The 144179-nt window shown below is 38.1% G+C and overlaps 6 protein-coding genes and 1 long non-coding RNA gene across 8 annotated transcripts in view; 4 read left to right on the forward strand and 3 right to left on the reverse strand.

The window, feature by feature from the left end:
- The first annotated feature begins 4409 nt into the window (after positions 1 to 4409).
- On the forward strand, positions 4410 to 20004 carry myt1a (myelin transcription factor 1a). Of its 2 annotated transcripts, XM_048178429.1 has the most exons (23): positions 4410 to 4535; positions 8551 to 8642; positions 9076 to 9130; positions 9233 to 9263; positions 9370 to 9432; positions 9524 to 9759; positions 9869 to 10840; positions 10976 to 11110; positions 12087 to 12177; positions 12276 to 12395; positions 12474 to 12688; positions 12792 to 13000; positions 13120 to 13344; positions 13502 to 13656; positions 13942 to 14004; positions 14387 to 14455; positions 14814 to 14876; positions 14991 to 15074; positions 15202 to 15423; positions 15692 to 15783; positions 15874 to 15977; positions 18395 to 18538; positions 18662 to 20004. In XM_048178429.1, exons 1-23 carry the CDS (start codon positions 4511 to 4513, stop codon positions 18803 to 18805), a joined length of 3609 nt encoding a protein of 1202 aa, XP_048034386.1. In that variant the 5' UTR covers positions 4410 to 4510; the 3' UTR covers positions 18806 to 20004. The 2 variants fall into 2 exon arrangements, with proteins under 2 accessions (XP_048034386.1, XP_048034387.1); XM_048178430.1 differs by lacking the exon at positions 13942 to 14004.
- LOC125260196 lies at positions 13448 to 21060 on the reverse strand. Its single transcript, XR_007182987.1, has 4 exons — positions 20919 to 21060; positions 20512 to 20562; positions 15192 to 15436; positions 13448 to 13635 (listed from the first exon to the last, which is right to left on the reverse strand). It is a non-coding gene; the product is annotated as an uncharacterized LOC125260196 (long non-coding RNA).
- Positions 20932 to 27252, forward strand: pcmtd2a (protein-L-isoaspartate (D-aspartate) O-methyltransferase domain containing 2a). The gene is made up of 6 exons (XM_048178431.1): positions 20932 to 21065; positions 24731 to 25044; positions 25264 to 25366; positions 25472 to 25643; positions 25748 to 25871; positions 26443 to 27252. The coding sequence occupies exons 2-6, from the start codon at positions 24738 to 24740 to the stop codon at positions 26868 to 26870; spliced, it is 1134 nt and encodes a 377-aa protein (XP_048034388.1). The 5' UTR covers positions 20932 to 21065; positions 24731 to 24737; the 3' UTR covers positions 26871 to 27252.
- A 983-nt stretch (positions 27253 to 28235) lies between these two features.
- On the reverse strand, positions 28236 to 47024 carry asxl1 (ASXL transcriptional regulator 1). Its single transcript, XM_048178428.1, is given in 14 exon segments — positions 28236 to 32007; positions 32123 to 32742; positions 32745 to 33034; positions 33137 to 33242; positions 33355 to 33451; positions 33546 to 33712; positions 34771 to 34890; positions 35489 to 35573; positions 36413 to 36486; positions 37868 to 38021; positions 41332 to 41449; positions 41560 to 41562; positions 41711 to 41793; positions 46537 to 47024. Coding segments are annotated over 14 exon segments (5019 nt in total). The 5' UTR covers positions 46594 to 47024; the 3' UTR covers positions 28236 to 28962.
- A 29-nt stretch (positions 47025 to 47053) lies between these two features.
- On the forward strand, positions 47054 to 48946 carry thap3 (THAP domain containing, apoptosis associated protein 3). The gene is given in 5 exon segments (XM_048178432.1): positions 47054 to 47852; positions 47954 to 48149; positions 48232 to 48304; positions 48307 to 48404; positions 48489 to 48946. Coding segments are annotated over 5 exon segments (702 nt in total). The 5' UTR covers positions 47054 to 47778; the 3' UTR covers positions 48750 to 48946.
- Positions 48947 to 51252: 2306 nt separating this feature from the next.
- On the reverse strand, positions 51253 to 64992 carry dnajc11a (DnaJ (Hsp40) homolog, subfamily C, member 11a). Its single transcript, XM_048178282.1, has 16 exons — positions 64834 to 64992; positions 63882 to 64011; positions 63607 to 63680; positions 63369 to 63470; positions 63152 to 63289; positions 60605 to 60727; positions 60434 to 60507; positions 60089 to 60278; positions 59889 to 59974; positions 56226 to 56342; positions 55985 to 56140; positions 55701 to 55770; positions 55425 to 55482; positions 55183 to 55325; positions 52651 to 52780; positions 51253 to 52486 (listed from the first exon to the last, which is right to left on the reverse strand). Exons 1-16 carry the CDS (start codon positions 64903 to 64905, stop codon positions 52461 to 52463), a joined length of 1689 nt encoding a protein of 562 aa, XP_048034239.1. The 5' UTR covers positions 64906 to 64992; the 3' UTR covers positions 51253 to 52460.
- A 6235-nt stretch (positions 64993 to 71227) lies between these two features.
- The window catches only part of camta1a (calmodulin binding transcription activator 1a), a 436791-nt gene continuing 363839 nt past the window's right edge, over positions 71228 to 144179 (forward strand). Inside the window, 3 exon segments of the mRNA XM_048177455.1 lie at positions 71228 to 71661; positions 76973 to 77074; positions 103495 to 103598. Coding sequence (XP_048033412.1) covers positions 71637 to 71661; positions 76973 to 77074; positions 103495 to 103598 — 231 coding nt within the window. The 5' untranslated portion in view covers positions 71228 to 71636.

The raw sequence follows: 144179 nt of genomic DNA on the forward strand, positions 1-144179 counted from the left end.
CTGAAGGATCATGTTCTTTCAAAAACATTAAAAAATCTCACAGATCCCAAACTTTTGAATGGTAATGTATATGTGTAGATAGTGCATTTGGTCATTTTTAAAAGACTAAAGGAGATGCAAAAAGTTGCACTCACATTTAACATGCTTTCATGTAGTTAGATTACAATAAATATGGAATTTAGAGTAAAACTTAAAAATAAAAGTAAACATAATTAAAATATACACACTACCGTTCAAAAGTTTGGGGTCAGTAAGATTTTTTAATGTTTTCAAAGAAGTATCTTCTGCTCACCAAGCCTGCATTTATTTGATTAAAAATACAAACAAAAACAGTAAGATTGTGAAATATTATTCCAATTTAAAACAGCTGTTTTCTATGTCTATATACAGTAAAGTGTAATTTATTCCTGTGATCAAAGCTGAATTTTCATGACATGATCCTTCAGAAATCAATCTAATATGATGATTTGATGCTCAAGAAACATTTATGATTATTATCACTGTTGAAAACAGTTATTTATATTTTTATTTCATGATGCTATGATGAATAGAAAGTTCAAAAGAACAGCATTTGTCTGAAATCTAAATCTTTTGCAACATTAAACACTACCGTTCAAAAGTTTGGAGTCAGTAAGAATTTTAATTTTATTTTTGGGGGATAGAAATAAAATTAATCAATACTTTTATTCATCAAGGATGAGTTAAACTGATCAAAAGTTACAGTAAAGACAATTAAAATGTTAGAAAATATTCTATTTTAAATAAATGCTGTTCTTTTGAACTTTCTATTCATTGAAGAATTTTGAAAAAAAAACTGTTTTCAACATTGATAATAATAATAAATGTTTCTTGAGCATCAAATCATCATATTAGATTGATTTCTGAAGGATCATGTGACACTGAAGACTGAAGTAATGATGCTGAAAATTCAGCTTTGATCACAGGAATAAATTACACTTTACTGTATATAGACATAGAAAACAGCTGTTTTAAATTGGAATAATATTTCACAATATTACTGTTTTTGTTTGTATTTTTAATCAAATAAATGCAGGCTTGGTGAGCAGAAGATACTTCTTTTAAAACATTAAAAAATCTTACTGACCCCAAACTTTTGAACGGTAGTGAATGTATATAAATACATAAAAAATTATTTAAAAAAATAAATAAATCATAAAAGAGAGGAAAAAGTAATAGTTCACATAGGATTGATAATGTATAATTGCTTCTTAACTTTTTGTGATTAGCCTCCTCAGTGATTACTATGAATTGCTATTATGTAAAAAGTTGCAGATGGCGACTGAGTATGGATATTTGAATAGGAATTTCCAAACCAGCCAGTCAGCTGTGCATGCTCACAATATCAACCAATTTAGTCTTTGTAGTGCTGGGGAAAGCAGTCTCACCCCCCTTCAGATGTATGTACTTTCTATACTATTTAGATTATTTGCATACAGATGTCTAGTCAGCCCCACTTTGTGCCTGAAAGGGAGGGAGGGAGGAAGGGAGGGAGGGAGGGAGTTGCTGACTAGCCCCTAATTTCCAAGCATACCTCTTAGTGCCATGGCTACTGTGTTTCGATCACTGGGCACAGGTGGCATCTTAATTACCATGGATATTTTAGCGAGAAAGGGTGAGGGCCATTTGTATTGGATCACTAATTGAGCAGACCCTCTCAAAATACCATTAGCACCACTTGGATCATTAAATTTAAGGGCCTGATGACACAGAATTACATAATGGCTTAGCCAACATTTAAATAGAGAAACTTTACAGGACTTCTGCACTCAGAAATTAGGGTATCCATCATATGTGAGTCAAGATCACCAATCTAGACTTTTGTGTCCAGAATGTGAATAATTAGCGAGGGGAATTGTGGGGCATGGGAACAGGTGGAGCAGAGTCTCTGGATGAGGGGAGATTGTCTCAGTAGTGCGAGAAAAAGAGAGAGAGAGAGAGAGTAGGAGGGATGGTGTGAAAAGAGCTTGTCTCCTGTTCTTTCAGCTACTTTTTGTCTTATTCTCTCACTAAGACAAGAAAACCTATACTTTAGGACAGCTGCTAAGCTGATTTTCCCAGAGATTAGCTGCATATCTGTTGTGTCAAAGAACTGACCACAAAATGCAAGCTGTTGTCTTTTATGTGTTAGTACTGAGCAAAGTTTGCTTAAAGTGAAAGTTCTTATTGAAGTTTTGAGGTTTTAGTCCACAAGCAATCAAAGGCCTTTATCTTTTCACAATATAACAATATTGCGCAGCCAGGCAAAACAGATGTACGATAGCTTACATTTTGCATGTCAAGACAAGCAATGCATAGTTTTAATATTTTGTCTGTGCCATGTAAACGTCTTCTTTTTGCTGTATGTATTTGAAATCAGTTAAGTTTTTCTACATTATATACAATATGCAATATTCAGTATATACAATAAAAACCTATTTTCTGATATATTATTAATCGAAATATTTAGGCTGTTACTAGAACATACTTTTAATTTAAAACTTTCATGTTTTATTAGGATAGTAAAATATTTGTATTGGTAGATAGAAAAATAGATGGATAGGATCTTAATTTATACCACAAGGAAAGTTGCAAAAGTTTTGCAAATGTACACCCACAAAAATAAACAGTTAAATGCTTAATTTGCCATTTGTTTTGTTTATTTATGTTGTTCAGTGTCCAATATCACTTATTGTTCAGTAATAATTTGGTTTGCTGTTATCTCATCTAAACTTTAGTTGTTTCTTCTTTCAGTCCCTTCCCCCATTTTTTTCTCACAAGATTCTTAAAAAAAGGAGACTAGCTGGGCTTGCCTGATATCACCCTCCAGGGTGACAGCTGTGCCAAAAAGCCCTTCACCACACACACACACACATGAACACGCACACACAAAGCTCATTTAGGGAGCCTCACTCAGTGGCCTGGAAATCACACTCTAAGCTCCGCCCTAAAGTGTGGTCAGCCATTGTTATTGTAATGGGGCCGTGTGCATGTGTATGAAGGAGAGAGAGTGGGTTTATGTCTTCCCTCCCCGTAGACATATTCCACACACAACTACAAGTTTAGCCCTCAGATTTCATTCAGCATGAAGCTGATTACTAAAGCCTGCAAAGTTTAAACAGACATCATCAACCATTATGTATGAGAAGAAGAGTGTAAATAATTAATCAACACTCTCTCAAAGCGACAGATTCAAAACAGACACCATAAAATGCCCTATATCATCAATATTCACTAATATAATACAGTCTGCAGTCTGACAGGCTCCAAGTGCTCATATGTTCATATGAGTCTTTTCAAATAAAGCTCTGAAAGCTTTTCACACTTTCTACAGGCTTGGTGTCCACTAAGTGTAAATGCCTTAATAAGCACCCCGGCCCCCTCCACACGTCCCATGGTCCCCCTCCTTACTCACCATGGTAACAGCAAGTTGGTGGGGGGGGTGTTCTCAGCATCATTATCAGCAGGCCCATCTGTCATGGGGGGTAAGACTTCAGATCACGTAAAGAGGCCTACGTGGGCTCCAGCAGTAACCCAGCACATATGCCTTCTCACTGGGCTGACAGGGGAAAGGGTGGGGGAGAAGAGAGGTGCACCAGATTGAGTTTGGGAAAGAATGAGAAAGATCTGAGGGCATTGATTGATTAACTGATTTATAGACTGAGATTTATTTTTAAAGAATAAATTTTCAAAACACTGAATGCTGAATTTATGTATTTGTTTAAAATATCTAAGAAAAAATATTTTATACTTTTAAAAAATGGTTTAATTTTTCCCTTTGTAATGCAGTCTTGAGGTCACGAAAGGTGCTATTTAGTTAAAAATGTAAAAATTTCGTTATTATTCATGGGTGAGCACCATCAGGTTAACCAAACAGGGATGAAACCTGATGTTAGAATATAAGCTGTAAAACTTTATGTGTAAAATAGGCTACTTGAGATTTATAGGGAAAAACTATTTTTAAGTAAGAATATAAAATGTCCTGTCTTGTTTATAATTTAGTTAATAATGTTTAATCTGAACATGAACATCCACAAAAGCTTTTCATCTGCACTTCAAAAAAAAAAAAAAAAGGAAATATCATTGTTGACCAGTTTGAGGCACAAAAAGTAGGCAGGTGGCAGACAATGACACAAAAGAAGGAAAAATAGCTTCATTTACCGTGTTTAAATGTGCTTAAAATATGTATTTTTATTGAGGAAATTTAAAATCACTCAGTAAAAAGTTTTATCGAGAGATTTTCATTTAAAAATTCTGACACATGACTCGAGGCACACAAGACGAGCTTTTGTTTTCATTTTCAGAGGTCATTGTGTGGGGATACAGGCAGTGAGGCGCGCCCTCATTGGCTTGTCGAGAGGAACAAACACTACCCCGACCGCCGCTGATTGGTGGACGCAAACTTGTACGAAATAAGACCGCCCACCTCTGTCTGTAAGTTTTCTTTAAAGTAACTTTCTCTAATAAAGTTGACTAGTTTTGCGGTGTCGAAGGCGAAGAAATCACCGCAAAGATGAAGTTGTGTAAAACTTTTCTGGGTGAGTGTTGGACTTCTCTTTACTCTTTTATTTTGCTCGCGTCAAACTCAGTCTGGTTCGCTGTGGTTTTGTTGATAGCCTGGGTTTGCTTAACTTTTTGTTAACAATAATTCACAATAAGTGTAAATAAGATTTATTAAAACTCGAATAATACGTTTTGGACTTTTTATTTTTTATCGTGTATTCTGCTATGAGAAATTAAACCTGCGCAGTGCAGGCAGGCTTTTCCCCCCTTCTTTGTTTACTTTCATTTTTAGTATTAAAATGATTACTCTTGACTGAATAGACCTGGATTATGTTTTATCTGTTTCAAAATACTCTGCTATTGACGAACACAGTATTGACCCAGATTTTTGTATCTTTAAAAACGTGCGAAATGAAATCCCTGTCCAGACAGTTTTTAAACAAAGGCAACTTTTGTCTCCCATGGGGAGTTGCGCTTTAAACTCAGAGGCTGTCTGACTTCTGGCGTATTAAAACTTTTGTATTTGGGAGGGATCAGTCCATCTGGCTATGGGGGTGTTGTGCTTCTCATTCGCTCAGCTGGCATCCTATGCAATATTTATACACAGTGTCTGGCCAGTAGGAACAGACTCTGGCTTTAATTGTATGCTGGGCTATCCATCTGTATGAAACTTTAGGATGAGGGGTAAGCAAAGTTCCAGCTGGTAACCGAAGAACTTCGGTCTCATTAAATATGCAAAACTCTCAAAGGCTTCTGCTAACTTCATATATGATACGAAACTTTTTTTGTTTGAAGTTTGATAAAGCGTTTCCCCCTCCCCTTTCACTCTATTATAGAAAGACACGTGACTTATAATAATATATTAGTAGTCTAGGCTGACATTAATATTTTATCTTTAATCCAAGTTACCAATTTCATAGTGTTTTGGTTGGTTACCGTATGTTAACAACATATATTTTTAAAGAGTTTCTTGATTTTATTCATCAGCACACACATTCAATGTATCCCAAAAAAGTGCAATGAACTTATTGTTTATGAAAAGTGCTTTTTAAACATTTAAATCACTTTTACGCCTCTTTACTCGAAAAAATCAGGCTATCAATTAAACAATTATTTGACATTTTTACAGTGGGCTAACCTCTACAATAATACTAATACTAATACTACTAATAAAAACAGTTTAAGTTAGACAGATGAAGTTAATTCGATCATATTCCACTAAACTAGGTCACGTTGTTAGGCTTCTGGAAACACATTAAAGAAAAGTAGTTCAAGGCACATGTGTCATTACGCAAGAAAAAATAGATCCACATTGAAGGCTTCAGTTTCAGAAATTATACTTTCTCCAGTACAATCTCTATGTGCTAATACTGAATATTGTAGTGCATGACAATTGTTTAAATTATTTGAACTACGTTGCGTAACTTATTTTAATGTAATATTCTGTGCTTTAATCGTTATGCTCCTTAAAAACATTGTTTTCTTCAAACTAGGCACCTGCCACGGATAGCGCTCTTGTCCATGGTACTGAAGCAGCGCTGTTCTGGGTGCTGAACTTTCAGCTCAACTCATGCGTCTAAATGTAGAGATTCTCTCAAAAATAACTCAAATTAGTTTAGGTTGTACCTGAAATGTCAAACGACTTGCGTGTGAGTGTTTTAATCGGTTGGGTGGGGGTCAGTAGCGGCCCACTCTCCATCTTGTGTTGTACATGATTTACTATGATGATGATGATGATGATGATGTCACGGCGCAGGGTAGAGGAGGGGTGGACAATGGGCCTGTGAACGAAAGGTAAGTCAGTATCGTTCGACAAAGCGTGTGGAGACATGATTTTGGCAGCATTTGTGCACACATTACCTGTCGATTAATGGATATATGCGTCTTACTTACAACATGAGGAGGTTTCGGACCGGTCCTGAGCGAATTATTAACGGATTTCAACGGTAGACTCATTCTGAAGGGGAGGTGTACAACACTGAAGTTAACACACAGAGCCTACAAAGAGCAAGAGGCCGCTCGCATCTCCTTGAAAAAACGACGTTTGCTTATGGTATTTTTTTTGTTTACTAATTCGGATGCTGATGTGGATGAAATATTCAGTTTTGGAAAGGTTTGCTGGTTTGAAATACGTTACTATTGAAGCCAAATGGACGTCGGACTCGTAATCTCTTAAAGAAGAAGTGCCATTCCACCGTGTTTACATTTCTAGCACATTTTGTCTTAATTATGTTGTGTAAAAGAACGATTCTACAATGTTTTCTGAACAATTGTATTGCCAGATACACCGCGGGTTCATTTTCAAGAAACCCAAGAACTTAAAAGGGCCTCTATCGTATCAATAACAAAATATTCATGCTGTCAAATTACAATTTCAGTGTTGTGCTTGTTTTAAAACAATGCGAATCGAAAACGCGAAAGTTTAAATGCAAGCGGAGTATTCATTGGAAGTTTGTTTATATACTCGGATACATGTACAAATGCAATGTATTTTTATGGGAGTGGACAAATAGACATTAGAAACCCTTAAGCAACGCACAAGCGGCATATGTTTCGTCTTGTATGCGTGCGTTATTTACGAGAAACAAAACAATGCGAGCGAACCATCTGTTTACTTCAGGCTAGGCCTACATAATACACTATTCATTTATTAGATTATCTTTGAGTTTTACATTTAAATTTCTGTTTATTCATCGCTTATGCTTGTTTTAGGACCACTGTAGGTTGGGCTTTAACCGTTTTTGCTTTGATAACACAGTCAAGTTTTGTAAACATGTTCTGCTGAATGTTGTCGATGAAAGTGACAGTGTTATAAAGGCGGAGGGTTTGGCTGATAGTAATTGAAAGGCGTGGTGTGCAAGAAGAGGTTATGCGCAGCATCATCATGGTGCTTTTTCGAAGCCAAGGGCCTGATGCGACAAAAGAAATACTAATATTAGTCTATATTAAAACGTAAGAGCAATTTGTGTCTAACATGGACTCCCATTGGTCCATTTCATAGATGCATGGGCCTTCTACATGGGAGTTAAACAATGTTTAAATCATTTGAGAGAATAGGCCTAATGTTTGAGAAAAAAATGAAAAGGGAACTACTCAGGTCATGTGAATGAGAAACTCTTCACATCATCTCATCTATAAATAACATGACAGCATGTACATTTTCCATGTTAATGTCTTTGGAAGTTCCAAACTGTAAAATGAAAAATGAAAGCAATATTTTGAAGAACATCATCAAATTATATAATTTGACTCCAAATGTTTTAAAAATAGTTCCTTTTCAGAAGTATTTTTATGTTCCTTCTCTTTTGTGTTCATCTTACTTTTATACAAGGTTTTCAGGAAATGCACAAAAAAATCAATTTAACCTGTTTCCCTGTGAACAGACACGGGACAGTGAGTTTGAATTGCATATTGCATCATATATGGCAAGTGCCACAATTGTTGAGGTTCTCAAGGGAATTCCCTCCCCTGTTACGTGAGTGACGTGAATGAGCACCAGGTGCTGCTTAAAACGTAATCAGACCACATGTAATGACGCCCTGATAAAAACAGCTGGGTCACGGCCGCATCTCTCATCACCCAGGATGAATAATCAACACCAGAGCCATGAAGGCACGCAGATTCTGTCAGACCATTGATGTACTGCTGAAAGCCTATTCAGTGACCAAAGTGCATGTGTCCCTGGGGGATATTTAATGTTTGCTTCTGGATTAGGGGTGTTCATCTTTTGATGATCATCCCTTGGAAAATGACATTGCGATAGTCAGCATTACAGGCGAAGATTTGTTTACTTTCTGATTTTAGAAGCTCAACTGCTCGCAAAGCATAAATATGTGTTTTCTTGGTGTTTTAGTTGCATATTTCATACTAATATTTATTTATAAAATATCCTTTATATATAAAAAGTAGTACTTTATTATGCTTCTCTAATGGGAATCCACTATCAAGACTTGCTTTAGTGTGACTTTTAATGAGTTGATTTTCTTTTCCAAAAATGTGTAAAATATTTGGACATGTCAAACTGAAATTGTTATTCTTTCTATCCTACAGAGAATGAGTTCAGGGGGCAGCTGCTGAGCCAGAGGTGGACACGAGGGGACAGAGTTAGCAGCTGTGAGAACAAGAGGAGTAGGAGAGTCAAAGTGAGTGTGTGTGTGTGTGTGTGTGTCAGAGGAGCTTTATTTCATCGAATAACAGGCTAAAATTATAGTTCCCTTTCTGAAGCTCTGACATCTTTCTCACACTAGGAGGGCCCCATTTCTTTCTTATATTTCACTTCGCTTCCACCTAGGATTGGGAGGGATGTTCAATTGAAAGAACTTAATGGACGTGTATTATTGATTGAGCTCTTTAAAAAGCATTTAAGAGGTTTGGGGGCTACTTTGGTGTCTGTGAAATTAGAACCGCTCAGATCTGAGGATAAAAATCCCAATCTGAAAGGTATTGATGTCAAATATGTAATTTGAAAGCCAAAGAACAGTGATATTATACGTTTTATGTGATTTTAGAGACACATTAGAGAATAAATACTTCACACATAATAATCTCGTAACCACCTATGCGTTTGTGCTTTAGATGAGCCAAGACGCAGATGAGAAGCGGACAAGGACACGCTCAAAAGGAATCAGAGGTAAGAGCCTCTTAAAAACTCGAAAAAATAAATAAATTATTTTTTTGTCTCTTTCAGTGAATTTATTGACTGACAGAGCTTTTATCTCTCTCCTCATATCAGTTCCTCTTGAGCTTGTTGGACAAGATTACAGGTGAGTTAATGAGCTTTTATGCTTATATAGTGTTACTCATCATGAATTGAAAGACCACAGTTTAGTAAGTTAATGAATGCAGCTTATTGAAAACCTTGTTTTGCAGCTGCCCTACGCCAGGATGTGACGGCCTAGGCCATGTCAGCGGAAAGTACGCACGACACAGAAGGTTAGTGGCAAGAATTCTGTCTCTTATAACTGCCAATACCAAAAAACAGTGGAGAAACTGAGTTTTTACCAAACCTTTTCATCCTTTCCAGTGCATTGGGCTGCCCATTAGCAAAGAAACGAAAACTCCAGGAGGCTGAGGAGAATCAGCCAGCCCCAAAAAAGAAACCCAACCCCCTAAAGCTGGCCATGGATGATGGGTTCAATGCAGACAGTGACACAAACAGTGAAACAGAAGCAAAAGATGACGGAGTGGAGTCTGAAGAAGACACTATCGATAAAGAGATGGAGGTGAAAGAAAAGACACCTACATTAGAAGCAATGACAGGTGGGTAAATGATTAGTTCAACAGTTTATCAGTTCAAAAGTTTTCTACAAACTGGTCAAGCAACATCCAAATTCCTTTAGTTAATAATTGTTTTTTGTAATTTCCTTAGAAGAAAGTTCACAAATGGATTTAGAAGAGAAAAAGACGCCTGTCCGAGAAACATCAAGTCCAGTGCCAGAGGACGAAATTGAGAAAGAGGAAGCCAATATTGAGGCCACGCCCATCCAACAAATCACCATGGATACTGAAACAGAGGAGGAGCTACAGGTCGCCGAAGAGATTCAAGCTCGAGAAGAAGAGATAGAGGAGGAAGCAGAAGAGATTACGGAAGAGGAGCGAGTGACCCAGCAACTGAAAGAGACCGACGAGCCTGTGACAACAGTTGAGGAAGAAGAGGAGGACGATGATGAGGATGAGGAAGAGGGAGAAGAGGAAACACGATGTCTGAGCCAGAAGAACAACTCGGACCACCAGTACTTCAGTGGAGACTTTGGCAAAATCCAGACCAAAGAGACTGGGGAGACAGAGAAGGACAGTGAAGATGATGATGAGGAAGGAGATGAGGAGGAGGAACAATCCCAGGTAGAGCCTTCCTCCCTAATCGCCCCTGCGCCCGCTGCTTCAGCTCAGGAATTAGATGTGATGACACACAGCAACATAAATCTAGACCATCCTCTTGGTGAAGATGAGGAGGAGGACGAGGAGGAGGAGGAGGAGGAGGATGACGAGAGAGATGACGCTTCAGAGAAAGACTCACCCACTGTAGTCATCGAGCTGGGTTCAGAGGGAGAGGAAGAGGAGGAAGAGGAAGATGACGGAGAAGAAGAGGAGGCAGATGAAGTAGACGATGACGAGTTAGACAGCATGTCACAGAGGTCAGAGGTCACAGATGACTCTGAGACGTACGACATGACACGAGGGAACCTGGGACTTTTGGAACAGGCCATTGCACTGAAAGCTGAACAAAACGGCCGCAGTTCTGAAGAGAGCTGCTCTCCTGAGCAGCAGCGCTACCACAGCCCAGAGGAGAGGATGAGTAAGGCCATGGACATCGCCGCTCGTAGAGCATACTATGGCAAAGGTGACAGGAAATGCTTATTTCAGCCTACTTTAATTGTAACCCTTTATGACCTCAATTAAATTTCAGGTACAGTGTGTGGGGGTGTGGAGTTTCATTTGGTTTTTTTTGCATTTGTCTCTTCACTCATGGACACAGAAGGTTCTAGATCAGAGAAGAAGGAAGTAAAGTGCCCTACTCCAGGATGTGATGGGACAGGTCATGTGACTGGATTATACCCACACCACCGCAGCCTTTCTGGGTGCCCACACAAGGACAGAATCCCTCCAGAGAGTAAGCATTGTCTTGCACTAGTACCATAATATGCAACACACACACACACACATGTTGGTGCACCAATCATTATGGGACATTCCATAGGCGTAATGGTTTTTATACTGTACAAACTGTATATTCTGTCCCCTTACACTAACACCAAATCTAAAACTACCCATCACAGAAAACATTCTGCATTTTTAATAAAACAGTGTTTAGTATGTTTTTAAGCCATTTAATTATGAGGACTCAGAAACTGTCCTCATAAACCACATTTATGGTGTAATACCAGTGTAGTACCCATGTTATTATACAAATTTGTGTCCTCATAAATCACACACGTTTTATAGGGACTTTTTTAATAGACGTAATGATTTTTATACTTTACAAACTGTATATTCTATCCCCTATAAACATACCCATCACAGAAAACGTTCTGCATTTTTACATTTTCAAAAAACATCACTTAGTATGATTTATAAGCTGTTTTCCTCATGGGGAGCAAAACATGTCCCCACAGGGACAAGGATTTTGGATAATACCATCTTTGTGGGGGCATCTTGTTCCCATAATCTAGGGTATACCTGGACACACACACATTTAAATTTATTTAAATAAAAAACACATAAAAATTTAATTATTCTTGTGACGGCAAAGCTAAATTTTCAGCAGCCATTACGCCAGTCTTCAGTCACATGATCCTCAAGAAATCATATTAATATGCTGATTTGGTGCTCAAGAAACTTTCATTATTATCAACAGTTGTACTGCTAAATATTTTTGTGGAAACCGTGATACATTTTCCATGATAAGGAAAGTTCAAACAAACACCATTTAAAGAGAAAGTTTTTGAAACATTATAAATGGGTTTACTGTCACTTTTGACAAATTTAATGCATCCTTGCTGAATATAAGTATTAATTTATTTAAAAAATAACATTTGAACAGTAATATATATTAATTCTGTATACTAATGTGTCTTTTTTGGCACTAGTCTTGGCAATGCATGAGAACGTACTGAAGTGTCCAACACCTGGATGCACTGGACAGGGACATGTGAACAGCAACCGCAACACACATCGCAGGTACTGCACCTTAACTATTTTAACCTTTTGAGGCCTCAGTTTCTGTTCACAAATGTTTCCCAAAAGTCATGTGTTTTTCTTACATTTTACACTTTTAGTCTCTCTGGCTGCCCTATTGCTGCTGCAGGGAAACACAAAAGCCATGAAAAGCAGTCACAGCCGCAGACCTCTGTCAGTGATCCAGCCACCGGAGGCTCAAACTCTGACAGAGTTCTCAGGTGAGCGTTTTCCTCCTCTTTTACCGACAAAAGAGCGTGCTAGGTAAACATTGTGACTAAACACTCTTTTCTCTACAGGCCGATGTGTTTTGTGAAACAGCTGGAGATCCCTCAGTACGGTAGCTACAGGCCCAATGCCATGCCGGCCACTCCTCGGGCCAACCTGGCCAAGGAGCTGGAGAAGTATTCCAAGGTGTCCTTTGACTATGCAAGCTTTGATGTACAGGTATTTGGCAAGCGCATGCTTGCCCCCAAGATGCCCACCAGCGAAACCTCACCTAAAGCCTTCAAATGTAAGCACATCCTCATTCTTTTTTAAAATAATGAATAAGAAACACATATAATAGATATCAACTATTGATAGCAAATTGAAACACATATTATTATAATTAACAGCCAAACCATTCCCTAAAGCCCCATCCCCAAGCCACAGCCTGTCTGGAGGCTACACCAAAAGCAGCTCCTCTTCCACCTCCAGTGGGTACGATTATACCCATGATGCCGAAGCCGCACACATGGCTGCCACTGCCATTCTCAACCTGTCCACCCGCTGCTGGGAGAGACCTGAAAACCTTAGCACTCGACAGCCAGATCAGGCCAGCAAAGTAAGCTTCTCATCTCTATCTGTATCTGTCATTCAGACTACAGGAAAGTTGGGTTCCATGACATCCGCATTATATACACTATATTCTATTTTTTTTTTTTTTTTCTTTCTACAATCTAGGACATGGACATTGAGGTGGATGAAAATGGCACTCTGGACCTCAGCATGAAGAAACCCAAGAGGGAAGGAGTCAGGTCACCAGACCCATCTTCATCCTCGTCATCATCTTCTCAACATCATGGCGTCACCTCACCCCACTCCAGCCACACCTATAAACAAGAGGAGTGGGAGGGGCCTCTGGATTACACCAAGTCAAACCGACAGAAAGAGGAGGAGCCAGAGGAGGTAAATGTCTATCAATTTAAATAAAAAATATATTCACACATTCTCACTTCATAGTTGAATCTGACAACATTTTTTATAAACAATAAAAAAGGAACGTCTTTTTATACATTCTACAAATTCAGCTGTTTTTTTTGTTTTGATGTGCCATTGTCCTCAGGTGGAGTACACCACACATTCATATGCCTCCTCTGATGGAGAAGATGATGATGCCACTCAGGAGAGCATGGAGGACAGGAAGTACCCTGGTGAGGTCACAACCTCCAGCTTCAAGGTCAAATTCCAGCCCAAGGACTGCAAGAAAGAGGTCTTGCTGTAAGTGTCTGCTGCAACAATCTTATTTAACACACACACACACACACACACACACACACACACACACACACACACACACACACGCACACACAGAGGTTTGTTTTGCTACCTTAGTGGGGACATTCCATAGGCGTAATGGTTTTTATACTGTACATTCTATCCCCCTACGCTACCCCTAAACCTGCAAAGCTAATAGAAGTAGTTTATAACTAGTGTCTTGCTAAGACACTAATCTTAACTGGAATAATTCCACAGAGATTTAATGCACCCTTCATCTCTCTCCAGATGTCCCACCCCAGGTTGTGATGGTAGTGGACATATAACTGGGAACTATGCCTCTCACCGCAGGTATGCCAGAAGCTATGGCACGGTATTTCTAGTCTGACCAGCCCCACTCATGTTTTCATTTTTCTTTACCTATTTTTCTCTCTGCTGAACCCTCACAGCCCCTGCTCTCTATAGCATAAATCTGTATTAGCGACTGAAGTGAAAACAAATACTATACATCTCTTTAATGCATTTAGCATGTACTACGCTCAGTACTACTACTACATATTAGCCAAGATTTACTCACATCTCTTTGTAGTTTATTTAGGTTAATTTACATTTATGTATTTTAGCAAAGAATCCATTTATAATACAGACATAGATTACAGAGCAATATCTTCCCTCTTCAATTAAATCTTCTCCCCTCTATTCTCTATGCTGGTGTTTTTCTACTGCTCTTCAGTCTCTCTGGTTGTCCCCTTGCTGATAAAAGTCTTCGGACCCTCATGGCTGCCCACACTGCTGAACTCAAGTATGTCTGTGCTCTAATTTTTCCTCTAATAAATCCTCACTATACTTTACTGATTACTTCTTTCACATGACTCTACTGAACACTTACTGTTACTGCCAAACACTGTTTACTGTCCCTTTTGCTGGCTATTCTTGCACTCTTTGAACCAGCAATTTTACATTTTCAGTGGTCAAAAACAGAATTCTTGGACAGTGTCCTAGAGACTCATCAAACCAGCTGAGACATATTAAGCATCCAGGCTGAAGCCCAAATGTTTATTTAGAATTCCAGTATGATTGTGTGTGAGATATTGTAATTGTATCTGTCTAAAGCAGTGCTGTTTATGCTTATGTCTTTCACTTTTTTTGGTGACCTCCAGATGCCCTACTCCAGGTTGTGATGGATCAGGACACATCACTGGAAACTATGCTTCCCATAGAAGGTATGTTAATTAACAGTATTACAAGATGCACTTTTGGATTCAGTGTCAAAAATTGTATAAAAAATATCAAACTGCACACGTAGAAACATAATAACATGAGTTTCTCTGTTGCAGTCTGTCTGGATGTCCACGTGCCAAGAAAGGAGGAATTAAAACCACCCCAACAAAGGATGACAAGGAAGATTCGGAGCTCCTAAAGTAAGTTTTTTTTATGAAGCAATCTCGACTTATTTTGTTGTAAAAAAACAGTGGATTTGCTGAGCACGGCCTGTATCTTTTGAGAAAACCAAAACTGACTGCCAGTTCATCACTTACCTCTCTATAGGTGCCCAGTGCCAGGTTGTGACAGTCTGGGGCATATCAGTGGGAAATACGCCACCCACCGCAGTGCCTATGGGTGCCCACTGGCAGCACGCCGGCAGAAGGAGGGCATGTTAAATGGCACACCGTTCTCCTGGAAGGCCTTCAAGACTGAGGGCCCGACCTGCCCCACGCCAGGATGTGATGGATCAGGACATGCCAACGGCAGCTTTCTCACTCATCGCAGGTACAGACGAGGCCTAGTGAAATTTAGTATATAATTTTAAACACCCAGTATTGGTCCAGATGTAGGACAATTATTAAAACTGTGCAGTCATGTTTCGTTATATATTTTTCTATATGACAAATATAACTAAAACCATTCTTGGAAGTGTAATACTAATATGCTTTGAAATATTAGTAATGCCTATTTTTGACTTTCTGGGTTATTGAAGGATTATGTACTCAAGACAATAAGTCTTGTGTCACATCTCATGATCACAATGTGTTTCCAGTTTATCAGGTTGCCCTAGAGCTTCAGCTAACAAGAAGAGAGCCAGGTTTCCAGGAGATGACTACATCAGCAAGAAATTCAGGGCAAGTGATGGTAAGATCAAATATCATCTGCTTCTCTTCTTTTGTCCATAACATGTTCATTTTGCGCTTTTTATTAACATACGTTTTTCTATCCCTTCAGTTCTTGACAATGATGAAGACATAAAACAGCTGAACAAAGAGATCAATGAGCTGAATGAGTCAAACACTGAAATGGAAGCAGACATGGCCAACCTCCATACACAGGTCTGCTTTTATCAATTTATTCTGTTTATCAATTTATTATTCTGTTTTACTGTTTTATATTGTAATATATAATAAAACGTATTCCTGTGATTGCAAAACTGAATTTTCAGCAGCCATTACTCCAGTCCTCATTGTGTGATATTTTGTGGAAATGTGATCAATGTTTTTCAGATTTCTAGATAAATATAAAGTTCGAAAGAACAGCATTTAAAATGAAATTTTTTTGTAAAAAAAAAAAAAAAAAACTTTGCTGTTACTGTTTATCAATTATTTATTGAAGCTTGTTTCTGCCACTAAATAAAAAAATAAAAAAGGTAATTGCGACTTTTTATCTCACAATTCTGACTTTATATCTCCCAATTGTGACTTTATGTCACGCAATTCTGACCTTATATCTCGCAATTATGACTATCTCGCAATTTTGACTATATTTTGCAATTGTGACTTTATATCTCGCAACTGACTTTATATCTTGCAATTTTGACTTTATATCTCGCAATTGTGACTATATCTCGCAATTCTGACTATCTTCGCAATTCTGACTTTATATCTTGCAATTCTGACTATCTCGCAATTGTGACTTTATATCTCGCAATTGTGACTTTATATCTCGCAATTGTGACTTTATATCTTGCAATTTTGACTTTATATCTCACAATTGTGACTTTATATCTCACAATTGTGACTTTATATCTCGCAATTGTGACTTTATATCTCGCAATTGTGACTATACCTTGCAATTGTGACTATCTCGCAATTGTGACTTTATATCTTGGAATTGTGACTTTATATCTCGCAATTGTGACTTTATATCTTGGAATTGTGACTTTATATCTCGCAATTCTGACTATCTCGCAATTGTGACTTTATATCTCGCAATTGTGACTATCTCGCAATTGTGACTTTATATCTCGCAATTGTGACTTTATATCTCGCAATTGTGACTTTATATCTTGGAATTGTGACTTTATATCTCGCAATTGTGACTTTATATCTCGCAATTGTGACTTTATATCTTGCAATTCTGACTTTATATCTCACAATTCTGACTTTATATCTCACAATTGTGACTTTATATCTCGCAATTCTGACTATCTCGCAATTGTGACTTTATATCTCGCAATTGTGACTTTATATCTTGCAATTCTGACTTTATATCTCGCAATTGTGACTTTATATCTCGCAATTGTGACTTTATATCTCGCAATTGTGACTTTATATCTCGCAATTCTGACTATCTCGCAATTGTGACTTTATATCTCGCAATTGTGACTTTATATCTCGCAATTCTGACTATCTCGCAATTGTGACTTTATATCTCGCAATTGTGACTTTATATCTCGGAATTGTGACTTTATATCTCGCAATTGTGACTTTATATCTCGCAATTGTGACTTTATATCTCGCAATTCTGACTATCTCGCAATTCTGACTTTATATCTCGCAATTGTGACTTTATATCTCGCAATTGTGACTTTATATGTCGCAATTGTGACTTTATATCTCGGAATTGTGACTTTATATCTCGCAATTGTGACTTTATATCTCGCAATTGTGACTTTATATCTCGCAATTGTGACTTTATATGTCGCAATTGTGACTTTATATCTCGGAATTGTGACTTTATATCTCGCAATTCTGACTTTATATCTCGCAATTGTGACTTTATATCTCGCAATTGTGACTTTATATCTCGCAATTCTGACTATCTCGCAATTCTGACTTTATATCTCGCAATTGTGACTTTATATCTCGCAATTCTGACTATCTCGCAATTGTGACTTTATATCTCGCAATTGTGACTATCTCGCAATTGTGACTTTATATCTCGCAATTGTGACTTTATATCTCGAGATTCTGACTTTATATCTCACAATTCTGACTATCTTGCAACTGTGACTATCTCGCAATTGTGACTTTAATCTCGCAATTGTGACTTTATATCTCGCAATTCTGACTATCTCACAACTGTGACTTTATATCTCACAATTGTCAGAATTGGGAGATATAAACTTGCAATTTCAAGAAAAAAAGTCCTTACCTTTTTATTTTTTTATTTCATGGTGGAAACAAGCTTCCATAATTATTGCATCCTTGCTGAATTTTTGTTTCTTACTGACCCAAACTTCTTAACAGTAGTGTACATGTCTCAGAAACTCTAATAAAGACAAATATGTAACATTTTCACTCTATATACGGTTTAAATGTAATCTGAGCATATAGCATTTGGCCCTTCACTGATAACCACATGGAAAGGCTAAACGAACAAACATTTTGGAGCATTTTTAAGGATAAATCCTCTTGATGTTCATCACATTCTTTGAGAGTGTATTGTAATGATATTTACAACACTTCAAATACAATTTTACAAAGCATTATCTTGGAGCTGCTGTTTATCCAAGCATTTCTATTCTTAGATCTCATCCATGGAGAAGAACCTCAAGAGCATGGAGGAAGAGAATAAGCTCATAGAGGAGAAGAATGAGGCTCTGTTCATGGAACTGTCAGGCCTGAGCCAGGCTCTTATCCGCAGCCTTGCCAACATCCGTCTACCACAGATGGTCAGTCCACTTTCTATCTATTACCTTTTATGACTATGCCCAGCAATCACAAGTATTGTACATTATACTTTTCTTTCCTTTTATATAACATGATTTTAACAAACAATCTATTATTTTCCACAGCAAGAGCCCATCACTGAGCAGAATTTTGACACATACGTGGATACGCTGACCCACATGTTCACCGATAAGGAGTGCTATCAGAACCCAGAGAACCGAGCCCTACTCGAGTCGATCAACCAGGCCGTCAAAGGCATCGAGGTGTGAGCAGAGGAGCGGAAGCTCCAAGACACTGTGGGTTGAATAACCAGACCAACAACATAAAAATACTGTTTAAGGACATTCAGGTTTTGTATGTGGCGCCCTCTGAAAACGAGGATCGTCACGAGACCCGTGGAAGACAGAGAAAAGGACCAAATTCCAAATTATGCTGCTTAGCAATTTTGATGAGATACAAGATCCTTTGCCTCTTAAACCAAGATGGCTCTTCTTCTTTTGGGGTATTTTTTGGAGCGAACCATTTGTTACTGTTTTCTAGAGCAACTCTCACCGACACTGATCTGCCTTTCTTACTTCCCTCAGTGCATGGAGGTTGCCGTGAACAATAAGTCGTGAGATTGTCGTGTGTCTGTGGGGGTGAGTCTTTGTGTGTATGCGTAACAGAGTGTTTTATGTGTAACGTCCGAAGGTGAATTGACGATTAATGACCTCCCTCGACAAAATAAGATTAGTATGCAGCACTGCTACATTCGATCCCTGTATGATAATGTTGTCTCATATTTGGTGTAAATGTGCTCCTGTTCCATTCAGTAATATTTATCGTATTTGAGAACATAGATATTGCACTTCCATGAATAGTTTGTAGTTCCATTCGTCATGTTATTATTGTAATTATTATTATTATTATTATTATTATGGCTATTTAAATTGGGTCCTTGAAATGTAAGTTTAATTTATTATTTATTCATGTTAAGGTTTATTTCGTTTATTTATTAATCAGTGTCTATTTATGGACTTAATTTATTTCACAAAGCAAAATTCTATACAGCTTTTAACAGTTATTAAGAGGAGAGACATTGCCCTCTGCGCTGTGAAAGAGGCAATATTTTAAGAATATCGACAGCAAATTGTTTTATAAACCTTCCTATTTATTTTAAAGACAGAGATTTATAATCTCTTTTTTAAGTGCAAATATTTTCTACCTAACAATTTTTATATTGTTTTTTAATATTCTCATTTATTTAATGAGTTCTGTTTTCCATAAAAGTATTTTGACACCCTCCAGAGTGAAGTGGGTTGAACAGATATGATGTATTTATTGTTATTTATTTAGTATTTAAGAACAAATTGAATGGAGATCTTGTTGCATATTTATTTTGTAAATGTCTCTGTGTTAGTGGTTGCTGCATATGGATAGACTTTGCCCATGTTGTTAATAAAATAAATGGGAATTCTATCACCTACAATAGAGATTATGTCATATTTAACACTGATGGGTTCTGTTGATTTATAATAACCAGGCTTGTATTTGCCTTTGATCCAACAATGATATTTTCAAGGATATTGTCACATTAATTTTGAGTTATCTGACATTTATCACACCAAAGATGAAAGACAAATCAAACACTCTCTCAGTAGGATACTTGGCTGACATCTGCTGGATAGACAGTGATTCAGTCACGATTTCTCTTCAGCTGATTATGGCTACATAAAAAAATATAACTTACAAACATAAAGGATGTCTTTGTATTTCGACAAGATTAATATTAAGCCAGATATTGAAAAAATATTGATAATATTCAAGCCAAATATTATCTAAAAACCCTAAAACAACAACATTTTTAAAATTTAAATTTAAAATTGTCCATTTTTAGAAGAAACCAGAGCTAGTTGTCACGTCTTTTAAATGTTATACATTTATTTTACTGTATACATGTTGTTGCTTAATGGCAGGCTCCTTTGTGACTACTTACCCCATAGTGTGACAACATACCCTGGCTGCTGCTGTTCTCGAGTCTTTTCTCCTGTGCAATAACGGAGGAAATCAATGTTATATATAGGAATTATATATAATTGACTATATATGCGCCCATAAATTAAAACTACAGATAATTATTCACAGGAGTAAGAGTGTCAAATATTCCTGGTTTTCCCAATCCTTATCAAGACCAGACCTTGTTGTGTTTATGAATATGTCATAAAATAATATAGTGCAGGACCCATGTGCTCTGTGGCCCATATTTCTGTTTGTGTGCTTGACGTCACGGAGTCAGCTGGCCAATGTTTACATCCAGCGCTGCTCGCCGTGAACGTTTATGGGGAGAAACCGAGACAGAGAAACAACAGGAGACAATTAACCGAGTGGACATCATCAACAGACCATAGCCAGGGTGCCTCAGGGTGTCAGACGGCTCGGCTCGGTCGACTGTGAAGTCGTCGGGGTGTTTCCCGTGACGAGTTTCTCCCCAAAATCCTGTCCATTCCCATTTCTCCTGTCTTTGTCTTCATTTTCGACTACTTTTCGCAGGTAAGCGCATTGTATGAGTCGTGCTCGCTGTTATATTGTATGATTCTGACGTGATAATAGAATAATAAACTCTAAGTATATGTTTTACTGAGCATAACCTGTAGTCTCGCATGCAGAATGAACGGCAGGTCGTGATTAAAAATAATGGGGATAATATGTGTGTTATTTCATATTTAACTCTATTTGAGAAACTACCCGGATGTTCAACAAAAACACTGCACAGTATGCGTTTGTTAGCGAATGGCGCAGCTGCATTTGAGCGCGCGGTGATTGGTGGGAACATTCCTCACATCTGCAGTTTCTACACAGCGTCTCTGGGGAAGCTTTAACTTTCCAGCAGTGTAGCCCAGCGCCATCATCCGTTAACTGGACAAAAATGCTGTTTTGCTAATACTCAGAAAGTATTTGGACACTTAATATGAGTGGCATTAGATTACATATCAAAATAGCTAATAGACTGGCATTTATTTTGAAGAAATACAAACACTTATTAAGCAAAAAGTTTAAGAACTCGTAAACTTAAGAACGTACAGTGTTCAGCATGATTACCAAATGTATTTGGAAAATTTCTGGTTGTCGGACAACAGTGAAATGCTCAGATATGTATGCAGTCCTTCATCTTGTAAAACAGAGGTTCTCAACAAGTGGGTCACAATCCAAATTATTGTCTGTTCTGTTAGTGGACAGCTGGGATGAAAACAATGCAGAATTCAACTAATAATATTCAACTAACCGTAACCATAATATAACAACATTGTGTAAACCACAATTTGGCTGCCATGAGAATAGTAACATCAAAATTCAAGAGATATTTTACTGAAACTACACTAATGTTCAAAAGTTTGGGGTCATTTGGATTTTTTTTTTTTTTTTTTTTTTTTAAAGAAATTAATACTTTTATTCAGTTAAGATGCATAAAATTGTTCAAAAGTGACAGCAGAGGCAAAATATTCCTATTTCAAATAAATGCTTCTTTAACTTTGTTTTTCAAAAAATAACAACCTATTTTTAACATGGATAATAATAAGAAATGTTTATTGAGCACCAAATCAGCATATTAATGATTTCTGAATGATCATGTGACACTGAAGACCATGGAGCTTTGGTGAGCATAAGATATTTCTTTCAAAAACACTCCTAACTTTTAAATGGTAGTGGAATAAATAAAATTGTACATTTTTAAATTAATGTCATGTTAAATAATTTTGCACATTATTGGGTCTGTTAATATCATGGCAATTTATATTTCAGTATTTGTTTTTAAAGACTTTTGTACAGGTGCTGGTCATATAATTAGAATATCATCAAAAAGTTGATTTATTTCACTAATTCCATTCAAAATGTGAAACTTATGTATATTATATTCATTCATTACACACAGACTGATATATTTCAAATGTTTATTTCTTTTAATTTTAATGATTTTAACTGACAACTAAGGAAAATCCCAAATTCAGTATCTCAGAAAATTAGAATATTGTGAAAAGGTTCAATATTGAAGACACCTGGTGCCACACTCCTTTAAATGGTCTCTCAGTCTAGTTCTGTAGGCTACACAATCATGGGGAAGACTGCTGACTTGACAGTTGTCCAAAAGACGACCATTGACACCTTGCACAAGGAGGGCAAGACACAAAAGGTCATTGCAAAAGAGGCTGGCTGTTCACAGAGCTCTGTGTCCAAGCACATTAATAGAGAGGCGAAGGGAAGGAAAAGATGTGGTAGAAAAAAGTGTACAAGCAATAGGGATAACCGCACCCTGGAGAGGATTGTGAAACAAAACCCTATTCAAAAATGTGGGGGAGATTCATAAAGAGTGGACTGCAGCTGGAGTCAGTGCTTCAAGAACCACTACGCACAGACATATGCAAGACATGGGTTTCAGCTGTCGCATTCCTTGTGTCAAGCCACTCTTGAACAACAGACAGCGTCAGAAGCGTCTCGTCTGGGCTAAAGACAAAAAGGTCTGGACCGCTGCTGAGTGGTCCAAAGTTGTGTTCTCTGATGAAAGTAAATTTTGCATTTCCTTTGGAAATCAGGGTCCCAGAGTCTGGAGGAAGAGAGGAGAGGCACACAATCCACGTTGCTTGAGGTCCAGTGTAAAATTTCCACAGTCAGTGATGGTTTGGGGTGCCATGTCATCTGCTGGTGTTGGTCCACTGTGTTTTCTGAGGTCCAAGGTCAACGCAACCATATACCAGGAAGTTTTAGAGCACTTCATGCTTCCTGCTGCTGACCAACTTTATGGAGATGCAGATTTCATTTTCCAACAAGACTTGGCACCTGCACACAGTGCCAAAGCTACCAGTACCTGGTTTAAGGACCATGGTATCCCTGTTCTTAATTGGCCAGCAAACTCGCCTGACCTTAACCCCATAGAAAATCTATGGGGTATTGTGAAGAGGAAGATGCGATATGCCAGAACCAACAATGCAGAAGAGCTGAAGGCAACTATCAGAGCAACCTGGGCTCTCATAACACCTGAGCAGTGCCACAGACTGATCGACTCCATGCCACGCCACATTGCTGCAGTAATTCAGGCAAAAGGAGCCCCAACTAAGTATTGAGTGCTGTACATGCTCATACTTTTCATGTTCACTTTTCAGTTGGCCAAGATTTCTAAAAATCCTTTCTCTGTATTGGTCTTAAGTAATATTCTAATTTTCTGAGATACTGAATTTGGGATTTTCCTTAGTTGTCAGTTATAATCATCAAAATGAAAAGAAATAAACATTTGAAATATATCAGTCTGTGTGTAATGAATGAATATAATATACAAGTTTCACTTTTTGAATGGAATTAGTGAAATAAATCAACTTTTTGATGATATTCGAATTATATGACCAGCACCTGTAGTAAACTAACAAATTACTTTCTTAATTTACAACAAAAATATCTCAGTTACTTTTTCACATTTATTGACCGACAGCTCTCCTGTCCCCATGTTGAGAGAAATAAAGTGCAGAGGTGTTGTGTGCGCTGTGTGAACATGATTGTTATTGTAGTTCTAGACTAAATGTGAACATGTTTTTACTCATCTCACTTGCACGAAAACATTCAGTATTCCTCAAAATGAATAAAAACTGTGAAATTCAATCTCAGAATTTTATCCAAACCTGTAATAATTAATTACAAAATTACTTTATGTATTTAATCTCACTTTATTTACCAGTGTCTTTGCTGCTGACCTTCAATGATCCAATTCAACCATACTAATAAGCATAAATGACTTTAGATTAGAATTAGAAATAAGAGTGTTGAACTTCCTTCTCCTGTATCTTATTCTTCATTCCAGAATGGCAGCACAGCTGAAAGTTTGTTGTGAACTTGTTTGTTTGAGCTGCGCCCTCTACTGTACAGGTGTAAATATTCATTTCACTTTTGGTGTGAAAGGGCCTTAACATTTGCCAAAAATAGGACTTTTTTTTAAAAAAGTTAAAAAACAAACAAGCAAGCCCAGCCCAGGTGAGAAAAAGTAACGCAAAAGTAATGTAATGCATTACTTTTCATAAAAAGTAACTAACACAGCTACTTTTTCAGGGAGTAACACAATATTGTAATGCATTACTGTTAAAAGTAACTTTCCCCAACACTGCTAGTGTTCCTTCTTTGGTTATACTTACATGTCTTTAATTTTCTTCTTGTCTGTTTTGGTCCAAAAAAAGAGCCAAAATGGGAGGTGCGGTCAGTGCCGGGGAGGACAATGATGAGTTGATTGACAACCTGAAAGAAGCCCAATATATTCGCTCAGATCTGGTTGAACATGCCTTCAGAGCCATTGATCGTGCTGACTACTATCTGGAAGAATTCCGTGACAGTGCCTACAAGGATCTGGCCTGGAGACACGGCAACATCCATCTTTCTGCACCCTGTATCTACTCTGAGGTGATGGAGGCTTTAGACCTGCAGCCTGGCCTTTCTTTTCTTAACCTAGGCAGTGGCACAGGCTACCTCAGCACCATGGTGGGACTTATACTGGGTGAGTTCATAGAGAATTCGAATGATTTCATTTTTTGTTCTGCTTATTTTAGCTGATTTAAAGGGATAGTCCACCCAAAAAATGAAAATTCTGTCATCATTTACTCACCCTCATGTCTATCCTGTTTGTGTTATTGACATTGAACATTTTCAGTACATTTTCTGCACATTATATAATACCTGCTATGCGATCACTGGACTTTCTGTGTCATATTTTTAGGGCCATTTGGTGTGAATCATGGTGTTGAATTGCATGAAGATGTAATAGAATATGCTTATCAGAAGCTGGACTTCTTCATCAAGATGAATGATAGTTTTGACAGGTGTAGTACCTAATGGGTTTTTACTTTTGTATTAAAAACATACTCATTCCCTTGTTGAAAGTATAGTGTGCAAAATGACTGACATTTCCAATCTTTTTGGACTAGGTTTGAGTTCTGTGAGCCGTCCTTTGTAGTGGGCAACTGTCTGGAGATTGCCCCAGAAAGTAGGCAGTATGACAGGGTTTACTGTGGCGCAGGGGTCCAGAGGGAACATGAAGACTACATGAAGAAGTTGTTGAAGGTTGGGGGAATCTTAGTACTGCCACTGGAAGAAAAGGTGAATAATTGAAACTCAAAGCAATCAATGCATCTGGTCTCAGGTAATCCAGAAGATACATGTGTGGAATGTATATATGTTTATGCATTTCTCATTTGTTGTAGCTCACTAAAATTACTCGGACAGGATATAACACATGGGAAACAAGAAAGATAATTGCTGTGTCCTTCGCACCACTTGTGCTTCCTAAACACAGGGAAAATGGCAAACCGAGAGCAGTGTCCCTACGTAAGTAACCTGCTGTATTTTGTGTACACATAAATTGTTCTGATAAAACTATATTACATTTTTTAGCCTAATAAAATAATTTATTTGATGGGGTACAGTATTAGAAATACTTGTATTCAGCAAGGATGCATTAAATTGACAAATGTGACAGTAAAAACAAAAAATATTGCAAGGAAATGCTGTTCTTTTGAATTTTCTGTTCATCAAAGTATACTGAAAAAATCTATCAGTCTCCACAAAAATATTAATTTTTCAACATGATTTCTGAAGAATCACGTGACACGGAAGACTAGAGTAATGATGCTGAAAATTCAGCTTTGCATCACAGCAATAAATTACATTTTAAAATATATTAACATTAAAAACAGTTATTTTAAATTGTAATAATATTTCACAATATTAGTGTTTTTACTGTATTTTTAATCAAATAATGCAGCCTTGGTGAGCTTTCAAAAACATTAAAAAATCTTACCTAAACTTTTGAATGTTAGTGTATTTAGTTTAATAATAATACGATTTGCGTATGTGTATGAATTCAGTAAAAAATAAAATAAAATAAAATAAAACGCAGCTGCCATGTTCGAGGTGCGGAGTCTTCAGGATTTGGCCCGCATCAGCATCCGCCACATTCTAAAGAAATCTGGGTCTGGATCCTTGCCACTACCCCGGAGACCTGGACTAAAGCGAAGAAATCACCTTAAACAGAAACGTGAGCACCGTGACACCCCTCTTCTGACCAATAGTTATTTGTTCATGAGTCGCTTGATTCCCGGACCCATGGACAACAACAACAACCAGTCATCCACAGACAATGAGGATGAAGATGAAGACTGCAGAAGGGTTTGTGAGCAACTAGAGGAGAAAGAAGAGAACGGGAGGAGGAAGGAGGGCAGTGTTTTGGTGATAGAGACTCCAATAAACCTCTTAAGGGAGAGGATCCTCTGCCTGCCTTTGCCAGAGCCTCTCAAGATGTATCTTCTTTACTACAGAGAGAAGTAGACCTCTCCTTTCAGTGCATAGTCTGTTATAGACTACCCATAGCTACCTATCACTGTTACATTAAGAGTCCATGGCTCTTTAGTTACCAACTTTCACATTCGGCTAACAGTTTACTAAATCATAAATTCAGTGTAGTCTCACTTGTTTTGTGTGTGTTATATACCATATAGTTTCAGTTCTTAGATTTATGATGAAAAGTGAAAATCAAAATATTCTTCTGGTATATGAAGTTGTAAAAAATGTCTAATTGTGTGCTCAATTACACTCATATCGTGTGAAAATACAAAGGCACGTTTAAAAAAATGTGATCGTCCAATAATCTCTGTAGTAAAATTTTGGGATAAAAGACTTTGATTTTCTAAAGTGTTTTGCCAATTTAAAACTGTCTTGGGTTTGTACTGTTTTCAGGGCTTTTGTGTTTGCATTTTTGCCATATAAAAATATAAAAGGTATAGTTGTGTAATCACTTATAAAATGGTGCTCAGAATTGTGATCATGCTCTTTCAAGCTGAATAACTCACCGTTTTTAATTTAAACTTTTATATTGTCTATATCATGACCAAAACACTTCACCTTAGAAATATCAGATTTTTTAAAAAAGCCAAAAGTATGGAATGTTCAAAGAAAGTGTTATGCAACATTTTTGCTTATTAACTATAATGCATCATCATGCATATTAAATATGAATGTGGCACACAAAAGTTCTCATCAGTTTAATTAGGTGCCAATACATAGCAAAGACTAGACGGTCCAAATTTTTATGCCATATGAATCAGTGAATCAAACCAAAGCATTATGTATGTATTCTGATACATATACAGACTGCAACCATTTAATGTAAAATTGAAATCTAAACAGGGCTGGAGACAAATATTTCCAAAATGGGTGACATTAAAGGGTTTGTTCACCCAAAAATTAAAATTCTGTCATTAATTACTCACCCTCATGTTGTTCCACACCCATAAAACCTTCGTTGATCTTTGGAACACAAATTAAACTTAATTTGCATTAAGTATCATAACATTAAGGTTGAACCACTGTAGTCATATGAACCGTTTTAAATGTCTTTAGTAGCTTTCTGGGGATCTGAAAGTGTTAAATATCTTGCTGGCAATGGAGGCCTCAAAGAGCCATCGGATTTTTTCAAAAATATCTTAATTTGTGTTCGGAAGATGAACGAAGGTCTTGTGGAACAACATGAGGGTGAGTAATGACAGAATTTTCATTTTTGGGTGAACTAACCCTTTAAAAGAAATATCTGCACAAGCTATGGAAACAAATACCATGATACTCTTCAATAGCACCTCAACACATCTTTGTTTTGGCTCACCTTACCCTCAGTTAAATAAGTTCAAATAGAGAAAATACGCTCACTTTCAGCTTTATTAGATTTGAATACTGTGCTTAACCGCCAAGTACAGACTGGACTTCACTTTGGATAAGAAAATAAAAATGGAAACAAAAAGAAGAGTGAAAGCACTTACAAAATAACAAAAACGTATTTTCTTGTTTAATGATTAAAAAAATATTTCTTTGCAAGACATTACACACAAAATTCTCCTAAAGCTCTCTTCACAGAGGGGCATCAAGAGAAGAAAACAAAAAGGAACGCCACCATTTTCACACTGAACTGATGACTGGTGTCAAGTAGATGAGGTAAATGTTTTGTTGGAGAAAAAAAAGGCACAATTTACAATCAACCGTGCCATGTAAATTCACGCAATAATACCAATAATAATAACAATATCGTTATTATTGTAATCATAATCATAATAATAATAATAATAATAATAATAATAATAATAATAACACCATCATAACAGCAATAGAAAAAATATGCAACAAAAATACAGACTGAATTTTATCTTACAAGTCATCTTCCAGCCCTACTGTATTGCCTGGCCCATCAGAAAAAAAAAAAAGAAAAAAAAAAAATTCTGGCCCATTTAAACACTGCAGTGTCCTCATTCTTTGCTCACAAGAGTCCAAGATTTGTGGTGATATCCAACCACTGGCAAAGGGCTAGAATTGTCTGGAGTGGTCAAAGTATTTTCTCTGACCAGTTGATTCAGTTTTGAGGAGCTGCAACAAATTATCTGACAACCAGACATGACACGCACAGTTTCGAGGGGCCAATGCAATCGTCGTGGCAGAAAGCGCCACAGCCCTGGCACATGATCATAGCCTTAAGTCGGCAGGAACATTTGAGAGCCACTTCTTCTGCAGCACTGTCTGCAAATGCCTGAATGCTAAGCGTAGCACTCTGGCCTCCACTGCTACTGACGCTCACACGTGGCCTTAGCTGCAGCACACCATCGGCTAAACTGCGGGAGAAGCCGCTACCATCCACCACAGATACGTTAGCCGTGTAACTGAAACTGGATGAGGACCCTCCATTGCCCCCACTCTGCTGTAGTTTTGGTAGCTTGCCATATAGCTGGTAAGGGAGACTGGAGGCAGATGAGGAAGGGGAGGAGGAGACAGGGGAAGCGGAGGTGTCTGCTTGGCGGGCATATGGATTTTTGACTTGTTCCTTTTTGGCCATTCTGACAAGAGACATTTCCATATTTAGCAGTCCTTCCATAGCTCCACCACCTCCATGAAAACTGTCCAGAGGCTCCTTTTTGGTTATTACAACAGAAGTATTGCCACTGATAGGAGCAGGTACGTTTTTGGTCAGAGCTTGTTGGCACGAAGGGCGCGAGGAGACTTCATTCTTTACTGTAGCTACAGGAGAGAGCTGTTGCTGATATGTCTGATGCTGAGGTGGTTGGGGTTTGCTTGGACGCCAGTTAATCTTAACAGTAGGTACAACCTCTGACGGACAAAGGTCGCCGTGTGGAGGTGAGGGAGCATCAGGTGCAGTTCTGCACACAGACTGGGAGAGATTGTTAGGATGCTGTTGAAAGCCAGCTGACCTCTCCGGAGTTTCACCCCGTGGAGGAAGAGGTCCAGGGTGCTCTTTAATGACAGCTGATTCATAAACTGGAGCATTCTGAGAGTTCATATCCATTGAGGTTCTAGCAGAGGAGTTTGATGGAAGGGATGTTATGACAGGTACTGCTCCTGGGGGCACTGCACCTCCTGATTGTTGAGAACTGAACTGAACATGTGAGGATCTTTGGCTAGATTCCTCAAACAAACATGCCATTCGAGATGGAGCAGAACCCGGTGGGGAAGAACCAAAGTTTCGACCGGGTCCAGGAGACAATTGAACGGATGGGGCTTTGTGTTGGAAGTCAGACACACCAGTTTCTATAGGTCCTCCTGACTCAGACGGGCCTCTAAAACGTGGTCCCAGATTTCTTGGAGGTTGACGACTGGCTGAGTTACCTGCAGGGGAACCTGGAAGTCGATTAATTTCCAGCTTGCTGACTGAGTGAGGCTGGGGTAAGACCTTCTCTAAAGGAAGGCTGCCTTGAAGAAGTTGGGTGACAAGAGGGTTGTTGGCCTCTACAGAGGAGACTGGTCGAGATGAACCTTGGAGTCTTCTGCCAACTGGAGGACCTGCAGAATTTTTTAAAACAAAATCTTCTCCAGGACCTCTGCTCAGAGGTTTGGCGTCATCCTCTGTTGAAACAAACAGCTTCACACCATTACTATTATCATTCAGCCGTAGATTTCTGCTTTGGTCCCTCTCTGCCTGTGTCAGGTAAGCTTGCACTTGGGCTTGTGAGGGCGCAGTGGTAATCTGTTCCTGAGCATGGTTTATAGCATGGGTATGAATTGTATGCTGCTTGTGGGAATGAATGACTGGCTGGTTTGGCACACCATTAGGGAAGCGAGCCTGAATGACAGTTTGGGTATGGCTGGGGTTAGATATATGGGCCTGTATGACGGGTTGCTGGTGCTGAGGAGGATTCAACATTGATGAAGTGAGTCGACTTGAGGTCTGAATGACAGGTTGATTCTGTGACTTTGTATTTTGAGCTTGCATGCCGTTACTATCCATCTGGGTTCCATGCCAATCCACGGTTTCATCCTCTTGAGTTTCATTTTCAAAGTCAGATGCTGTCTCTGTTGAATCACTGTGTGCTCCAGTGTCTTCCTCACCAGCATTACTTGGTAGACAAGGTAGAGAGCCGGATTCATATTTGCCATCAGCATCACTCCCTCCATTTCTATGTCCTTGTAGCATCCCCTCTCTCATGGAATGCTCTTCACTACTTTCTACCCATCCATTTCGGGCTGTAACAAGTGTCTCTTTGGGTATTTTCAAGTCTGAGCCATGCTGGATAACTCCAGTTGTCCCTGGGTGAAGCTCACCACCATTCTTTTCACTTTCCCAGGTTTGAGAAGCTGCCAAGGTCCTGATGACATCCACACCCTGGGCACCAAATCTTGGCAGCGAGTCTGGTATAGAGGTGGGCACTAAAGGAATGGCATCATTTGATGCTGAGGTGCAAACAGGAGTAGTCGTTCTACTCTCACTGGACTCTGCTTCCTCGCCTCTCCCCTCTTGGTGACTACAAAAAGACTCTGGTTCACTTGGCGTAGGCACTGGGGTGTCTAAGGTCTGCTCCGAGGCTTTATCACTTGGGCCGGTAGTCACCTCTTCCACTCCACAAATTTCCTCCACCTGGTCCTGGGAAGCAGGGCTGTCGGTTGCAGGTGGAGATAGCGTGAGTGTTTTCGGAGACTCTGATGGTGGTAGAGATGGGTTTGAAGACACAGAGGAGGGAGATGGTTCAGTCAGTGGGGTGGAGGTTTGAGGCCTGTCTGCTGAATCTACACTGGACAGCTGTAGTTGTGCTCCAGACGAATGAGAGCTCGCAGGCGATTCCTGCTCCTCCAAATCAACTCTTCCTCCTCGTCTTCCTCCTCCTCCTCCTCCTCCTCCTCCAGGTTCAACGGGACCTGGGTGCTCTCTCGAACGCCTCCCGCTGGAGCGATCCGGTATCCCAGTACCACCCCCCGGGCCGCTCCCCCCAGGCCCTCCCCCTTCCCCAGAGGCTGCAACAGCAGCAGCGGCTTCTCGCTGGGCACGGGCTTGCTGTGCACGGGCCTTGATGTCCGCCAGGGTGCGCGCCCCTGTCCCAGAGCGCCGCGACCCCTCGTTGGGGGGGACGATGCGGGGACAGATTTGGTACGTTGGCGGCCCCTTGACCCAGGGCGGTTTGATCCGGGAGAGCTGTATCTAGTGGAGTGGGTGGAAGAGAAACATGCATATGAGACAAGGTTTACACTCATGGAGATTAACAACATAGGTTTACAAAGAACTAATAAGAAAAAAAATAAGATGTCCAACATACCCGGATTGGCGGGACCTTGGGCTCCTCTGTTGTAGGTTGTGGCTTTTCTGAGTGCACACAGTCAACTGTGTTACGAAAGGACTGACGCTCATCCAGCCGCGCCCTTTTCTCGGGAAAGCTGGTGAAGGCCTGGGACTCGTCTGGCCTTCTCTTCTGCTCCTTGAGCTGAATTGCTGGACTTGATGTGGCGGGACTGGCTGCGGGGCTGCTCTCCCTGCTGCTTGCGCCAGTGCCTGCTGTGCCAGTGGTAATGACTGAAGCCCCATCATCCAGCGGATCGGTGGCAACAGCAGCAGTGGAGGAGGAAGAGGAAGAAGACGAGTCTGAGCTTGCAGCAAAAGTCTGTCTGTCTGAGGCAGAGGAGGGAGAGGAAGAAGGCGATGATGATGACGACGTTGAAGAGGAGGAAGAGGAAGGAGAGGAGGTGGATGCAACAGCTGGTTCAGGTACTTCAGGCAACAGGCGTGTGGAGGCTTCTGGTTCATCACAGGTAGAACTTGTGGATTCTGGAGGAGGTGTGGGTACAGGAACAGGGGAGGGGACTGCCTCTGCAGAAAGGTTTTCTTCTGGAATTTCCAGTCCAATGTCTGTTTGAAGGACCACCTCTCCCTGAACGCTGTGGCTTCTGGGACTGGTGATGCAACTGATGGTACAACATCTGGAGTTGGAGTGCTCTCTGTTGTTTCTGCTGAAGGTACAGCTGCCGTTGTATTTTTGCAAAGTGAGCGCCGAGCTCTACGTCTGAGGTCAGCCCGTGAACGCCGTCTGATACGGCCTTCCCTCCGTCTTCTTCCAACACTTCGCCTCTTGGGTGTAGCCACTGTAGCAGAATCAGAGTCTAGAACTGCACCGGCAACATCTCCAGCATCGGTCATTGTGAGCTTTAACGACTCTTCTCTTGTCAAGCCAGACCTAAAAATAATAATAAAAAAAAAAACAGAATAAGATATTTTAATTTAACATTAATAACCAGTTTAAGCATCTTAGTAATTCTGAGATTCAAAATATTTGAACCTTTGGCCATGGTACTCCTCAAAGAACTTCTCCTTCCATGCTTCTACTTTCTTCTCCTTTTCCATCTCTTGTCTGAAGCGGACCTGCATCTCATGAGTGAACTCACCTTCAAGAATGTAAAAATATTTCCACTTTATCCACCAGTATCGTACATTGCCTAGAGCCACTCGTCTAGGTCAGTTTGTCATTTCTTTTCAGGACAATAGTAAGAGACTCACCCTCAGCTAGACGTTCTTTCCAGCTCTGAGAGGCATGAGTGAAAAATTCATTATTAAGGGCTGAGCTGCTTAGCCGAGCAAGGCCATCGGGACCAACCTACACATTAAAAGAATGAAAATTAGATGACAAAAAAAGAGAACATTTATACAATTGTAACAATTGAAAATTAAAAAGTCTTTAAGAAATATACCTGTCTGTCCACCTCTGGTAAGAGCTGGAGGAGTTGCTGCTGGGAGTGAGAGGGAAAAGCAGCAAAGGTGCGTGTGTTGATGAGAGCACGAATGTTGGTGTTGACCAGGATGGAGCCTGGAGTCTCAAAATCCACCTCCACTCCTCCTCGATTCCTTTTCATGGGACCTGAAAAATACATTCTTACATTGAGTATAAGCAAGAATGTTTCTTCATGAAACCTAAGAATGTGTGCACAGCAGGGACATATTTATGTAATATCCTCGGAGCAGACTCTGGTCTACATTCACATATTTATGAGTATATGATACATGCATATATGAAGTGCTAATAAATCTGTATAATCAGAGGGTGTTATAGCAGAATAAAGCACTAACAATAATCTTATTTTAAGTTCACCTGAGCCATTGATCAATCCACACAGCTTTTACATTATTATCAGGTCAACATTACATCAGCTAATGCTGCAATTAATAACCAAAATCATAATGTCCATACATAAGCACACTGCAAAACAAGTCTATAATGAAATTCAAACAGTCTTTCAATTTCAAACTGGTCTTAGATCTTAGCCAGATTCTACAGAATAAAATACAGAACATTGAAACAAACACTGACAAAAAAAAATTGCAGAGGACAATCCACAGTTTAAACTAATGAGATTTGAAATGATTCAGGTATCTATGAGTTTGTCCCATTTATGCACAGGTAAAAGCAATAAAATGAGCTGAAGCAAAAGGAACAAACATTGGCTTCCCAACTGATATACGCAGATATTGATACCTTTAATTTTAGAAGTTTAAGTCAGTTAAGTAAATTTTATTAGAAGTCAAAACACATTTGAGAAACCAGCATGACAAAAGATTCAATTAGCAATCTATGTGCTTTATTCAATAGCATCAAGACAAAAAAAAATGTTCTACACAATATGTATTTTGCATGCACCAATCCACTGCAAACAGTAAATGGTAAAACTAAATAAAAAACATGGCTATTTGTTTATTTCACTATTTCCTCCAGATGGCTTAATTGCTGGTTAGAAATAAATGACTGGGGATAAAGACTGGAACATTGTCATTAGATTGACACAAACTTGTTAGCTATTCACTCACTCAGTATAATACCTGGAAAGAAGTTAATTATTGATGTTGTGGGGGACAGTGGTGAGCAAGGGGCTTAGGGAAAGTAATTAATACATGGGGGTCCTTGGTTTTCATCCTCTGTACCTGAACGAAGACCACGTATGCTCTTGAAGTGCTGGGTGCGTTTCCAGCCCAGCTCGGAGCGGGCACGGAGAGTAGGGCCTGGACCCCCCCTAGAGCCTTCCCTGCGCCTCCCCGCTGCTCCTGAGGGTAAAGGTGGGGGGAGGATGGAGGCTGGTGAGACTCTCTGAGAACGAGTGAGTGTGGGTAGGGCAGCTGAGGCATGAAGGCTAGTGGCACTAAAGAGGCCAAAGTGACAGGCATGTGCGTGAAACACAAAAAGTCAAAGGGACGGATATCCCAAGGCACAGAGACAAAGAGGAAGAGGGGTGAATGGATATCTCTAAGGCACAAATGCAAAGCAGATATCCAAGGGGAACAGAGCAGGGCTGACAGGACAAACCAGAAACACTGCTTTCACACTGAGGGGTATTGACGTTCAAGTGACAAAAATGTCAGTGGCTTCAAGAAAAGATGCTGTTTTTAGTGCAAAGTTAACCAAGAAAAAGAGGCGACGGCTGTCAACAGGAGGGAACTGTGGGAAAACAGCCCTTGAGGAGACTGCACTATAAATGATTATAGAGTGTCAATGTGTAAAATTACAAACACTGTCAGGCCACTCAGATAAAGAGCATCCATAGTCAGAGGAAGCAGGTATACAAACCACTGCAGAGTGGGGGGGAAATACAGAAAAGGGGAGGGGGGGGTGAAAAAAGTGAACAAGAAAAAGAGCTATTGTAACCTGATGGAACGTGTTCACCGTTGACTTTGAGAGGAGTGAGCACTACACGGGGCATCATCACTGCTTTCTTCCTTTGTCTCCCTGACTGTAAGAGAGATGGGAGAAATAATCATGAGCACATACACACAGGTCCTCCACAGAAATGGAAAATAACAGTATGCTCAGAAGAGAATTTAAATTGAAATGCATATAACATCTGATAACATCTGAGAATGATATGATTTAAAAATCCTAACATTTGTCTTAAAAAAAAAAAAATAAAATAATGCAGGTACAAAGGATACAAAAGGAAAAGACAAGGTATAACTGTCCTGGAGATGAGTGCATTTTCAGTTCATTCTCAAGATGAGTGACTGGCCTGAGCAGTGGATTGTGGGATTGACAAGTGGTAAGAGCATCAAACTTGAACTTTATGCAGAAAATGTTCAACTTTATGCAAATGAGAGGAAAAAAAGCATGAAGGCAGTCATAAGTTTCAAAATCTGCTGATTAGCACTGAAGTTTCTTGTGGATTCAGTGCTTAAATCACAAACAATTGTACTGCATTTACTGAAAATGATCAACCAAGCAAATAATCTGATTAGGATCTGACAATAAATTAAAATCAGGAAATCCCTGACCTAAACAATTCACAAAGACAAAAAAGTCCTTTGTCATGACTGATGTTGTCAGTGATATCTGTGGGGTTTTCTTGATCTGACTCATAACGTCAACTTTCTGCGCTTCACTAATGACTCATTTTCACATACTGACATCATGTATTCAGCTGCCTTCCTGGCATAACTAGTGATCTGAGGAGGAGTTGAGTGCTGTGCAAAAGGATGATGGTGAGATGGAAATCCATGCTTGTAGGGTCCTGCATGTAAAAATTAGTTATGAAGGTGGACGGTTTGTTGTAAAATTGAAGTTAGGCACTGCAGGTACCTGTGAGGAGCGACTGAGTCTTGTCTGTGGTTCTGTGGAGCAAGAGGCACTGGAGGAAGTCTCATCCACAGAGGCTGGAACAAAGAGGAGGAAATGAGTAGAACATCAATAATTTAACCTCAACAATTTGTACTTTAATTTTGTTCATGAGTTAGAGAGTTAGAGAGACACTTCCATTCCTTTATTATGCTTGTTGGCTGTTGTTTGGTATTGGAAAAGGGGTGAATAGTGCAAAAGTTGACTTTTAGCATATTTGGCTATATTATGCATTTACATTCCATTTGTCTTCATATGTTTCATCACAATAAAATGTACCAAAATGTATCAATTTTGCATTCGATTGTAAGGAGCATTTTCAACCAAGTCACAAATGAATTTTCCCACTACCTAGCCTCTCTGTGACTAAGCACTCACTACTCATAAATGCACAATATTTATTGATTGCAAACTGCTCTGAAACTGCAAGGCAACAGAATGTGCAACAGTGCCACATTTTTACTTTGAAACAAGCAAAATTCACATATATTTAGTAAAATCAGTCTTTTGAATTTTATTAGTCATATTAGGCTGTATAGTGATTCCTGTTTTTCTTTTCTCAAATTTAACACCTCTAAAATGATAATTAAAACTTGTGTTATTCCATTAAGATTATTCATGAATTTGATCAAATTTTAAAGACATTTTAAGAACCTGTGGGAACCCGTGGGAATCCTAACAGAACAGCAGCTACTTCCTGAGCAAAAGATGAGATATGCAGTACTATACAACCATATTAAACTTTCATACATCATTTATAATTAATAATGATAGTAGTATTCAGTATATACTTTGAAATAGGTATGCAAATATTCTATTCCGAAACAAAAGAAAAAAGATAAACTTAGGGTAATTGCCTTATGCAGAAGAATACTAGATGCCATAAGCATTATATTTAATTGTGGAAAATGCATTTTAAATGGAAGAATAGTAAATAAAGCTGATGTCTAGAATTGTCAGGCTTCAAAATAATATCAAACCACATCTACCAAGAAAGAAAAGCACCCCCCCACACACAAACAAACATGTAAAAAGGAGCAAATGTGAAATACATTGTTATTTCCTGGCATAATATTGCATGTATTCTCTTTCACGCCACACACAAATACATGTTCTAAACCACTCTCATCTAGGTCACTGCTGGATGCGTCATGTGCCGCAGTATCCATGGCAACACACACATCCAAAGCAAAAAAGAAATCAATGTCTCTCAGGCACTACATGCTTCTTAAGCTCGGGGTATTTAATGCTCATCACCATTTGGAATCAAAGCTTTTCTTAAAAACGAAAAGATGGGGCCTCTACTTTTCAGTTCTTTTATACACTTCTTTAATTTATAAGCCTGTTCCACTTACTGGAAAAGAGGCTGAATGAATCAATTCTGGGGGGGAAAATGAACAGAATGAATAGTCCACACACCATCATTTTCACCACTAGCAGCAGCCGTCTCTGTAGAGTCACAGCTTTCCTGCTCTGCTCCTTCAACTGTTGCTGTGGTGGATGCTGTTGGAGTGCCAGTCCCATCTCCAGACTCGTTCGCTGTCGGACTCTTTGTCCACTGAAGTGCATTTTTCTGTAGGCATCAGTGGGTACATTCATATTTAACATAAATGGTTCATACAGCATTATTTTCAGCATTATATTTGGTATATACAGTATCTCACAGAAGTGAGTACACCCCTCAAATTTTTTTAAATATTTTAATATAGCTTTTCATGTGACAACACTGAAGAAATGACACTTTGCTACAATGTAAAGTAGTGAGTGTACAGCTTGTATAACGGTGTAAATTTGATGTCCCCTCAAAATAACTCAACACAGCCATTAATGTCTAAACTGCTGGCCACAAATGCGAGTACACCCCTGAGTGAAAATTTCCAAATTGGGCCCAATTAGCCATTTTCTCTCCTCGGTGTCATGTGACTCGTTAGTGTTACAAGGTCTCAGGTGTGAATAAGGAGCAGGTGTGTTAAATTTGGTGTTATCGCTCTCACTCTCTCATACTGGTCACTGGAAGTTCAACATGGCACCTCATGGCAAAGAACTCTTTGAGATTTAGGGGTTGGAGGTCAGCCTGTCAGTGCTCAGACCATACGCCAAACAGTTTGCTGAAGACAAGCAGACTAAGGACATGAATTACTGGAACCATGTCCTGTGGTCTAATGAGACCAAGATATTATTTGGTTCAGATGGATGTCAAGTTTGTGTGGCGGCAACCAGGTGAGGAGTACAAAGACAAGTGTGTCTTGCCTACAGTCAAGCATGGTGGTGGGAGTGTCATGGTCTGAGGCTGCATGAGTGCTGCCGGCACTGGGGAGCTACAATTCATTGAGGGAACCATGAATGAGCAGAGCATGATCCCCTCCCTTCAGAGACTGGGCCGCAGGCCAGTATTCCAACATGATAACGACCCCAAACACACCTCCAAGACGACCACTGCCTTGCTAAAGAAGCTGAGGGTACCTAAACCCTATTGAGCATCTGTGGGGCATCCTCAAACGGAAGGTGGAGGAGCGCAAGGTCTCTAACATCCACCAGCTCTGTGATGTCGTCATGGAGGAGTGGAAAAGGACTCCAGTGGCAACCTGTGAAGCTCTGGTGAACTCCATGCCCAAGAGGGTTAAGGCAGTGCTGGAAAATAATGGTGGCCACACAAAATATTGACATTTTTACTTATGCCGAGTTCAGACTCCACGATTTTAGCCCCGATTTTGGCTCGCCGACAGGTTGAGAAATCGCCGACAAATGCCCGAAATCACAGGCAAATCGGTGCTCGTTCACGCGAGTGACAATCACGCAGTGTGAATGAGCAAAGACGTGATCTGAGAGAATCGCCGACCAGTCGCCGACACCCGTGAGATATTTGGCATGCTAAATATCTGGACCTGTCGGCGATTCAAAATCCTGCTGTGTGAAAAGTGTTCTGACTGAAAACTACATCGGCGATGACCGACAGCCAATGAGAGAGCAAGATACAGAGCACCGGGGAGTTCGGGGAGGAGTTATAGACCATAATATCAGCAAGCATGGCTTCATTCACATAAACATTACAATTCTATCAAACGGAAACAAAGCACAAACATTTGCTTGACCATCCGCAACAGCAGCACATTGAAAAGTTATGTATTTACCTCCAACTCTCGTTGCAGAACACACAATCCAGTCTCCCCAACCGTTTCCTCCTCCATATTTTTCTTTTCTTTTTCTTATATTCGCTGCAAATCAGCGCACAGGCCATTCGTATTGCAAGCTTCTTGCGGGCTACAGTTTTTAATAATAATAATAACTCCGGTCCTGCACGCGTGATATCGCGTTGTTTCTTTGTCACATCTCGCGTGTGTTTGGTTGTGAAACGTAGTTTGCGTGCCAGAAAGTTGTCGGCGATTCTTCCCATTGTAAAGTCATGCAGTGTGAAACCTTCTATCGCCGATCCATCGTGCAGTTTGAACACAGCAGCGACTGAATGCTGGCCAAGGTAGTCATGCAGTGTGAAAAGAACAGTGACCCGACTGCTTTGAAAATCGTGCAGTCTGAACTCGGCTTTAGGGGTGTACTCACTTTTGTAGCCAGCGTTTTAGACATTAATGGCTGTGTGTTGAGTTATTTTGAGGGGATAGCAAATTTACACTGTTAAACAAGCTGTACACTCACTTTACATTAGCAAAGTGTCATTTCTTCAGTGTTGTCACATGAAAAGATATAATAAAATATTTACAAAAATGTGAGGGGAAGGAAGGAACTTCTGTGAGATACTGTAGTACTGTCATCTGTAAATATTTTTATTTTCTGTTTTTATGCGCTTATAGACCTTATTCATAGCAGCGCCATCTTAGATTTTTAACAGGAAATCAAGCAAGGCTGTGAGGGATAGACATACATCTCTTCAGTGGGTTGTACTGTTATTTAATGTGTTTTGGGATTGTTCAGCTGATGAAACACTGCAAAAATATTGGAAACACTATTTTTACAGTGCCGTAGTTACACGATAATTTACTATAGTACAGTAAATTATGAATAATTACAAGTAACTAACCCTAAACCAAACCCTAACCCTAACTGTAACTCTATAATAAATACATGTAGTTAATAGTACTCGGTACTTGAGTAATTACAATGTAACTACGGCACTGAAAAATAAAGTGTAACCATAATCTTTCAAGAAACTTCTGTAGACTTCCTGTAAAAAAAAAAAAAAAAAAAAAAAAAAAAAAAAAAAAAAAACACCCTCCAGAAAACATGAGCTGTGGAAAATTATAAGAGATCTAGGAGCTTTATACAGCTTTTTACAGTGGATGCCAATGAAAACACGTGAAGTCTATTCCCTAACAGCCTCGCTTTCATACCTGTCAAGGTGCTGCTCTGGATAAGGTCTATATGAGAAGAAACCTAAATGCTTTATAAGCAGCATATATTCACCTCTGATACATCAGTTTGATACTGTAAATGTGGTATGATGTTGCATGATCACCAAACAGCAAAGTACAGTCTGATTTAGATGATCGTTTGCTCGCTTATGGTAAAGAAAAACATTTATTCAACATTCATTATTTGTGTAATGAAAATGTGTACCTTGAATTCATTTTGTCATCATTCATGTTTGATAGTCACTAAAGGATCACTAAACTTTTGCCATGAAAACACTACTTGTATGATATATTTATTATTATTACGTTTTAGAACGTATTAAATTTATATTTGAGGTACAATTGTCTGAAAACACAAATATATTTCCATACTCAGTTTTCTTTTTTCATACTTATCCAGACCTGGAAATTACTTAAATTTAATTCAATACTATTCCAAACTGTGTAGGAACCCTGAAAACCAGAGTGAAAATGTTTGAAGCATAGAAAGAACGCTAAATGGTTTTATGGATTCTCTACCTTTAGGGTAAACAGACTCATCCTTCCAGGCAGCTTAAAGAAAATACTGTTCTTCACTCGGTCTCCTCTGACCTGAGAGTGAAGCATGGTGACCAGGCAGGCCAGTGGAGCTGTGCCGCTAATGAAAGGTGAAAGAGGGGTAGAAACATGCAAGTGTCACTCAAGTAAGAAAAATTAAATGATTTTAATGGTAAAAATGCAACATATAGATCATTAAATTCATCTTACCTTCTATTTTGGGGTGAAAATGGTTTGAGAAAAAGAGAAACACAAAATACCCCATTATAAAGATACTCCAATAAAGTCAGTCAAACATGGAAACAAATCTAAAGCATGAACATCACAGTACATTTATGTTTATGAATGCATTATACCAGACCTCATTTCTTTCAGCCCCTTTGTTTGGATGACATGCAGAATCTGTTTGGGTGTCATTGGGGCATCAGAAAAGTTCTCGAGAACCTGCAAGAGGTCAAACAAAGGAAATCAAATCAACAACTTTCCTATTTAGTATGTTAAATGGCCATAAGTGTAACTGGGCTGGTTCTGGGTTCATCTAGCCCCAATCGAATGCATTTCTCTGGGATGGTTACATTATGTTTTTATGTTCAAAAACAGCCAGGCATAGTGCAACTGAATGATCCAGAGAGGTTTTTAAAAGAATTTTTAACTTGACACAATTTTAAAAACAACTTAGTACGAGAGACTCAAAAACAGTTGCAATGTGGCTGTCAAAGACATCCACCTGTATCTGTATGGATGTAGCAGCAATTTAAAGAGGAAGAATTAAAAAAGACAACCTTTCAGTGAGGGTTTTAATGTGAAAACCGCTTAACAGTTTAAGCACAGCACGCCAGCTTGCCAATTACAACACCATAGCAATTCATACTTATTTTAAGACCTCCATGCCAGTTTTAACAGAAGCACTCAGCGTTCTTATTTTAGGTCCATATTACACAGGTTCTGCACAATGTTTCGGCAAGCATAACATCGAACTGCAGCAGCTCCACACAGCAGAGCAATTCCAGACGTATGAAACAGGCTTTTAGCCTATATGAAAGTAGAAGGAAAAAAAAAAAAAAAAAAAAAAGACACTAACACAGATACAATTATGTAGCATGTGTGAAACCTCAGTAGGAACATTATTCACAGAAAATGTGGAATGGGGGAAGGGTGTATTAATCATAACAATACCATATTTTTAACATTTCTCTCCAGATTGATACAGAACAAATTATTTCCACCCCGTACTGGTGCACAAGAACAGGTAACCTTCTGACCACTTGGTGGTTAAAATGGGAAGCACTGCATCCACTTCCACTGAGCCCAGCTGAGTCTAGACTAGAATCAAGGACATTGAAACAGGAAATGGAAGAGCACAAGCTATAAAAGAAATGTGCGCTAAATTAAATTATAAAATACCAGGTGCACTTCCTGCAAGGAAGCAGGCACAAAAAACGTCAAGCTGTGAGAACTTCAACCAAACTACTATGCCAATGACAAGAAGACAAACTTCATAGTTATTTATAACACAGTCCTGACAAGGCACCAAAGCTTGTGTGTACGTAATGCAATTGAAAGGCGCGGCACATTTACACATTGCTTCTGTTGAGCCGTGCATTGTGCCAGCCTGGTCTCTATTCCTCTCACCCCAGATATTTCATGGTACCATAGGGAATGCAAAATAGAGCAATACTATACACTACCATAATTCATAGAGCAGACACTATTCCTAACATGTATGCATTTAAAAATGTGTGGCTTAGTATTCTTGAAGTCATGATGAAATGGAAGTAGTGACAGATCTTTTCTTCAGCACTGATGCGCAGCCAAGTAAAGCAGAGTATGAAAAAAGAAAAAAAAATGTAGGGAGAGGACTTCTATCCATTGGTTGTAGATTAGATGGAGGTACATCTGAATGCAAGGGGTGGATAAAATCATTGAAGTGTCTTGTTTCAATGGAACATCAAATTATGACATTTTGACTGCCTTTTTTTTTTTAAAACTGAAACATGCATGAATTGTTCACAATAAGATCAATAACATGCATTTAGAAAATAGATACCATGAATGTTCATTTTGTCCCAACTTTAAAGGGTTAGATCACCCAAAAATTAAATTTCTGTCATTAATTACTCACCCTCATGTCGTTCCACACCCGTAAGACCTTCTTTCTTCGTCAGAACACAAATTAAGATTTTTTCGACAAAATCCCAAAGAGAAAGCAACACAATTACCACATTCAAGGTCCAGAATAGTAGTAAAGACATCATTAAAATAGTCCACGTGACTACTGTGGTTCAACCTTAATGTTATGAAGCGACAAGAATACTTTTTGTGTGCAAAAAAATAAACAAAAATGACTTTATGCAACAATTTCTTCTCTTCCCCGTCAGTCTCCTATGCTGTTCATGTGGTAGACACAGTGCAGCGCTTCCGTGTTCTACGTCAGAACGACGGCTCAGTATTGGCCGATGCTGTTCAAATGAGCAGCACGACACAGATTGAGATGCTGACGCAGAGCTGGCCAATACTGAGCCGGCGTTCTAACGTAGAACTCTGAAGCCCTGCACTGTGTTTACTACGTGAAGAGCATAGGAGACTGACACAGAAGAGAAGAAATTGTTGAATAAAGTCGTCATTTTTGTTTTGTTTCTGCCCGCAAAAAGTATTCCCGTCACTTCATAACATTAAGTTTGAACCACTGACGTAACAGTCACGTAGACTATTTTAATGAAGTCTTTACTCATTTTCTGGACCTTGAATGTGACATTTATGTTGCTTTCTCTTGGGAAAAAAACTCTCAGATTTAATCAAAATATCTTAATTTGTGTTCTGAAGATGAGGTCTTATGGGTTTGGAACGACATGAGGGTGAGTAATTAATGACAAATTTTATTTTTGGGTGAACTAACACTTTAAGATACAGATCTGGGGATGTCTTAAGTACTGGCCAAATATCTTCTGAGAACTAGCTAAAACTCTTTCTGCACGAAAAGGCTCTGAAGCTCATTTAAGTCAGTGACGTTTCCCCTCATTCCCACAAACATCCTATTTGAATTTGTAGAGGATGCAATATTAAAACAGCCACAAAAAACAAACCACAGCTTCACCCACATCCAGCATCTGGACTAATGAAAACCAAATTTTCTTTCACAAAATAAGCCGTGTCTTTTCAACACACCAAAAACGGCTACACACCATTAGAGTCACCTTAAGGAAGGAACCACCATGAATGACCAGAAACACTAAAATAGGTGGCCTGCTTCACATTTCCTATTGCAACCAAGTGTATCACCAAGATGATCGGATATACATTGGCCTTGAGCCTAAGTATCTGGTTGCATCTGACTCCCAAAGCTGCCATTTCACACTGCTGCTTTGTTTCAATGTCATTATATAATGCTGCAATGCTCTTTGAAGCTTCTTAATCACTCATACAACTGAATCATTTACAAGACCTGATCGTCCTATAATTAATGGAATTGAAATATGATGGCAGGTAGTAAGCAGCACTTGCATTCAAAGCATTCAGTCTATTTGGTTTTGAATGTGCTATTGTGCCCGCATCTCCCTGAGAGCCTGTCCCATTACTACAGGTGAGGAGCTGGTGGGTGACTACTCTTCCTGGTTTACAGACATGCCCATACCTGCTTCCCAAAGATCAATCACTGCATGTGATACCTGCAAAAGAGCACAGTCCTGAAATTTGTTTTGCTGGTATAAGTTGATAATATTCTCAGATATAATCATCAAAAATACTTTAATTAAAACTGATATCTGACATTAGATGTGTTTTTATTCCGATTTGGCATCACTTTTGATATGAATTATAGGTTCTAAATGGTGACATAGATGATACAAGCAGTGGTTCTCTAGTACATGGGATCCCACCCAAAACGACAACACTTGAGTTTCAAGATCTACTCTTACCAGATATAACTTCTGTAGCTTCATCCAACCTTTCTCACGCTTAATCTCAAACTAGCCATAAGCAAAACTGCAGAGATAACCTATCTAGTCTGTTTGGGTGGATCAAATTCAAGAGTGAACACTGTTATGATCACCTAGAAAAGCAGACAAAGACCTGACAGACATAATGATTATAAGCACTCAAAATTTATCAAAGAAAGCAAAAACGCTTACGAATTCAGCTGCACAGGTGCATTTTGTCTGTGACACTGTTTCTAACATGATTCTGTTAATGGAGAGCATTTTATTTGATGTGGTCTCACATTATAACAGTTCAGTTTCTACTAAAGCTCTTTATAATTATAACAAAACTAAACTGAAGGTCAGACATAAGACATCTTATTTAAATACCAGTCGTTGCAATAAGATTAGACATTTTCCATTGAATTTGCACCAAATGCAACAAAAAAAAAAAAAAAAAAAAACACTGAAACGCAGATCATATAAAACAAAAGCATGAAGCTCTCTGAAGCATGAACTGCAGAATGAATAATTCACTTAATATATGCACTACTGACCACTGTAGAGAATAAAGGAGAAACCTCCTATCATAACAGCAGATGCATAGCTGTTTTGTCTTTACATGATAAGAAACACGCAAAGCGTTTTGCAACTGTACACAGATGTATACTGATACAATTATAAATAAAAAAATACTAATAAATTTCATGTTTAGAATCCAAAACTAACAAAGAAGATCAATCGATTACGAACTGGATAAAAACAGAAATATGGCCTACTATCTCAGGTGCTGCTTAAAAGAAACAAGAGGCACAAATGAGTATTTAAGACACACATTTGTTAAAACTGGTCTTTAATAACAGGAAACGAACCCACACTGAGTATTTTCAGCATTTTATTCAGCTCGCTAAAAGAAGCCCTGCAAACAAAGGGTCAAACAGGCAGAGCTGCTGCTAATACGCTAGGCTACCAGCAAGGGCTCTTTCATTCAAATGGGACACAAACCCTAGAAATGTAACGCTTATGTTGTCAGGGTAAATACAGGAACCATGTATTAAGAGCCAAGTCAACGCAAAAGTAAAAGTTGGGTTATGAAACATCACACACTGTTTATAGATACACAAACAGCAGCGGCGGCGCCTGAATGTGTCCAACCCGACACAGCTCGAGCCCAGCGCGAGACAGCTTTGTTCGCGGCTCTCGTACAACACCCCTAACCCTACGCACAGGAATTAAACCGCTATAATTTTATTGAAAATGATTAATATATTACCATACGAGCTGCCTCTGCCCACGTGCGCTCCTTCTTTCTCTTCTGTTTGTCCTTCATGTTGTCGCGAGGGTGCGGATTTCTGCAGCGGATATGAAACGTGTGCGTGATACACGGCAAGCCCGCTAGCGTGCTAGGCTAGCTGCAACACCAAATGGGTCTTTGACTCCTTTCCACCTCTAGTACTCGCGTAGTCGCTCCGTTTAAACTCGCACGCGTTTCTGTAAAACGGTTTGCCAATAAAGCTATCGGTTGCAGCGGCGGCGGCGGCGGTCCAGGGAGTTTTTTGTAACGTCTCACTGGTTAAATAGTGGTAAACACAGACAGGGCGCAGAACAGACTCGAGCCCCAGCAGCTTTTGGCATACTGCAGGAAATCCTCACTTTGGAATGCAAGACGACGAGGAGAACACAACAATGAGGTCAAAGGTCAAACACACTGCAGGAATGCAACACAAAAACAATTCTTCCCATCCCCCTCTTCTTCAGTCGCTCCTACAGCCGCGGCGCATCTGACGCATCTGACGGGATGAGGCCACTCCCATTGTTATGTGCGGCGACATCAAACGTGATTCATATTAGGCAGCACGACGCAGATATGAAAATACTAGAATTATTATTTTTTTCTCTAGTTTCTCTATGGGTGTTTACTACATAAAACGATCTCAAACGCTTTAAAGCGTTATTTAAAGTAAAATACAGCAAAGAAAATGAAAATATCAAGGTCCTGTGGACGAATTGGACCAATTTAACAATTGTTACCTAATCGGATTAAATGATAATTATGTTTTAAATATGGAAACTGTATTATAACATGCTTTATATGCTTCCTTTGACAAAGGGGGAACTTTAATTAAACAGCTCTGATTATGTCATATAAAAATGTTCACATCAAATCTACTCTTCCATTTATAGTTGACTATAAAATTATTTTTATTATAATGTTTTCCAGAAGTATTTAATAGGTTAAGAAGATTTCTTTAAATTAGTTACTAACGTGCATTTAGGACCCGTGGACTTTTATTTTGAAAAGCTTGAATAACCGGAAAACATAACTGAAACAAATATTATTCAGTTCGTTTCAATGATTGCTTTAGTGAATAAAGAAATGTTGCCTCAAAGTGGTTTTTTATTGATTGTAATATAATGTATGTATATCAAATAATACAGCAAATAACATGTTCGTGTAAAAGCTTTTGAGACACTGCGGGGCTTTTCATAGCCGCCATCTTTGTTCGGGGCAAAGATGCCGAAAAGTTGTTCTGCATATAATTGCACAAATAGGTACAATAACAAAAATCCTGAGATCACGTTCCACAGGTAGGTAATGATAGATAAACTCACTGTCATTATGATTTGAGGGCATTATATTAAAAATGTATCCTAAATATTTTTTGACTTTCTCCATCATCCCTTGTCAGGTTCCCTTTCAGCAAACCATCGGTTCTGAAACAATGGTTAGATAACATTGGACGTGACGACTTTCAGCCAAGGAAGCACATGGTTATCTGTTCACTTCATTTCACCCCGGACTGTTTTAGTGGTTTGGGCAACCGCAAAAATCTGTTGTGGAACGCAGTGCCAACTCTCTTTGCAGTCCCACATCAGGATGCACAGGTAAATTAGGTCACATTCATTTAAATACAACTAATAAACAATGTGCTTTTCATCTGTCTCATTGACACCTTTCTACCGCTAGCAAAATAATTCTAGGAAGAGGCTGAAGAGGGCTTTAAAACCTGCTGCTGATAAATGTGATGGCATTGCACCTGATAGACACCTCCTTTCACTGAGGATACTCAAACTGAAGAGATGCATGAGGATGCTCAACACTTTCACAGTAATGTAGAGGATTTCTGTCAAAACACAAAGGTGAATTTATCATCTTACAACCTACTCGTATATTTCTGTGTAATTACAATACTTATGCATTAAATGTTTTTTTTTTTAAACCAGGATTTTGCAGCCACAGACCACACCTATGCCCTTTCGGATCCATGCACGACCAAAGCCCGTCTGTTTAACGTTTTAGATGCCAACAGATGGCTACAGAGAAGGTTGCAAACCAAATGCAGAGTGATAAAAAGAATGAAAATTAAACTGCAAGATGCTCAAAGAGAACTTTTGACTTTGCGTCGACAGCTCAGCTATAGAGACACACATCGCCAAAGACACTCACAGCTCCCAATACAGTGTGGCAGTGGCTCCAAGACCTAGTCAAGCAGTAATAAAGACCTCGGGTTGCACAAACATCTTTGAACTATAAAGAAGGCTGAACTTTTGGTCAGGAGAAAGGGGTTATTGTGTGCAACAAATGTTTCTTTTTTTTCTGTAATTGGACAGATAAGTCCAATTAAATCTGTACTTTGGTTTTGATAGGACTTGTATGAAACATTTTATGCCCCACCCCACCCCACCCCACCCAAAATAAGTATATTTTAGATTAAATAGAAAACACTTTACACTAAGGTCACATGACGAGACCAGTATCTCACGAGACGAGACGAGACTCGAGATTGAGTTCACGAGACGAGACAAGATGGCGAAATACATGACTAGAAAAAATATTCTGCAGGTGTATTTGAAATGTTTTAACTAATCATTTTGTAATGAATGTCATTTGAGTTCTACTTTCTGAGACTGAATTATCATATGCAGTAAAAGACAACAATACTCAAGTAATGTAAAAGGTTTTGCCACTAACTCAACTGACTGACTTCCCTCCTGTATGATTTCAGTCTCTTCAGATCTTACTGTACATGAATTATGAGCTTCTACAGCTTTTGACCTCCTAACTGAACTCCTCTCCACAATCTGATCACAGAAATAAAAATAGTATAAATAAAAATGGTAACACTTTACAATAAGGTCTCATTTATTAACATTAATGTATTAACCAACATCAACTAACAACAAGCAATATATTTGCTACAGTATTTATTAATCTTTGTTAGTTGATAAAAATAGTCATTCATTGTTAGTTCATGATAGTTCACAGTGCATTAACTAATGTTAACAAATGAAACCTTATTGTTTGTACTTGTAAATAATAAGAAGAGAAAACTGTTATTCATTTTTATGGTAACACTTTACAATAAGTGCAACCATAATCGCACTCTCTCAATATTCAAAGATCAAATAAGACCAAATTTTTCTTTGATACAGAGCTCAGAGATGGTTACAACTACATTGCCCAGCCTAAAATAGCTTTCATATTGAGAGATATCTGTATTCATCAGGGAGCCGCTTTCAAAATGCGGGGTATTGAAATCACGTTTGAATGCGCGCGCGCGTTTACTTTCACTTTTAAATAGTTTAATTAACTTTAATTAATTTTCACAGTTATCCAACTGAATTAAATGTTTTTTTTTTATTTAAATACAAAGCAAAACGACAGTGGAGGCATAATGTAAACGTAGCGGTGGCATATTCTTTCGTAATCATCCTAACACTCTGTCATGGCAACATCACGAGACTACTTTTCGCCTCGACGAGAAATCTCGTCACAGTTTAGTCTCGCGAGATCTCGTGCCACGAGATCTCGTCACACCCCTAGTTAACGCATTAACTAACAATGAGCAATATATTTGTTACAGTATTTATTAATCGGTGTTAATGTTAATTACTAGTGCAACTGTTCAGAGTTAGTTATTATTAGCTCTGGTCCATTATATTAACAGAAACAACTTCTGTACTGTTAAAGGGTTAGTTCACCCAAAAATGAAAATTCTGTCATTAATTACTCACCCTCATGTCGTTCCACACCCGTAAAACCATCGTTAATCTTTGGAACACAAATTAAGATATTTTAGTTGAAATCCGATGGCTCCGTGAGGCCACCATAGGGAGCAATGACACTTCCTCTCTCAAGATCCATAAAGGTACTAAAAACATGTTTAAATCGGTTCACGTGAGTACAGTGGTTCAATATTAATATTATAAAGCGTGAGAATATTTTTGGTGCGCCAAAAAAACGAACAAAATAACGACTTATAAAGTGATGGCCGATTTCAAAACACTGCTTCAGGAAGCATCGGATCATAAATGAATCAGTGTATCAAATCTGCTGTTCGGAGCGCCAAAGTCACGTGATTTCAGCCGTTGGCAGTTTGACACGCGATCTGAATCATGATTCGATGCGCTGATTCATTTATGCTCCGATGCTTCCTGAAGCAGTGTTTTGAAATCGGCCATCACTTTATAAGTCGTTATTTTGGGTTTTTTTTGGCGCACCAAAAATATTCTCGTCGCTTTATAATATTAATATTGAACCACTGTACTCACATGAACTGATTTAAATATGTTTTTAGTACCTTTATGGATCTTGAGAGAGGAAGTGTCATTGCTCCCTATGGAGGCCTCACGGAGCCATCGGATTTCAACTAAAATATATTAATTTGTGTTCCGAAGATTAACGAAGGTCTTAAGGATGTGGAACGGCATGAGGGTGAGTAATTAATGACAGAATTTTCCTTTTTGGGTGAACCAACCCTTTAATATAACTGTATTAGTAAATTAACCAAGATTAATACATGCTTTAGAAGTATTTTTAATTTTTAGTTCATGCCAAGTAATGTTTAACTAATGTTAAATATAATTTAATAACTTTACAATAAGGTTATATCAAATGTCACCCTGCTAATTAAGTTGAGGAAACATTATGTAAGTTTTTTTTTTAATAAATCTGATTCTTGTGTACACCATTCAAACACAATACACATTTCCGTCATTCCTTGATGATTTATTTTAAAAATGACAGTCTATACTTGCTGCAAGTGGTAGGCCATTAGGTAAAATATAACACCTTTGAACACAACCAATACTTCAGCCAACAATTATAGATTGTCTTTTTTATAATTCAAATGGCAAGTGTGCAGAGTGAACACATTTCATATAAATTATATCACTCAAAAAGGAAACAAAGAGGTGTCGTACAGCCAGTCTTTCAAAGAAAAGATTAATCAAGACAGAAAGTAATTCTCTTTCATAAAGACCCCAAATACCAAAGGACAAAGAGTTTAAATCAACCAAAGACTGTAATAAGGGTGTAAATCTTCCCTATATGAAATATGGCACTAAAATGCAGGGATTAAGGGAGATGTAAATCAAACAGAGGATGTTCCACTATTATTCCTTCATCCACTGCTATTCAAGTCTTTGGACACAAGGTGGGAGACTAGCCCTACATGAGATTTAGTACACAGTTCACATTCTGTTTCCTCAACCAGCACAAATTGACAGTACCGGCATATTGTGTGCATTGGCCCCTTCAATTCCTATGACACTGCTGGCAGACATGGAGTACGAGAGGTGGGCCTCCAAATATTAGTCTCAAGGGAGTGAGATGAAAGAGAAAAATAATGCAGATGATTAAGCAGTCAGGGTTTCACTAAGAACATGCCTTGCCTCCTAAACACTTGCAAGATCATTTATTTAGAAGCCGGTGGTACAAAATGTCAGACATAGAAAGAGGGTTGACAGCTGGGGTACACCAGTTCCTGTGGGATTCAGTGAGTCGGATCAAGCAGCAGTGGTTTCTCTGTGATGTAATGAGGGTAAAATAGCTCTCTCTGGTGAGCGCTGATTACAGGCACTGTTGTGGATCCATATTTGAAGAAGAGGGGCTTGGTTTAAAAATGGTTATGAGGCCTACCAACACAAAATTATATCTTTTGTCTAGCTTTTTCTGGGAAAGGCCATCATTTTATTAGTGGAAATCCAGCAAATTAAACGTTCCAATTAAATGTTGTAATTTGCAAACAGACATCATGTAGAATAATATTTAAAACAGAACAAAATAAAGGATAAATAGGTATATGAAGACTTTTAAGGGCACAGAGTGTTTCCAGGGCACTACTCCAAAACATCTGTGTCTCATCAGTCTATACCAGTCCAAGCTGTCCCTTTTAGTTCAAGACATACATGTTCCTAACTGTCATTATCAATCCTGTGGGCTACAAGAGAGAGAAAAGACAAAAGAACATGGGATTTTAAATTTCAATTGGGAACAGCATTCATCTTCACTGCTGGTAAACACATCATGAAGTCAGGATTACATGGATTAAAATAAATGCTCTAAAACCAACTGCAGACTGTCGTGTTTGATTTGCGTACTCACATTGTTTTGGTATCCTGAGTGCTTCTGTGTCACCACATAGAACTTGGTGCATCACACCTCTGAACTGATACAGCATCTTCAGACTCTTTTCCTCACCTACACAGGGGTCGTAGAAGCCTGGTAAACCAGCCTGAGGACATTCATGCAAAAACAACCAATTAATACCTGCAACAGCGCATAACATTAGGGGTGCAGCAGTTCCAATTTCTCAAGGGTTTTTTTTTTTTTGCATAATTTTTGTGGGTTTTGGAAACGTTTGTTAAACAGAGAAGTGCAACATTAGGACATTTGATATGTTGAGATTGACATTTTTTTCAAAGAACCCCTTTTACATGCATTAAAGGTGCCGTAGAACGTTCTTTCACAAGATGTAATATAAGTCTAAGGTGTCCCCTGAATGTGTCTGACGTTTCAGCTCAAAATACCCCATAGATTTTTTTAAATAATTTTTTTTAACTGCCTATTTTGGGGCATCATTAACTATGCACCGATTCAACGCGCGGCCCCTTTAAATCTCTCGCTCCCTATTATTGCTCCATCTGCCATTTTTCGCTATTGTCCTTGCTTGCTTACCTAGTCTGATGATTCAGCTGTGCACAGATCCAGACGTTAATACTGCCTGCCCTTGTCTAATGCCTTGAACATGAGCTGGCATATGCAAATATTGGGGGCGTACATATTAATGATCCTGACTGTTACGTAACAGTCGGTGTTATGTTGAGATTCGCCGGAGGTCTTTTAAACAAATGAGATTTACATAAGGAGGAGGAAGCAATGGCGTTTGAAACTCAATGTATGTCTTTTCCATGTACTGAACTCTTGTTATTTAACTATGCCAAGGTAAATTCAATTTTTGATTCTAGGGCACCTTTAAGCTACAACTTTAGAATGCCAACATTCAATGAAACATTAAGGAAACATACTACCTTTCAAAAGTTTGCAACTGGTAAGATTTTTTTAAAATGTTTCTAAATGAAGTAGAAAAAAACAGTAGTATTGTGAAATTTTTACGATGTAAAATAAATGTAATTTTAATTAGGGCTGGTAATAGATTACAAATTTTAATCACAATTAATCGCACCCATTTTGTGTGATTAATTGCAATGAATCGCACACTTAATGTGAAATTAAGCATATATTACACCATTTATCTTGCTTAACATGTTCATTAAAGGGTGATTTTCATAAAATTGTATTTTCTGCAAGCTTTTTTTCAGAGTAAATTTAGATGTCTTTCCAAAAAAGGACACTTTAATAACCAAATAATATAAGGAGTCCATATAATTCTTAAATTTATGCACACACACACACAAAAAAAAACATCACAGAAAAAACTTGACAATGTATAGTATGTGTGCAGTGCAACAGCAAAGAGATTGTTTACATTTTAGACAAGTCAAGTTGCATACCGAACAGGACCACATGGAGATGCCAAAACAACAACAACAAAAACTAAACCAACCACCTGGACCTGACTGCATATACCTACTAGCAGTACACGGATCCAATTCAGAATTACTAAACACATGACAAATCAAAACATTATCCTGAATGTGTATGGAAACAATGTACTGAAAAGTGTCTGTGCATAAATACGTTGCAGCGCTTCCAGGTTCTATGTCAGAACGTCGGCTAATACTGAGCCAGTGTTTGGACGTAAACACAGAAGCTCTGCAACGTAAATAGTGTAGCAGAATGACAGAGGCTATTTTTGTTGTTTTTGTGCACAAAATGTATTCTCGTAGCTTCATACTGAACCTTGAATTAGGTAATTTCATTGATTTCAATGGAGGATAAAAAAAACCCCTCAAGATTTCATCAAAATATCTTAAATTTGTGTTCTGAAGATGAACGAAGGTCTTACGGGTTTGGAACGACACGAGGCTGAGTAATTAATGACAGAAATTTCATTTTTGGTTGAACTAACCCTTTAACGTTGACAGCCCTAATGTTAATATATTTTAAAATGCAATTTATTCCCTGTGATGACAAAGACAAATTTTCAGTAGCCATTATTCCAGTTTTCAGTGTCACATGATCCTTATCCTTATTATTATCATCAATGTTGAAAACAGTTGTGTGGCTTAATATTTTTGTGGAAACCTTGATACATTTTATTATTTCAAGGTTGTTTGATTAATGAAAGGTTCAAAAGAACAGCACTTATTTGAAATAGAAATCTTTTGTAACATTATAAATGTCTTTACTCTCACTTTTGATCAGTTTAATGCTTCTTTGCTGAATGAAAATAATTTGTTTAAATAAAATCTTATTGACCTGAAACTTTTGAACTGTAGTGTACATTTGCATCTTTGTTTATAATTTTACATTAACTTACAGTTTCTTTTCCCCCTCTAGTAACAGCATTACAAAAATAACCAAAAGTACTTTATTAACAGTTGACATTTCAAAAGCAAAATCAAGCAACAGGAAACCTAAAAACTAAACTAGAGAACCCTTTTTGTGAATTAATTGCTATTAACTAAAAACTGAATACTCTTATTCCCTTAAACAAATGACAAAGTGCTTTACCTTAGAGGCTTCTGTGAGAATGAGCTTCGAGTCCTTCACCAGGCACTGTAGAGGCACCGTGACATCAATGACCCTTGCCCTTTCATGTTTACGGCTGTTGTCTGTCACAAACTTGCCATACCAGGCGTTGAGGATGATCAGACCTGGAATACAAGAACACCGAGTCACCAATCCTCACTTAGCAGAAAGTTCAAATCATAGTTTGATCATGGCCAATGCTATTGGGAGTTATGCGGTCATACCCATTCTGGACTCCTCTGCTTCGATAATTCTACGCACAGACTCTTGCATCAGCAGAACCTAAAGAAAAGATTTCAAGTAAGACTGCTTGTATATGCACATAGTGAAGGCACACATTTATCACCCTGACACAGCGACTGATGTGCAGATAGGAACGATAGCCTGACGCTAACTCATTGTTTCTCCAAACACAAAGCGCCTGCCGTGAAAGTTATGACCACTTTAAACGGCCATGCATTATAAATTATTTGCAGTGTATTCAGACATTATGAACTCACAGCTGCTTCTGCCTCTTGCTTCTTCTTGGCGACGTCTGATGCCGAGCTCTCCCGCTGCTTCTCGAGCTCCCTAAACAAAAGGTTCAATGTTAATTTACCATTTGCTCTTTAACTCAGTTTCACAGCTATTTAAAAGGATTTCAGTCTATTATTTTCCAGACTCATGGGGGATAAAGTTCAGAGAAGAGTGTTTGGAAGTCAACTGGCCCATAAAAGACAACGAAATGAAACAGGTGGAGAATGTGACTGCAATTCTGCAGATGTAATCAGCTAAAAAGGCTTACTGTTCCTGCTGAGCACGAACATAAGGTCTGATAACCAGCCGCTGGATGGCCAAGTAGAACACAAGGGGTCCGACAGTGGCATAAAACACGGCGCTGGGTAGAAGCTGGTCTGTTAAGTGAATGGGGAAGAAGTACGTCTGACTCGCTCGGTTCAACCTGAGAGACAAAAACACCACAATTTCAGAGCTACTGAAAAACTGCTAATGGGAAACCGCTTCAAAAATGATCAAAAGAATTTTACTTGATCTTGAGAGAGACGCCCTGAGGTACTCCAACACTGACAGTAGCACCCAAGACACTGTGCCTACTGATCTTAGTCTCGGCACCGTATTCCACCACCGTACCGAAAAACCCTGACCTGCAACGCAAGTGCTGTTTAGATTGACAGGCTAGAAAATGTGAATCATCAAACATTTGAGAGGACGAATGATTGGTTGTGACTAGCCACAAATAAACTTAAAGGGATAGCACATAGGGCTGCACGATTAATCGCATGCTTTTGTCATGCGTGTCTCGTCAGTAAAGCCGGTTCTGTGATTAGCGGTAAATGTCCATCACCTGCTTACAAATGGAGTGGCATTTAATATACAGAGCCGTAGTTCGCGGACAAGCTACGCAATATCGCGTTCGTAATCGAAAGAAAATTCTGTCATCATTTACTCACCCTCATGTTGTTTCAAAACCTGTAAGGCCTTCGTTCATCTTTGGAACACAAATGAAGATGTTTGATGTTAATGAAATCTGAGTGATTTCTGTCCCTCCGTTGACAGCTTCACATCTACCACTTTGAGTCTTCAAAAAGTTAATAAATAGATCATAAAACTAATCCATATGAATTGAGTGGTTTAGACCAAATTTTCTGAAGAGACTTGATCACTTTATATGATGAACAGATTGAATTTAAGCTTTTATTCACATATAAACATTCATCAGCGAACATCAACAAAAGCTCAACCAAACCTGCTTGATGCACAACAACAAACATCTTTCAGAAACTCAAACGTGCTGTGTAACACATGAGAATGAACCTCATTGGATCTTACAGAAGTTCAAACATGCGGTGTAACACACGAGAATGAACCTCATTGGATCTTACAGAAGTTCAAACATGCGGTGTAACACACGAGAATGAACCTCATCGGATCTTACAAAAGTTCAAACATGCTGCGTAACACACGAGAATGAACCTCATTGGATCTTACAAAAGTTCAAACATGCGGTGTAACACACGAGAATGAACCTCATTGGATCTTACAGAAGTTCAAACATGCGTTGTAACACATGAGAATGAACCTCATTGGATCTTACAGAAGTTCAAACATGCGGTGTAACACACGAGAATGAACCTCATTGGTTCTTACAGAAGTTCAAACATGCTGCGTAACACACGAGAATGAACCTCATCGGATCTTACAGAAGTTCAAACATGCGGTGTAACACACGAGAATGAACCTCATTGGTTCTTACAGAAGTTCAAACATGCTGCGTAACACACGAGAATGAACCTCATCGGATCTTACAAAAGTTCAAACATGCTGCGTAACACACGAGAATGAACCTCATTGGATCTTACAGAAGTTCAAACGTGCTGTGTAACACATGAGAATGAACCTCATTGGATCTTACAGAAGTTCAAACATGCGGTGTAACACACGAGAATGAACCTCATGGATCTTACAGAAGTTCAAACATGCGGTGTAACACACGAGAATGAACCTCATCGGATCTTACAAAAGTTCAAACATGCTGCGTAACACACGAGAATGAACCTCATTGGATCTTACAAAAGTTCAAACATGCGGTGTAACACACGAGAATGAACCTCATTGGATCTTACAGAAGTTCAAACATGCGGTGTAACACACGAGAATGAACCTCATTGGATCTTAGAGAAGTTCAAACATGCGTTGTAACACACGAGAATGAACCTCATTGGATCTTACAGAAGTTCAAACATGCGGTGTAACACACGAGAATGAACCTCATTGGTTCTTACAGAAGTTCAAACATGCTGCGTAACACACGAGAATGAACCTCATCGGATCTTACAGAAGTTCAAACATGCTGCGTAACACACGAGAATGAACCTCATCGGATCTTACAAAAGTTCAAACATGCGGTGTAACACACGAGAATGAACCTCATCGGATCTTACAAAAGTTCAAACATGCTGCGTAACACACGAGAATGAACCTCATCGGATCTTACAGAAGTTCAAACATGCGGTGTAACACACGAGAATGAACCTCATTGGTTCTTACAGAAGTTCAAACATGCTGCGTAACACACGAGAATGAACCTCATTGGTTCTTACAGAAGTTCAAACATGCTGCGTAACACACGAGAATGAACCTCATTGGTTCTTACAAAAGTTCAAACATGCTGCGTAACACACGAGAATGAACCTCATCGGATCTTACAGAAGTTCAAACATGCGGTTAACACACGAGAATGAACCTCATTGGATCTTACAAAAGTTCAAACATGCTGCGTAACACACGAGAATGAACCTCATCGGATCTTACAAAAGTTCAAACATGCTGCGTAACACACGAGAATGAACCTCATTGGTTCTTACAGAAGTTCAAACATGCTGCGTAACACACGAGAATGAACCTCATTGGTTCTTACAAAAGTTCAAACATGCTGCGTAACACACGAGAATGAACCTCATTGGATCTTACAAAAGTTCAAACATGCTGCGTAACACACGAGAATGAACCTCATCGGATCTTACAAAAGTTCAAACATGCTGCGTAACACACGAGAATGAACCTCATCGGATCTTACAAAAGTTCAAACATGCTGCGTAACACACAAGAATGAACCTCACTGGTTCTCGCATTTCAAGCAAACATGCTTAAGCTTCCGTTTACCACAACTGATGTATGCGTTGATGAATGTTTATATGTGAATAAAAGCCTAAATTAAATCTGTTCAGCATATAAAGAGATCAAGTCTCTTCAGAAAATTTGGACTAAACCACTCGATTCATATGGATTACTTTTACTATGTATTTATGAACTTTTTGAAGCGTCAAAGCGGTAGTTGCGTAGCTGTCAATGGAGGGACAGAAAGCTCTCAGATTTCATTAAAAATACCTTAATTTGTGCTCCGAAGTAGAATGAAAAGTCTTATAGGTTTGGAACAAGACAATTTTCATTTTTGGGTGAACTAACCTTTTAACTTAAAACTAAAGCTTGAAACAAAGCTTAAAAAATAAAACTCAAAATAGGCTGTATGAATATAAATAAAGGTGAATTTTACATACAGATACACATTACATTTCTAAAATAACAAAATTAAAATACCTCTTATTGCTCATTTTATTTGTGCATTGAATTATAATTCACATTTAGGGAATTCAATGCATTCAATAACTTCACTTAAGCCTATTATAATCAGTTCTGTAAAAATGACAAAAAATCTGCTAAGATTATGAGAATCAGATACAAGCATTTAGAGATTAGACAAGATACATATAAGATTTTGTCCAAACTGGATGCATAAAAATTGTTTACAAAATTGTTTGTGGATTACACACATGCAAAAAGATCAAATATGTTCCATATAGGGATGGGCAACAACTTTAAAGCACAATATTCTTAAAGAATATAGTATAATAATATATTTCACAATATAGATTGTTTAAAAAAAAACTGTCCAAAATATACTATTGGGAGAATCTTAATTTCATCATAAAAACCATGAATAAAACTTGTCAATAAATAATCATTAAAAATACTGTGCATAATGATACTCAAAAATAAAACAGTATGGGTAGACAAATTTTACCACTACACTTTAAACTGGAAGATTTTTGGTTAAAAGTGTAGCCAAAGGAAAAAAAAGCCATCTATATGTAAAACACAAAGACAAAAGGCCAGCATCCAGAGATACATACTTGACAGAGCCCTTGATCTTGGTCTGATCATCATCCTGGAATTTGTACTGGTAGCTCATCATAATAAACGTATGTGGAATTCCCAACTATGGCAATAAAAAAAGAACAATGAACAAGTCCTAAGAACAATGGTTGGGGAAAAAAAACAAAAAAACTTTGGCATAAAGATCAGGCAATGTCTGTGCAAAACAGCAACTGACCTGCACAGCAAAGGTGAAATGACTGCTTTTGGTGTCCCTGACGATGCTGGTATTCATGGAAGACTGAGTTCCCCATCGCCACTGTAAATAACCCATAGTGTTTTTGTCCAGGTGGCGTGCAAGCATAGTAGTGAGACCCGGCCGTATACCACGGGATGAAAACTGCATGCCACAATGAGCTGTTGTAAAGCTGAAAAACACAAAAATTTCTCAGTATACAATATACTCAATAGTATGCAACTTATAACAAAAAATAGCATACATTTTTCAAAAACGGCTTAAACAAACAAAGGTTTAATAATTAAAGTAACTTGCTCAAACACCACTGATATGCGCTGGACTCACCAGCGTGAAGTCAAGTTACGGAAAATCTTTAACCCGAAGAGAGGGCCATGTGTGTCTCCTGCCCCAAACTCAACCTATATTGAACATATAAATCATGTTCGGTTTCATGCTCAACAAACATTCTAATCCAGTCCATGATTAGTATGAAAAGCATTAACTCAATGTCCTCACCTCTCCCCACCCCTTAGCTGAGGTAACTCTTCGCAAGGCCAAGTTTATGTTTCCTCCCCCATTGCCATTGTGTGTAGAGAGAGAGCCAGAAAGAATGGCTGTGTCTGAGGTTGTAAGAGGGGCCTGTGAAAGCAATGATAGACAGCATATAAAACTTATGACTGTATCAAGATCAGAGTCAATGACATATATGCGTTTCCATGATAAAGAAAAAATCTTGTAAAAGGAAGGAAAATCTAGATTAAAACACTCGTCTCTTAGAAATGTACTCTTTGTATTTATGTATCAAAAGTTTAAGTTTATTGACATATATATATATACATACATAATGTATTTGTAAAAATATTAAATACAATAGGAAAAAAAAGGTGTCATGTCATTGACACTTATTCTGAAAGCATATTTACATGTAAACACTTTCATTGTATCTAATAATAATTTAATAACAGATGGCCTATTCTACTGTTCAAAAGTTTGGGGTCGGTAAGTTTTTTTAAAAAATGTTTATGAAAGAAGTCTCTTATGTTCACTGACGCTGCATTTGTAATATATTATAAATAATACATATATATATATATATATATATATATATATATATATATATATATATATATATATATATATATATATATATATATATATATATATATATATATACACACACACACACACACACACACACACATATATGTGCGTGTATGCGTGTTTGTTATATATATATATATATATATATATATATATATATATATATATATATATATATATATATATATATATATATATATATATATATACACAGTGCTCAGCGTAAATGACTACACCCCCTTTGAAAAGTAACATTTTATACAATCTCTCAATGAACACAAAAAGAATTTCCAAAATGTTGACAAGACTAAGTTTTATATGACATCTGTTTAACTTATAACATGAAAGTAAGGTTACTATAACAGAGAACAAAATTCTCAGTTTTACTCAAATTAGGATGATGCAAAAATGAGTACACCTCACTGAAAGTCTCTGGAGCAAAGCTAAATTTTAATTCTAATTTAACAAGAATTCAACCACAGGTGAGGCTAATTATTCATTACACAGGTGTCCAGCAGACTGACTATAAAAGGGTGTTAAAACCCCTTCCCATTTCATGCTGTCAGCAATGGCACCACATGGAAGAGAAATGTCACAAGACCTGAGAAAGAAAATAATTTGAAAATAATCTTTACACCAGAAAGGTGAAGGCTACAAGAAGATCAGCAAAGCTTTACTTATCAGTCAGAATACTGTAGCAAAAGTGGTACAAAAATTAAAAAAAAAAATGTCCAGGTCGTCCACGAAAGTTAACACCTCGAAAGGAGCGTCTTCTGATGAGAAGAGTTGAAGAAAATCGGCATGCAAATTCACTGCAGTTATCTAAAGAAGTAGAAAGCCAAACTGGGTTGACTATTTCAATACGCCGTACACTGCAGAGGAATGGCATGCATGGGTGCCGTCCACGAAAGAAGCCTCTCCTAAAGCCCAGGCACAAAAGAGCCCGCCTAGAGTTTGCCAGGGCCCATGCTGACAAAGATGAAGACTACTGGGACTCTATACTCTGGAGTGATGAGACCAAGATAAATGTTTTTTGAACCGATGGCTTCAAAACTGCATGGCATCACAAAGGTGAGGAATACAAAGAGAAATGCATGTTCCCTACAGTGAAACATGGTGTTGTCCTTATGTGGGGCTGCATGAGTGCTGCTGGTGTCGGGGAGCTGCATTTCATTGATGGCATCATGAATTCACAGATGTACTGCTCTATACTGAAAGAGAAGATGCTACCATCACTCCGTGCCCTTGGTCGTCGTGCACTTTTCCAACATGACAATGATCCTAAACACACATCTAAGGCCACTGTTGGATTTCTGAAGAAGAACAGGGTGAAAGTGATTCAGTGGCTCCCGATCTGAACCCAATCGAACACCTATGGGGAATTCTGAAGAGACAATTTGAGCATCACTCTCCATCCAGCATCCAGTCTCTAAAAGAGGTCATTCTTGAAGAATAGAAAAAGATATATGTTGCAAAATGTCGCCAACTTGTTCATTCCATGCCTAGAAGACTTGGTGCTGTCATTAAAAATCATGGAGGCCATACAAAGTACTAGATGTAATAGTTTATGTTGTGGGGTGTACTCATTTTTGCATCACCCTAATTTGAGTAAAACTGAAAAATGTGTAATATAAGTTATGTTACTAACCTTACTGCCATGTTATAAGTTAAACAGATGTTATATTAAACTTAGTCTTGTCAACATTTTGGAAACTGTTTTTTGTGTTTATTGATATATTGTTTAAAATGTTACTTTTCAAAGGGGGTGTACTCATTTATGCTGAGCACTGTGTGTATATATAGAATATGTAAACAACTTATGTTAGTTGTGATTAATCACAATTCATCGATTTGACAGCACTAATCATTTCTTTTAAAAAAAAAATATACAGACCCAAACCTTTAAACAGTAATGCATTTATGAAGTTATACATTAGAAGAAACATCATGTAAGGACTATACCTCTATGGACTGAGATATGTGCATCCTGTTGATCTCAATGTGCGGCAAGCCGCCACCACCACCACCAGAGATCTCTTCATAATCCTCCTCGTAGTGATCAAAGAGGTCTGTCGCATCAATACCCACGCTTATTGTCCCCTGAGTGAGACAGTGAACAATCAGCGAGACCCGTATTAATGTTGACAGTGACTTCTGCTTTGAAGGCATTAGGTCAAACCTTAGGGTTGGTCCTTTGCTGTAGTCTTCTCTCCTCTCTCTCTCTTTGAAGTCGCTCATACTCTTCACGTATCTCTGCTGGCGTTCTTTTCCTCTCTACTACCTAGAAATTTTATTGTGTAGTGAGCACAAAAAAAGATGACACAAAAGCCCACTGGGAAAATTATTTGCTTGAAATGTTATAGAACTATGGAATGAATGCTAAATGAAAGCTAACAAATGCTGAATCCTCAACTTACCTCCCATCCTTCCACATCCAGGCCTCTCTTCCCATATATGTCATAGATTGCTCTAGATTGTGGGTCGCTTAGTACTACAGAAGCAACAGTCATCAAATATTTGTGAGTTAGTATTAAAAACATATGTTTTCAGTAAAGAAAAGCCATTTGTTAAAACGTTACGAAACACTTCCTCCACATAATGTAACAAAAGTGGCTTTGTAAAAGTGTAAAAGGCTTTGTTAAAGACTTTTTGTAAAAGTCTTTAAAAGGCTGAGTGTGCAAAAACATTGTACCTTCATATGCCTGGTGCACCAAGTTAAAAAGCTGCTCTGCCTGCCTCTTAAGCTCTGGATCTCTGTGCTTGTCTGGGTGGTAGAGCATGCAAAGTCGGCGATATGAAGCCTTGAGCTCGTCCTGTGTGGCCTGAATATACAGTTAAAGAGAAATAGTTCATCTTACAGATCAATCACCATAAACCTAAACAACAGAGTAGATCTTTGGAGAAGAATATAAAATAAAAAGGTGCAAAAATCAAGTCCAGAAGTGGCAATCAAGAACCTTACGAGACTTCTGTGAGCACACTAAAGTGACTGTTGTTATCTCAAAAATGCAAACTGTCATCATTTACACCCTCTCCAAACCTGTATGACTTTATTCTTCTGTTCTGTTCCACATAGGTTAGACAAAATGAAAAAAAAATCACCATTTGATTTGATTATATAGCAAAAGATGACTGTCAGTCCCTAAAATTCTACATACCACCACCACAGAAGTTACACAGTTTGGAGGAACCAAAGTAAGTAAATGACGATAGACTTTTTACTTTTGGGTCAACTATACCTTAAAATGACCTTAACAGCAGGCAAAGACAAAATAATCTCAGAAAAAAAAACTGTTTAATTGATGTTTTAATGTAATTTGTAGAGTTTTCGTCATTGAAGTCAACAGTTTAGTAGCAGTTTCGCTTTTACAGTTGTGAAGCGTCAACAAGAATCACTTCTGGTTTAAGTCTAAAAAGAACAGAAGGCATTTAAGTATTATATGCGTCAGATAAGTGACCATGCAGTTAAATTCCTGCATAAAGCCAATGATAAGTAAGGGTCACGGTGTGCTGCTGACTGAGCCATAGCTTAACGACATGCTGTAGGATCCTGTTTAAAAGCGCACTATCTAAAGCGCGTGCTTTTACTATTCACTTTCGACTCTCTCATCTTTAACTTCTCCTTGAATAGGATTATGTCATACCTCTCTGCGGACGTTTAACAAAGAATAATAGTCATCATTGTCGATTTCATCTTCTTCCAAGGCCGCCGCCATATTTACCACCTTTCATCCCCGCCCCAGCGCCAGATCAAACTACGCTGATCTTTGGTGTGTAGAGTCGGAGCGCATGAAAGTCTTTAGCGCCCCCCTGAGGATGGGAGGAACACTGACTAAAAGGCTGTAGGCTGTGACTACTTTGGGACTGTCCAAAAATCATAGATATGTATACGGTATGTACATGGTTTGTATATGGTCCCAATACCCACACTTGTGGGGTGCTTCTCAAACGGAAGGCTGTACTTCAAATTAAGTGATGAAACAGTTTTATAAAGTAGGCTACACATGGGCCTACGCATCTCTGTACCAATAAAATATGCAACACTTCATGTTTTACTATAAAATTCATTTTCATCTACACTGTAAAGTTTTCCTTGTGATTTCAGTGCACGTAACTTCCTGACCTTCATAAATGATGGGCCTGTCCCAATACCCACATTTGCATTCCCTGCATTTGACCACTTACTTACATGAAGCATAACCCAGAGTTTGGCCAAAGTGGGTGTGAAGACCGCAAGTGTTTTAAGACTTTTGATTACTTAATGGGACTCACTTAACCAGTTCATGCTTGTGGTGCTTCATTTGCAAACGTTTTACAAAATATAATCTTTGCAGTCTCTGCACCAATAAAATGTGAAACACATTACATTTTACAACCAAATTATATGTGACATCTAATTAATTTAACTTACACTGGAAGGTTTTCTGAGACATGACGTAAAACTGAGGCACTTCTGAATGTGATGAATGATGGGATATGCCTCAAATACCGCTCTGAAGCTGTATTAGAGTTAGTGTTTATTTGGTGTGTGCTAAGTGTAATACACTTTGGCATTTTTCAGTCACTTATTTCCTGTCGCATGTATACAGGTGCATCTCAATAAATTAGAATATCATGAAAAAGTTTTTTTTTTTTTTCTGTAATTTAATTCAAAACGTAAAACTTAAATCTGTTCTAGATTTATTAGACATAAAGTAAAATATTTCCAGACTTTTTTGTTTTCATTTCGATGATTACAGCTTGCTGCTCATCAAAATCAAAAAATCAGTATCTCAAATTATTAGAATATTTAATTTCAAGTTCTATTAAATTACCATTCTCAGGGTATAAATACTAGGTTTAAGTCAGTAATCAGAACAGCAGTCATGGGGAAGTCTGCTGACTTGACAGTTGTCCAGAAGACGATCATCAAGACCCTCTACAATGAGAGTAAGCCAAAGAGGGTCATTGCTGAAAGAGCTGGCTGTTTATGGAAAGTTGACTGGAAGGAAAAAGTGTGGTAGGAAAAGGTGTACAAGTGAAAGGAATGACCGCAGGCTTGAGCAGATTGTCAGGCGAAGCCGATTTAAGAACTTTGGAGAGCTTCAAAAGGAGTGGACTGAAGCTGGAGTCAGTGTATCAAGAGCCACCACACACAGACGTATTCAGGAAATGGGCTACAACTGTCACATTCCACGCACCAAGCCGCTTCTGTCCAGTGTGACGTTTCTACAGTCAGTGATGATTTGGGCTGCCATGTCATCTGCTGGTGTTGGTCCACTGTGTTTTCTGAAGTCCACAGTCAATGCAGCCATCTACCAGCAAATTTTAGAGCACTTCATGCTTTCTTTTGCTGACAAGCTTTATGGAGTTGCTGATTTCATTTTCTAGCAGGATTTGGCACCTGCCCACACTGCCAAAGGTACCAAAAGCTGGTTCAATGACCATGGTGTTACTGTGCTTGCAGCAAACTCGCCTGACCTGAACCCCATAGAGAATCTATGGGGTTATGTCAAGACGAAGATGAGAGACACCCAACAATGCAGATGACCTGAAGGCTGCTATCAAAGCAACCTGGGCTTCCATTACACCTAAGCAGTGCCACAGGCTGATTGCCTCCATGCCACGCCACATTGATGCAGTAATTCATGCAAAAGGAAGCCCAACCAAGTATTGAGTGCGTAGAAATGAACATACTTTTCAGAAGCCTGACATTTCTGTTTAAAATATCCTTTTTTTTATTTATCTTATTAAGTATTCTAATTCTATTCTATTGAGATAGTGAATTGGTGGTTTTTTTTATTAAATGTGAGGCAAAATCATCACAATTAAAAGAACCAAAGACTTAAAGTATTTCAGTCTGTGGGTATTGAATTTAATACACGAGTTCCACAATTTGAGTTGAATTACTGAAATAAATGAACTTTTCCATGACATTCTAATTTATTGAGATGCACTTGTACATGTGCTCTCAAGAGGCCAAGAACGCATATTGGGACAGGCCCAATTCTGCTCTGGTGAGGTATTAGTTATAGTGTGGATTTAGTGTGCATTAAAGGCACTGAAAATTTCTACTAAAACCCTCTACTGTCTTCGCACACTAACTTTTTGTCACATACACACGCTCTCTCAAGTGGCCAAGACTGTAAGTATGTGTGTATTGGGGCAGGCGAGGACTGCTCTGATGAGGTATTAGAGGTAGTCTGGATTTAGTGTGCATTAAGGGCAAAGAGCTTTGGCATTTTTCCAGCCCTTTGACAGTTTTGCACACTAAATTTCTGTCACTTGCACATACTCTCAAGTGGACAAGGCAAGTATGGGCATTGGGACAAGCCCTTTGTTTGCTATGTGTGCTCTGTCCAAGTATATCTTGAGTGTGTTTTTTTATTACTGATGGGATGTATTGAGTATCGACTAATTTAAATACTTTTACATGCAAAAAAATTCCAATCTTTAGTAGGTTTTTCATTATCTAAGAATATCTAGAAAAAATAATTACATTGGATTATTATGTTGACTTAATATGTATCCATATTTTATGGGAAAATTGTCCTTCAAAGATGACATGGGGGGTAGGTTTGATTTTGACATTGGTGGGGACATAAAAGCAGCAAACAAAAATATATATATATTATTCAGGGATTTACATTTTAAGTATATATTGAGTTCAGTTAATCAATTCTGTTATGTGATAAGTTAAAGGTATATTCTAATGATGACAAAAAGGCACTTTTGTGCAATCGCCAACATCTCTCATCAGCATCACATTGCATAATGTATATGCACTATAGTATTACATATACATTACACTCTGATGAGTCTATATAATATCTAGAGCACTTACTGTGAATTACACTATTTTTGGGGGGATTCAAAGCGCTCTTGATGCACATTATTTTATTGTAATATCAAAAATGAACTGAACCAATGATGATACTGTGTAAGAAAACGCGACCGGGAGACTGCTGTTGTCGTATGAACGAACACAACTTTCACGCGCATCTGATTGACAGATAAACTGCGCGCTCTTATTTCGGCGTTGTTTTTAATTTTGTGGATATTTTAGCAAACAGGTTGCTTCATACATTCAGTTTAACAGCACTGAGTTAAAGTTAAAGTAAACTCTTTCATTCACCTAAACTGTGCACGTAGGCTATGTTTCAAACACTTACTCCGTCCATGCACTAAATGCACGTCCTTGAAAGTACGAGCAGTTTTCTTATTTACTTCTTAGGAAATGTCAATGGTACGACCCATTTCAGATGCGTCTAAAATTACAACAACAGTGGTTGCAGATATAAACATATTTAAAAAATGTTTTAATCAAAATTATTGCTAGGGACACTTCATTATCGCTGAATATTGATAGGGACATGTTCCTAGCGTCCCCACAAAATTCTACGCCCAAGAAGTTTAACCATCTATATAACATTGTCATAAATTACGTGTTTAAAATACAATAATAATGTTCAACCATTATTACTTGTTTTTTTAAATTTTAGTAATATCATATGACATCCCCTTCAGCCAATTAAATTAAAATGTATTTGCCACGTGCTTTACATTTTTGGCAACAAGGAAGTGAAGGAGACATTAGCACATGTTAGGTCACATGCTGTCAAGTCACCATAGTGAGTTAATTTTAGACTAGGTCATTTTTAATGCACATTTTGTAAAAACAATAACTCACAGATCAAAAAACCTGTGTGTCATGCATAAATGATAAAGTTCTTTTAGGGGATACATATTTTCTGTGTACTATTGTTCAGTACTGGCAGGTAGTATGTCTTTTTGCCTGTGTTTTAGGTTGATGTTAGTAAGTTTTATAGAAGACAGAGAGGAAAAGCTGTAGGCTACCTTTTCCAGAAAGTATTGATGATAGTAACAGCAGTGCATCAGACAATGAGTTGTAGTAAGATAGGAAGAAGTTGAGGATCAAGGAGGATAGAAGCAGTGAGAGTGATGGTAGAGATGAAGAATATAAGTCATAGATTGTTGTGGAAGTCAGTTTGGAAGTTGTGATCCATTCTACAACAAAAAGTTCAGATGCCATTGCCCATTGACCTCACACTGACAAGCAGGGATGCTCCAAAAATGACAACTAAACAAGTCAAAATCGAGTTATGGAAAGAGTCCTGTTGATTTTCACTTGTGCTACAATCATTGATTTGGAATTCTAAGAAAGAAACAATGCTTTCTGAAACACAAAGACATTGTTTCACTACTTTCCATGCAGTAAAGTTGCATCTGAATTTGTGTCAAGTTTTTTTTTTTACATTTTCACACATGAGTTCCAAATGAAATATAGAAGCACAAGATGAAAGCTTTTTAATGTTTTTTGAAACACTAAGACCTTTTTACAACCTTTCAGACAGTGAAAATGCATTTGAATGTGTGTGAAGTTTCAGACAGTCTGCCAAAAATAATTTACCCTATAGGATAATGTCAGTTATAAATAAAGGCACCCTAAAAAAGGTCAAAGGTCAGATGTAAAAAAAAAAAAAAAAAAAAAAAGATTTTAGCCTTAAATATGTGTAAAATATAAAAGTCATTAATTGTTTTCTAGCTGTGATTTCATAATTACTCCCATATAGAGGGTTCATTTAATTATTTTTCAGTTTAAAAACTCAAAAGGCGCCCTCTTTTGGCCTTAATTAACATTCAGTTAGTAAATGGACAACCTCAGCTCCATTAGTGTTGGAAAAATAGCCAATAAATCAGTGTCAGTATGTGTGGAATCATTAAATAAGTCAACTTCGAATGTATTTACTGATGAATAAAATCAATTTGAACCTCTGAAAACTCATAAAATCGAGTTGAAATGATTGTGACAAGTTAAAAAGATGGAAACAAATATGCTGTCGTGAAGTAACGATAATAAGAATCGAGTAGTCTCTGTGTGATGTCATGACTCATGTGTGATCCTGGCAATAGTGCTGTAGTATAATTTTCAGCCCCTCAGAGAATTCAAGTGCCTCAAAAGTTGTAGCAGACCAACATTTTTCAAGCTTTATGTGTTATTATTAGCCTTCTGAACACGTTCTAATCCTAAATTAAACCATGTGCATTGAACTTGATTTATTAGGTCCACCAAATATGTTATTTCAAAAAAGTCACAATGTTATGTTTATTTTCATTACCAGATGTATCGTCTGATATACTGGCCGAATGTTTCCTCTCCACGGGTCATTTAGAATATTTTATTCAACAATCCAAGATTTTTCTCTTAGAAAATGAACAGATAAGGATTTGGAAAGCACGTTATCAAGCAACTGCAAGCAATAAAGATGACGCTTTAAAGATAACATTTCATGGCGGGTATTCGCTGCGGGCAGAGAGACATTTAAGCCATTATCTATACGCTCAATGCAATTAACGAATGCGTAATCTAACGAATAATTAATCAGCTTGGGTATAATGCAACTTCATATTCCTAAACGCAGTTTTGAGGTTTTCTAGGCAATTCAGATGGGACCTAAACCACAGCATTATTCATATTCTATCATAATAGGCTGTCAGAAACTATTTCTCTGGCGAGCTGAGCTGTGTAGGATACTTTTAGTGAACCGTTAAGACTTTTTTGGAGGTCTGGGTTGTGAGAGTAGAACGCTGCTGCCACCTGGAGCTGTCCGTTCAGCACCATGGCGCAGCTACTCAGCGCGTTCAGCCCAACGTTACTTCAACTTCAAGGTTAACCTATGGATTGCTATATCTTTATCTTAATGGTATACATTGCTTTAACAACATAAAAAGCAGTTGTGTTTGTGTAAACTGTAAAAAATATAATATTTCCATAGTCCTAATTGTCATAAAACATCGTTGTTTCCAACTTTGTTGACATTTTCACGTGCCTTTATGAATTTTAACTCGATTTCCTTCATAATTAAATTTAAAGTGGTCGAAAAGGTTACGTTTCAATTTTAGTGGGTTTGAACATATTTACAGGTAGCTGAGCTATGATTTTAAAATACAATACTGCCAAAACAATTCGTTATCATTTATATAAATGCTAAATAGCTTAAATTAACATTATCACCTTTAACCTATACATAACAAATAACTCGTCCTGAATTGCTTACGAATAAAATGTCAGCGCAAATAGCTCCGAAAATACGTTTTCTGCCTCTGAATTAAGCAACTTGAAACATTTGCATCGCCTTTTCATTTGCACGCGAACGTCTCACGAGCGCTCACTTTGGATTGGTTCGGTTCTTCTTAAGGTGTATCTACACATCACGCTTTGCCCAATGGTTCTCGGAGACACTTTAAAGGGGAGGATGTTTGCTTTGCTCTCGCAAGCCATTTTAGAACAACATGGTCAGTCATAGTTCGCCAGCCAATGGTGAGTGCGCTCTGGTTGGGCTTGCCTCTGCCTCTCCAGTCCCTTCTCGTGCTGCTGTCCTCTGCGTGAACGCGCGTGGTACCCAACGCTCGTGAAGAGGAGGAGGATGTGGCGCGCGGAGGGGAAATGGCTGCCGAAAACAAGCCGGAAGGTAAGTCAGAAACATCGGGGATATTTTTTACTTGTACGACAAGAGTGTGCGAGGGGAAAAATTTGGAGGCAGGCAAGGAAGAGCCGCCAGTTGAGAACCGAGGAGCTTTTGGGATTGTAAAGCCTCTGTGTTTATCCTCACACACTCGTTATTCCAGCACGGAGACATCACATCACATCACCCTAGCCAGCATCGGTAGCTAGCCAGCAGTGTGCATCACATATATTTAAAAACAAGCCGGAGCAAAAGCGCGAGCGCCTCTGAAAATTCAAAAATCCGTCTCGCGTTGCGTTTCCTTCAGCCTTAACGGTCGCGCTCAAAGCAAAACTTGTGAGCTGCAACGGCTGTCGATTTCTAACTTCTTTTTTCGATTTATTAAGCTTCTTCGGTTGCGTAAATTGTTTCTGAGTTGTCGGCTATAGAGTTCTGGAGACCGTAGTTTGACTTAAAACTACCTTATACCCTGAGAAAACGCTACTGGTAAGCTTGTTTAATAGTATTTTTTTTCTCTCAGTCACTTTCACGCGTCCATAGACTCCAACTGACCTTCTTTTCAGCGGTTTTGTGATGTGTGGTCAAAGCAATTTCACTTTGAAATTTTCTTCAAGGACACATTCTTCCATAGCAGTTTGCCCCCTTTACGTCAGATACACATAAACAGCAGTTTAAATCTCTGAACTAGATTCTTGTATAACCCAAGAGAAACCATTACAGAACCAATGGAATGTGGCGACAATAACGCAAAAATAATTTTTATTCTTTTGCCAGGACGTAAGAAGATGTGTCATTGAAGAGTATACACGACCATTTCTCTTTAACAGTGTTTTGTATACTTTTCAGATTTGTCTCTAGTATGAAGAAGACAGTAGTTGCTTTCACTCTGAGACACTCGAATACAGTTGAATATAATGTATGTATTTGGCTGAAATACAAATTAGTTTTTTAAATGACTAATTATTATTGTCAGAAGTAGCAACAGTATTGTTTTAGTGTTATTGGAGCTCTTTAGAAAGAATGACATTTTAAACAGCTTTGCCAAGCTGTCATAGCAGGGTTTATTGTATATAAAACGTATGAACAACGAGGTTTTGGTAAGTCGTCATTAGTTGCGAGGATTTTTGATTGTAATTCACCTTCAGAATCGGGATCAAAGCAAATAATCTTTTATTAGCCACAAGGTGGCGACATTGAGTTAAAAGAAACTTTATTTTGGGGAATCATGATAACAGATATCTTGAAAATATTCGATTGGCTAAAGCGAATATACAATCAATCTATCGTGGTTTTTGATAGTTAACAAAATAGCTTATAAAAAGACATTTAAAGATCGCAATATGAGTTTCTAAATCATGCTGGATGATGATATTTTCATTTTCATGACGCTGAATAGCTTAGTAGAAGGTTTAAGATAAGTTTGATTATAAAATCTCACTTCTGTGTAGAAAATTATGCATAGTGATGAACTAATAAATTATCCTAATACAAGTGGCATTAAAACATGACTCCAGACAAATCCAGGGTTCTGATTCTGAACATATAGAAATCCACAAGGGGGTGGTATTGAGCTTCCTAAATGTTCACTTTTATATTTTTAACACTGTGTCAGCTAAGAATACAAGCATTACCATAAATATACATCTCCGTTTGTTTTCAAAACAGCACCGAGGCTAACTACCTAAACTAGCTCTCTCTCTCTCTCTCGGTGTGTGTGTGATTGTGGGTGTGTGCATGTTAATTGTCAATCTCTGCATGTCTGTGTGTGCATTTCAGATGCAAACAAACACAAGCAGCCTTGAAACGTGTCTCAGACTGGCCTGCTTCCTGCCAATGCATCTCAGTAACCAAGAGCTTTTTAGAAACCCTGACTTGTGTCTCCCATTGCAGAACAGGCTCGGTTATTTTTGTCATGCTTGTCAGGTCAATGTATGGGGGAGGAGCTAGTGTTCCACACCTCCATATTAATATAGAGTGCTCTGCACTGTATAGCTACAACTAAATTCAGAGTCCCATATAGTGCGTTATATTTAAATTCTAGACCTACACACTTTCAGCATGTTTGCTAGGGGAGTTTTCCATTATATGTTATGCACGCCGTTAGTTTTAGCGCCGATTGTTGCCTGTATTTTAACCTTTTGTCCTTGAAGCATTTAAAATGTTTGCATAGAGCATGGTTCTCCAGGGCCTTATTATTTGGCAGGGTTTTTTGCACATAAGGACAGGCTGTTCTTAGCTGGAGGCTGCTATGAAAACATGGTTAATGTCTCACGCACCCCATAGAGTTCTTCTGTCTCCTGATATGACCCAGCTCACTTTTTTACATTGCCAGGAATTGGGACTGTACCTATGGAAGGTGGCGATTGTGGATTGAGATGTGCTAGAGAGGACTGTACAGTTAAAGGGACAGTTCACCCAAAAAAATCATTATTCATTTACTCACCATCATCATTTTTCAAACCAGACTTTCTTTCCTCTGTGGAACACAAGAAAAATATTGAAAATAGATATTGAGGACATGGAGGTGAGTAAATGATGAAATAAATTATTTTAGTTTAGTTCTGTGACTTTAAACAAAATATGTCAGTGATGCTCCATATTTCTATACAGATCAATTTGAATTTGGTGGTTCCTTCAGAGAATGTCAGAAAGGCCGTTACAGGGTCTGTTTATCACAACAACTGACTAATTATTAGAAACAGGGAGGATATAAGCTTACAAAGCAGGATTTATAATATATATTGAGTCATTATGTAGAAAAGATCTCTGCATAGTTCTTCCCCCCCGCAGTTCTTAGTTTGAGAATATGCTTTTTAATTGAATTAGTGAATGGCAGGGATAGATGGAGATGGCACTTCTTCCTGGGGAGTTGTGACAGATCCTTTCGGCTTGTCTCGATCTTTCCCTACCTGCCTCACACAGAAACACACATTAACTTCATCGATTGGTGTAGCTTACTAAAATTGAGCCTCACCAAACAGCCCTGGGACCACAATGAATGTGATTGCTGCCCTCATTGCTACCTGTTAAGGGCTATTTCTTGACTGTTTATTTCAACACCTAAAGATTTATCAGTAAGGGCTCATTCGCACAGAACGCGTCTTTACATCTAAAAACGCGACCCAGCGCTCAGGAATGGTTTTAAAAAAAGCGTAGCGCAAAACGCGAGGGTCTCGAGGCGCCCTTTTGAGGCGTGATGCAATAACGGCAATAAAGAACAAATAAAACAGCTGACTTGCTACTGTAAACAAGCTCAAAGCGCTTCCCCCGCCTCCAAGTTCTTCTGATTGGTCCACTGTTTTGGAACTGACATTGATGAGCGGCGTATAAAAGTTGAAATTCTTTTAACTTGACACGGCGTCTTAAAAACGTGGCGCTCATGTGTGAGGCGCTGCAGAAGACGCGAGGTGTGAGCATAACGGTCATACATGTCCGTCTAGCGTGTATTTACATAGAAAAACTATTGAAAAGTAGCGCACTGGAATATAAAAATGCGTTCTGTGTGAACGGCCCCTAAAACTGAAGACGAAGTGAAAAAATACATGACACACACAACATGTCAGGTGTTTTTGAACAAATCAGTTAGCATCGGAGTTACTATATGCTAGGGGTGTAACGGTACATGAATTCGTATCGAACCATACGATACGGACGTCACGGTTTGGTTCATGCAGTTACACAATAAAATAGGCCCTCTCCCAAATGACACCCTAAACATTTGCGGTCTTCCTACGAGTCTGCGCTTTCGTGACGTAACGCTGTTATGACTGTCGGGAAGAAGTCTGTATTTTTGCCGCATCGAGGGCAGCAGCCATTTTAAGTCCACAAGACCGAAAGTGCATATGAAGTGTGCCATTTGGGACAGGGCCATATAGTCAGTCACAGGCGATCCACACTCCAATCCAGAAAGGGGCGCACAACAGGAAAAAGAGCAGAAGAAGAACAGAGCATATACACAATGACTTGAATGAATGAAAACAAAGTCCACTAGGTAGTGCGAATGCGTCAAATGCGTCTTTCTGCACTCATGGACAAAGGACAATACTTCGAAAGGCTTGCACACTCAACTGTGTGCAAAACGGAGCGAAACATGGAAAATTAAGTATAGGAGGGTTGGGCTTAAGCTTTGAATGTTTAAATATAGTTTCAGTGGAGCAAATTGTAAAACTCCTAATGCACAATGTTTATTTTGTACTTTTATAACACAAAATGCTTTTCAGTTTTGTAGCTGATTGTGACTAAATACCTTTTGCTTTTTATTAGCCCTGCAAAAAATATGCTTTGTGTTTACTGCTTAGTGCTTAATACACTATAAGAGGCTGTACTGTACCAACTAGTTGACTAAATGCCACTAGGTGGAACAAACTGTGATTTGCAGTACTGTCTGTTCAAAATAAATGAAAAGAAACCTAGCATTGTGGACTTGTTCCTTTGTCTGGTAACACTTTAGTTTACGGTCCAGTTCCCACTATGAACTAGTTGCTTATTAGCATGCATATTACTAGGATATAGGCTGTTTAATCTGCATATAAAGCAGATATTAATGCCTTATTTTGCATGACCATATTCTACATCCCATAATCCTACCCAATACCTAAACTTAACAACTACATTACTAACCATTAATTAGCAGTAATTAGGGTTTATTGAGGCAAAAGTCATAGTTAATAGTCAACCCTAAACTGAAGTGTGACCATTCTTCCTATTGTACCGAAATCGTACCGAATCGTGACTTCTGTGTACTGTTACACCCCAACTATATGCAGTTGTCTAGATTGTTTTCTCCCTAGGCAGTGTATAACCTTATAGCCATTAACAGCTGGAGCCATCTATGATACTTTGTTATAGTTAATGAAAATGTGCATGCGGTCTCAAGTTACAATGGAACTGGGTTGCTTTTACATTCCTTGTCCATACCCCTGCCTGCAAATGAAACTGCATTTTCTCCCCACAAGGCAGCACCCTTAGGCCAAAGTAATCCCTTTAAATGCACCCCTGAATGTGCTTGATAAAAAAGGAGGGAGAAGCAAATAGGCATGCTGAACTCTGAGGCCGAACGGTGCATATTGTTTGGGAGAGGTGTTCTTCAGCATGGATATGGACACATTTGGGATGCATGGGCTTGCTGATGGGAGGGAGACCAGGGTTCGGCAGACTCGACACTGCTGACCCCGGTAAACATTCTTATAAGTTCCTGCTATGTGCATGGGGGAAATAAAGACTAAAACAAAGTTGTGAGCCATTGTACATCCGGGAATGTGTACTTTTCCCAGAATTCTTTTTTGTCTTTTCCACTCTCTCTCTCTGCTTCCTGAAGGACTGAAGAAAATCCGTAATCCGGATCGAATGTACAGATCAGCTGTGTGTTATTCGGCCCATGCTCCTCCTAAGAGTGTCAGTGATGACACAGAGACGAACAGTAAGAGCTGCTTATTAATATTGCATTCGTGGCATTGCTCGAAGGGGCCACTTGCTGCCTAATCTATTATTCATCCATCGATTCATTTATTTACCTCTTGATTTCATTTGTCGTCCTCTCCTCCTTTGGGATTTCCTGTTGGGGCTTTCTGTGATGATTGACGAGTCAATGCTTTGACGGGGGTATGTTGTCGATATCAGATGTGTTGTTAGTAACTGAAAGTGACAGTGGGTGGGTAAGACCTGGCACACCTCGTGCTTCAAATGCTAGCGACGACCTTTGAAAAACATCCATCCGGCGGACCCAATAGCACAGTGAGACTGAGCTCTACTGATTGTTGTAATGATTTGTCAATGCTACTAGAAGCTTTTCCCCTTAGAGTATAAAACATGCATATTTTATGTTGGACTTTAAGCACAAAGCATTTGTTGTGTTCAGATCATGTGTATGTTAATACGGCTTGATGTGTTGTTGTGGAGCTCTGATTACCCTAGAAGTGGCACTGTTCTCATGTTTAATAGGCAGTATATCTTTTCTCCTGGCACCTCTGAAGACTTAGTTGATCTGTGTAATTATGCCCGTTCATTTTTTGTGTAAATTTGTAAGTGGAGTTAAATCAGCCTCATCTTCTTGTTATGCTGTCTGCTCATTACGCCATCGAGCAAGTCCTTGCCATTTCAAAGCTCAAAGATTTTAAGAGATGTAAACTAAATGGCAGAAAAGGCTGTTTGCAGTCTTGTTGATAGTATTTCAGATGGTGTGTGTATATGTTAGCATGCCTCCATTTGTGTCTGTTTTAAAGGGATTGTTCACCCAAAAATGAAAATTATCCCATGATTTACTCACCCTCAAGCCATCCTAGGTGTATATGACTATCTTCTTTCAGACAAACACAATCTGAGATATATTTAAAAATATCCTGGCTCTTTCAAGCTTAATAATGGTACTGAATAGGGGGCCAGATTTTGATAACTTAATAAAGGCCAGATTTTGGGGGTTAATAAAGGCATTCTGAAGAGAAGCGATTGGTTTTTGTAAGAAAAATATCCATATTTAACAACATATTAACTATAATAACTAGCTTCCGACAGACGGCCGTACGCATCGATTTGTGGTGGAAGAGTAACCTCTGACCCGATGCATAACGCAATGATGAACGCGGAAGTACAGATGATATAGCAAAACAAAACACTGGTCACAAATTAGAAGTCTAAAATGAGAAATTTTAAAGAGAAATGTCGACCCAGGTGAAAAAAAGTACACTTCTATAATGTACTTAAAGTGCTGTATTTTTTAATATACTAAAAATTATTCTTTAGTACCTCTTAAGATAATCTTAAGAACATCTAAGTGTACTCAACTGTGCTATTTTGAGACACCATGAAATATGAACTAAAATGTGCTTTTAATATACTTATAGTACTACTTATAGTGTACTACAAGTGCTAACTAAATATATATTTTTAAATACAGAGATAGTATATTAAAAGCACATTTTAGTTCATATTTCACGGTGTCTCAAAATAGCACAGTTGAGTAGCCTACACTTAGATGTTCTTAAGATTATCTTAAGAAGTACTAAAGAAGACTTTTAGTATATTAAGTATGAAATTAGTGCGCAAAAATAGAGCACTTTAAGTACATTATAGAAGTGTACTTTTTTTAATATTATAATTTTATATAAGAGAAGAGGAGCTTGAGTTTGTTGCACAGCCCTATTTGTTTAAACCGCAAGAGGCATCCAAGCTTACGATACTTCTACATCCTGCATCATACATCGCGTCAGGGGGTTACTCATTTGGCGCAAGTTGACTTGCGCAGTATGCGTACGGTCGTCAAAAGCTAGTAATTTTAGTTTATAAAGTTTGTATATTATATGTATATTTTTCCTTACAAAAACACATCGCTTTGCTTCAGAAGGCCTTAATTAACCCCCTGGAGCCATGTGGATTATTTTTATAATGGATGGATGCATTTTTTTGGGCTTCAAAATCTGGCCCCCTATTCAGTACCATTAAAAAGCTTGGAAGAGCCAGGATATCTCAGATTGTGTTCGTCTGAAAGAAGATAGTCATATACACCTAGGATGGCTTGAGGGTGAGTAAATCATGGGCTAATTTTCATTTTTGGCTGAACTAACCTTTAAGTATCAAGTCTCGCGCTCTCATACACCAGCATTATGTAACCATTGTGTTTGCTGTCTGTTGCGGCCCAGTTAACGTTTGGTGCCTAGAGGTTTTCGTATCACCAGGACAGTAAAAATGCAGCATGGCTTGGTGGAAATAGGTATGTGAGTAATCATGTGAGTAATTGTGGGAGTAGTTATGATAAGGATAAAGGGCTTTAGCGAGGATCTGTCGGCATGTCCTTTACTGTCTGCTGTGTGTGTGTGTGTGTGTGTGTGTGTGTGAATGTGTGTGTGCTTGTGTGCTCGCAGGTCCTCACCTCCTCTTTCCCTGAGATGGGATTTTCATGGATGGGTGAGCTTGGCTGAGGCTGAAAATACATAAGAAGGCTCGTTTTTCTCTTCAGTTTGTTGCAGGCACTTTGGTCGCTGAATTAAGTCGCTGTTTTGGGCTTTGTGGATTTAGGCCAGTCTCCTACTGTATCTGAACGCCAACAACAATTTTTAGATGAGATGTTCGTAATGATTTAGTCAACGTAGAACCAAAAAGGCTGCATAGTCTAGATTTAGTTTAGAAATAACTTTCACTATGTGAAAAAGAAACTCCAGCCAGAATTGTGATCACTCTAGTGGATACGGCTGGTCACTAATGTCTGCTGAGAGCTCATCAGATGTACCCAAGTCTCGGACATCACCCATTAAACCACATCAGTGTTTTAACAAGGCTGCCTGCCGGTGATTTGTCACAGTGGCTATAGCCAGTCTGACAAACAGCAATATGGGCAGACACAGCTGAACACTGCTGCGTATAGCATGTCTAGTCTGAGGATTCAGGGCAAATAATGAAAAATAGAAAGTGTCTTAGTATTTCCTATGGCTATATACTAGCAGCATTCAAAGGCAGTGAAGGCAGACAGTTTGTCCATATATTTGCCTGGTTCACATTATTAATGTATTCCTTATAGCACATTATGCTTCTTATATGAGCTCACTTTGTTGTCTGTCCTTTTACAGGCAATATTACTGCTTTCTAATACATCAAAATGTTGAACAAGAACATAATCAGGTGGAAGAGAGATGCTGAAATGATGTTGTTTGTGTTTCTTAATTTAGACACCATCATCCTTTTGCTCGGCAAAGACCAGGTTTTTGCAATTAATCAAGCATTGATTTTTCAAAGAGCAAAGCATGGAAAAGAAATGATGTAATCTAGATTTAAAGAGATGGCACTGATTAACTGTCTATTCACAATAACACAATAAAAGACCACAAAGCACTGTGGACTAGATTATTTCCTTTAGACTCAAATTATTGGCCAGAAATAAAAAAATATATAAAATGGTATGAGCCTTACAAAAAATGAATACTTAATGCCAAAGTTGTAATGCTACAGTTGACTTTATGCCATACAAATTCAGTTTAATATTACAATAAATCTTTCAAACTTTTATGAGATGCCTGTTAATATTACATTTTTTAAAGGTACATTTTGCACTTTGCCTAAAATGCCATCGTGTCAACGTGCTTTATTTTTCTCAAATAAAATGTGAAGGTCTATATTGCTGTTTGATTGGCTGTTAAACATACAACCTTTCATCCACAAGATCTAAAGCAGTGTCACATGCACATTCATAGTAATGGACGCCAGGTCTGAAAGGTTTAAGATGTGGTTCTCTTTATTATGCCCTCAAGAGATGTTCAGTCACTCACAGGCAATCGTGCCAAGAGTCATTTTCTTACTTCTTCTCACAACTATCTCGCTTAAGTGTAACTGATTGCCACTGAATAGCAGCATATGATTTAGTCAACATTATGCTGGTTCAGAAGGCTTTTGCTTTGATGCTTTAATCCATGCTTCTTTTTTTCCTTTCAAGATAATAGCAAGGTCTAGTTTCTTAAAATGTGGAAGTACTCTCAGTCAGGTACTAATTGTGACTTGGTCTCGGGCCTTGTTCCAGGTAATCATTTGCTCCTAGTTTGACATCCTGTTTAAGAAAAAGTATAGTTTATTTTGAGTAATTGATTTGTTGATGTGGTAGTTTCAAAGATGTTTTATGATATCATGTGATGATTCTATCTCTTAGATTAGATAAACTAATTCACCAGAGAGTTAGTGAGTGGAATATCAGTCATGTGTAAATGGAGGAAATGAGAAGTCTGTGAAACTGTTGTTATCCATGTTAGAGCTGCACAATTCTGGATAAATTGAAAATCACAATTTTGTTTCAAATAGAGATCACGATTCTCCCACAATTCTGAACAGACAACTAAAAAAATAACACTTGAGGCTGCGTGCCACTAAAACACGAACAATACTGAACAAATGAAGAGTGCACAAGGAGGAACTTAAATACACAATGGTGATGAACTAAATGATGAATAGCTGTGATGATTGAGTTCGTATCCATGGAAACAGATGAGTGGTAGGAAACTAGACAAAGGAAAACATGTGACTGAAGATAAACAAACTAAAAGTCCATGAAAATGAATTTAACAGAACGTAACTGTGACAATAGGGTTCCGACAAAATGTCAGTTGTAGGGCCCTATAAAATCCGTTTTATTTTTTCCCAAATTCCGTTTTATTTTTTCCCAAATTCCATTTTTTCCGTTTTAATTTTTCTGGATTCCGCTTTTTTCCCGTTTTATTTATTTTTTGACTCCATTTTAATGGTTAAATTAAATTTTAGTAATCAAAAAGCATGTCTAATTTATTGAAATAATGAATCTTGTCCAATTACTAGGGGTGTGACGAGATCTCGTGTCACACAACGGTCACCGCCGCTCCATATTTAAAGAGTACGCGCAATCGCTGAAAGTGAAAGTAAATGTGAGGGCGCATTCAAACGCGATTTCAATACCCCGCATTTTGAAAGCGGCTCCCTGATGCATGCAAATATCTCTCAATATGAAAGCTATTTTAGGCTGGGCAGTGTAGTTGTAACCATCTCTTAGCTCTGTATCAAATAAAAAGTTGGTCTTATTTGCACTTGGAATATTGAGAGGGTGCGATTATGGTTTCAACTTGCAAAGTGTTACCATAAAAATGAATAACAGTTTTCTCTTAATCTTATTAAGCACAAACAGTAAGATTTCATTTGTTAACATTAGTTAATGCACTGTGAACTATCATGAACTAACAATGAATGACTATTTTTATTAACTAACATAAACAAAGATTAATAAATACTGTAGCAAAGATATTGCTCATTGTTAGCTGATGCTGGTTAATACATTAATGTTAATAAATGAGAACTTATTGTAAAGTGTTAACATTTTTATTTATACTGTTTTATTTCTATGATCAGTTTGTGGAAAGGAGTTCAGTTAGGAGGTCAAAAGTTGTAGAAGCTCATAAATCATGTACAACAAGGTCTGAAGAGACTGAAATCATACAGAAGAGAAGTCAGTCAGTTGAGTTTGTGGCAAAACCTTTTACAGTACTTGAGTATTGTTGTCTTTTACTGCATATGATAATTCATACTCAGAAAGTAGAACTGAATGACATTCATTATAAGATTAGTTAAAACATTTCAAATACACCTGCAGAATATTTTTTCTAGTCATGTATTTCGCCATTGAGAATTTCTTAAAAATAGTGTGTAAAAATCTTGTCTCATCTCGTCTTGTGAACTCAATCTCGAGTCTCGTCTCGTCTCGTGAGATACCCGTCTCGTCACACCCCTACCAATTACCAACAATTTTATAACAAAAAAAATTAACATTTTTTTTAAGGACCCTACGTTTTATTCTTTCCCCTCAAATTTTATTTTTACCAAATTCTGTTTTCTGGATTCCATTTTAATGGTTTAATTCCATTTTAATAATCAAAAAGCATGTCTAATTAATTGAATTTTTAAAAACAACAATATTAATTAATTAAAAAATATATTTTTATGTGTGTGAGGCGGTGTGAGGTAAATGAAACTGCGCTTCCGCATCATTTCAGAGGCACACAGGCATGCAGGATTCATGTTTAAATAGTCTTTTTGCGGTTTAATATTCACAGTCGCTAGTCTATATCGCGATTTAATTTACGTGTACTGACCTGCTTTTAATTCATTCATCAAAAATTTGACAAATTCCGTGACATTCTGCGTTATATAGTAAATTCTATTTTTATGACTGGATTCCGCGATTCCGTCCGCGATTCCGTGATCGCGGAAATTATAGGGCCTTACAATTGCTACAGTCTATTTTAAAATGTTTAATTAATTTGAGTGAATTATTTAAAATCTGTTTGAATGAATGATTCAATGACTCACTCATGAACACTTGACTTGTTTCATTACTGGATGAATCATTGTTTTTGAATTAATCTTTTGAATGAATGCAAAAACATTTTTAACAGTCACTTGTTGCCACCTACTGGTGTAACAATGTAATTAACACAATCTTTAATTAAATTTAGTTTAAAAACAAAGGTGATTTCTTCTATCTATTTTGATCACTACCATAGACATTAGTGTTTCTGTTTGAGCTATAAACTTTTATGCCATTACTTCTGTGATAATCTGAATGTTTGTAACACAGAAATAATGATACCGTGTGGTTTGTGAAGCTGTTTCATACCTATACATGACAACTGCTCTCTCTGGCTCAGCGGCAGCACCAACACAAGTTTGAATATTCCGGTGTGATTTTGTCAAAGATTTAATAGTCATAGACGAATCTTTGACATTTAGGAATAAGATCACGTGGGTGTTTGAATTGAGATCGCGATCTTTTAACAATTAATCGTTCAGCTCTAATCCACATTAATTCATTTTACATCTGTAGTAATTCTTAATGGCTTTTTTTAACAGCTGTCTATTATTTGCTACATCTAAATTTGTGGCCCATGACCTTTACAATATTCAGTAACAAACATGCACAAACAAGTATATGTAAAGGAATCTGGTCACACCTGTCGCACAAAACACTAGAACTTTACAAAGAAATTGAAAATAATTTGGGCTGCACATTAATCACATTCAATTATGATATGGCATGTAAAATTTTATAATGCAGAATGTAATCCAATTAAATTAAATGATATCTATCACTCTCCGGAGTAATTCAATTTAATCCATGATATATATATATATATATATATATATATATATATATATATATGTGTGTGTGTGTGTGTGTGTGGCCCGCTTGCCCACCCAGCCCTGGCCCAATTGGCTACATGAAAACAAATAAATAACCACCAAAATCGCAATGCCGTTTTGTTACTTTTAAGAAACAGAGTGTTATCTTTCAAATTCTGTCCGTTTTATCTTGAAATTCAAACAAAAAAGGCAGTTTTTGATGCTCTAATGTGGCATGACATCGCTCTTTGATGTGGCATGACAGATCACTGTACAGGCGCTTCATTTCAATTGGCAGCACGGAGCGCGAGTGAATGCGATCTCTTCCTCTTTAATACTAGTTACAGAATAAACATGAATGAACATCTGAAGGTATGTTGAAAGATACAGTACAACTTACTGAAGCGTATAATATCTTGTGTAATCATTCAATTAGTGTTTCAATGGTGGAAAATTTTCAATAAAATAGTTTGAAACACTGTCACGCAGCATTTACCTCAGGTGAGTCCACAGCTTGTTAGTAAATCAGATAAATGAACTCTTTCGCTGAATATATGCACTATATTAGCCTATATATATAAGTATATTTTACTTAACTTGTTAGTGATGTCTTGATTATTTAATGTATGTTTAAATAACTCTGTCATGAAAATATATTTCAATAACGAATTGGAGTAAAGCACAACTTTATAATTAGATTTAGGAGTTAATTCAAAAACTGCCTTATGTGCAGTTTATATATTTTTTTATATATTAACAATTTGTCATTTTAGTGTTGATTATTACATCTAAAAATATCAACTGAATTTAGGCTAATAGTTTGGGCTCTGTTGTTAACCTTTAATATTACAGTAGCTAAGGCTGGACGATTAATCAAAAAAGTAATCAAAACCGAAATTCAGAACCTCTAACCGACGTAATTTTCCCATGTCGGTTATTTGTTTTTTTTTAATCCTGTTAATACTTCCCCCCTTAAAAACATACAATGCGTGTGTAGCCACATGACTCTGCCCCGTCCAGTCAGTGGCATAAAAGCAACACGGAGGTGAACACCGGTTCAACACATAGTGATGGCCCGTGAGCGGTGAGCCTTGCGTCTTCACTAAACTTTGTCAGTTGTATTTGTTTTAAGGTTTGGCAGTTTGGACATTCAAGCGATTTTAGACGATCGGATGTATACTATTTCGAGCTACCGTGCTCGTGCACCTGCATTGTGGCACAAACACTCATACAAACAGTAGCTGCGCAAAACGTGAAGATCGCGCGCACAGAGAGGAACGCAGAAACTAGTTGTCAGCGTTGTCCTGTGATTTATCACTAAAGTAGCTTAGAAACTCAAAACTTATTACCTATAGCATATATTTTTCTACTTTTGAAGGAACTATTTACAACCCACAGCTTCACAATTAATAGAGAGACGGTATGACTAATTCACACACACAATCATTCGTACTGGTACTGTACTAATTTATCTTTATCTAATTTACAACAAGCAGAAATTTGTTACGAACCATAGATAAAATAACTGCTGATAGTGAGCTGATATGTCAGATCACTCTTTCAATAGGAAAAAATATCCCACCTTTAATAGTCATTCATATTTACAGTACAAACCTTGTCAGTGAACTATGAGGGCAAAAAAACCAAACAAAAAACAAAGTAATCGTTCATTAATCGTAATCGAAGTAAAAAGTTCAGTTAATCGAGGTTTTGATTTTAGGCCATAATCGTCCAATCCTTAATATGTGCAAGAAAGTGCTTCCTATATAGTTTACAGCATTAGCAGAGATAAGTTACTTTTTTTATCCTTAAGAAACTTTTATTTATAATTGAATTCATTTAAAGACAGAGTCACAATTTGTTCAGTAAACTACTGTTGAATAATAAAAAAAAAAGTCATTTTGTTTAGTTTTCTCCCCTGCTGTACCGAACCGTACCAAACTGTGACTTCAAAACTGAGGTACAGTTTTGTGTATAGTACACCCCTAAAATATATATATATATATATATATATAAATATATATATATTAGGGGTGTAACATAAATTATTTACAGAAATTGTAACAGAAATTGTAACAGAAATTATTTTAACACTGTCTGATAACCGATTTAATAATAATTGAATATTTAACTCAACCCTAAAAAAGTAATGCTAATTATGTTATCTGCCATGTTGTTAAATTGTTAAAGTTTCACTTGAATATTCTCTCGTTCTTTTTGATTATAAAATCTAATGAAACCACATAGATTCCAGAAACATAGAATACATAAAAAAAGAAAAAAAAAAAGAAAATGTAATTTGGGGAAAAGATAAAACAAATTTCATGGGACCCTACTCACCCTCATGTTATTTGTATGACCACCTTTACATCTACCATTAACATCTGCTTTCTCAGTGTATTTCCTAAAATTTCATAAAAGCTAATTTTAATGAACTGCACTTTGTGAAATTTACATTTGTAAAACAGAAGTTTAGCTAATCGATTTGGGATTAATCTTTTTTCTTAGTATTAACATAGCATTGATGAAACTAGGCCAGGGATTTCCAGTTCCCAACATGCTTTGCAAGGAACTGAATGGGGAGAATTATTGTTGAAATGAAGCGCTGTTTTTTAAACAATATTAGAAAACGGAAAGACTTGTTTATTCTGTTTAATGTTTTGATATATGTTGGGATTTAGAAGAGTTGTTGGTTTTTGGTGTTTTGTGTAATTGTGGTGGAGAGTGGAGCCTGTGCTTAGGCTGTGGAGTGTTCGTGCTTATGCTATTTCATTTGAAAACTGGTTACTGTGCAAGAGGAAATGAAGTATGAGTATGAATATCTTTTTATCTCTCCATCCCCACCGTGTTTTTAATCCAACACCACACTTTACTTAAGGTAAATAAAAGTATAATTTAGCATGCTAACATGTGCTATTGTTTGCTAACTGCAAAAGATTTTTTTTGGGTTAGATTGATGTGGCTGGTTAGATCGGGTTAGTTTAATGTGTCTGATTTTGTTGTGTTTACACTGGTTTCTGCTACACTGTATTAGAATTTATTGGGTATTTGACTTCAGTTTTATTTAATGTTTAGAAATCCCATTTCCTATGTGTGGAACCACTGTCTACAACTGAATGAAGTTGTTTTTTTGTGTGTGTGGAAGAAAGTCAGTCAAACACGTTTGGAACAACATGAGGGCATTTAATTTTTTTGGTGAAATCTTCTATTAAAAATATTAAAAAGAAAACCCTGAGTAAACATATACAACAGACAGAGGTCTCTATATTTGAACAACAGAAGCTATTCTGATTCTTCTGAAAGCAGCCCTGACTTTTTTCTCAGGGAGTTAAATTTAGATGACAGCCCAATCTCTGGACAGCACAAGCTTGCCTGAGAAGTCTGTGGCCCCACCAGGCCTTAGTTTAAATTGAGTTCATCAGTTGAGCTGTGATAGCTGGATCAGAGGTTCTGTGCAATGGCAGACTTCTAACAAATAGCCCAATGGCAATGGTTCTTCAATAAGAGAAGCAAGAAATTCATTGAAGGAGAAAAAGATTGGGTTTTACCAGATCATTGCAAAAAAAGGGAAGCCCTTTTCATCTCATTTTATGATTGTGCTATTGCTGTATATATTATGTCTACTATATAAAAGCTAAGGAATATTTCATCATAATAGCAATCTGATTATTATTTCAAGTCAATTCTCTTGCTCTTTGGTCACAAGAACTTTATTAGATCACTATTGAATGGATCGATACCGCAGCTGAGAGTGGTTTTGCAAATAGTGTCTCTTCTAATGTTTAGTGATTTTATGGGTGGACTACTGAGGGGAAATGCTATAGTCTCTTATGTTTTCATTACATTCAGGGTGACACTGCCAATTGCCTACAGCACGTTACGGGGGAATGCATATTGAAGCAAATGTCAATAATGTATTTGTGAATTTTGACAACTAGACCTGAGCTCTGAAAAAGGGGCCACATAATTGTAATCGCCTTTGAAAGTGTCTGAATTGGTGTCATGCGCTATTGATATTTTAAAACGTGATTGATGATAACTTTTAGATTGAAGGTTGAATAAACTGTCTTGCAGAGGGAAGCAACAATTAAAAGCAAGTGTGACTCACTGCTGAAGTACACACACAAACAGAGAGAGAGCGAGAGCAGAGAGTTTTGCGTTGTGGATGATATTGATTTTAGATTTGTTTTTTTCAGACCTCTCAAGTTTCATGACCCACACTTGTCTCCAGGGTGAGACTAGCTCAAGCTGGCGTGACTGATATTGTTAAAGCTCCTAAACCGTCTCCTTCAGGAGTGGCATCTCAGATAATCTCAGGATCAGTCGCCTTCTCCCCGCAGAAATATATGTCCACTTCTATATGACACACTTGTTGTCCTCTTACTAGGGGCGGGCACGAGTACCCAAATACTTATTTGGAAATAACAGCAATAACTGAACATTTTTGAGGTGATTAGCGGGTTTTTCACATAATGCAGGAGTCTTTTTAAATATATATTAAATATATATTATTGTAGGGATGGGTGATATGGGTGAATTTTTTTTAATGATTACTGTTATATATAAAGATAGAGGCCCTGTTTACACCTGGTATTAAGATACGTTTTGGTCGATCGGATCACAAGTTGATGAGGGAGACACATCCTCGTTTACACCTGGTGTTTAATCTGTCTCTTTTGTCCACTTTTGACCACTTCTGTCCTGATTTCTTCAAGGGGAGGTTGGGTGGGTAAATGTATGGGCTTTTTCAGTTCTTTTGATCTACGCAGTTTACATATGAACGTGCACAGAGACGACGGAAAAATACACGGAGAGCAGCAGCTTTCGTTTCTGCTCTGATAGCCACAAGACCACGCCGAACGCGGTGAGTGCGTGTTAGAAATCAGGAATGGTGAGAGAACATTGTGCTTGGTACAGGTACATTTTTTGTCTTCAAACCAAACTTAGGTCTTCAGCCGACAATGTACTGTATAGTCCCCATCTGGCTAGCGCGCTTCCCATAATGTTCAGCATTAAGTCAGTAGGCAGAGAGTAGGCGGTCTTTTGTGGTTGTTTGAACACATCCGACCATATGAGCATCTAAAGTATGATAGCAATCCTGTCAAATGCATTTGCAAAAGTGGACAAGCTCAAAACATTTTAGACCTTGTTTACACTTATATTTAGTGATCCAATCGCCCGAAACACATCTTAATCACACACAGTTTCTGTGTTAATCTCATGTTAATCTTGAGTACATATATTGCATTCTTCATTAGGGATGTCCCGATCACGTTTTTTTGCCCTCGAGTCCGAGTCCGAGTCATTTGATTTTGAGTATCTACCGATACCGAGTCCCGATCCGATACTTCTATAATACATAAAAAAGAATAAAGAAGAGCGAAAAAAACTGATCCAGGAACAGTGCTTTTCAGGTTTTTCAGGTGTCTAACAGTAGTTTTCACATACAGAAAATGGATAAAGTAATCAAATATAAAATATCACTGCATATTATCTTTTCTGTATAAAATAAATAAAGATTAATCATTATTGAAGTCACAAAAACTATTCAGTCAAGAGCAGTGAGTGATTTCTTTGTTATTTGTTGTTTGATTTAACATTAAAAACAGGCAGCAGGAATAGTTTTTTCCCTTTAAGACATGCACGATCCAGTACATATACTGTTCCACATGCGATGTCTTTCTCGACTAATATACGTTCACTTAAGACATAACCGACTATGTTTGCTAGGATACTCGCCAAGACGGGCATGTTGACATAATTTTTGTATGAATTTGCCCGCTGACGCGCAAGACTTGAAAGAGAACTCAGTATTTGCGCGCTGACTGAAATAAGCGTGTGCGCGCTTCTGATGAGTGCACACAAATCTTCTCACAGCGCGCGCGAGTTCTCTTTCGCACCTTGTTCTTGAAGGTTTAAATCATCAAGGCTTAAATGAGTTAGTTTAAACACAGACAACAACGTGTGCTGTTCAGGTCTCACCTGCGCTCGCGCGCTATCAACACCCGGGTGATGATGACGGCGTAAGTTAAATGACTGGACATTAGAGCATACGGCACTCGCAGTGAACAGTTTACAAAGAGTGACTGTTTTGTCCACGATTTCTGATTATCGTTGTTGTAACGTTTTGCGCATCCATCGACTGAAACATACATTATCTGAACTCTGTCTGTCTGTTTTCCACATTGCTATTTTAAACAAACCATATTCGAGATGGACCGCGGTGCAAGTGCGTACCGAACCGTAAGTGGAGAACCGTAGGGTTTGATTTTTTACCGAGAGCCGTTGCACCCCTAATACATATATATCCGAGTCCTGATCGGGAGGTAACGTCCGATTCCGATCGAGTCTGAAACCACGTGATCGGGCCCGATTTCCGATCACGTGATCGGATCTGGACATCCCTATTCTTCATATCTCCGAAAAGTCTTTAGTTTTGTCATATTTATGAAAGATAGATACACTAAACCGAGTCTTTCTGAAAAAAGCTGAGATCCTGGAGGAGTGTCTGCCATCAGTGCTGTGGGCGGAGCTAAAGAGTCACGAGCACGCACAGCTTCTGCGTAGAGATCGCATGCCAGCTGCGACATCATTATAAATAAAAAGGGAACATAAACGTTCGTGTTGTTTACATTATATGCACTTGTGAAAACACAGACATCTGATGCAGCTTTACTCATCGCCCCAGATCTGCAAATCCAGCGCCGAACTGTGACTTGTTTACAAAGTATTAATCACCGAAATCCTGGGAACAACCAAACATATGTGCACAACTCCGTTGCTGCCCCGGAAAAACAATCTTCATCCTCTGTTCCCTTAACGCTGGGTTCTTTGGGAAGCTGAAAAAAGTAATCTTTCCCTCACAACCAAAAACACACTGCTTTGTTTACAGGAGCTGCGTCTCATTTTGGAGGCTGCGTCCTCCGGAGGTCGCATTTGAAGGCTGAATACTTCATCAAGGATGTCATATTTAAGAAAAGTAATCGTAATAAAATTGACTGATATTCATTGTGATGTGTAAAATACTGTAATTTCTTTCTTATGTTGCAATCTAACGGTTATTTTTCTTAAATGAGATGATGATGTATGCTGCCTTCAAAGGGTGCAGGCCCTGAATTGGGACACAGCCACTGTTGAAAAATCTCTTGGCTTCCGTATCCCAAACGAAACACATTTATGGGCGTGCTCTTGCTCTGGGTGATGTGTGTGTGCACACTTATCAGGGAGAAGTGCATATACAAGGAATTCCGCTCTCTTTTGATGTCATACAGGACACACTCGAAAAAAACTCTCAGAATCCTCTACTGAAACCAGAAGTAGTGGATTTGGCACAATCCACTATACTCTGTCATACGTCCAACACGTGTTTTGAAACTTTGGCCATGTTTAGTATGAGAATGCAACTCTTTAACAGTGTAAATAAGTCAGAATGCATGAAATAGCATTACACCCCCCTTTAATACAAAGTGTAAACAGGGCTATAGTTATTTTCGCCTGAAATAAGGTTGTTGCGATATCAAAATGTTAAAGATCTGAGATTTTATAATTCTTAACATCAATTTTAATATTGCAGCAAAAACTAATACTAGCCTAATTAATGTAAGTAAAAAGTTCTCAAGCTTTCTTGAGAGTAAAGAGTCAGTAACAAAATAAGAACAAAGAAACTATGAGCAATATGACAAATAAATAAAATTGAACAAATATTCAAATGAAATAAACTGCTTCAGATAGATCTATAATAATAAGATAAATAAAAAAGTGTAAGTTCACTGTTTAAGTTCACTTAAGACATAACTGAATTTACATACTCGCCAAAGTGGTCATTTTGACCTATTTTTGTGTGTATTTGACTATTTAAGTTTAATAAGCGAATCTGCTAACTTTATGTGGGCGTGCTTTGGATGTTCGTAAGTACTGAATTCAGTTCTTTTTCGCAGTTTAAAGCTTGGTTTCTCAGACAAGGCTTAGATTAAGCCAGGAGTAGGACTTACTGTAGTTCAATTAGGACATTTAAGTAGTTTTTATAAATGTGCCTTAGGAAAAAACATTACTGGTGTGAATATTGAGACAACAATGGCACTGAAAGTGCAAGTTGCTTTCAGCTAAGACTGGTAAGGATTAAAAATGTGATTTTTTTTAATGATATTTCTATCAGTTTATTGTGTATAATGGTATATCACCCAGCCCTTTTTTTTTTTTTTTTTACTTTGCTGTTGTTTTAATTAACAGCAGCCATAAATGTCTGATGTATACGTACATTGACAAACAATTAAGATAATGTACATGGACCCCCAAAGTATTTGAGTAGACAAAATGAGTAACGTAGCACGTGACATGGTGCAGAAAGTAGTTGTCCTCCTTGAAATAATAAACAGCCCTATTTGAAGAGATCACCACAGGCATCTCAAAAAGCAAAAAGCAGCAACATGTCTTTTGGGAAATTCTGTGTTTGCAGTTAGTAAGTGTTGGACTGGGGCCCATCCCACTTCAAACCCCCCAACTCCCACAGTCCAACAGTTAGAAGTTGTGAGTTGGAAACGAGCCGTGTCTGTAGGCACAGCTGTGTCAAGACCTGCTGGTGTGATATTTTTTCCGTCCTACCTGCCCTTCTAATGAGAGAATTCCCTTCTGAGTGGGTGGCAAGCAGAAGCAGAAAAACCTTTTCTGTCCCTCCACAAGTTCCTCATTTCTCTCTAACTCTCTCTCTGTTTGTGGGAGCTCTTTCTATAGGCTATCTATTATACTCTCTTGGTCCTCTATCTCTTCTGTACTTTTTTCCCCCTCATGCACCTGACTGGAGAGTTGCTTTCTCCTGATGAGGACTGCTGTAGTAATTGGCTGCCCCCTCAGCTCGGCTCAGCACAGCACATCTTCCAATATAACAGGCTACTGTTTCAGCCTGCCTTGCACTTTAGGATCTGACAACTAAATTGTTGTTCACTGGTAGGGAGACAGAATTATGTTAATGTCCACATTGTCACCGCTGTTTAGGCGAGAAAATAAAGGAAACAAGATGGCATTAGAGGCTGGAGTTGCGCAGCAGGATGTGCCGTTTACATCCACGAGATCAAAGTGGCAAGGAAAGTCATTATGGCTGAGGCCCAGCAGACATAGCTGTGGCTGGAGCTGGGTTGTTAAACCAGACTTCTTCCTCTGATGCTCTCTTGTTGCTGTGCAAGAGTGTCCCTGCTAGTTTTCCCTCTCTCTCTCTAGATTGTATAGGTTGAGGAGGTTTGTCCTCTTCTGTATCTTTTTTGTTTGTTTTGTTAAAAAATGACCCATTGTTTAAAAATGTAGCCATATAAAGGGAATAGGGCTGTCACTAATGATTATTTTGGTACTCGATCAATTATTTTGACGATTAATCGAGTAATCAGATTTTTTGTGGTAATAAAAATAGAAAATGCATTATGCATTATATATGCATTATATATATAACAAATGCCTGCAGAAAGCGCCAACGGCCAAATGTTTACTTAATCTTTAATATTTGGCCACTTCCTTACGATGTAAATGCTAAAGCCACTGTAATTTCTTGAACATAAACGTGGACATCAAAACATGCAAACTCAGAGCAAGGGTTTAAACTTTTATTTTGAAATCGTGGTGAACAGTTTGCATATTTAGAAACATATGCATTCTCATGTGTCTGCTTAGGTTTATAAGTGATTTACGTTACAAATCTGATTAAATGATGCACATTGTGTTCCCAGATGAACATTATAAGCAACCCAAACTGGAGTTTGTTAACCAAGCTGCTGAGACGCACTCCACGCATGTAAACCATTGCAAAACTTAGTATGAAACACAAAGCACGTCAGACGTTACGTATTCCCAAATGGAAACCCAAACAAACAGCACGTGCTAAGATCGAGTTCTTGCAAAGCTTGTATGAACGGAGCCGCTCTGAGGCGGAAGAAACTCGTAACCTGCATGTATGTAAATAATTAATGCGTCATGCTTCACCCTAAGCGCATATATTTATTTAATGGAATCACAGACTTTGTGGTTTCACAATAGCATTATGCTATATTATCATTTTTAAATGGTTTTAATACATTGTGCAGTCTTAGAAAACGGTCTAATAATGCAGTTCATGGATTCTCGTCTGTGGAATGCATGGTTACTCGACACAGGCAAATTGCAATCGAGGATTTTTAAAAATCGAGTACTTGAATTGAATCAAAGAATCGTGACAGCCCCAAAAGGGAGCCACCATAGCAAAATCCTATGTTTGAATCTGAGGTCACACACCAGAATTAAAGGGTTAGTTCACCCAAAAATGAAAATTATGTCATTAATTACTCACCCTCATGTCGTTCCACACACAAATAAGACTTTCGTTCATCTTCAGAACACAAATTAAGATATTTTTGATAAAATCTGATGGCTCAGTGAGGCCTGCATCGGCAGCAATAACACTCCCTTTTTCAATGCCCAGAAAGCTACTAAAAACATATTTCAAACAGTTCATGTGAGTACAGTGGTTCAACCTTAAAGCGGAACTTCAGTAAGATTTGCGAAGCTCCCCCTACCAGGTTCCTTCAGTGAATCACACTGTCGTAAATACTCCAAGCGCAGCTCTGGACTACAACGACTACAACGCTCACCAGCGCAGTAGTTTTGCAAATACAGTACAAGAAATCTCGATGGAGGTGGGTAATTTTCGAAATTGTCTTATAAAGTCATAATATATACATTGTTTTTGAATTACCGTAAAGCATTTTGTCACTCTCGCGTGAACGTGAACCTGAGGCGAGATTGTGTCGGGTCGCCGAAGCTCAACTTGCAAGTGCTGTTTTCTGGCGTAGACGTGCCAGAGGGGGTTAGTGCACACCTCAAACACAACACTACAAGTCAATTAACCATCGTATGGACTTAGAAAACTATTTATGAAGGTAAAAAAGTTACTTAGTTCTGCTTTAATGGTATAAAGCGACTAGAATACTTTTTGTGCACCAAAAATAACAAAATAGTGACTTTATTCAACAATATCTAGTGATGGTACATTTCAAAACACTGCTTCATGAAGCTTCAAAGCTTAACGAATCATTCATTTCGAATCAGTGGTTTGGAGCACGTATCAAACTGCCAGAGTCACGTGAATTATTGAAGTTTCAAAACACTTATGACATAACGAAGCCTCGTTTACTGAAATCATGGGATTTTGGCACTCTGAACCACTGATGTTCCAAAGACGAACAAAGGTCTTACGGGTGTGGAACGACATCAGAGTGAGTAATTAATGACATAATTTTCATTTTTGGGTGAACTAACCATTTAAATGTAGTCATCGTCGGCAATGTCAGCTGCCATTTATAAAATTTTAGTAAGTCATTAAAAATGTCCAGTTCATGTGCTTTGTCTGGTGAATCTATTTTCACCAAAGTCAATACAGTGCAGGCTAAGTTTAAATTTTTCAAGATTTGTTTCATTTCACTTGAATTCTCCTAAAATTTAACATGTTTAATATACTTTTTAATCCACAAATTAAACTACTTTGTATATGGTTGTTTCACAAATTAAGTCAGTTTTCTTTGTTCATATGAAGGATGAACGTTACAGCCACTGATGTAGAGTCAGCTTTTCCCATCTTACTAGCAATTAAGATTTGGATTAGGATCACGATACCGATGTTAGATCAGCAATTACAGACAGACTTATCTTGCTCATGAAACAGGAATTCCATGTTCATGTCTAAACTCATATACACACATAATGTCTAAGCTTTCATCAGCCTTCTGCTTCACCAATGTGTCTGCTCACAGTCGTAACAGCCCCTTTACCCTGTGAATGTTTTTTTGTTGTTTGTTCTCTGGCATTCTCCTCAATTTTATTTTTATTTTTTATGACGCTGGAGCTCATTCCCAGTCCCCGAGCCGCAGTAATGTCAGATAAGGGTGTGTGTTGACACTGATAGACTGCTCTTTATTAAAGCAGCCAGCGTCAGAACTTTAGTGAATTAGCATTCTGCTCTGTTCTCTGTCTGCTTTTAACTGCGGAGCAATGAGCCCTCATTTCAATGCCATTCATTTTATTTGGTGAAAAAGGAGCATAGCCCAAACATCTCAAGAGGTCTTTCAAGTTGTGCTCTGGGAGGAGTTAGAAGGGATTTTATTAGTATGAGGGGTTTTTAATTAACAACCAGTCATCTAATCGGAGCAGTGAATGTTTTTCACTCTCCTGGATGTGTGCTTATATTCAGCACAAGTCAGTTTTGTACCTGTCTTCAAGTCTCTAATAGCATTTTACACTGATAAACGTCTGCTTTTAATTCACAGCGAATATGGTGGATGGCTTATTTGAGCTGTTTTACCATTTAATTATCATCCCTCACACTGTTTTATAATCATAATGTTCTGTTTCATTATTCTCAAAACAGATAGTAACTCACTGAGCTAACTGTCCAATGTGGATGCTCATATCAGTGTGCATTAATGGCTCTGGAACAGTAGCTTGGCTGGTTAGCATGGACCATAGTCTTCAGATCACGTTCGTCTGGGATCCTGCACCAGTTGAGCAACTGCCAGTAAGATGAATGAGAATGCTATTGCTAACCTTTCTTTAAGTTTTATAGACCTCCTTGCTCTGAAGTCAGTGATGTCATCATCAGTGGGTGTGTCAGAGGGAATGTGCTTGTTGGCTCTGATGAGTAACAGGCCTTGGTTATGGGCTGAATGTGTGTGTGGTCTGAAATGATTACAAATGGGCCGGTCTTAGAGGGCTCCGCCTACACTGTCTGATCTGTATCTGAGGTTGTCTGGAGATGACCAAGGCCTGTCACCACCCGCCCCTCTTTGTAATCTTTAATCAAAATGTAATAAGGCATTCAGGTCTGGCTTTATTCTGCTTTGGAACGCCCAGTTTTCCACAACCCAAGCAATTCCTGATGGATAAAATCAAGTGTCGCCATACTTTTTTATTTTTTTATTTTGACAAATATTCTGCTATGCTTAGAAATGTTAGACATAAAATGGGTTGTGAATGCCTTTTCATGTTGACTTTTGGCCTTTTGCCTGTTTAAAAACTATGGCTTTATTTTAAAATAATTGGGCCATTATGTTTTTGATTTTACCTTTTGTTGTCACATGTGACACTAGTTGCAACAGAGATAAATCTTTTTTTCTGTGTGTGTAGGAATTTGGCTTGTTGTCCTTCGTGAGCAGGTGCTTTATGCTAATGTTAATTGAGTGAGTCAAATGATTCCAGATACCAGTCTCAGCTCTCTACTGTAAAACTCATTTACCCTTGTACAATCGCTCCCATCAGTGTATGCTATGTTCAGCACATACTCCAATCTCCAGAATTATCTCCATGCCCCAAACGAAAGAGCACAGAGAGTCACACTGTTGTTTCATGGCCTTATCAGGTAGCTGTAAACTCTTTGTTAGGACCTTGCTCTAGGCTGGGATTACAGTCTTCTCAGTGAGCTGTTTTTTTCTCTCTCTCCATCTTTTCTCATTCTTTAAAGATTTAACTCCAGTCCATATTCTCCAATATTGTCTTTTATAACTTTAGACATCCAGACTTCTGAGCAAATTAAAAATAGAGGTGTTATAGAACAGATAGGCAGGGTGACTTTGCCTTTAAGAAGCACTGGGGACATGGGGGTTTGCCATTTGAAGTGTACATCTTTGATTTCTGGTCAGCTTGTGCTTTAGACACGGGTCTTTGTTTTATATTCACAAACAGAAGTCCAAGCTTTCGTGGGGTTCTCAGACAAATTGAAAAGGGTTCAGGTTATAAGAAGCGCACACTTGAGAATCACATTCCTTGAATAAAGTATAAGGCTTTGTTGAGCACAGTCACTGTAAGACATTTTCAAAGGTGGCTTAGCTAGACAGGAAGGACAACTAAAAGTCAGTGCCTCTAAACTGAAACCCACTATTCTGCAAATTTATCAAGGATGCTTTCATTAAAAAAAAAAAAAAAAAAAAAAAAAAAAAATATGTCTATAAAAAAATATCTGTATATTTTTACCTAATGTAGCAACACGGAAGTAAGCTATTTTCTGTGATTTTGTGGGCACTTCCGATTCATTTGCCGCTATAGGTAAGTAAAGGGAAGAATAATAAAATGCTGTAAATGGTAATAAGTCATTTGCACTACAAACCAGTGTGTTTATGATTATAATAATAAATTAAAATAATATGATAAGTCAAAGTTTCGACACAATCAAGTTACAGTGGCCATGCCTGCTCTTACGTTAAGAATAAGGTGAATAGACATTGAGTGATCAGATTTTCGTATAATTATGGCTACATTTTATATACTCAAATTAGAATAACTAAAGCGATATGTTTGTGTTTATTTAATTGTATATAATATCTGAAACAATTCCAATACTCATTGCTTTCTTGCTCTCTCTCCTCTTCGACGGCAAACTGACACACACCACACCGCTCACTTGTATCGTTCGCTCCGGTTAAATAGTGTTGTTACAGGGCCCTGAATTTCGGCACTGGGTTGCAGGTATTCCGCATAATTTTACTAATTCCCGCAGTTTTCACACTCACAACACTGGTCTATATAAGTGGAGTGCACATATAGCCGCCTCTCAAACAGCTCTCAAGAACCAAATTGAGTTCTTTTTTGTGGCTTATTGCGCTTGAAGACACAATTATGTCAAAATGGGGGCTTCTCTCGGGAGACTAGCATAAATTGACCAATAGCAAAGCGCCATCTGCTGTTTTGGAAGAGGAAGTTGCTCAACTGCATTTGTGAGAAAATCTGCCTACACACATTTGTGAGAAAATCAAGCGGAGAGATCTCATAAAAAGGCAAGTGTCTTACAATCGTAACAGACAGGTGTGTGTATGTATGCACTAGATTTGGTATTTGTTGAAAGGTTACATGCCATTTGTAGGATGGTTTGTATTTATTTGTGAAATATGATGTAGGCTCATTTATTTATATTTGTAAAACACAATACATATATTTGTTACTCCTCTGCGTTTTCGCTCAAACTGACCTTTGTATTTGCACTTCACTTTCTGTTTGTTTGCGAGTCGAGGTTTCCTTTGCAAAGCAGATCATATTTGTTTGCAAAATGCTGGATTTGTTTGTTTAATTACGGCACAATATTAACTCCATAGACCTCCACTTTGTGTCAGGTTGATGATGAATGACTGAGAGACATGTTATCCGTAACTCAGCTAAGGTATGACCCTCATATTTAACCTCTTCCAGTCACACCACCCTATGATTATAACATGAATTATAGCAAGTAAAGAAAATCTGATCTGGCTTTGCTGACAGTGATAAGTGATGTTTTTGTACTTTTATTCATTGAATAAAATGTATTATTTTGGGTGTGGAAGAAAAGAAGGAAAACTAGAGATCTGAAATCTGATTATGTATTTTATTTAAGGCCATATTTCTCAGTCCAAACAGATGACAAAATCCTATTCTTTGACATAAACAGATGTCTGCAATATCAGAGTTGATTGTCTGACAACTAAGGAAGGATGAAAGATTCACAACTGGACCAGTTTAGATGATGCCACTGTCATTTGAGAGAAGCAAATATCTTTCTCACTGATGTGGAGAAAGAGGCCTTCACACCAGGGTTATTTAAATTTTGCATAACCCTCCGACAGTGTAACATAAACCATCAGACCTGGAGATGTGTAATTGGCTGCAGCATATGTGTCTTGATTTGTCATCAGTGACACGTGCGGCAGCGGAACACATGGTGACGTGTAAGCGCATTAGCTTAGAGGAAATCGATCTGATTTGCAAGCATGCTCATAACCACATTTACAGGATTTGGTATAGCATCGCATTCACAAATGATAGACGATTGTTTGTCACAATTACAGCCTTAGGAAAATGGCGGGGGTGTTTTTGACAGTGACTCAGGCATATTATGTCACATTTTTGACTCGCTGTTAGGACGTTTGTTATGGATTAGATATTCCCTCTTTGTGCTGGTGTTGAAATGTAAGTTGAGCTTACAAAGTAATGAACATGAATTTGAGGCTTTGTGTACGTTCTTGTTTAATTATATTCATAAAACATTAATACATCTGAACAAATTAAAAATAGACATCTTTTGTATATTTTTTGTTTGTTTGCTTCAGTCGACAGTTGTCTACATTGTAGGGAGGCCATTCAGAGGGACATTATATTATAAATTGCTGACTCGCCATCTCCGCAGTAGTGATCGACCGTTATTGATTTTTTAGAACCGATACCGATGCCGATACCGATAATTTGTGTGTTTTATGTGCCCAATAACCGGTATGCAGAACCGATATTTATTTACTTCTGTTTTTGACACAAATACAACACCACTGAACTGAACAAACCATTTTGTTTATAACAATCACTCTCTCCTTGCATAGAAAACAAAACAAATCTTATTTATACACCAATAAATAGACAGGTGCTCCAATAAATAACAGTTACTAAACTGTTTTTGTTGAAAATTAGTAGTCTTTCATGTTCATTTTAATCTTCATATTACAAAAATTATTTTATTTATAAAAAGCATCAGCAGCAACACTAATGTTAAGAATAAGCCAAATAAATGTAGAATGTCTAATGATTTTAAATGGAGAAAATAAATTAAATACAGGAGTCATATGCAGAAATGTAATACTTCATTTTAAACTGCAGTTTTAGTAGATTTATAAGCTGTTTAATTGGCTAACAGGTGAAGAATAATTCGCTGGTTAAATATGTTAAATAACTGAATAATATTTTCTGGAATATTGGAATATAACAAACAAAACATCGTATTTTATTGCATTTCTCAAATGGTATGTTATATCAGAATTATTAATAATGTTTTTTTCATTTTAGATTATGAAATATCTGCTGACAAAGCGCTGTTTATCTATGCATTTACACCGAACTATACTCAAACTGCGTTCGCTCGCAGAGATAATAAATAATTAATTTCCATAGAGTTGTGTTTAGTTGGATGTTTATTAGCGAATTAATGATTATATAGTAAATGTTTATATAATTACTGTGTTTTAAACAAGTGAATCTTGTTAAAAGTTACATGCGGTGGCCGTGCTGGAGCATTTCCTGAGCATTATCCCGCTAAGTGAACAGCAAAATGCAGACAACTTCACGAGCCTAATGATGAGCATGGACAACAGAGAGAGAATTGAATTCAGCGCTTATATTTCCAACATGTGCTCATTCATGGCTGTATTCATCCAAAGTTACATCTTTATTAGGACAAGACTTGACAGGTTATCTATTTCTTAGAGACAAGCTGCATAAACTAGCTACATTTCAGGCATTTATGTAACACATCTAATTTGTGCATTAATGGCTGTTATGTTATGTAATGGCAGAAAAGCAGGTAAGTATACTTTACCTGTGATGAACCTCCCCTCAGATGCGCTGTAATGGCGATCCTACACGCAATTCTCAAAACACACTTACAAGATGGCGGCGTTTATCCTGTAAATCCGATATTACAAAACCGATATCCGATTATGGTAAAATGCTTAAATATCGGGGAAAATATCGGTAAATCGATATATCGGTTGATCTCTACTCCGCAGTATAGTGAACACACCTATAGAGAGAATTGCAACTTTCATACTGATTACATAAGCAGAAAGTATTTCTTTTCGATTTGAATTTGTTTAAAAGTAGATATTTCAGGCTTTCTATAGATATATTTCTCTTGTCTGTAAGGCACATAGTTATATACGCTGAGTTTCGGTTCATTTTTGTGACAGGCACCAGTTCAGGGAGACAGAGATGGCAGAAAGCGCATCCTGTTTGTTTTCTTTATTTTATAAAAACATTTTCTTGTAATTGTGAGTTTACACAAATAAAATTAGACGCTTTACAGTTTTGAATGATGTATATCCAAATGTATGACCAAAAATTAGTATTTTAAGTTGTTTATGCTGTGTTCAGAAACAATGCAAGTGATCGTGCGGCGCCTCCATGTTTTGCAGTAAGCACGCTATACATTAGCTTCTACACTCCGCATGAACACTTGTATATGTGCACATTTATCTACGTTAAAGTTACAACGGGCAGTCATGTAAAGTTTCTACTACTTACATGTTTCAAACGATAAGACATATTTGAGGTTGATGGATGATAGGTGAATGTTTGGATTTCCTGTCCAACTTTCTGTAATTACCTGATGGAACCACCGTTAATGATCTGTCCCTCAGGAATGTCCCTTTTTTTTCTCAGACTAACCGACTAATAAAAATTTGGTTGACTAAGCCTCTTCTAGTCGACTAATGTTTAATCGACTATTAGGGGGCAGCCCTACATTGCATATACTCACTTCATTCAGGAAAGAATTTCTACTTGCAGGTGTCTGGTCAAGCCTTTTTTTCCTTTCATACTCCTGCCATCCTGCAAGGGTTTTAGTGGAATGGAATGTGAATGTCATGTGGGTGCAGGTGACAGGCGAATGTATAATCAGCAGTTGGTCATATAAGGTGATTATAATTGGACTCAATTTACAGTTGTAGACAATTTCATTGTAATTTAGTAATTCTACCCTGAAAGTGAACTTTCATTTAACAATGAAATTTAAATGGCAGTGATTTGACTGGCCTGCCAAGCCCTTAGGAATGGGAACGAGAGACAGACAAGATAAGAATGGAAGAAAGCCTGATATATAGCCCTGCCTTAATTGCCCCTGAACAAATTGTATTCCCTTTTTCTTTTATCTTTAGCCAGCATTTGTGCTTTTTACTGTTCTTTTGAACAGTCAGGATCAGGGTGGCTGTGCACTTTATTGGGTAGTTAAAGTCTTAATAAAGCTTAGCATCAGTTTCTCTTAAGCCCTCGAGAGTGGACTTCCACTAGTGAAACACCTGAAATCTGATGATTCTCATCACAGTATGTCACTATTTCTTTTTCTATTTTTTTTTTCCTCACAGTACGCTTGGCCCATTTAATTCACATTTTCATTCATCTAACGTTTTTACCTTCATTCTGCAAGTTGCTCATTAGTCGCTCTTTGCAGTCAGAATAATTGGCGGCCATTAATTAATGATCCTTGTTATATGCTCTATATGAAGAATGTAGAAGAACTGCAGACGATAATCTAATATTAAATCACATATAGCGGTTATTGTATTCGTGCACTGAGCCTTATATATTAACATGATTGCATGGGTCTTGATTAATGCATCATGGGTATTGATTAATGACAGAAATGCTTTTACTGCCACCTATCTCTAATCTTTATTGCATGCTTGTTTTTTTTGTTTTGTTTTGCAGATGAACATGGACATTTGAAAATATACCTGCCCAAAAAGCTGCTTGAATGTCTACCAAAATGCTCCACGTTGCCAAAAGAGAGACACAGGTGGAACACCAATGAGGTAAGGTCACCTCTCTCCGCCATCTGCTGCTGTCTTTTTTTAACTCCTGCTGACTTTATAGAGATAAAACCTCGTTTATTTTAAGCAGTGAAACGGACACAATGTGTTAATAGAAACCTCTCTAGGGATTCTGCAGTCAGTTCAGATATTAACAGCAACTGCGTGATTGCCTTATTTTTGTGGCAGGAGGAAGTTGCCTATTTTCCGTGCTGTGCTTGCAAAGGATTTTCACTCAGCGGACATAGATTGAGTGTTTTAGGAAACAGCAGGTTCATAAAGCTTTCTGTATGTACAAAGATCTCGTTTTTACATTTATGCAAATATACATTTGCAATAGTTTATGATCTACTCATAAAACATTTATGTTTTGGCCTTCAATATTTTAGCTCATATTCTGTTGCTTTTTTGGTAGTGAACTGCACAGCAGTTTGTAAGTTAAAACTCCAATGTATATCATTTTTGCCCATCTGTTCTGGCATCACTTTTATTCACAGATGTTCTAATTCCCTGGAAATATAGACAATATGTGATTATTTATTTATTTTTAACCAGTGTGACAAGAAGAAGAACCGATAGACATTATAGTGCTAATTCAGACTGTAGTTGTGGAAAGCTTAGTCCTGACAATTGTAATATTTTCAAGACTCCTCGAATCCTTGAAAGTTTTCCCAGGGGTCAGAGCACCGTGTGATCATATATTAACAATTCAAGGAATCAAACAATATTTTAGGATTAGAATCATGCAAGTTGTTTAGCTTGGTTCAGTTGTTTATTGACTTTCAGTAGACGCTGACATGCTATTTCAGACCCCTCTGCACCACTGCATAGAAGCCCTGCTATCTAACAAAGCCATATACCTAATAATCTACATGAGAATGTGTTTTAAGTACGTTTATCACAGCCTGAAGGCATTTCAGACACAATGCATCAAACAAATAAGAAAAGATAACAAGCCTCTTAGATTTCGGTATTGAAAATGAAAATGTGAAATGTTTTTATTTGTATGACTGTGGGTGGAAAAATCAGAGACTGTTTGCTCCAGCTGTCCTTGACCTATAGGCCAGCCATTTTAAATTAGTTCATTTCTTTTCAGTGCAGCTACTTTATCATTTAATGGAAATGAGACGGTGACTTGCTTGATTTTCACATTTTATTTGTTGTTCGTGTTCAGTCTGTTGTGCGGCGTGGCTCCCTCTGTGCGGAGGCTGTGGGGAGATTGAAACTAAACATTGTTTCACTGCCGTAAGCTAGAGGGATTTTAAATGACTGAGTTTCTCTAAGGAGATTCATAAACTCATAGCTCAGTGAAGGCGATGCAGTTTTATTACAATTGATCCCATTGAAGCACGCATGGGTTTCACACATTAAGTGACAGGCATCATAAGAGAACAGGAGACAAAGAAAAACCTAGTGTGTGCTTGTCAAGTGTTTTTGGGTTTATTCTTTCGTTTTTCTCCCCCTCAAATTAATGACATCCTCTCATGCAGGCAGGTAAAGAGAGAGATGAGGAGCGCTCTGGTGGGTTAGTGAGCCTGCTTGCCTCGCTCAGTAATATCAAAACGCCTGCCACAGCCACATACATAACTCACATGTCACCTTTACATCAATTTCAGCTCTGCCAAAAGTCCCCAGTGACAAATCACTGACGTGGCCCTCTTAAAGGGATATTTATGAATTGAATACACTGCTTTATCCCTCCGCGTATTCTTTATAGAGTGACAAGTGGCTTTTTTGAAGGGAGAGAGGTATGGATCTGAATGACAATGCTGAAATAGACGTTGAAAGCACCAGCCGTGGAATGTTTGTGTCTTGTCAGATTTAGCTCTGAATGTTTTCCCTCTGCGGTTCTGGTAACCAGAGACTCACTTTCGTTTTGTTGAATAGTTTGTCTTTGAAGTGCAAATACGGCATTGTGGGATATGGTTGATTGTTTGGCTTTATTTCCATGTAATATGATGCAATGCTCAGAGAAGTAAAAATTGAGATTTTGAACTATGTATGTGCACTTGTCATTCAAAGGCTGTCAGTTTATATCAGGCATTCTCTGTGTTAGTACATATTTGTGGTCTGCTTTAGATTGATACAAGTGAACAAGAATATTGCTTCAGATCAGCAGCTGCCTTCCTAATTGAAGCTGATTGTTTAACGCGGTTGACCTGCGGTGTTGCTCTTGCAGTCAAAATTAATTAATGTGCTTTTTGGAATTGATTTAAAAATGTCAGCACTTTTTGTGTCATATTCGTCCTAGTATGTGTGAAGAAAAAGAAAGGTTTGCAGAAAGAAAACAGGAACTCTGTAATATTTCAGAAAGTTATTTAATGGTTTTTCCCCCAATTCTTTTTTTTAAAGGAAATAAAATAGTATCTAATTTGTGTTAATTTGTGCAAATGGCACTCATAATGGGATAGAAGTGCACATATAGCCTATGAAGACATCGGGCAGAAGGAGATTTTTGCAGCAGTGCTTTTTACTCACCTCACTTGTACTTCTCTTCACACTAATACAGTGCTTTTTTTATTTTAATCCCATTACACTTACTAAATAAAACTAAATTCAGTTATAAAATAACAAACCTAGATTCTATATTTCTTAGTCTGCATAAAAATGCTTGGAAAATACATACTCTAAACCCAATGCAAATTTGAAATAATGAAATATAATAACATTACCAACTTTTTATTGACTTAGTCTTCTATGTGTAACAAAGATTTCTAAAGTGAGTTATTGTTATAATATTATAGTGTTTCTTCAACTACAGGCACTTTTATGTCCCAGCGTCTGATATTTTTTCTTTTTTGTTGCATGAAGGCTACTTTGAAACTTTTAACTATGATTTTATTTTTCACTACTTTGTAAATTCTGTATAGATTTTTTTTTTTATTCTTGTTCCAGACTTTCAATTTATGAAAATCTATAAATACTACATTTTAAAATGCAAACAGACTAGACATAGTTGCTGTTGTTGTTGGACATTGTTCGTGGACAAAATGAACGGATGTGGTCAAATTGGCCACAGTTAAAGAAGCACCTATTCATGATAATGCGAAATGATATCTAATGTTGTATGAGTAAAAAGGGATATATGATCTTTACTGAAGACAAAAACGGTTGGGAAACACTGTTTTAGATTAATGTCACCAGCATTGCATTTTCAGAGCAGAGAAAAGGCCATTGTGATGCTTTTTTTCACATTGTGTGCATCAGGATGGTCTGTACAATTGGTAGGAGCAAAGACAACCTTTCCCAAAAAGCAAGGGCATTTGTGTGTCATGTGTGCCAGACAGACACTGAGGCTAGTGTGAGTCACTGATGGCAGACTGAGAGGTATTAAGCAGTCTCATTGCTGCTGATTGTGTGACTCTTACTGAAAGTGACACCTCCTGTATTTCCTCAATATCCCTCCTGCTGCTCTTCCCGCTTTTCTTTCTTGAAATAACGTCTTCGTAATTATGAGGGTTCAATTTGAGTTTATGTGGGCAGGATCAACCTCAGAAATTTATCACCTCACATTATGTTATGAGCTTTGTTTTTTACTCTCACAAAGTCTGTTGTTTTTTGAGTTTCCCTCATGTAACATGCAATTCTCCATTTTGAAGTGCAGTCAAATTCGGATGACAGCGTAACTTCTCATGCTGTCCAGACAAGTCAGGCTAGATGGAGTACAGCGGTCATGTGGGAGCCCATCTCTCCTCTACTGGATGTTCAGCGCTCTAGGCCATATTTATATCTGTCGTCTTTTCCATTCATAGGGAGAATGTTAGTTGGAATAATTTCAAGCATTTTCTGGAAAGTTAGATAAACCAATCTGCTCAAAATGAGGGAGATGGCAAAAGGAGGAGGTAAGCATGTAGGTGGTTTAAAAAAGGTGATATGCACAAAAGGCATTGCTCTGCTTTTAAACTGTCAGAGTGAGATTTGAAGACAATATGGGTCAAGGAATGACAGTTTATTTAACTGGAGCAACCACGGCACCACAGTCTTTATAACAAAGAAAACAGGCTTTACAATAAAGGCAGATAACAGATTTTGAGGCGGACATAAAAACTAATTAGAAAGGGGATCTATGAAATCTGACAATGGCTTCCAGGAACAGAAATCAAGGAAACCTGTCCTGTACATCCTGTACAGAGAGATCTAGTATCTGAAGAACTCTGATGTTTGTCACGCTTGGCCTTTCTGACATAATCTGGCATAAACTGATACACATGTGGGCTATATCATTGTTTTTTTCATTGGGAACAGTATACAGTGGCTTTTGAGACAATTCTTTAGAAACTTCCCTCTCAGATTCTTTTCACTTGGTTTCATCTTCCTTTCAGCACGATTTCTAGTCTTTCAGCCATATTTTTAAAGGAAGGACACCATATAGGGAGGACAGTAACCCTTGATTTCCAAACTCTAGTTTTCAGAAGGACGTCTCTCACCATAGCTAAATTTAGAAGCACATGCTCCATTCTGCTTGACGTAATCCTTCTCATGTTGAAATAGATAGTGCTTTTCACACTTGAAATAGTTAACCCTGGGTCATTCTAAACCCCGGGTAAATGGAATCCTGGGTTATCTTGCTTCACGTTTCACACTGCTCATAATTTACCCAGGGTTAACAAATAATCCTGGGTATTCATAAACTGACGTTTAGGAATGACATTGTACATTTCTAAACCCTGGGTTAACGTTCTTATTTGCAGTCAGTGTCATTGATTGGATAAACACAGTTTATACTGAATAGACATTTCAGACTATAAAGCTAAGAATGAAACAGTCTCTTCTTCACTCAAATTGTCGTGTTTCAGTCAGCATTTGACATTTTTCCTCTCAAACGCTGAATTTACTTTGCTGTTAATATACAATATGCAGTGTTTCCGTGACTGTCCAAAGCAGGCAAATATGAGCTTGCGATTGGTTGTCTGTTGCTAAGTGTCTAGCTGTAACATTCTAACACCGCATCCTTTCACACTGTACAAGTTTGGCACCACAATGCGGAGTTAATACTGCAAAAGTGGTGCTAACCCTGCTCCGGAGCAGGGTTTCATAACCAAGGGAAAAAGCGGTACTAACCTCGCTTCTAAATTACAAGTGTGAAATGTTCCTTTTCGGTGTTTAGAATGACGATAACCCAGGGTTAAGCGCAGTGTGAAAAGCCCTTATGTTTAGTTGGCTTGAGTACCAGTGAGGCTCAAGAAGGAATGATGACTTGTCAAACTTGATTTCTCATCAAAAAAGGGCTTCTAGTACGTGGAAAGTGTCAGCAGTACTATCAGAAGACCGAAAAAGTGTTGGTCTCTGAAAGGGACCCTCTGGGAGAGGGAGACAGGCAGGAAAGAGGAGCTAAGCTAGTGTGACTCTCAGCCTCTAATGAGTGGCAGCCACTAAAGACCTGTGAACCTTCTCTCAGCTCTGAACCGAAGCCCAACTGTGGGATGAGAGCGCATCAGCTCAGTCGCTCTAAGGACTTCTACACATTTAATGCCCTGTCATCAGGACTAATCCTCTCTGCCCGGCACTGCCGTGGCACGGTGCCCGTGTGCAATATGCCTCTGCTCCTGCTGGGGTGCCATCGTGGACGCACATGGCATTGGAGTAGCCCAGGGAGAGTCGTGGGCAGAGAGAACGGAATCTTCCGGTTACAGTCACGTCCGGCGGCCACGTCCAGGGAGAGGGTTCTGATTACGCAGGATGTGGAGAGGTTTGGCTCACTAGGCCAGATATGACTGCATTTCCCCCACCAAATCAGAGACAATATGATACCCCTCATGAGAGTCAATGCACCTGCTGGAGAAAGCCATTTACAGATTAAATACTGATCAGAGCAATCTTCTGTTTTTGATTACAATGCATCAAGAGCCTTCCTGGTGCACAATTGTCCAGAAGATTACAATAGAGAGGTTAAATTCACACAAAATGCTTGTTAGACACATTAGTCTCAGCATTCCTCATTTAGAATAGGGATTATCATCCTGTCTTTGTAATGTGAATATTGATTTACCTTGCTTTTGTAGAGATGTGTGTTTATCTTTTTGTTACGTGACTTTCTGACCTGTTTTTCCACCTTTTCTTTAAGAAAAGTAGCAATAGAGGTGATGTCACTTTTAAGAAGTCAGCCTCACACTTTACATTACCTACTTTTGATTAGTTTAGCTCCTCTGTTGGGGTCCAACAATAAAGGGAACGTCCTTCCTTTTATCTCTGTCTCCCATCTGAATCTTTCCCGACCCCCCACTTGCCGTCCCTCCTGTGGAATCTGCGTCACATCTATTCAATAACAGTTTCAGGTCATGGCTTCAATTATATCCACATCACTCTGCTGTACCTTTGAAACTATAATGAATGTTTTGTGAGCAAAGACTGAACAAATAATAAAAGAGCTGCATACGAACAAAAGGAAACCTCTGTGTAACCTTTGTGTTACTCGTTTGTAGTAGTAATTTGTAATATGAGGCCGTGGTTCAGTTACTTGCTACAAGCTTGTTTTAGTGAAATTGCCTTGTCTGCTGATATATAATTAATTAGGCTTTGCACTGATATTGAAATTCTGGCCAAGAAGCCAATAATTATTTTCATGTTATGGCCGTTAGCAAATAAATGGCCGATATTATAAATAAAATCACTAATTTTAAGTGCTACAACGTAATTTAGACATTGTAAAGTACAGTATGAAAATGGATAAAGATTTCTTTTTTTAGATTGGTGAAAGAAAAAGGTTTAGACTGTTTAAATGAGAAAAAATAATAATAGAAATGTGGCCTCTGGAATATGGATTTTTATAATCTTTAGGGGAAAAAAGGGACACCAGTTAGAAAGTAGCAACTCCTTAGCCACTGGTGGTGATCATTAAAAATTAGCTTTATTTACTGATGAAAGTTTTTGCAAGCAATATATAAATATTTAATTGTATTATGGTAAATTTTGCATTTACTTTTTTAAGGGCTTTTTTGAAGCATGAAATTGATAGATGCTAAGGCACTACTATCTTTAGGTATTATAGACTTTCTATAGGTGGGAATGAAAGCCCAGTATTAAAGGGTTAGTTCACCCAAAAATGAAAATTCTGTCATTAAGTACTCACCCTCATGTCGCTCCAAACCCATGAGACCTTCGTTCATCTTCAGAACACAAATTAAGATATTTTTGATGAAATCCGTGAGCTCTCTGGCCTCCGATAGACTTCTACGTCAGAACGCTGACTCAGTATTGGTCGACGCTGTTCATGTGAGGAGGACGCAGGAGCTGGCAAATAACGAGCCGGTGTTCTGACATAGAACCTGGAAGTGCTGCACTGTCTGTACAAAGTCAACCTTGTAGGAGACTGACATGCAAGGAAGGAATTGTTGAGTAAAGTTATTTTTGTTTGTTTTTTTGCACGCAAAAAGTATTCTCGGTGCTTCATAACATTAAGGTTGAACCACTGTAGTCAAATGGACTATTTTAACGATGTCTTTACTACCTTTCTGGGCCTTGAAAGTGGTAATTGTGTTTCAGTGTATCGGAGGCCAGAAAGCTCATGGATTTCATCAAAAATATCTTAATTTGTGTTCTGAAGATGAACAAAGTTCTTATGGGTTTGGAGCGACATGTGGGTGAGTAATTAATGACAGAATTTTCATTTTTTGGTGAACTGACCCTTTAATTATCTAACATCGGCTGTCTAAATTTTCAGTATTTACAGAAATAGCAGAATTAAATCACTGGTATTGCTCATAAATATTGTGCATTCCTATAATTAAAGTATATTTCTAAGCTCATATCAATGTGGGGCTCCAAGTAGACAGTTGTTTGTTTGTGTTTAGAACTATCACAGAGTAACACATTTTTCAGTAGCACAGTGAGGGGGGTGCTGCATCTTTTATGTGGCAGTCATATTGACTTCCAGTGTCATCAAATGCGCACACTCATTTTTCCCCCTTGCTCTTCTTGTTTTTCTTGTAGAAAGTGAATATTTTCTTTATGTCGGTAGTGGCTGCTTCATATTGCTCTTATTATGGATGCCAAAGTGTCTGATCCCAGACTAAAATCTAGCTTGGCAGAGATCTGTTCCAGCACTAGATGGCTAGCTTGCTGATGTATTGGCCTGTCTGTGCCTTTCAGAGCCCAGATTGCTTGTTATTTAGACTGGTACCCTCCACTTCTTCTCCGCCTGCTCCTTTCAGTGCCTCTATTCCTGAGGGCCTCCCTATCCCCCACCCAGACAAGCCTGAGCTCATTAGAACATTTCCCTGGATTAAAGTCTTCCTTTATGGATTACAACAGTTAAGATTTTTGAACAGTTCTCGTCACAGAGAGAGAGGTATTTAACTTTTAACGACGCGTTTGGCCGATTACCGCAATTTGATGATTTTGGAAGCCCAATCGAACCTCAGTCTACCTGTGACTGAATTTTTGTCTTCTTTTGATGTTGTAAATGGGACGTTCCTCTCAACTGTGACTAATTAAAATTACCCCGTATGAATTGCAAGTGTTTACTGAGAAGTTCATTAGCCTCTCTGGGGCAATCAGTGGAAATTAAAGGTCATGTTTGCTTGTTTGTTTTCGGTGAGAGAAATGCTTTAACATTTTTATGAACAGGTGTCCAAAGCATGACTTGAATTTGAAATGCAGTGCTCATGGGCTTCTCAGGTTGAGCTGCTGATATCTTCTCAAATGTTGGATTGGAGATTAAGGTTCAAATGCCACCTCCTTCTTCTGGGGAGCTCTATTTGCATAACTAGCTGCCTTTCATTTGCACACCAAAACAATTTCCTGGTATTTGTTGATTGATATGGATAGATATTCATTTATTTCTCTTTATTTCCTGTTGAATATTTTATAAAGTTAGGATTGCTGCCAGTATTTCATTTAGGCCATTATGATTTTAAAAACTACTTTCCTCTTGAATGAGACTGTTGATAACTGAATGATTCTCCCATATAATCATAGTAATGGTTGTGTTGTTTGCATAATGTGTGAAGACAGTTTTCATTACTAAAATCAAATTACAAAAAAACAAATTTTATTGTTGATGTGTAGAATTTAGAGCTGCACGATTCTGGATAAATTGAGAATTATGACTTTTTTGTTTAAAACAGAGATCACGATTCTGCCACGATTCTACATAGACAACTAATCAAAATGTAACTAATCAGCATTTTTGAACTAATCTCTTGAATGATTCAATGACAAATACTTTTTTAACAGTCACTTGTCGCCACCTACTGGTGTAATGATACAGTTAATACAAACTTTATTTGAAGTGTTGTTACTTTTAAAAGGAGATTTACTCTATTTTGATTGCTACTGCTACATCAGTGTTTATATCTGAACTGTAAACCTTTATCTCAGCACTTTTGTGATAATTTGAATTATTGTAACAGAAATAATGATACTGTGTGTTTCATACCTATACATGACAACTGCTCTCTCTGCTTAGCCAGATCTGAATGTTCGCTGTGATCATATTTGTCAAAGGTTTAATAGACACAGCAGAATAGTTGTCATTTAGGAATAATATCGTGTGGGTGTTTGAATTGAGATTGCAATCTTTTAATGCTTAATTGTCCAGCTCTAGTAGAATTTGTAAAATAAACTTGAAATTACATTTATAAGAGCCAGTATATGTTTACTGTACTACTACTTATATGCTCATCTGTAACCACCTTAATTTTATATTCTATGTAATGTGCCACATGTCATGTTAATATATCATCTCATGTTTCTACATCAAGGCTTATTACTGGTCACATTTATAAAAAATCTAACTGCATTTATAATTTGAATTTATGATTGCCAGGTCTGCATGGACATTCAGTTCGCCATCATTCTGTTTTCCGTAACTGTGGCAGCATGCAGTAGGAGGGTAGTTGTGTTGCCTGGGCCGAGCTGCCTTTGTCTGTAATGAGAACCTTCCTGTGGGTCATTCTGGGGTCTTGAATGCTACAAGGACTTTGCAGTTTTCTCCTGGCTCTGAGGCAGGGGTCTCCAGTACACTCTGATGACAGGGGTGCCTGCTCAAAATTGCCTGACCTCTATTGTTGCACATACAGGTCACTTCACCTCCTATGGGAACTTCTAAATTGAACCCAGCTTGCGCTTTCATTTTTTATTGCACGCCACCCCACCTCCTCCTTTCTTTTCTTTTCTCTCCTCTCCTCCCCTCCCCTCTCATTCTTCTTATCTTCTGTCTTTCTTTCCTCTCCCTCATATGTTCAGTGAGGTGCAAAGTTATTCAGGGGTGGAGAAATAGATTTCTACCTTTAGTTTTGAACTGCCGGGCCTGGCTTTTTGCATTGTAAAGGTGTAAAGGACTTTTTTTTTACAAAGCAAAAGGAAAAGAACGCTGTTATAATGCGCTTATTTGCATGCTTGTTTCAGTGCATTGTTGTGCAGCTAATATTTACAAGAGTTTGAAAGTAAATGCCATTGTGTTCTCAGCTCTCTGGATCAAATGGCAGGGGAACTGAGGTGCACACACTGAAGCCTGATGTATTATTCCATTTCATGGAGTCTGCCAGCCTAGCACGCATACCCCAGTAATCCATACCCCTGCCGCTCACCCCCACTTGAAATAAATAGGATTGGTATCTGTCTCCCTGACTCTCAGAGATGCAGTGATTGATGGATCTTGTACAGGATTAATTATTGAAGCTAGCTGTTTCCTCTCACAGGCAAGACTATACAACACTGCCAAGAGCTGCTTGGAAGATGGGCGTAACCGACCTAAAACCGCCCTTCATTTATGAATACAGTATCACTGGGAGGGCCTAATGATGTATTGTTTAAAATTTAATGTAGGATGTTATTTGGTTGCGTTTATTTACTTCTCAGAGTTTAAAGGTTAAAGCAGAAGTACTTACTTTTTCCTATTGATGCTCTTGTGAGCTTGTGTGTGAAGGACATTGACCGTTATTGTTGTTTCTTTTTCTTTTGAGCTCATGGAGCTGCAGTGTATCAAGGCTAACTCAGCTTTCTCAGTGTCCTAGTTCTTATGCCCATCAGGTTTGGTTGTGTGCTTTTTTGTATGTTTTTTAATGTTGCGGGTTCAATTCTCAATACCGGCAGGAAATGCCTGAGGTGCCCTTAAGCAAGGCACCTAACCCCCATCTGCTCCCTGGGTGCCACAGCAAAAATGGCTGCCCAATGCTCTGGGTGTGTTTGTCCACAGTTTGCAGTATGTGTTCATACTCATTACTCCTAATGTGTGTGCACTAACTGGATGAGTTAAATGCAGAGGACAAACTCTGAGTATGGGTTACCATACTTGGCCTTCACATGTCACTTTCACTTTTCTTTCAAACACTGGTCTCATCCGCCCATCCCAGTAGGGCCTGTTCTTATTTAGCCATTTCACAGGAAACCCTTCACATCCACACTAGAAGCGGTACTATGAGAGAAACCATGCTCCAACAGTATGGAGAGATGAGGTGCCAACTGCAGAGGTGATTCACAGAGACTTCGATAGACTCCCCCATTCTGGTGCTTTTCGTTCAGATCAGTGGGAGGGAAGTTCTAGCTTAATCACTGGAAGGGCACGTGAGCTCTTCTGCTTCACAGGATCCCTCCTCTTTTTCCCTTTCTTGTTATGTGCTGGGCTTTGATCTTTAAAGGTCCTTGAGAACGAAGAGCCAGCAGGCTGGGACTCTCTGCGTTTGGATTCCTGCCCATCCGCAGCTCCATCTAACGGACATCTCTGGACACAGCAGGCCTTCTTGTGTTTCTCGCTCTCTTTCCCTCTCCTTTTTCTGCCCTCTCTCTGCTCACACTTGCTTCAGCCCATCATTATCCTGATTTTCTTTCCTCCATTGCACTCATTTGTTTTGAACCATGATATATGCATTTGCATTTATCTATCCTTTTTGTGTCGTCAAAGGTAATCATTTTTACAAATTCAAAGCGCCACTTTGCACTGACAAATGCACTTCTCCCCTGTTGGCAAAATCCCTCTTCTAGAGTCGTGACAAGAGGTCGCAAGCATTCATTGCATAAGTGTGAAGCATTACACAGGGTTTGTCGACCAAGAACCTGAGCCTTGGCAGCATAGCGGGACTCCCTAGACTCGCTGCTAACTGGATCGTCATTAAAGTCTAAGTTAAACATTGTACTGGTGTCAAAATCTGCAGGGGTTTTGCCAAGGTAACATGATATTTGTCAGATCACATTATTCCTGTTTTGTATTAATGTAGGTGGATTGCAAAACAAAGATATTTCTCCTACTGTGAGCGATATGAGAATGGAGGATCATTTTCCACTTCAGGTATGGGATCTCCTAACACATTTTCTCTTGCAAAACACTCGAGATCTTTCAAAATCTTCACGTTACGACATAGCAGCTTATGGCTGCAGAAATTCACGGCTCTTCAGTAAGGTAGTACGATTATTGGGCTATGGAGGCCTTTGATCTATGGATTCATATATTATTAGACCTCATGTTACTTGTAGTGCTGTCTGTGGACTGCAATGGATGACACTGCCTGACCTTTACGGCTTCCAGCATTCCATTAAATCACAATATGAAAGGTCGCTCTTCATCGTTTTTATGCTCTTAAATGTTACTACTGCCACATTGGTCAGAGTGTTGAAGCCCCGTGACAGGTGTCCTTCATGAAGGTCGGCACTTGAGTTTTTGTCCTACACGGCTAGATGTTGGCCAGTGTCCACCATAGATCCATATGTCAGTAAATGCCAGGCTAAAAAGGCTGACATGGCCATAATCGTTAATACCACAGGTTGCTACTCATGCTATATGGGATGAAAGCATAGTGATTGCTACTTACTCTCACAGTATGTACCTTCTCTAATTGTAGTCTGATTGCAGATGATCGAAGTTGCCAGACATCTTCACATACTCAGGAGGGGATCTTAAACACTTAAAGGTACAGTTCAGCCAAAAATGAAAGTCATCTTTCAAAGTCATTTTTAGTCCTCCACAGGTAGTTGCAAACTCATGATTTTTTTTTCTTTTGTAGAACACAAAAGCGGAATGAAAGTATCTTAAATGTGGTGGACTATATTCCAAGTCTTCTGAAGCTAATACACAATAGGTTTGGTAAATTTAGAGGTATAGGTTACCTTAAAAAAAAAAAAAAATTGTTGCAAACTTGACTAGTGTTGTCAAAAGTATCAGTACTTTGGTGCCACGTTGATACTTAAATACAGAGGACTGGGTCAATTTGGTACCGCTGATAGGCGGCTGCTTTTAAACTCTACTGTGCATTTTGTGCGAGTGCTCTGTGAAGAATGTCAAAGGTTTGTATTTACAACATGTTTTTCCAGCATTGAGCATTGTAGCTAATCACAGACGTGTTTGTTGAGTATGGGAACACAATGGCCAATTACAGGCATTTAAGTTAGTCAGAATCTGCTCAATAAGCCAGAGTTTGTTCAGTGTAAGCACTGCACACTTGTGAAACATTTCTTTATAACCAACAAAGTATAAACGTGATGTAAAAATCATGACTAAAAAGTAGGGCTGTAACGATATGCGATATAAAACCGAAATCGCGATACGCAGGTCCACGAACCTGTATCGCGATGTGAGAAGGCAGAATCGCGACACACCCCTTCCAACTCCCAGAGTTATCCTGTCTCAATCAGCTCTCTAGTTCAGTAAGTGTTTCGCGCACACATTGAATCTTGCAAGCAGGTTTAAACGTTTCTCATGTCAGTCTCTTGCATGGTCGCGTGAGAAAAGTCGTGGCTTTCTTTCACCGCAGTGCCACAGCAACAGCTGTGCTCACAGGAAAGCAAAAGACGCTTGCGATGCTTTGCTTTAAGAAGTTCTGTGGGGCCGTTCACATATTGCGTCTTTTCCGCGTGCAAGTCCGTTATTATTTTCAAATGTAGCCGCGTGGCAGGCGTGCTCATAATGGGATCGACGCGGTCGCGACGCGCATGCAATTCTCAACTTCTCAGAATGCCGCAAGCGCACCGCAGGTCGTGTGACAAGAATCAACCGATCAGCTATGGCCTTTCCGTAACAAAACATCAAAAGCTCAGCCGAACAGCTGATCATAGCTGTACATGGTGGTTTTTATATCTTATCTCCATCAATATATCTCGTAGTAGAACTAATGCAAGGGCTAGAAATCATTTATCCTTTGCAGAAACATCCTGTTCCTCTTGGAGAGCTCAGTTCATGGTTGCATAGCAACGACCGACGCCACGGGAGCGCGAGCGCTTTGGGAAGAAGGAGAAGCGGTGCGGCCGCGCCTTCCACGCGTTTTTAGACGCGATATGTAAACGTCTAAGTTCATGTTAAATTTAACATTTTTTTTCAGTGACAGACAGCCCTATTCAACTGTTAATTTGAATACAGAAGGTTTTTATTAAATTTTTATATTTATTTATTTTATTGAAATGTGATCTTGTATGTACAACAAGGAAAATTATTGAAATTTGTTCATGTTTTTTTAATAAATCTTGTTTGAATTTCAGTTTCATTTTGTTCAAAATATCGTGATACGTATCGTATCGTGAACTCCGTATCGAGATACGTACCGTATCGTGACCTGAGCGTATCGTTACACCCCTACTAAAAAGCACCATAAAAGTATCATAAAAGTGGTGCACTACAATCCATGCTAATATACTATAAATTTGTGAAATTTAAAGGGATAATTAAACAACAAATGAAAGTTCTGGAGGTCACTGCAGGTCACTGGAGGTGATGAGAACCATTACGCTTGATTTAACTTACTTTAGTCTGTTTGTCACCAATCTTTCTTATGGGTTCAGAAGACTAATTTTGAATAATTTTGAAGCTCGAAACCTCTCATCCCATTCATTGTAACTGCATGGAAAAGAGCAACCAGTCCATTATTCATTTCTCCTATTGTGTTACTCACAGAAGAAAAAGAAATTTCAAGTTTGGAATGACATTATGATGAGTAAATGTTGACAATTTTCATATTTGGATGAACTAATCCTTTAAGACATCAATCACTCTCATAAAAGCTGATGAAGGGCATTAAATCACCAGTTAAAATCACCAGTGTTCCTTTTGGTTTATTTCAGCACGTGACCTTATTCACAGTTTTTTAAACCTGAGAATCTGTTTTGATGAATGGAGTAATTATTCAGATGGGGAAGCATGTCTCCATGCTTCTTAATCACCTTACATACAGATTTTCTTGCTGAAATCTAATTAGACTATGAATGCTCCTTCCGTTTGAATGAACTGAATTTTGGATGCAAACGCACAGCCCCCGTAGCCAGAGGTACACAGTTGCAGCTTGTTTACGTTTTTGTGTTTAGCAGATCTGAACACAGGACCTTCTTCACATTTAAATGAATCCAGAGGTGACCCACTCAACCAGGAAATAGCTCTGATTTGTAAATGCTTAGCTGTGAGATTGAGGCCTTGGATTCCTGTTTGTATTTCACTTCCACCTCATACCATGTGATAGATGTGTATCTCAGAGAGAAAGGCCAAAAAATTGCATGTCTGTCCGAGAAAATAAAGACTGCACAGCAGACTGTAGAATAGGTTTGGTAAGCTGGCGTTGCTGGCTCTCAGGGACACCAGCAAGATTCACGAGCACATGCTTTGCCGCCAAAGCCAGAAAGGTTGAGGTGTCGACGGGGTGTGTTCGGGTAGTTCATTAAAACGTGCCCTCTCCTAACCCCTTTTCTCCTTGCAGCCTGTCCTTTAGCAAAACCTTGAGGTTCCATTGAAATTCCGCCGAGCTTTCCTCTTTTGAAATATCTGTTGATGAGGTAATGCAGGGCTGCGATAGCTCTCTGCTCCCTCTGCTGCTGAACATTTCTCTAAGTCATGTTTACATAATTAGCGAGCTCTCAGAGAGCCTTGGCAATTTTTAAAAAATGAAAGGAGCTAGTTAGTAGTCCACTCGATGTGTCTCCCTCTCTCAGACCACTGTGCTGAAGATACGCAGATATGCATACATTCAAAAAGCATGCTAACATGCAAAAACCAGCTCGTCTTGCAAATTTTCACATATATTTTATGTATTGAAATGTATTTATGTATTTCGTTTTATAGTCATTTACATGTACCTGTATGCTATGCCGTGGGATTAAGTATTTTGTGTTTTTGTATGCATGAGCATGTAGCTTACATAATGAGCTCACAGTGTTTTTCCTAAAATAAATGACTGTTAATAATTGTAAATTGATTTTTTACTTATCAAGCCTGTCCAGCATTCCTCTGTGCTGCTATCAGCCTCTGAAATGCTATTGTTTCATTTACGGCTTCTCTTACAGTAATTAGATGTTTCAAATCGGTGAAGAAACATAATTAGTGGCCATTCATTTATGAGGGCCCACACTGTTGTTCACGACGGAGATGTGTGTATTAAAGTTATTTTTGTCCATGGCTATGTAGAGACATTATGTGATTAATCATTTTAGTGGAGCCCATATAAGATTGGCAACAGACAGCGTGATTCTGTTGAGTCTCACTTTACCCCGTTTGACCTTATCGCTGAATCTAAATTATGTAACCAACTTCAGAAGCTGTGACACTGTTATATTAGCCTAGTTATATGCTGAAGTGAATGGCTTTTTCAGTTCACACTTTTGTCACATTTTAATTTGTACAGCACAGTTACGATAAAGATTGCTCATTTATTAGAGTTCAGATTTTTCCTGCTTAGAAGAGCTTTCTCACCAAAGATAGAAAAAACACTCTTTAATTACAAATGTGATGAGGGCTGTAAATCTCTCTCCCTCTCCTTTGGTGTTGTCTTGAGAGATGAATCAGCTAAAGCGTGCCGGCATCCACACACAAATCTTCATTAGATGTGGTTGATAAACCATTAATCCATTCTTTCACTCTCTTTTATTTCCGTGGCTTTTTTGTTCCACTCCCATTCTGAGTTTGAAACAAGAGAGACCACAAATCTTAGTCAAGGTAGACACCATATTTAATTTAACACGGATGAAAGTGAGACTGTAAGGGATAGATCTTTTGAATGGGAAGCCCTGTTGTGTACCTTGGTGTTGCTCATTTGTTGGCTAATTACTGAAAATAAGTCTTTCCATAAAACTTGGGTTGTGACAAAATTAGATGTGCTACCTTAAAGGGACAGTTAAAAAATTCTGCCATCATTTATTCACCCTCATGTGTGACTTTCTTCTTTGAAACACAGAAGTTGAAATGTTGTACAATGTCTAGTAGCAGTGAATGGGAATCCATACTGTCAAGCTCCCAAACAACAACAAAAAGTTTAATGAAATTGTCCATACTACCTGTACACTACACTTGTATCAGTCATACAATGAACGGACAGAAATTTAATTCTGTTATAATTCATTATGATCGATCACAGTCAGACATGACATTTACACCGTGTCCTAACCAGACGCGATGCGATAAGATTCCGGCGACGAGCAATTTGACTGTCCGCACTAGACGCGACGCGACAATGAGAAGCGATAAAATCAATCAAGAACCATAGCCAATCAGAAGAGAGTGTGGGCAGGCTCTCTCGGCAAGAGCACAACAGACACAATGAAATGGGCAAGTACATAGTAAAATTCATTAATATTACACCATTTAAACATTATTTAAAGTACATACGAAGTGACTGAACCAATCTTTGTCATAGAATATGCTTGTTTTTGTGCACTGAGTTGACAGTTTGAATGTTCTTGTGCCCCATTTATTTATTTTCAAGACCTGAGGTGAATTAGCCAGTTTTGTTTTCATTACAGCTAAAAAGCTGGGAACACAGAATGATATTCAAACTCACATAAACAGTACCTGATATTATCATTGCCATACTTTGTGTTGCTGTTCCAGCCATGAAGTCGTGGAGAAATAGAAACCGTTTCTAAAATAGAATCGTTGCGTGTCGCCATCGCGGCTGTTTAAGACAAAAACTCTGATTAACATGGAAATCACGTGTTGTGGCATCGCATCGCGTCTGGTTAGGACACGGTGTTAGTTGTGTCGCAATGACAAGCTTCAGTGAATAATGCTTTAAATTTCAGCCTGTTCATTAAACAAAGCAATCGTATGGCTTTAGAAGATGACCAATTGTATGACACTTTTATTGTGCTTTTTTTTTTTGTTGGCATTTTTGAGCTCGACAGCCTGGATCCCCATTTTAATTATGCTGTATGAAAAAGAGTGGCCAGTACATTCTTCAGAATTTAGATGCATGTAATGTAAGTTTTAAAGGTGCCCTCGAATGAAAAATTGAATTTATCTTGGCATAGTTGAATAACAAGAGTTCAGTACATAGAAAAGACATACATTGAGTTTCAAACCCCATTGCTTCCTCTTTCTTATGTAAATCTCATTTGTTTAAAAGACTTCCGGAAAACACGCGGATCTCAACATAACACCGACTGTTACGTAACAGTCGGGATCATTAATATGTATGACCCCAATATTTGCATATATGCCAGCCCATGTTCAAGCATTAGACAAGGAAAGGCAGTATTAACGGCTGGATCTGTGCACAGACAAGGTAAGCAAGCAAGAACAACAGCGAAAAATGGCAGATGGAGCAATAATAACTGACATGATCCATGATAACATGATATTTTTAGTGATATTTGTAAACTGTCTTTCTAAATGTTTCGTTAACATGTTGCTAATGTACTGTTAAATGAGGTTAAAGTTACCATCGTTTATTACTGTATTCACGGAGACAAGAGAGCCGTCGCTATTTTCATTTTTAAACACTTGCAGTCTGTATAATTAATAAACACAACATAAACAACTTCATTCTTTATAAATCTCTCCAACAGTGTGTAATGTTAGCTTTAGCCACAGAGCATAGCCTCAAACTCATAGAGAATCAAATGTGAACATCAAAATAAATACTTTACTCGCATGATTCGATGTATGCACACAGCATGCATGACGAACATCTTGTAAAGATTATATTAGCTGTGTGAACTTTGTAAATGCGCTGTAATATAGTCGAGAGCTTGTGAGGCAGGGGGCACGCGATTTAAAGGGGCGGCGACTGAAAAAATCAGTGTATAGTTAATGATGCCCCAAAATAGGCAGTTAAAAAAATTAATTAAAAAAAAATCTATGGGGTATTTTGAGCTTAAACTTCACAGACACATTCAGGAGACACCTTAGACTTATATTACATCTTGTGAAAAAGCATTCTTGGGCACCTTTAAATGAATTGAGTGCAAGTCAATGCTAAAATTTTCATTTTAAAGTGCACTGTTGAGCTGGCTGTATGTCTTTTTCAGTCCGTTTAAGCATTCACAGGCAAAGATTCTTGATCATACATCTTTGATCTCTAGCGTGCATGTGGATTTGTATGTCTGTCGCTACTCTAGTTTGTATTCTCTGAAATTGTAGTAATGATCAGCTTTCCAAAAATGAGAGATTTAAATGGAGAGTAATGAATGCTATATTTGATAAACAGCATGCAACTCAGATCACAGAAGGCTGTAATTTGCACTGTTTGTAGATCCTTGATTCTCTCTGTATCTGCGCTTCTTGCATAAGGGTCAGTGTTTCATTTGTCCCGCTGATTGCTTGTTACGTTTTCTCTGACTCGCATGAATAATGTAAAATCAGACCATTTTCTGCCCCAGAACCAGTTTGTGTTGCAAGTTTATTTTCCTGTCAAGTGGCTGGAAATATTCCTCCCTCTGTTTGCAGCTCCAGCAGTTTGTGAATTTGATTAACCAAATTGCAGAAATTTCTCAAACATTTCCGGAAAATTGTCACAGATAGAGACACTGGGAGATGAAAACCGCTTGTGTGTGACCTTGCGAGAGGCAATCAATGGCCTTTATCTTGCCCAGCGCATTATAAATCCTACCACCGGTGTGGTCAACAGGTCCTTGTAATATATTGACCTGCGGCGCAGCAATTTATCAGTTTGTCTCTGAGGTTAAATAATTTAGTTTTTCAGCTCAGGCCGTACTTTCTCTTTGTTCCTCTTCATTCCCAGAGTTCCTCTCATCAAAGCTGGCCATGAGTTTTGGCTGATTCTGATGGATTGAAGTTGCAGATGTGGCATGAATAACAGAAACCATTCTCTAATCGTAGTAGATCTCATCTGGAGAGGAAACAAACATTGCTGCCTTTGTGTTTACCTCTGTAATTCTGCTCTTCCTGTGCTGTTGTCTGTGGACGCGGGCCCTGGAGTTATAACCTCTTGAATCAACACAGGAGATCAGCGTATGCATAGTCGGCAGAAGAAATTGCTTTCATTTACTGCAGCAAACTATAGATTTTTTGTTCTGGCTCTCCTAGAGTAAAAACTAGCACCTGAAGGCTTCCTTCTGCTTTTTAAATTGGAGTAATTGAATGTAAAACGTACCGTGGTGATTCTGTTCTCTTTTTATTTTTGACAGGGGTTGATTTATTGTTAGAGTATGTATAATAATAAACAAGAGCCTGTGGCCTTCACTTGAGACATGTGAGAGTCTATGGAAGGTGAGATGTGCTTGACATAGTTAGGAAAGAAATTCCCAGTCAGTGTTTTCCCTCAATGTCAGCCCCTACATTAAATCAGCACTTGCTTGGGAGCAGACGTAAGCCCAAAATTCAGAGATGCTCTTTACGAGTGTTATGTCCCTTATTCCTGTTCATCTCTTTCATTATCACTTCTTGAGCAGGACGGTAGCAGCCAATACTTCTGCAAGCAAGATATATGCAGTGGGGAATTAACGGGAGATTGATGTAGTAGATACCAAATACCCGACATGAGAGGATTGAGTGGGCTTGAATAAGAAATACACGGCGAGGACGTGCCAAGGTCTGGGCTAAACCTTGAGCCAAAATTCCCCCTCAACTAAACTATGCTCCCTGAGATGAAAGACATCAGAATTGTTCTGATATTCTGATCAAAGCCGGCTATCTCCAAACTCCAAAGGAACACCTGGAAATCTGCAGGAGAAATATGAGCATACACAAAAGAGCGATGTAATGCATAATGTATCTTAGATGTTTATATAAAAATCTGCCTGGAGTGTTTATCGGTTATTTAATTAATTGATTAATAAATTAATTGTTAGTCCGTCTTCTCGTTTAGCACATTTAGAGAGCGTAATTGACTAATCTAAATCCATTTGATCTTTTCTTACTAGTTTTTCATATAATTTGTGGTCTGTTCTGGAACCTTCTTTTTTTAATTTAAAGGTCCCGTTTTTCGTGGTTTTTTGAAGCTTTGATTGTGTTTATAGTGTGCAATATAACATGTGTTCATGTTTCGCGTGTAAAAAAAAAACAGTATTTTTCACATAATTTACTTATCTGTATACCGCTGTTTCCACTGTCATAAAAACGGGCTGATGACTTCCTTGTTCTATGAAGTCCCTCCTTCAGAAATACGTAATGAGTTCTGATTGTGCCAGTGGTTCCTGTGTTGTGATTCGACAGCAGTTTAGCGCATCTTGCCCAGAAAGGTCACGCCTCTTACCATAACGTGGAGATGCACGCGCTCAATGTTATTGTAAACATGTCTTTAATTTTACCCTATCAATTTGAGCCGGAATCAGACCCGGTGATTGGACTGCGGGATGAAAATAACAGCGTTTCGACGACATGGCGACAAACACACTCTACAAACGCAACTCTTGTGTATTCCTGTGGGCGGAGGTTAGTCAAAAATCTGTTTTAGTGACGTCATTAAAGAAGGAAGTAGAGGGATGTAGTCCAAACTGGCCGTTCGATGTAGGCGACTTCTGTTAAATAAAATATCTCGCTTGGCATTGAACTTTGAGCTTTAACATTTTACAGATTTTATTTATACTCTAACAACAACATTACACACTAACTAAAGTTTGAAACATGGGATCACGAAGAACGGGACCTTTAATATTCATTTTTTTTATCAGAAGCAACATATATATTAAACAATTTTTATTTATACAGATATAATGTAACTTTTTTTGCCTTTATTTTATAGGACTATAGGGAGCAGACAGGAAGATAGGATTGACAGAGAGGGAGTGTTGACTTTTTTTTGTTCACAGTAATTTCTTATTTGAGTGACCAGTGACCAGTATTTAACTGACAGTCATGAATAATTATTCTATAAAGGCTTTCATTTTGTTGACCTGTGTAATTGTGTGCCGGGACTTCACAGAGAACTGAGCCAAGAGGAACACAATGTTCTAGTTTCTTCACAACCTGTTAACACATCATGTTTTCCCGCTCCCTTTTTGACATGGTGACTTTTTGAATGACTGAGCCAAGCTGCCAATACTGTGTATATTATAACAAGCTCACAATACCTCTATAAATGGCACCATCACACTTCTATTAAATAGACTCGGTGCTGCTAAAAGCCGACGTAATTGCAGCACTTTTTTTTCACACGTTCCCATCAAGGCCAAAGGGTCTGGCAGAGCCTGTAGATTAGTCTGTGTAACACATAGGCACAAATGATGTGTGAACTGATGTTTGATTGGGTGGATGGAGAGAGGTGTTATTGTCAGAGGTGCTTATCAACACATTTACTGCGTGGTCTCTGCGTCTCTCCTGTAAATATTAGTGCTTTTTAATACCTGGCCTCTGACTCCAGTGAAGCATACGTTGTTATTAATCCTGCGAATAAGCTTAATGTCTCCGTAATTAGAGGAAGGTAAAAGACTCTAATGCAACAAGTGAATGTTTTTTAGGTTTTATGAAAGAACGCACTGTTATGAATGGTGGGCTGTCGAACCACAGGATATTATGTCCTGCATTATTGTTTGAAATTTCTCTCCACTTGCATACAAGTGCTGCACTTCAGAGAGGAAAATGTCCTTAGGGTTTCCTGTTACAAATGTTGTTGCTTGAAACATAGCTTTCAAAGGCATTTGCTTGTTTGTTGACAAACAACGGTCTCGAAAAACAGCTCCCCCAGGCGCTCTAGCAGAAAACCTCTGATTTAAACCGCAAATATCCCTTCTCAGCTGTTAAGAATGATAATCTGTTATATAGGGAGGGGATGCGAATTTGAGCTCCGTGTCCTCCCTGAGTCAGTCAGGCATGTTATCTGATGTGGATGCTTACCGATAGACTGGAAATTTTGGCTGTTCATGTCAACCTCCCTCACAGGGTGGACTACCATGTAAATAATAGATACCCTTGGGTGTGAATCACACACGAGATAACCTTCAAGACAGTCATGGATCAGCAGCTTCACATTAGTTGATAGGATTAAGGAAAAAATATCTACAGGAGTCTCTTAATAGAAAAGACAATCACTGTCTGAGAGAAGAATTGAGACGTGTATTTGGAGCGAAACAAGAATGACAACGAGCTGGGCTGGTGATATTTCACAGTTTTGGATCATGTGACTGTTATTCTCGCACACTGGACTGAAATCAATTAGATCACACTATTATTTGCTGCTAACTTTTTGTAACTTTAAATTTGTCCTGCATACAGAATGCAAAAAATGGCCTCTTCCATTTACTTTTTTTAATTTAAATTTAATTTAATTAAATTTTTTGAGACCATGCATATAGTGTTACACATAAGAGTGGTAAGACAAAACTCTTTTGCTGTCCTCCCATCTGTCCATCCAGCGAACTGTACTCCAGACAAGCTGTTTCTCTGTCCTCTGAAAACTGGAACCCTTGCTGTGTCGCATAGCTATGCATCTCCATTTTCCCTTTCTGTATGCTAGATTTGCACAACAGATGCTATAGAGTTTTGATAGCAACATCACAGCACTGGTTTTTTGACTGAATCACTATGACAGAAATAACACAACTGCCTTATTCCTGAAAGCCTATATCTTTGGAATAATGTTTAAATCAATTTTGCTGAAATTCACAGAAGTGACTTTTTTTTTTTTTACATTTTTTTCCCACCCAAACTGCACCAGTATGTAAGTTTATGGCAAACATTTGTGTTGTACAAAAAGTACATTTAAACAAACAAACAAACAAAAAAGGTTTTAAACAAGACCTATACTCTTATTCTGATTGTGCAGAACTGTTTCCTGTAAAAAAAATGTCTTCATGTCTTAAAATAGCTTGAATGTAACTCTACACCCTTGCCCCATTTATTATACGTGGAAATATCAATATGCTAATTAGCCCCACCTCCACTCACTCATTTGGTCAACTTACTGAGGTAAACGCTGAACAATGGTATCGCTTTTTACAACACCAGACACATAACGTTAATTAATATGATTAGCCTTTTGCTTGACTATGTTATCAAACAGCTAATAATGTGTTGCTAATGTTACACAAACCACGTTCCCGATCGTGAGTCAGACAGCTGTCTTCTAACAATCAGTATCCTTAGAAACGCTTGGAACACCTTAACGTCATTGGAAAACATAAACTTCGTTATATACATCATACACCTGCTAAATCACCAAATCTACCCAATTTTTTTTATATCAACAGAAAAATATACCGGGATATATTCTCTAGAGACTCTCCTGCTTCAGCATGGTTAATGATATGCTAAAGCCTGTCGGCACATTGACATGATTGGTTACAAGGTAGTTTGTGATGTCAGAAACTGTAGTGATTTCACTAGCAATTCTTTTTTTCACTTCTGATGCTTATGGAATTTGCACATGGTTTGGTCTTAAAGCATATTAAAAACACCACATAGACATATAAACAACATTGAAAACTTGTTTTTCACCACAGGGGGACTTTAAATATTTTGGTTAATATGAAAATGTTTTCAGCTACCAACAAGAGTGTAATGCTATCAGCTCTGTTGAACCTCTTTTATCGTGTTTAATACAAAGAATTTACCAGATTTTCCTCTAATTCAGCACACAGTTTGAAAAGAAACAATGAAGTCGAGTGGTGTAGGTTTGTCACACTGTCAAATCCTAACATTGGACTAGTGCTGATTTCATTGTTAGTAATAATAATAATTTAAAAAAAAACCAGTTCTTATTATTTTTAAAATGTTCTTAAGGTTTCAAGTGACCTGTTCTAAAATAAGGTTTAGTTAAGCATTATTTACTGAAGCATAAGTCTCTCTGTACCCCATAAAAAAAGACAAATCTAGGAATAAAATACCCATGTTGTGAGCAATGGGGGAAGTGATTGCAGCAGACGAATGATTACAATGAGCATGAAAGTCTTGCTCTCATTACTCAGCCGTATATGAGATATACTCAGGGCGGCATTAACGTGACTTTGGAAGAGGAATTAGAGAGTAATAACTCATAAAACTGTGCAATTAGTACAAGCAGCTGTAACACGGTGACCCCCATTCATCAACACAATTGGTCTTGCGTATTTAAATTGTGAAGCAAATTTATTTAAATTTTATATTGGTTATACGGCAAAGCCTGACGGCTAGATTTCAGAAGATAGTTCAAAGAACATGCATGATTATGAGGACCACAGAGCTTTTTTGGTCTCCTGGTGTAGAGCTCATCCATGTGAAGCTTCTTTGCTCCCAGTCTCCTCTGAAGGACATGGAGACCGCAGGCGGTTCCCTGCTCAGGAGCAGAGAGGCTAATCCAGGGTCTGTAGTCAGCTTTATTAAAGGAAGTGTAATTAGCCACCAAGGAAGGTGGGCTAAAGGGGAGACCTGCAATAATTGAAGTCTGTAGAGATGTTGTATGTGCAACCTGATGTCTTGTGCTCTTGTATAGCATTAGTTCTTAAGGTCACCCAGCCTGGAGGGCAGAGCTGCAAAAGGTTCAAGTGTAGTTTAAATGTTTCTCCCCTGACAGTAACAAACCAATCCTGAGATTCTGAGGCAAAAGAGCACAACTCAGTATTTGAAATTCTCAGTATTTGAAGTGCTTTCCTTTCTAACTTTTCCTTAGCACAAGTTGTTATTTTCAGTAGAAAATAAATGTTTTCTTCTTTTTTGGGGAGCATGGTATGTTGTGTGTGGACTGTATGCAGTTTGTCGTGTGTGTGTGTGTGTGTGTGTGTGTGTGTGTGTGTGTGTATATCTATATATATATTGTATATTGGCATCACTGTCAGCTATTGAAACATTTTTCTGTTCTGTAGTGACAAAGGCATCAGATGTTTTTTTCCAAGGCCTCTTTTTTATTCTCTCAGCAGCCTTATTGTAGGAAATACCCAGAGTGCCACTAAATTCAGAAATGAAGACTCTGAGCTATGAAACAAAGGCCTGATTTGCCTTAATCATCATTTGCTCTGGAATGGAAAATCAATGGCCTTTGATGAGAGTGTTTTGCAGTGTGACAATGTGAAATGTGAGATTGGATGTTTAAAACGGCTCCTGTCTTTGTTGTTTTGGAACTCCATTCTTTTAATGTGTGGGAAGTGTTCCATCTATTATGGAGCGCTTGTCTGTCAAGGAAATTAGTTTCCTGGAACTTTGAACAGAGGAGAAAAAGCCTAGAAACCTAGAAAGATTTTTTTTTCTTTGTTGGAATTGAGCTTTGCACAGGATGCCTGGCTTATGTAACAGATGGGATAAATGTGTCACTCACTGTCAGTGACAGTCCTCTGAAGTAACACTTGATTAAACCTCCTTTGCCAGTCTGGAGCCCAAATATAGACAAACTGCTCTGTATATGTTCTTATCTGGGCTTAAATTAAGAAGCATTGACGTGCTGGTGTGACTTATTTTTGAAAGTAATCTCTTGACTGTTATTTTGATTTAAAAAAGTAATTTTTTTCTTTTTATTCATAAAAATTGTGGTCAGACTTTGAATATTGACAAATATTACTTTGAAGACTACATCGATTTCTACATTGATATTTATGTAAAGGGTTCCCATGGTCATGGAAAAAGTGGAAATGTCAAAGAATTTTAAAGTTGTAATTTGCAGGTCTGGAAACATCATGGAAAATTCATGAATTTTTGTAGTGAACATACATTTTCTGGGTATGCAATACAAGATTTCACAGTTTAGGGATAGGGATCTTGTGCTGCATTCAAATATCAGGAACATTTCTTGGCTAAAGACATTTGTCCGATTAAAGTGTAACAATTCATATCTATAAATTCTAAGAATTAGTACCTGACATACAAATGGAAATATGCCACAGCTATTATTGAAAATCCACATCCAGTAATCAAGAATATCAATAATGGTGGGAACCCTGTTTATTAATCAACGTTTGTCGTTTAGTCTTGATTTGATCACTTGCTGGCATGTGAATATGAATTGAAAAAAAAAAAAAACAGTTTCATAATGGTGATTATTACAACATTTATGTTTTATGTCTTTTAGATGATGTGACTGTTGCTTTAAGTAGCAAGGGAGGCTAATGTGAGGTAAATGAATCTGGTCTCTTGTTTGGTCTCCTGTGTTTGATACACAGAGTAGCTGTAGTTTGTTCTAATGATGCCTAGCCTGATGGTACTCCTTACACTTAAATGAACAGTGGTTCACTGACAGTAGGTGGTCCTTCTCCAAGATGAAGTTGAGAATTGCTCTTTTGCTTCTTTTTTTGCCTTTTTTTCCTCCCCTTTTCTTGCATTCTCACTGTTTGGATAAGAGATTAGAGATGAATTAGTAACAGTTTTATCATGGCAGTTCATCTCCTCCAACAAATAGAACTTCAGACTTCTCAAGGTCAGTTGGGCCAGTTTTTTTTTTTTTATTCTTGTCACATCGCTTGGTATTATCAAGGTAAAAACAAACAATGAATTAAAAGTAAATTTGTGGCTCTCTCTCCTTCCCCAGACGTTACATGCCCTTGTCCTCTGCTTGTTGATGCTGCTTTATTTATTTATATATTTTGGAATATAAAAGTGTAATTTTGAGAGAATTACATATAATAACCCCATATGGTGGCGAGAAGAATTGTGTCAGTTGCAGTTCTTGAGAGTGAAGCAGTGGCTCATCTCTGAGGGGAATGGGCCCATCAATCACAGCACAATGATTTTTCTTTCATTTTTACCTGTAATGGGCCTGTTTCCTCCAGTGCCTCCTGGATAGCATTTAGTGATGGAACACTTAAGTGCAATAGACCCAACACAGTGTACACAGACGGGGTGGCTAGATTGAAAAGTTACATTGAAGCCTGGTCACCTCAGACCACATCTTTTGCTCTTAAATGTAAACACACTTACACACATTTATCTTGTATTGATTCAGGAGCGAGGCAACATGGAAGACAATAAAGTGGGAATGAATATTTAACATTACTAATGCTCTAAGGAGGATGAGTAACTACATCTGATATGATTGAGATAATGTACATAATTATGAAGGGTGTTGAAGCGTGTAACCTGTTGGAGCTCTTGCGTATCGATTAACAAGGCAGTATTTTGTGCCTGTTTCAAAATACAGTGAAGCTGCCAACCTAGACAGCAGTTTTGGGCATTAAAGATTTTCAGTTGGGCTGCACAATAGGTAGGCCTTACATTAGGTTTATTTATCAACAGAAATTGAGTAATGAAATGTAAAAATAAAACACTGCTTAGTCTTCACTGTATGTATTTAATATACTGTATATAGGCTACTGATTATATGTTATCTACTGGAATACTGAGTTACAGTATCTAGTCAAGAGCAGTGAGTGATTTTATCTTTTGTTGTTTCAACATGAAGCAAACAGGCGGATGCAGGTTTATTAGGATGCTGTCACTTTAAGAGCTGCACGGATCCAGTATGTTGTTACACGTGTGTTTTCTTTCTCAACTGTTTATTCCACTTAAGACATAACTGACTGTGTTTACGTGGATACTCACTAAGACGGGCATTTTGGCATAATTTTGTGGGTATTTGGCCATATAAGCTGTGGAAGAGAACTGAATTCGGGATCACATGCTGTCTGAAAGGTTTGCAAGTGCTTCGCTTAGTTATCGCAAGCCATTGTGATGTGCATATCACGATATGTACATTTGCTATATTCCGATAATTTAAATATATTGTGCGGCCCTAGTGTTCAGATGTTCGAAAGTGCCTTTAATGCCCCAAAACATTGTTAGGTTGCTGTTCACTACATTACAGCATGAAACACAGCCACGTTGTCAAGTTCTCTGCATTTCATGGTTGTACAATAGGCCATGTGTTACAGTTTAACCACTGTGGAGGGTGTGTTTTTGATTGATGTAAAACCAGTGTTCAATAATTAACCCTCAGGGGTCTGAGGTTTTTTGGGGCCCTGGAGAAGGTTTGACATGCCCTGACATTTGTGCTTTTTTCAGTTGTTCATAAACATATTAATGGAAAAAGTGTCATTACACTGTATTCAGCACAAACTAGGCTACAATAATATGTGAGGAACATATATGTACATGTTTGTATTTTTGAAGGAATAACATTTATGCGTGGTTATTGAAAAAACAAAAAACTTAAGTCACTGAAATAAAGCCAAAAAATATATATAAAATTTGTGTTCACAAGACTTCTGGTTATTGGAGGTTGTAGACTAGAGTTTTTGCTTCAAAATGAGGTAAAAATTATGCTGCCTGCTTGTTCATATAAAACAATAGAGAGATTTAAATTTTCTAAAACATCTTTGGTCAAGAAACACAGTATGCGTGGAGGCGTGAATCATCATGAATAATGAGTGATTCTCACCTGAGAAGACAAAAGAATCGCATAAAGAGCTGTAATGTCCTGCGTAAATAATGAGCTCTTTCAGTCAGGTAGGCTGTGAAAAAATCATGTCTCAGCTCATCATGGTGTAAATCAAACATACAGAAAAAACTGCAATACTGTGAAATATTATTACAATTTAAAATAATGGTATTCTATTATATTCTTTAAAATGTAATGCATTTCTGTGATGCAAAGTCTCTGAACAGTTATGTTACCTCTATGGCATTTCATATAGGCTTTTAGCTTAAAAGCATGCGCATTTGGAGAAATATTGATGGATTTTCATATGTTTGTCAATTTTCTATACAGAGGAGTAATATTTATTCAATATTTATTGTCTTCACTATGAACGCTGGATACTGTTTTCAATTCATACTTGCAGCCGGAGGGCACTCTGTACACCTTTAGTCCACAAATCCATATAAAGAAGAAGAAGAACCAGGAACTAACTGCATGTCTTCTAGAGCTCGCTAACCATGGCTTTAACATCCAGATAAACACTTTTCAAGACAATAAATACACGATTGAGATGATGAATGCATGCATTGCCTCTGAATTTGCCTCTGAATAGCGCTGACTCTGTGGCTGTGGCTGCATTAGCGGATAATGAGCTGAATCACCGGCATCTGACATGGCTCTCTTTTCATACAGATTACATAAACACAGAATTTTTGTTTTCGATTTGACTTACACAATTTAAAACCTGACATTTCAACGTTTTTTTTTAGACAGAAGTCTCATTTTTTTGTGATTAGTATTCACTAAGTTACAGTTAATTTTCTGAGAACTATCAGATTGGACTTCGTTCAGAGGAAGACGAGACATCACGCATCATGTTAGTTTTCTTTATTTTGCAAAAAGCACAACATTTTGTTGTTACTCTGAGTGTACACAAATAAAAGAAGATATTCCACAGATTAAAATGGTGTATAGCTCTTAATTGTATGTGCAACATTGACGGAGTATTTTGAGTCTCTTTCACACTGGTTAGAAAAAAAACGTGGTGGTCACGCCGGCGTGACCGCCGACCCCAGAGTGTTAAATGTATTAATCCATAATAAAATATCTTTTGCCAATTAGGCTGTTTTGATCCTACTGCCTACCCCAAATTCAGAATAACATCACAGACTGCAAAACTGTTTTTACCTTACTTTAACCCTTTACCTGGAAAAACTTTACTTCAATTTTAAGGTAAAAAAAAAAAATCTAAAATTTAATTTTTGTGAATAGTGCCATATTTAATTTTACTAAAGTGATTTATTGAGGCTATATTTGTAGTATAGCAGTGTTGAGGGTTCACTGTAAGGCTGTGTGTAATTTTACATTGATGGATACACTGGCTCACTGAGGCTGTTCTCCAGTGCTGAAGTGCTCACAGTGTGGCTCCAGAATGAGAGAAAGTGGGAATGGCTGATGTGTGCAGGGCAGGTGCATGCCATAAATGACAGCTCATACCACGGGCACTCATACTGTGCAGCGATGCCCTGCTCCATCTGGACGGTACACAAACATGCACACAAGTAATCGCTCACATATTCATGTGCACATGCAAATATCGCACATAAATAAGAGCAGCCCACTTGTGCCATTCTTTACACAAAACAGGTTAACTAAATTACAATGTATTGAATGTGGACTGAAGCATTCAAGCTTTAAAAAGGCACAACTAACATATGATAAAAAGTGGTCTATACAACTTTTAAGCTACATACCATAGCTTACCGAAATTGACGTTTTCACAAAATGACATCTTGACATCCACATGCCGCTGACTGGACAGGGTGGAGTCACGTGGCTACACACGTGGTAGTATGTTTTTAAGGGGGAAATATTAACAGGATTTTTAAAAAAACCCCCGAAATAACCGACATGGGATAGATTACGTCGGTTAGAGGTTCTGAATTTCAGTTTCGATTACTTTTCGATTAATTGTCCAGCCCTAATATGAGGGTTGAGCAAATGACAATGTTTTAATATTTAGGTGAACTTTTCCTTTAAAACAATTTTATTCGGCTCTTATCTAGGACAGCTTGTATATTTTGTAGGACTGATTGCTCTGTGTGTTTTGTGGATGTTCTGTCTGTTGACATTAGATAGCGCAACGGATGGTGGAATGTATATTTGTATCAGCAGAGGAAACATTGGTTTGTGTTTATACATCTTGTAGCATCTTATATTTTGGCATCTGTACACTGATACGGTCTCTTTTTTTCCTTTTTACACATGACAAGGCAAGCAGTTGCTATATTAAACGCAGGTTTCAGACATATTGTCTGGGGAGAGAATAGTGGAAGTGCTGTTTTATCAAAGTTAGTCCTTGGCTGTTTATACCTCTCTGAATGGTACATATGAGTCAGTGAGAGCAGGATTTGCCAGTCAAGCTGTGCCCTATAGGCAAATGGAAGGTTAAGGTGTGCCTGTTTAATTTACGGTGTGCATAAGGTAGTATATAGAAAATTATCGGTTATTTACTCCCTTTTGCTACTTTTATAAATCTTCACACGTCTTATAGTCAACAAATTTAATTTATTTCCTTGACATGATGAATAATGATTATTATTTTGAGGCTTTCAAGTTGACTTTGGTCTCAGAGTCATTAGCGTGGTAAGAGGGAAGTTGACAGTTTCTTACTCTGAGGTTGTGGTTTCAAGACAGATGCAAATTGGTGTGTTTGCAGGATGTGAAGGGATTGTAAATGTGCATGTTTTCTCTCCAGCTCAAGTGCTGAATGCATGCCTGACTGATTTTTGTGTTGTGATTTTATGGAAGTATACTAATGCCATATGGTTTTGAAATAAAAAGCTTGTTGAATTGCACTACTTGAAAAAAAAATGCATTCGCATTAACCGTGCTTGTATTTTAATGCATTGTATTTTTTAGGGCTTGCATTTTTATGGGCTGAAATTCAACATGGTTGTTGATTTAAGCTGTGAATATTTCACACACATTTCACACACATTTTCATTGTTAAAAATTCAATAATCCATATTCACCTTTCAGATTTCACTTCCAAAATATTCATTCTGTTTAAAAATACAACCTATAATATTCAGCAGGCAATTTTATTTCCTGTCCACAAATTCAGTGGTTCAAATTTCAACATTTCACATCCGGGTACAGCAGGAATAGCAGTAGAGTACCGAGCATAATCTCCATCTGCTGTTAGTTGACCTTACCAGCAGGTGGTGCAAGAGCGTGTTGACGAAGAGCAGAGCAACAGTTAGAGCAAGTCATTAATTTCATTCATTAAAACGGATTTACATTAAAGGAGCAAAGGTAAGTGCATTTGTGATGATTATCAGGGACAGTATATATGCAGAAAAGCTGATAAAGACACAAAAGTTGTGTTTACATTTAATTCAATGTCTTCACTGTTACTTTCCCTGTGTAGCCTACATGTAAGCAGCTTTCTCTACAGTGAACGAGATTATAACGTTATTTCCTGATGCTGATGTACAGTTCAAACATTAAATCTGAGGTAGACATAACTTTCATTATGTCGCGGCGCTGTGCTGCAGTACTGGGGTTTCCCTCAAAACGTCATACTCCAGGATTCCCCTGCCGTCGGGGCATATAGAAAGCTTAACTTATCTTTATAGACTAAATACAATGATATAAAAGACCACCAAACTCACACCTTATTTGGGGGATGTAGGCTATAGGCTACAGAAAAACAGGTTGAATATGGATGTAATGTGTAAAGTTTGACGCTAAGCGTTTCCTAGTGAAATACTGGCATAAACTTGGCTTAACATTGGATGGTCCATATTTGCAAATTTAGGGGCTGTCTCTAAAGTTACATATGAGATTGGTATACACATTTCTAACTTCAATATCATTTGAAGATAATGACTAACAGTCATTTCACTGCAGCATGAGTTCATATTTATTGTCAACAGTCTAAAAGCTGTGCATCACACCTGCATGAACACTTTACAGACTGCAATTCATTCTCTTCAAATACTATAGAGCTTTAAATTATGGTGTATTTTGTGTATGAGCATACAGTAGGCTAAGTGAAATATATAACAATATTTACAAATGACTTGACAGTTTATTTGATTCAATATCAAGAATCTAAAAGGTGTGCATCATACCTGAAACCTACACGAACACTTTACAGTTGGTAAGTCATTTTCTTCAAATGCTATTTAAGTTAGAAATGTCTTGTGCAACTTTAGAGACGGTTCCTAAATTTGCGAACATGGACCGTCAGTGCTTCCCACAGGTTTGAACTATACTTGCAGTGGTAGCCGGGCGAAAAAATCCCCCTATTACCCACGGCACAAAAATGGTCTACTACATGTGACAAACAAATAATGTGTGATTTTTAACAGTATTTTTATTTATTGAAATTAATTTTAATTACATAACATATTACATTTAATTACATACTAATATTATGCATTATTATGCATTGTAAATTATGCAAAATTACAGCATTTAAATGGTTCACCTTTTCCTATGTTCTCCTTGCTGTCATATAGTGTCTCTCTCAGTGAATGGGACACAGATTTTACTAGTAAAATTTATAAAATGAATAATATATGTGTTAAATAATGTTCTTAGTCTTTTCTTCCTGTGGGGGAGACTACAATAATTTACTATGAATTAAATGGAAATCAAATTAAATACAATTTATTGTGTAACCAAAATACAAATAATGCCCAAAAGAAAAGAAAAAACTTAGCATGTGACTTTTAATTATAAACAAGCTCGAAATACACAGATACTCTTATTTTGAAATGTCTGTACTATTGCAGGCTGATCCTTCAGATTCTTACAATCGTCTAAAACATTTTATATAAAGGCCATAAAGTAGACATTGTAATAATTCATCAACTTGAGTTCATTAGCAATCGCTTGGCATAAATCTGCGCTTTTTATTGATTGAGAATCACTTTGAAGCAGACTGAAGCGCTGTTGCGCGAGCTTGTAGAACACGCAACAGCGCCCCCTTGTGACTTTGCAGAATGCAGCACCCGTGGGAATGGCAGCGGGAGTAAACAGTTCTGACGCACATATAACGAGCAGGTATGAACATGGACCGTCCAATGTCAAGACAACTTTATGCCAGTATTTCACTAGGAAACGCTTAGCATCAAACTTTGCACATTACGTCCATATTCTGTGTCAACCTGCTTGCCTGTAGCCTATTTAGTATAGTGTAGGTGCGAGTTTCGTTTTCTTTCACTGTATTTAGTCTATAAAGATAAGTTAAACGTTCTATCCACCTGTTTCCGCGGGGCGCTACTGTAAAAGAGAACGTGGGTACAACTTCCGGTGAGGCGGCGGAAGCAGCCTACCAATGGTATTTTGTGTGCTAATTAGCCAAGAGGCTAAGTGTTTTTTGGATCATTGTTTACTTTGTAAAGTTGCAAATCTTTATGAGAGATGTCGTTACGGTGCTCAGGGACAACATCTCAGTTTACTACATTATTAGTTAATAATATCACAATACAATAAACGTGCCCTTAATTGCTCTTTACTTTACTGACCTTCCACAAAAGTGCTGGTGCATGACTACAAGAGCATCCTGACCCTGCAATACATGAACAACCCGCTGTCTGTACTTCACCTGTCACTGATGCTAGCACCAAAGCCTTATGATGTGATATTATTGACTCCTAACGTGTCGTGCGTGCCAGAGCCAGTCGCGTTTCCACTGTCATATATGCGATGCTAAAGGCTACTTATGTTAACCATTGCGATAATAAATACACACGTTTATGGAAAATATCAGAGACTGCTTGAGGAACGAAGACAATTCTTATGTGATTATAATCGTGTATTTATTTGGTTTAATGTTTTATCTGTCTCTTCCCTGTGCCTGTTGATTCCTGACAAATGCATATCTTTCACAGATTCACACACTCCGGTTAACTCGTATAACTCATAACTCCTGTTGTCTTCTCATGAGCTCCCTCTGTTGCTCTGGCTGAAAGGATCAGGATAGATAGACGAAGAGATTGCGCAAACGTCCTCGGATAGCAATCATCGCATAATTTAGAGGAAAATAAATAGAAATACTCAGAAAAGTGACGTAAACATAGGGTATGTTATCAATATATTTCTAAATGTGTAAGCCTTTGGATTTAAAAGCCTTAGTGGAGTTGTTTTTTGCGTTCTTGTGATCGCAAATAAAAGGAAGCAGGCGCAACTGAATAGGTCTGTGTTTTCTTTTTATGTCAATATAAATATCAGCATGATTGATGTGCACTCCTGACATAAATTAATAAATTACTATTACTGTAACATTTTTTATTGTAAAACATTGTTCAAATATTGATGCTGAAATCTTAAATCTTTAAGTAAAAAACAAACGTTCGCAAGTTTGGATCGTTAAATCTTGAATTACTGTCAACTGTCGAATGAATGAGTGTCACGTCTAGCTTGTTTACTTAGAACCGGAAGACACTCCCACGTTTGACGCAAGGCCTCATGGGGCATAGGAAACTTGTGGATATGTCCCGTCGGCAGGGGAATTCTGGAGTATGACGTATTGAGGGAAACCCCAGTACTGTAGCACAGCCGCGATATAAAGTTAAGGGGATAGTTCACCCAAAAATGAAAATTTGATGTTTATCTGCTTACCCCCAGAGCATCCAAGATGTAGGTGTCTTTGTTTCTTCAGTAGAACACAAATGATGATTTTTAACTCCAACCGCTGCCGTCTGTCAGTGGTATAATGCAAGTCTAATACACAACTATGTCCAACGGCATTCATCACTCGATTCGTTTGGTCTGATCGCGCTCTGACAACGGCAGTGATGTCTCGCTCTCATTGAAGTATATGCGCGAGACATCACTGCTGCTGTCAGAGCGTGATCAGACCAAACGAATCGAGTGATGAATGCAGTTGGACATAGTGGTGTATTAGAGGTAAAAAATTATATAAATACTGTTCGGTTTCTCGCACAAACCGATCGTTTCGTGTCTTAGGACATCAATGTGTCGTCACGAGCCGCAGGGTTTAATTTGGATTTGTCTGTCGTGTTTTATTTACTCTTATAGTCCAAGTTCCCGCTGACTTGCATTATACCACTGACAGACCGGCAGCGGTTGCAGTTAAAAATCATCATTTGTGTTCTACTGAAGAAACAAAGACACCTACATCTTGGATGCTCTGGGGGTAAGCAGATAAACATCAAATTTTCATTTTTGGGTGAACTATCCCTTTAAGGAAAGTTATGTGTCTACTTCAGATTTAACGTTTGAACTGTAAATCAGCATCGGGGAATAACGTTATAATCTCGTTCACTGTAGAGAAAGCTGCTTACATGTAGGCTACACAGGGAAAGTAACAGTGAAGACATTAAATTAAATGTAAACACAACTTTTGTGTCTTTATCAGCTTTTCTGCATAAATACTGTCCCTGATAATCATCACACATACACTTACCGCTTGCTCTGTTAATGTAAATCTGTTTTAATTGAATGAATTACTCTCTCTACCCATCGCTCTGCTCTTCGTCAACATGCTCTTGCACCACCTGCTGGTGAGGTCGACTACCAGCAGATGGAGTTTATGCTTGGTACCCTACTGCTATTCCTGCAGTTCCCAGATGTGAAATGTTGAAATTTGAACCTCTGAATTTGTGGACGTGATATAAAATGGACCGAAAATTGCCTGCTGAATATTATAGGTTGTATTTTTAAACAAAATGAATATTTTGGAAGTGAAATCTGAAAGGTGAATATGGATTATTGAATTTTTAACAATGAAAATGTGTGCGAAATGTTTTGAATTGAAATATTCACAGCTTAAATATACAGCCATGTTGAATTTCAGCCCATAAAAATGCAAGCCCTAAAAATACAATGCATTAAAATACAAGCACGGTTAATGCAATGCATATTTTTTTTCCAAGTAGTGCAATTCAACATGCTTTTTGTTTCAAAAACATATGGCATTATTTTACTTCCATATGATTTGGTCAGTGTTTCACCTAAAAGATAGTAGCAACGCATGACTGTACAGAGATCTTATGGAGCAAGGCAAACATCACTAATCTTTATCACTCAAGCTGTATCTATGGACCAGAATATCGTTGGCTTTGTTCATACTGCACACAAATCAGATTTGGTTTTTAAATCCGGTCTTTAGTACTGACTATTCCACACTGTCATTTTGCAAAATGATGAAATCTGATCCAATTGTTTAGACAATATAGTGAATATTCAATGTATTTGTAGTAGTAATGTAATGCAAGCGTCAGAATGATGCCAAGACACTTTCTTACACAGCAGCGCAGAGTAGCTGTCATTGTGGAGAGAGAAGATGGGTAACTGGAAATTTTGCCTCCGCTCATGTCTATCATGACATCTTGCCGCCGTTGTGAGAGGCGTTTTACGCATTCATGCATATACTGTGTTCAAAACTGCTGACTCCTTCAGTCACTCAACTATTCACTACATGGTAAACTTAGATAGCTCATGAGAAAAGAGTGAATGAAAAAGAGTGTATTTGGAGACAGGAGACAGGAAAAAAAGTCTCATGAGATCATAAGCCAAATAATATGTACTTTCTGGGTTGCATGGTTTTGTGTCCAAATAGAATCAGATAAAGTCTATAGAACAAGCATTGTAGACATCTCTCTGGCCACAGGGTCACCCTGGAGATCAGGCTGTGGTGAAGGGACGAGAGACTAGCAAGCCTGGTTCACTTCGCACTGTTTTTAAAGTATTCTGGTCACTTGGAGAGTCTGTCGTCCCCCACAAGCATTGAACAAGTTCTCCAAAAATTGTGTGAGTGCAAAAAATGTGTGTTCTGATTGATAAGCAGACAGAGAGAGGCTGCTGTGTCATTACTGCCTCCATTATGATCCCAGCCTTAATGCTGGGATTGGGCCGGTAACAGCCTCATCTCTTGCCCTGATCTGATTCTTAGACACCTGGCCATTCTGAGTCAACAAGCAGAGATTTTGGTTCACATGCTACCATGGCAACTTTTTATTTCCTTTCAAATCTTGCTGATGTAGTGTTGGATGCCTGAATATTGTTCCTGGTAGATGAGATGGAATCAACTAAATTATTGGCTTGATGGTTTCAGGGAGGCTATTGTAGTCTGATATTGGCTCTAGCTAATGCAGGATCACATGGATCATTAACACCACAAAGCAATTATAAGAACTGTGCAACGCTGGCTGTAAATGACCAAGCAGAATACAATTTTATTCACTTGCTTGATGTCTGAAGTTTTTTGGGGGGCAGTTTAATTTGTTTGGGACCAATAACAAATGTGTTTTTTGTTATTGTTTATTCTTTTCTAAGGGGCATGATCAATAGTTTGAATGAGGGGTTGTATCTGTCAGATTTGGACATCTGTGGATGCAGGCTTTCATGAGAAAAACACTCTAATTTTGTCCCTGCTAATGTCCAGATAAAGCCAATTTAAATCGTTGCAGCATCTCATTTATTTTCATTCCTGTTCAGATGTTCTCCTACAATAGATATGCAAATTCGTAGAGAGAAATTCCAGCCTTCTCTTGGACAGACATAATAGAGGCATCACAAACTTTTTGATGGAACAATAGTCCATTTTATACCTTTAATAGAAATGCATCCATATCTACTGATTGACAAGCCCTGACAAGCCAAGAAACTAACTCTAATAATTAAAGTTTTATGAAAGAAGCTAGAAAACAATGAAGGGACAACTGAAGCCAAGTCTGGGTGTTTTAGTGAACAAAACCGATATCAGTGAAACCAACTGGCAATGCATTCCCTCCTGAGCGGTGCATTTAGCTCCAAATAAAGTGATGTATCCTGGGTATTTAAGACTTGCATTGGTAAGGGACACTGTGCATTAACTCTCATCCATGTCCTGTGATGAGACCCTCTGTGCAGACATTGCTCATCTTCTTGTGCTATGCTTGTATTCCCTCTTTAGGCTGTTTGCATGGGGGCAAAAACAATATAAATTACGCTGCCTCTGAAGGATGGTGCACTCCACACGAGGACTGTGATAGGGTATTGATTCTCACTACATTGCTAAAATTGCCTGTCTGCCTCCCAGCTCCAAACACACATGTGACAGCTCCAATATAAGCTAGGAACTATGCTCTGTGCAGGGCCCTTACTGGGGTGCCCTCCGTTCCTGAGGCTGCGTTGGACTATCAAAACATCTAGGAGAAAGTGGAACTAACTTGTATTTTGTTTTGTTTTGTTTTTTTTGCTACAGGTTTTTAGGATCTGCATTATCTTTTCTTTTTCTCCAGTAAAAGAGGAATATAATAATAATAATAATAATAATAATAATAATTTATTGTTATTAATATTTTTCATTGAAAATTGAAGGGAACAAAATAAGTGCAACAATATACTAGGTATATGTGTGGAACTTTCTTTAAATGATGCAGATGGAAGGAGAACACACAGTTGATGAGACAAAAGACTCCATTTCAATGTTAAATTATCAAGGACACCAACACCAAACAGATTTTATGCATAAAGGACTGTTTCTGTACATAATTAAAGAATTAGTTCACCCAAAAATTAAATTTCTGTCATTACTTACTCACCCTCATGTCGTCCCAAACACATAAGACCTTCATCATCGGAACATAAATTAAGATATTTTTGATGAAATCCGGGGGCCAATACTGAGACGGCGTTCAGACGCAAACACTTAAGCCTGCACTGCGTTCATTACGTCAACTGTATGACAACAGTTCAGATTGTTAAGTCAAGTCAAGTCACCTTTATTTATATAGCGCTTTTTACAATGCAGATTGTGTCAAAGCAGCTTTACATTGATAACTGGTACATAATTTGGCTGCACAGCAGCTCTTAAATAATAGTGTCAATGCAGGCAGATCAGAAGCACTGTTGAATAAATGTTAAGAATACTATTGAATATCAAATGTCAAGTGTCCCCAACTAAGCAGCCAAAGGTGACAGCGGCAAGGAACCCAAACTCCATCAGGTGACATCAGGTGGCAAACAAGTGGCAAATAGGTGTTAAAATGGAGAAAAAAAACCTTGGGAGAAACCAGGCTTAGTCGGGGGCCAGTTCTCCTCTGGCGAACAGTGCTTTGTTACAATCAGGTTGCTATCATAAGTCTGATTGGATCGCAACAATCAAAGTATTTATTTCAGTTCCATCCAGTTGAGGATCGTATTTATCACGCTGGTATGGACGGTCTGTTGAGGAACTGTGCTACTGGCTGTCGTGTCGATGAGGCCTTCACAATGGATGATCCAG

The sequence above is a fragment of the Megalobrama amblycephala genome, linkage group LG24, assembly GCF_018812025.1.
Source record: "Megalobrama amblycephala isolate DHTTF-2021 linkage group LG24, ASM1881202v1, whole genome shotgun sequence".
Lineage (NCBI taxonomy): Eukaryota > Metazoa > Chordata > Actinopteri > Cypriniformes > Xenocyprididae > Megalobrama > Megalobrama amblycephala.

Excerpts from the sequence above, each read along its gene's own strand:
- dnajc11a (XM_048178282.1), bottom strand. The coding sequence starts at position 64,905 with ATGGCGGCGGCCTTGGAAGAAGATGAAATCGACAATGATGACTATTAT. Across the intron at positions 60,508-60,604 it reads CAGCTAAGGGGTGGGGAGAG|GTTGAGTTTGGGGCAGGAGA; the intron begins GTGAGGACATTG and ends TGTTCAATATAG. Across the intron at positions 55,326-55,424 it reads AGCAGAGGAGTCCAGAATGG|GTCTGATCATCCTCAACGCC; the intron begins GTATGACCGCAT and ends CTTGTATTCCAG.
- myt1a (XM_048178429.1), top strand. The coding sequence starts at position 4,511 with ATGAAGTTGTGTAAAACTTTTCTGG. Across the intron at positions 9,760-9,868 it reads TACATTAGAAGCAATGACAG|AAGAAAGTTCACAAATGGAT; the intron begins GTGGGTAAATGA and ends TAATTTCCTTAG. Across the intron at positions 10,841-10,975 it reads TAGAGCATACTATGGCAAAG|AAGGTTCTAGATCAGAGAAG; the intron begins GTGACAGGAAAT and ends TCATGGACACAG.
- pcmtd2a (XM_048178431.1), top strand. The coding sequence starts at position 24,738 with ATGGGAGGTGCGGTCAGTGCCGGGGAGGACAATGATGAGTTGATTGAC. Across the intron at positions 25,045-25,263 it reads CATGGTGGGACTTATACTGG|GGCCATTTGGTGTGAATCAT; the intron begins GTGAGTTCATAG and ends TCATATTTTTAG. Across the intron at positions 25,644-25,747 it reads TACTGCCACTGGAAGAAAAG|CTCACTAAAATTACTCGGAC; the intron begins GTGAATAATTGA and ends CATTTGTTGTAG.